General features: G+C 47.7%; 2 protein-coding genes across 6 annotated transcripts; one reads left to right on the plus strand and one right to left on the minus strand.

Annotated features, from left to right (window-relative positions):
- Window positions 1-2,118: 2,118 nt before the first annotated feature.
- Window positions 2,119-57,208, minus strand: VDR (vitamin D receptor). 4 transcript variants are annotated; one of them, XM_036866122.1, is made up of 11 exons: window positions 57,135-57,208; window positions 36,765-36,846; window positions 36,506-36,630; window positions 33,700-33,847; window positions 23,066-23,196; window positions 15,748-15,932; window positions 15,425-15,545; window positions 12,777-12,948; window positions 7,045-7,196; window positions 6,747-6,863; window positions 2,119-5,484 (listed from the first exon to the last, which is right to left on the minus strand). In XM_036866122.1, the coding sequence occupies exons 3-11, from the start codon at window positions 36,540-36,542 to the stop codon at window positions 5,225-5,227; spliced, it is 1,323 nt and encodes a 440-aa protein (XP_036722017.1). In that variant the 5' UTR covers window positions 36,543-36,630; window positions 36,765-36,846; window positions 57,135-57,208; the 3' UTR covers window positions 2,119-5,224. The 4 variants fall into 4 exon arrangements, with proteins under 4 accessions (XP_036722017.1, XP_036722016.1, XP_036722018.1 ...); XM_036866121.1 differs by lacking the exon at window positions 36,506-36,630 and adding an exon at window positions 35,904-36,004 and having other exon boundaries at window positions 57,135-57,202; XM_036866123.1 differs by lacking the exon at window positions 36,506-36,630 and having other exon boundaries at window positions 57,135-57,202.
- A 52,990-nt stretch (window positions 57,209-110,198) lies between these two features.
- On the plus strand, window positions 110,199-115,571 carry TMEM106C (transmembrane protein 106C). 2 transcript variants are annotated; one of them, XM_036867376.1, is made up of 8 exons: window positions 110,199-110,327; window positions 110,807-111,021; window positions 111,961-112,024; window positions 112,522-112,681; window positions 112,773-112,913; window positions 113,356-113,405; window positions 113,892-113,945; window positions 114,825-115,571. In XM_036867376.1, exons 2-8 carry the CDS (start codon window positions 110,835-110,837, stop codon window positions 114,919-114,921), a joined length of 753 nt encoding a protein of 250 aa, XP_036723271.1. In that variant the 5' UTR covers window positions 110,199-110,327; window positions 110,807-110,834; the 3' UTR covers window positions 114,922-115,571. The 2 variants fall into 2 exon arrangements, with proteins under 2 accessions (XP_036723271.1, XP_036723273.1); XM_036867378.1 differs by having other exon boundaries at window positions 112,773-112,814.
- Window positions 115,572-132,247: the final 16,676 nt, after the last annotated feature.

Consider the following 132,247-nt stretch of genomic DNA (forward strand, 5'->3'; position numbering starts at 1 on the left):
GCAATCCAAAGGGCCATCCCAGTTTCAGAGCTCCCCATAGGGTTGGTTGAGATCTCTGCTGAGATTGCTTGGCAGCCCTTCTCCCTCTACCCAATCCCACTTTCTTCCCTGCCACCCAAGCTTGAGACCTCTCCCCAGTAAACTTCCTGCACTCCCATCTACACTTCAGAGTTGGCTTCCCCAGAACCCGACCTGCAACACTATCTCATATATCATATACGGCATGTCTGAGTGCAGAGATTCCAAGCAGCTGTCTGGAGCAGTGACAACCCCCCGTCACCACTCCCAGCTTCTGCTCCACACCCTGCTGTGCTTCTTGGTCAGTTGGAGCACAGACCCCTTCAGCAGGCTTCTTGCCCACAGCGATGCTAGTTGGCATGAAGAGGCAGCCCTTTGGCTGCACTAGGAGTGCCAGATGTCACTCATCACCCTTGTCTCTACAAGCCCGGCTGGAGAGAAAAGTCTCATCACCTGCAGGGCCATGGGGCAGACCCAAGACAGACCCAAGGTGCATAGACAGCTTCCAGGGAGCCCCAGTAGGAGCTAGAGACCCTGACCTGAGGGATCTGGTCGCTCCAGGCCGGCCCTGTCTGCTTGTCCCCAGGACTGAAGGAATCAGTATTTCCTGGAACAGCGCTGACGTATTTATGCCACCTGAAGCTCTGAGCCTATCAACCTCATGATCTGTGAGATGTTTCTTCTTTACGTCTCTTTTGAGGAGCAGACGTGTTCACAGCAGTCCCGCTGCAGCATTGCTTGATGTAAAGGGAGGATGTTCCCTGAATACCCTCTATATGGTGTCGAACACTTGGTGGCCATCTGCCCAACAGATCAGCAGCAACATACCATCCAAACATAGGACCAGATAAGAATGCATTGTGTAGACCAATGCCGTCCAATAGAACTTTCTGCAATGAGGGAAATGTTCAGTATCTGCACCGTCCATTCCCATAGCCGTGGGGCTATTGAGTGCTGAAAATGTGGCGAGTGCAGTTGAAGAGCTTAATGTTTACTTTTATTTAATTGTAATGAATTTTAATGTAAATAGTCACATGCAGCTACCTTACTGAACAGCACAGATGTAGACCCAAGACTTGGAATGTGAAAACTTAAAATCACTTTCTCCTAAGTGTGTGCATTCCTCTCTGTTTACCTGGAAAAGTTGACTGTAACACACAGCCCTGGAGATTTTGTGTTCCTCTGGATCATCTATAAAAATGCTAAATAAGTCTCCTAACAGTTTCTAAGGACATGTCTTCACACTTCTCCTGCCAGAGCCTGTGTCCGTTTAGGCAGCTGCTGGTTTCCTTTCTCTAAGTCCATTCACTTTTCTTGGCAAAACGGCCCTCAAGCCCCACCCCCAATTCTTCTATTCCCATCCCATCCCCCACTGACACATTTGGTTTGAAATCTTTTCAGATGCTTCTGAAAAATTAAATCACATCCACAGGTTCCTAGGCCAACTTATCATAAATAAATACATTGGTTATGTTTTCCTTGCATGATTTTCCCTTAGGATGACCATGTGTGTCTTTGGTTAGTTATTTTTGCTTGTGTGTTTAACGAAAGCTGCCCTTTATCATAAACCCCCCTTTTTTTGGAAATGGAGGGGGTACATTGGCTCCTCAGGGCCCTTTGGGAGTCCTGTATATTCATAGGAGTCACTTGAAGTTTGCCAAGTCACTGGCACAGCATTTCAAATACAAGACACATTTTTGTCAACAGCCGCCTGGCTTCCTATTCTTGAGGTTCTCAGGTAAGGGCCACACAGAAATGGACCCAACACATGTGACTGAATGCTTCCTGAGAGTAGAGCCCTGTTGGATCCAGCACCTCCAATTTCTCTATCCCAAGGCCTACTTTAGGAATGGGAATCTCCCTTACATCCACTTTAATAGAGAGCTGGCATGACTAGCTGTCATTTGTCAGCCCACTCAGCTCAATAGGAAGCAGTATAGTGTAGCAGGTAATTAATGGCTTCTGGAGCCAGCTGCCAAGGGTTCAAACCCTATCTCTCACTTACCACCACTGTGGCTTTGGGCAAATTATCCCCTCTGCGAAATGAGGGTAATAGTCGTCCATCTCCCCTAGGGTCCTTATAAGGATAAAGCAAGCTGGTTTGCATAAAGCATTTATTTACAGCAGTACTTGCCACAAAGTGCTATATAAGTATGTGCCATCTTTATTACCATAAGCAGAGCTTTCTTCATTGGTTTATTTGACAAATTTCTGGCAAACTTTTTTTCTCTTTGGAAATCACTCAGGAGGCACTCTTCAAAGCTTTCTTTGCTGCTTTATTCCCAGATTTAACCAGATCTATCGTACGTTCCAAGCTTCCCTGTTGGCCTCATTCAGATTCTCCTACTTCTTCCAGTCGGCCAGAGAAGGGTTTTCCTATCTCCCAGAATCTTGTTTATTTGGCATTTTTGGTACAGACTTTCCTAGCTTTCCAATAATATAGTTTAAAAAGGTTGAGATTTATGAATGTCTACCTTCACATTCTCTCATTCTAAAACAGAAAAGATGATAACATTGTCTCCCAATTCATCCCCAGGGAACCTCACTTTTTCTCATCCTCCCAGCTGCTGGACTTCCCTTTGGGACTGGACTGAGCTGTCACGGGCCCCAGGGCTGAGGAACTGGCGTTCTCAGTGGGTCCTGTCATGTTCCCTGGGGAAGGCAGGTCCAGGGGAGCGCCAGGAGGGTGAAGATAGTACAAAGACAGATGCACTTTATTGTTAAGGCAACAGCATTACGCCGAGCTGCGGCAGAGACCCCATCCGGCCAAGGCCACACTGGGGCGGGGGTGTGATTCACATTGAGACACAGGCTGAGGTGTCCCTTCTCCTCCTCCTGATGGGTCAGTGGGGTGACAACCCAGGGGAGCAAGGCAGGGATCTGGGATCTGGACATGCTCTGTCTAAAACCCAGGGCCTCCCCCAGGGATGAGGTCAGCCACGAGGGGAATGGGACATGGCGTCTGAGCTCAAGCATGATGTAGTGAAAACAGCACTGGACCCTAAGTCCAAAGTCCCGGTCCAGTCCTGGGGCTGCTTTGAACTAGTTACATGAGCTTGGGTGAGTCACACCTTCTCCTCAGCGTCAGTTTTCTTTAACAAGGGGATTGAACTGGGTCAGAGATTTTCAAGCCCTTTCTACCACTGACTTGACATCTGGACCAATGTGTTCTGCAGCTACAATCAAATCCCAAGGGTCTCTCCCTAATTTGTAAAATAACAACAACAGTAATTAACGTGTAGAATTTTCACAACGTACGTACGTCCTCATCACCCATAAATATCGCTTCATCAGTGGTGCCTACTACCCGCTATATTAGAATGTGGTACCAAGTGGAGCCTGAAGGCAACTCCCATCTAACAGACATCAGACTGAGTCTAAGGACGGTTCTGCAATAGGGACGGTGGCTGTCAGATGAAGACACACTGGCCAGCAGACACTGGCGGCCGCCAAGGAGGTAAGCTGCTTTGCTCCCGGGGTCTTCAGGGAACAGCGGGCGCAGGCACAGGGGCATCCTGCTGACACCGCCTCCTCCAGGCTGAGACAGCAAGCGCGGCTGCGTCCCCCAAACTTGAGTATGATCTGAAGGGCCCTCTGTCGCTCCTGGAGGGGCCCTCTCTGCTCTGCTCCCGCATGCCTGCCACCCACGCCCCAGAGAAGCCCAGCCGCGAACACGGGCCGTGAGTGCCCACCTCCTGAGCTGCTCTGCACATGGGGAGTTTGAGGTTCGGTGACCCTACCCCGCCCTGCCTCACAGGTCCCTTTTGACGTCAGGGTGTGGGGCGGGAATAAGGAACTACCCCGCCCGACTCCCTCCCCGAAGTGCTCTCACTGACCAGCCACCAGGCCAACCCGCTGTCCCCCGATCCGGGGTGCTGGAGCACTGCCTTCTGCTTCTCTGGGGGACAGCCGTGTAAGAAGCAGAACTAGGTGGGCAGGGAGGGCTTGGGCTTTTGGAGGTCTGGAAATTCCTCTCCCCCATCCCACCCTGCCAGGTGGGAAAGATGAGGCCCCGCTGGTAAGCAGAGCAGCACCTGCTTCTCCAGACTGCTGGCGGGGCTCAGACAGTGGGCTGACCTGTGGGTCACCACCCTTGGCCATCCCAGGGTCAGGCCCCTTCAGCGCCCTCGGCCGCTGCGCAGGGGCTCTGGAGCCTGCGGCCGGTTCTCTCTCTGGGGTGGGAGGTAAGGCACTGGCAGGGTGAGGGTGAGGGTGGTGCCCGCGATCCTCTGAAGCCTGGGGGCCATTCAGTCCTGCCACGTGGATTGTCGGAGGGAGAGCCCCCGCCTCGGCCAACCCCTTAGCTCCAGGCTGAGGAGCCACGGACTTGGCGGCAGGACGGGTGTGGCCTCCACCTTCTACTCTTACGCTCAGGCCGGGTTTGCCTGTCCCCTCACTGCCTGGGCCCTGCTCTCTTCCCTCCTTGGCCTCTCAGCACATGGGTTCTGGGCCAGTGGCCCCCGCCATGGGGAGAAAGCCCATCTTACCACGGCTACTTCCGGGGAGAATGTTACCATGGCGATGGGATGAAGGTGGGCACCGTGGGGTTAGGCAAATGCCTTTTGGCCAGCAGAGGTGGATGAGGGGAAGCTGTGACCTTAGTCACCTTGGTTTTGGTCTTCCTTGGCAGTGAGTGTCCTAGGCAGGCCAGGGTGGGAAGGCAGAGGGAGAAGGCCCCATCTTGGCACACTGCCCTGGGGCAGAACAGGACAGACCGGCAGCAGGACGAGGTGGGGGTCATGGGTCAGTGTTTATCGTGGGTGGGGCGAAGGAAGGGTGATCCCACCAGGCTCTGGACGTGTGGGCCTGGAGCTGGGTAGAGGTGAGGGTATCTCTGTCCCTGAGGAATGGCTGCGTCTCTCCCGCCTGCCTGTTCCCTCGGCACCAGCCAGCAGCCACTTCTGGAGTGTGGGAGGGGGCATCCCCGGGCACGGGCCCACCTTCAGCCTCTGCCCTTGGCCCCCACTTGAGATTCTTTGTCAAATAAGGAGCAATTCCTCATGACTGAGGTCTCGAGGGACTGGGGGCAGCCCGTGGCCTGCAGGTAAGGGGGACCTGGTGTTAGATTGGGCAGGAGAGCGGATGGGCTGGGCGGGGAGGGGGAGTGGGAGAGGAGGGGTTGAACTCCAGAAGGGGTGGGAAGAGCTGCTGGGCACCCGGCCCCAGAGAGGCAACCCCGCCCAGGCGCCAGGGCAGGCTGCCCTGCTCAGGAGATCTCGTTGCCAAACACCTCGAGCACGAGGGGCGTGAGTTTCATGCTGCACTCGGGCTGGAAGGAGAGGGAGCGGTACTGCTTGGAATGCTCCTCGTTCAGGCTGCGCAGGTCCGCTAGCTTCTGGATCATCTTGGCATAGAGCAGGTGGCTGCCCGGGGGTGGGTGGCGGCAGCGGATGTAGGTCTGCAGCGTGTTGGACAGGCGGTCCTGGATGGCCTCGACCAGCGCAGCGTCCTGCACCCCGGGACGGTCTGTGGGCAGAGAGGCGGGCGAGGAGCTCTGAGCCAGCTCCCTTACCGTTCGGCCCACCTCCCGGCCCACACAGATAGACACCCAGCCTCATCATCCCCCCAGGTCACTCCTGGATGCCTGCTGACCTGGGACACCACAGTCCTCCCCAACCCCTCGACCACTTCCCAGTGCATTTAGGATCAAGTCTCAGGTCCGTTTGCGGGCCATCTGGGCCTGTCCCCACCTATTCTCTCTCCTTCTGTCTCTGTGCTCCATCTTTCATCAGGACCCCCATGAGCCATGCTCTCTGCACTCCAGGCTTCACATTTGTGCTCCTTCGGCCCAGAACTCAGCTCTTTTACCTTTGCCTGACTCTTGCTGACCCTTCAGGTAACAGCTTAAAGGACCTTCCTCAAGAAGGCGATTCCTGATGACCCCGTACCTCCATGCCCCAGACGACATCAGGTTCCCGCTTTCTGCTATACCCTCTGTAGCATCATGTACTTCTTTATTTTTAAAATAACGTATTTGTTTAATGGCTCTTTCGACACTTCCTGGGAAAGAAGTCTGTGTCCTGGTTGCTGCTGAGTCCCTATGCCCAGCATCGTGCCTGGTTCCTGACAGAAGCCCAGTAAATCATTGCTGAGTGAATGAATGAATGAATGACTGAATGCTCACTGGCCAGGAGGAGGGGTGCCCATATCCTTTCCTTGGGCCCCCAGCCCAGGAAAGCGTCCCTGGAGAAAGGCCACTGACTTGTTCCCTGAACACAGTCCCAGTGGAGGCCTTATCAGCAATCCAGCATCCCCAGAACCACAAGACCTCCCGCCTCGGCTTCTCTCCCTCTTCCCACCCCAAACAGGCAGAAGAGCTCAAGGATCACAGCACCCTGCCTCCAAAATCAGTCAGCTAAACTGTCTGTCAGGCCAGCAGAACCTCCTACCAGGCCCCAGGCTTTTGTGCCCTATCCCCAGGGGGCCTCAAGTGTCAGCAGAGGTCAGTCCAGTTCACCCAAGAGCAGAGCTTGAGTACTGTCTGTGGCCTGAGAAACCCCATCTATTTGGTTCCTCAGAATCCCACCCATGAATCACCAATGGTCTTGCTAGGGCAAGGCCAAGGGCAGTGAGGGAACCCTCAGCATACACACACCACACGGGCAGGGCAAACCCAGCAAAGTGGGTGTTTCCTTGTTGGTCTCTCCTTGTGCTCACTTCTCCCTCCAAACCTCCCTGCTGGCCCTCAGCGGGGCTCCCCCCTTCCCGCTCCCCACACGGCTAGGTACCTGGGGAGACAATGCAGATGGCCATGAGCAGCACGTGCTCCTCCTCATGCAAGTTCAGCTTCTTCAGCCCCACCTGGAACTTGATGAGGGGCTCAATCAGCTCCAGGCTGTGTCCGGCTATGAGAGAGAATGGCCAGCTGCTGTGGGCACCCCCAGGACCACCCACCCCACCCTACCTCCGGCCTGACCCTCACCCTTCTCTCCCTGGTGCTGCCTCACTCCCTCTGATGTGCCTGGTGGGGCCCATGACCCCAGGAGGGGTGGAGCCGGGGCAGGAGGAGGCAGAGCCCAGCCGCACCTTTGGTCACATCACTGACTTGGTACTTGAAGTCCGGGCTGCCGCAGGTCCAGGACATGTCGTCCATGGTGAAGGACTGGTTGGAGCGCAGCATGATGACCTCAATGGCACTTGACTTCAGCAGCACGATCTGGTCCTCAGGGGTGAGGTCTCTGCCAGGGAGGGTGCGGGGGCGGGGGTGGGGGGAGGTCAGGTTACTGGTCAAGACCATCAAGTCATGTAAATCAGTGCAGTGCTTTGACAGGTGTACACCTGCCAGGTGACCAGCATGTGCCCTGGGTCCTCCATCAAGGAGCTTGCAGCCTGGTTGGAAAGAACGAGACTGTTTCTTGAGGGAGAACGACTTGAGAACAACTCAAAGCTGTGACCAAATGTCAACCGATGTAGCTTAGCTACTAAGACAGGGAAAACCCAGTGACTATCCAGGGTCTCCAAGGCCGGAGCAGCCATGGCTCTTCTAGGGTCAGGAAGATAGAGCCTGAAGAAGCTCCCAGGGCTATGGCATGAATATGGTCGTCTGCAAAAGCATGGCCAGAGCCATCCCCAATGGCTCCCATGCTTCCTTTCCCTCTCCCTCTTCCTGCCCTTCGGTCCTTCCAGTAGTGAAGTCAGCCCTGTCTCCAGGACGTCTCTAGACTCCCGCTCCCACTGGACTGCTCTGATTCAGAGCTCCATCATCTTTTTCAGTTGCCTCTTACTGGACCCCTGGAGTCAAGTCTCTCGTTCACCTTTCTTACTACTGCTACAGGGACGTGTCACTCCTGCGCTCAGAAATCCCCACTGACTATCAAATGCCCCAGGATCAAGCCCATACGCCATAACTGGGCTCCAACCTGTCTTTCCAGCCCCCGTTCCCACCACAGACTCCACCAACCCTCCATTCTAACAACATCGGACTACTCCACATTCAGATGCTAGGCATTCTCATGCCACCATGCCTTTGAACGTGGGACAGCTCCAGCTTAGAGCGCCCATCTTCTGCTCCACCCCACCTTTCTGGTCCTGAATCCAGTGAGGTCTCCGTTGGATCCCTCCACCCTTCGATTCTCTTCATAGAATTAGAGCCATTCCTTTACGACCTGCTGCACATTGCCTGTAATCCTATTTTGCCCTTTCCCCTTCTTTGCCTCTGTCCTTTAGATACTTGTCTCTGGCTCTTCATTGTAAGCTACTTGAGGGCCAGCGCCACCTCTTAATTACTTTAGTGTTGCCCTCACACTGTTCACTGAGCCCTGAGCATGAGGAGAGGGTCAATAGCTATGTGTTGATGAGTCAAAAGGCTCACGACTAGTTCCACTATTCTGAGTCACGAGCTGGGCTTGTCTGAACAATGACAAGGAAAAGGCAGGACCCACAGATCAAATTGCTTCCTCTTTTTCCTCCCTTTCTCTTTCTGTGTATTTCCTCCTGGATATCCTGTCGATGGGCTGTCGTCCCCTGTGGCTGCACTTTGGAAAGTAAAAAGGTGGGAAATGGATATTAACTGATGAGAGTCCCGTATCAACAGGTGATGGATGAGGAGGCGTGAAAGGGCTTGCATGATTAGATGACCACCAAAGGGCCTGCACTGAAGGAAAATCACAAAGTGCTAGGGTTGGAAGGCCCCACTTAGAGGCTTAGAGGCCACTTAGAGGTGGTCCAATTCCTTCCTCAGCATTCCTGACAGACGGCTCTCACACAGCCTCTGCAGGACTCCCCCAGTGCCAGGGAGCTCCTGGCCTCTGGATACAGCCATGGGGTGCTTGGCTTTTGGGTCAATAGCCTCTTCTCTTGAGCTCTAAGCCACGTGATCACACACTCATCCATTGCTTGTAGTTCTGTCCTCTCAAGGAACACAGAACCAGATTTCTCCATTAGCTGCGGGACATCCCTTTAACCATTTAAGGAAAGCCACCATGTCCCTCCTTGTCTTTTCTCTGGAATAAATAGCCCTGATGCCATGGCATCTAGATGTCTCACCATCCCTGTCACCTTTTTCTGGGTGCTCAATCCACAATGAAAAAATAAAAACTAACACCACCCTCATTTGGGTTTTAATTCATTATATGAGTAAAACATGTTCATTATCAAATCTTTGGAAAAATACAGTCTCCCACCCACCTATTTTTGGGCATTTTGGTTGCTTCTAAGTTTTGCTGTTATAAGGAATTCCGTGAGGAACATCTCTGTACATAACCTTTTGTTCAATGGCCCACTCAAAATGGATGGCCAGAAGTGAACAAACATCCCATGGGTGCCTGGCTAGAGAGATTTCAGCGGGATCACTGCCTGCTGTGATCCAGACATATTACTTCTATGAAAGCAAACCTAGAATGACCTCAAATTACCACCCACAGCCTGGAAATACAGGGACTTTCTAAGTGCAGCTCACAGCCAGAAGTGGAAATGGTAGTGGGTGGCGGTAGCGGTGAAGATAAAGGGGAACTCAGTAAGAGACCTCGTTCCTGCTGTGATGGGCACCAGCTCCGGCTCTGGGCCTCCTCCCTGGACCTGAGTAATATTTACACCCTGATCAGTTTCCACACCTCTGGCCACTTCTGGGCACCTGTGAGGTGCTCTGGGGATGTCTCGTCTTCCCCACCCTCCTAGGCAGGGTCCAGTTTCTCCCCATCTGCCTTCCCTTGGTACCTCTTGGCGCCCTTATCTCTTCACCGCGGCTATTCATATGTCTATCTCTTCCATCAGACGCTGAACCTCTGCAGGCCAGGGACTGTGTCCTAGTCATCTTTTATCCCTCACAGTTTATGTCATAAGCAAGCTGATTGTTGGACAGATGAATAAGTGAATATAGAGGAAAGGGCATAGGAGGAGGGAAGCACTATGACCCCAGGCCTCTGACCCAGGAAGGAGCCCCTGGGGATGGAAATGGCAGTGCGGTTGAAGGCGTTTAGCCCTCTGGGGCTGTTTGGGCCTGGTCCCTCATGCACCCCTCTGGGCAGTGAAACCTGTGGTCCTTGGCTCTCGGATCCAAGATGGCTCCTGGCCATGGAGTCGCTGCTCCTGACACCACTTCCTCCATGCATTTCTTTTGCAGGGCTGAAGGGGGGGGGGATTTGTGGGGTGCAGACCGAGAGGCTGAGGGAGAAGAGGTGGGAGCCAGGGCCAGGGCCAAGGCCACCCCACAGGGCAGGCCACACCCAGCACAGCCCATGCAGTCCCGCCCACGCTGGAATCTTGTCCTGTACTCTCCCCTCCACTCACCCACACAGAAGTCTCATCCTGCCCTCCCCACACCCTCCACCCCCGCCTCCAGGCAGCAAGATCAAAGCCACCAGGGACGCAGACACTGTTCTTTCACTTCTTGGAAAAACGGAACCGCTAAGTGCAGGAACTGGCAGAACCAGAGAACTGTTGGGCTGCCCCCGCCTGGGTCCTGAGGAAGCCTGGGCTCTGGCCCCCGTCCTGGTGCAGCATCAGCTCCACGCATTCCCAGAGAACATCCGCGTAAATGTCCCCACAGAGCTCTTGCTGAAGCCTGCTCCATTTTTGTTGGAAAACATTCCACTTTGGGACTTCTCAAGACATGCTGAAGCCAGAAAAGTTAACCCAAGCATGTTTAGGATCGATTTAATTGATTTTGCCTCCATAGCTGGGTGGCTCCAATACCTGCTCATATATACCTCACTTCGGCCAGGACTGCAGGGCTAGACCAGGGAACTCTGGAGGATGAGGTTTGAAAGGGAAGGAAGGGGGTAGACTTCAGCTCATCCTTGGGGAGAGGAATTGAGGGGCAGGTGGTGCTATTTTGTGCGAGGGTATATGTGGCGAAGGGAAGGGATGGGGGCCAAGAGAAAAACTGGGGCTCAGGTTACTTAGTGGAGGGGGCTGCACTGGGGTAATCTGGTTAAATAGGTCACATTCTTTTTAGGACAGTTTTCCCATGTGGGCAATCCCAGCCACCAAACCTTAGCATCTGGACAGGGCTTCAGGTGCCCTCTGGTCCAGCTCCCCACTAGGCAAGGTTTGGGGACTGGGTAGATGAGAGTTGTTCCTCCCGGAATTAGGATGAGAGCCGCCTGCTACAGTGTATCCATCAACACCCTGAAGTGTTTTTTCTCTAGCTGTTTACACAAAACAAGACTTTGGGAACATGTGCAGTTTGCAAACAGTAACGAGAAGAGTTGGGGAGGGAGCTGGAACTTGTACTAAGCGGAATGTTGTCATCAGTTCCAAGGAAAGACTCTGGAGGGTAAATCCCAGGCCCGGTGCGATGCTGACCTCACAGGTGACACCCGTTCTGCCTGCAGAGCGGCCTTTACTCTTTTTGATGCAACCAAAATGTGCGATACAGTAAGAGTGTCTCAACACCATTTGATGGTTTCTCTCCTTTATAATTTTCACATTACTTCCAGGAAAGAACATTGGTGAATCCCTGGTATTTGAATTGGTGCAAGGCATAAAATAACACAGAGCAGGTTGTCTCAAGACAGAAACAAACTGGGATGCGCTGGGTTTAGCGCTGTGAATTACCATCATTTAGCTGGCAGTCAATGCAGCAATTTAGGCAGTAGCTGACGGCTTCCCTACGCACCAGAGATTCACCAAACAATAAATGGCACCTCGTGTTAGCTTCCATCCAGAGCTGGCCAACGTCCAGTCATTCTCCAGCTCCCAGTATTCTAGCGCTGAATCCGAGCATCAGTATTGAGGAAGCATTCTACCCCTTCTGCTACAGCTGCAACTATTGCTACTACTTGAAATGATGAGAGTATTGCTTGATATTAATTAATTTCTTTCTTTTTTTTTTGGCCACGCCAGCCACGTGGCATGCAGGATCTTAGTTCCCCCACCAGGGATTCCCCCTGCAGTGGAAGGTGGATCCTTAACCACTGGACCGCCAGGGAAGTTTATTCATTTATTTCTTGACCACAATGTATATTTGATGACAATGTTCCAAATGAACTTTTAGAAAGAATGAAGCTATTGATATACATAAATATAGATATAACTGCCTCCCAACATATCTACTAAAAGCGTCAACTTTTATGTACTTTTAAGAATATTTAACACTGCATGACCATTTAAATATAAGTATTATAGATAGCATTATTACCAAAACAATAGAACATCTGAATGAATGAATGAAATTTGTATGAATGAATCCATAAGGGAGGGTCTTTACTCCAGTAGAACTCCTCATACTTACCTACTTTGGCAAAAAAGATCTCAGTATGATTAGGAAACAGCCTTGGGTGAAGGGTAAATTGGGTGAAAGATGCCCAGGTTATATGTACAAGTGTGTCTCCCTCTAGGATTCCTAAATTACATCACAAGCCCAACCCTTTTTCCTCTCTATCACTTCATCCTGGTTTCAGAATTGGGTGTGCTGGATTAATGTAGGTTTAATTTAAAAGGATAATATGAGGAATAGATACAAGGCAGCTGGAGTGGACACAGCAGTGAACTAAGAGTTCTTAACCCAGCTCTGACATGCGGGGTCCAACACTAGAAATCCTGGTGTTGGCCATTGAACCTCACTGGGCTCCTGTTCCATCACATAGGAAGCGTAAGGGATGGATGGCTCCCCAGTGCTGGCCTGCCGAGTAATGCTGGATGGGCTGCACTTCTTAAATACAGATTCCTGGGCCTTGCCCAGAGATTCTGACTTAGGAGGTCTGGGGTAGGGCCTGAGGCTGTATTTTGGGAAGCAGTAGATTGGTAATTTCTGAGCCTTCTTCGGGCTCAGTCTAGGATTCTGACTCTGTTCCCTGGATGTCCCAGAAGCTCCTTACCTGAACCCTGGGATCATCTTGGCAAAGCCGATGACCTTTTGGATACTGTAACTGACCAGGTCAGCCAGGTGGGGCAGCATGGAGAGCTGGGACAGGTCCAGGGTCACAGAAGGGTCATCAGAGTCTTCTTCACTCAGATCCAGGTTGGAGAAGCCGGTTGGCTCCATCGTATCTGGGGAAGGATGAGGGAAGAGAAGGAACTACTTGAGCCAGGCTTCCTTCCACGAGGCCCCGCGAGGCCCTCCTACACCCTGGCAGCAGGGCCAGCTGGGAATCCCACAGTCACCACCTCTCTCCAAAGTCACTTCAGCCCAGGCTTCCCCCTAGGGTTCCCTGTGTCTTCTTTCAGCAGAGTGGGGCAGGAAAATCAAATATCAGAGACACTCTGAGATAAGAGACTTCTTTAAGATGTGATTTTACATGTTGTTCCTAATGATCTCAAAGCAAAGATGCATTTGGAACCAATAAACTTGTGGAAAACAATGTTCAACCTCACTAGTGATCAAAGAATGGCCAAGAAGAACATCTACTTTTCACCTCTAAACTAGAAGCAAGTACGTTTATATGTTGACACCAGTGTTCGTAAAGATATAGGGAATTAGGCAATCCTTGTGCAGCACTGGGGTGTAAAGGAGGCATACATTTGTGCAGCTAATCTAGAAAGCTGTTTGACCGTGAGGGTCAAAAGCCTACAATTATGTACACTCTATGACCAGTAATCCTACTTCCATGAATTCAACATAAGGAAAAATTCAGAATAAGTGCAAATATTTAGCCCCAAGCATACTGTTATCTTAATGAAGAGCTGGGAAAAAAATCTAGATATCCAGTGATAGGGGTTTAGATATGTTATTGTACATTATATCCCAGAATACTATGCAGCCTTTAAAAATTATATTCTAGGTGTGTACTGAATGGTATGAAGATATGACATAATATACTATCAAGAGAAAAAAGCAAGTTACCAGACTGCGTATAGCACAATTCCATTTCTGAACATATATATATGTTAAAAAAAATTGGGAAAAGATACATCACAGTGTTAACCGTGATTATCTTTGGGTGGTAGGTTTAAAGATTATATATAATATATATAATATACATAATTTAGTTTATATTTTCTGAATGTCTACAATGAACACATATTACTTTTATATAATAATTTTTTTAAAATAATTTTTTAAAAGTTAAAAATGTTAACTAGTTTGAATTTTTCAATAAATATATGCTATACTGAACATGCCATGGGGGGGTGGTAAACACCTCAAATTAATTAACCTATGAGAAGAAATCAAAACTTCTAAATAATATAAAATTATTATGAAAAGTTGAAGTACAGACCAATGTATAACATGCAAATTGGCCCTTTTTTAATTTTCCCCCCGGCTGTGCCGCAAGGCTTGTGGGATCTTTGTTTTCCGACCAGGGATTGAACCCGTGCCCTCGGCAGTGAAAGTGCGGAGTCCTAACCACTGGACCACCAGGGAAGTCCCCAGATTGACCCTCATTGATAAAAATGAATATACCATAAAGTAAAAAGAGCAGGAAATTGAGTAGAGAAAATTACCACAGGGGAGGGGTTACTACAAGGTTAACTACAAGGTGAGGGGCTCAGAGGATCAGTTATCTGTGCAGTGGTCAACGCAGGTGAGTAGACACACGGCCAACTCCACTGTTATCTCTGTCTAGTTGACACAGGGAGCCCTCCCACCTACTCTGGATCTGGGCACAGATCCATCAATGGGTCTGGAAGTACCATATCTGAGGATACTAGTTCCCCAGGGGGGAGGGGGCTTTTCCATCCCTGCCTTTCTACAGGCCCCAACCAGAGGGCAGCTGGGTTGGGTGAGAGGTAGAAGGATGAAGGCAAGGGCAGGGGGAAGACGAGACAGGAAGATGAAGAGGAAGGTAGGAAAGGACTATAAGAGGGAAAGCAAGGATGAGCTGGCAGGGACAGGTCCTCCAGGGCCTTAGGGGCCCCCCAGGGCTTGAGGGGAAGGCGGGCTGTAGTGGGACCCACATCTTCTCCTTCCATGCTGAACTCCACCTTCCAAAGACTCAGGCTCTGGTGACTGCAGTTAACAACACTGTTTGTTTGTTATATTTGAAAGCTGCTAAGAGAGTACGTCTTAAAAGCTATCACAGGGGGGGAAAACATCTTTGTAACTATGTGAGGTGAACTAAACTTACTGTGGCAATCATTTTGCAATATATACATATATCAAATCATTATGTTATACACCTTAAACGAATGCAATGCTCTATGTCAATTATATCTCAATAAAACCAGAGAAAACAAAACCCAAAATGAAACAAACAAAAAAAACCCCAAGGGCCCGGGCTCAAAGTACCCGTTAAAGGAATCCGGTCACTCCCAGGGAGGGAGCGGGGGGCGGGGAAGAAGCCTCGCTTAGAGGAAAGAACAGAGGCTCTGCAGGCAGACCCTGCCCACCGGACCCCTGTTTGGCCTCTTCCTCAGCGTCCTGCACGTGGGCCCTCAGGAAAGCCCCGCCTCTTCTCTAAGAAAGGTTTTTTTCTGAGGACGTTGTGTGGCACACAGTAGGTAAGTGCTGTCCTTCCAGCTGCAGCCTAGGACAGGTGGGCTGGGGAAGCCCTGGGCTCTCTGGGAGGCGTGCAGAGCCACTTACCTGGAGAGGAGGTGTAGCGATCTGAGCAGGAGGACGATGAGTTTCCAGAGAAGCTGGGCGTGTGTATCAACCAAGGCCCTGAGGGATGCTTCCTTTCATTCTCACCCTCTCGAACCGGAGGCTGGAGGGAAAGGTGGAGGGTCAGAGACCCACACTTGGGGGTCACCTTCCTACCCCAGCCCTGATCTCTGACAGGAGGGGGAGTCCTCCCCAGTGTCAGAAGGCCAGAGCAGCCTCCGTCCCTTCCCAGGTTCTGCGCCCAGATCCCCCTTTGCCCTCCGTCTGCCTCGGAGCCCGGGCTCTGCTGGTGGCTCAGGCTGTACCCGGAACTGGCTGAAGTCGGCGTAGGTGGGGTCATAGGTCTTGTGGTGGGCGTCCAGCAGGATGGCGATGATGTGTTGCTGCTCCTCGGACAGCTTCGGCCGCAGGCTGTCCTTCAAGGCCTCCTCTTCCTTCCTCTTGAGGATCATCTCCCGCTTCCGCTGCACCTCTTCATCAGTCAGGATGACTGTGGGGCGGGAAGGGGGAGTAAGGAGGGCCCCCCTGCAGCGCCTCCAAGGAACCTTCCTCCAGGTGTAAAGGCACGAGATGGAAGGGGCTGTGCCTCACGCTTGGAGCTCACCGGGCCATCCGGCCACGGGGACCCCAAGCCCACGATACGAACGGAAGATTGCGTGTTCTATGTTGAAAAGGCAGGCGCATGAGAGAGGAGACAGAGGATTTAGGAGGTGGGATGCTTGGGCATTGTTAGGGAGCCTGGGATCTCAACAACAAGGTGTCTGACTCTGCACAGACTGAGCTCTCCAGGCTTTTGTTTGCTTGTTTCTAAAATGAGAAGTTTGGACCATATGATCTCTTCTAAGTCCCTGTTTTGTTCCTTCCTCCATTAAGCATGCGTATGTGGGGATCCTACCTCAAAGGACCGACTGCCTTGAGACCTGAATGCAGGCCTAGCACAGAGCAGATGCTCACTAAACGTTTGTTCTTGTTGCTTCTACCCCCTCCCTGTATTCCCTGATCCTGAGGGAGACACTGGGGGGAGGGAGGGTGCACAGTCACGGCGACAGAGGCTAGGAGGTGCTGAGAAGACCTCACACGGCCTTCCCCACATCCAAGTTCCCAGGCTTGTGATCTACTATGACCGACGTAGAAAGATTTTGCCTCTTTGGTTGGGCCAAAACAACCCCTGCCTCAGCCAGTCCAGTCTTGAAATGACTGCCCAAGGAAGTTTTCGAGTCCTCTGGAAGTCCCCAAGCATAGCAGCTCACAGCTCTAATCTGGAAAGCTCTCTCCAGCGGCTGGCCAGTGTACCTGACCTCGGGGATCCCCCGGTCCCCTGCAGGCTGCGCAGGGGCTCCGGGCCTCCCCGTGCTGGGGCAGCTGCCGGGAGGGCGGGGCTGGGAGCAGGGGTGCTTAGCAGGGCAGCTGGGCACACAGACCTCCCGGCTGGGGCTTGCAGAGCGCTGACGGCAGGAGTGGGCGCTGGAGCCCTCGGCCTGCAGCCGCTTGCTCTGTGCTGGTCTTGCCAGGGCACCTGCCCACAGAACTGAGAGTTCACAAGAGCAGGGAAAGGAACCAGAACCCTAGAGTGGGTGGGTGTCCGGCTTCGAGAAAGGCCTATTGGCCTAGGCCCCTTGGGTGGGGGAAGGACGAGAGAAGTTGGCGGGGGCGGGGAGGGAGAGCCTGTCGGGGGTGGGAGTGGGCAGAGCAGGAAAGGGAGACCTGCTGCGAAAGATGGCCTGTTTCTTCCAGAGCTGGAACGAACTATACCTAGAGGAAGACTGGGGTGGACGCCATGCCCAGGTTACTGACTCACCTGCCCGAAGAGCTGCCAGCCCTCCTCCCACAGAGGGTGTCTGCTCAGACCCCAAGAGATCGAGCAGGGTGGGAGAAGGAGCATCCCATTCAAGGCAGGGTGCAAGGCCCTAGCCGTGGGGGGGAAGCCAAGATTAGGTGTCGGGTCTTTCCTGCTCACCTGAGGGGCAGGCGGAGGAGGTGATGAGTCTGGAGCTGGGGGGGCTGGCTCTGTGTGCACACAGACATGCTTCTCAGCCCCGACAGGGCTCTGATAACCCCCTGTGATTCTAGGATGTCACTCTCCTGCTCAGAAACTTTTTCTGGATCCTTCCTGCTTACCATGCCCCAACTAAAGTCAAGATTCTCCGTGTTCCCTTCTTCCTAACTTTCCAACCTCATTTCCCGGGGCCACCGGACACAGCTTCTGCTCTAGTCACGTTGGGATTGCTGACCTGTGAACATGACCTGCTCACTCTTGCCACTGCATTTCTCCTTGTGCTGGGTGCCTGTCCAGCTGGGTCTTCTCTCCCCAGCAGCCATGCAAGCTCTGTTGGTTCTCCAGCACCCAGTTCACATGCAAGCTCTGTTGGTTCTCCAGCACCCAGTTCACAGCCCTCTCGTACGACGAGAGGCTTTCTTATTGCCTTGATCTGCAGTGAGCCGTTTTTCCCACACACACTGGCACCCGATCGTTTTTTCACTCTGTTACATTTACGGTTAGTACAGGTCCCAGTAAATGCCTTTATAGAGAGAGCCTAAGAAGTTCAAGGTCTCCTTCACTGGAACTGCAGGCTACCTAAGGGTGGGGGCCACATCCTACAGTGCCTGTAAGGCTAGCCCACTGGGGCTTCCTCAATAGTCTGATGCACTGGACACCCAACACATCAACACTGGCTGTACCTACTATGTGCTGGTCGTCATCCCGGCTCAGGAAAGAATGGTGAGAAGTATAGCAATGCTGCATGTTCCCTACCACGTCGGAATGGCACGCGCCACACGCCAGCCCACCAGATCACTGAGCAAAGCTTACATTTTTAATTTAAATAATTGTGACTGAAGTATTTTCAAGACAGAATATCTTGTAACAGAACACGTGTAACATCATGTAACCTTTGCTTGATGATTCAGAGGCATCATTCTGAATAATTCTTGGACTTTGCAGGGACAAGGTTATGACCTCAGAATTGTATGGAGCTGTTTTCCTGCACCATATGACTCAGCCAGCTGTGATTTTGAGTTCTTGTACTACTTTTCATACCAGTCTAGCCCTCTCTCTTCAGCTATGTGTTGTCTCTTCTTATTTGTGTGTCTCTAGAAGTATGCCTTTATTCCCCTTAAGAGTTACTTCTAATCTGCTGGGAGCTGGAAATCCTGGTGATCAAGCTGTATGTAATAAAAAATACTGTTAATAAAAATAGAGGTTTATTTGAATGTACCGGGCCCTATTCTAAGTGCTTCTATATATTAACTCACATTAATTAGTCCTTGTAATAACCCCTAAGGCAGGTACTATTATCCTCACTTTGCAGATGAGGGAACTGAGGCCCAGAGAGGCTATAAGGCTTGTTCAGAGTCACACAGCAAACAAGTGGTGGAGCTGGTATTTGGGCCTGGCAGTCTGGCTCTACAGTCCAAGGTCCTAACCACTACCCCATACTGCCTGTGACTATAATTGTCTATGAATGCTCAGCAGGACCCTGGTCCTCAGCCATGGAGTCCTGACGCACAAGGTGTTCCAATGCATCTGAAGAGTGTGAAAAAGTAAATAAAGTCGCAAAGCTTGTAAGTGATTTACCTTAAAAGGAAAAAGTTAAGAGATTTGAGGTTAATCTTATGACACTGATCTTCTCTATCACTTCTAGCAAATAGTGACCACCATCCTATGTGCGGTACTAGAGGAAGAAATGCTAAGATCCGCTGGTTTCAAACGAAGGCTGCCAATCTATGGGCCTCCCTCCAGGCAACATTTTCTGGGGACTACTAAGTCATAAGTCTCTCACATATGCAGATGTTGTTGTGACTTATGAAATAAGTCATTTGTTTAAAGGGGCTGTTAATTTCATAGGATTTAAAGAATCATTTTCTCAGTGAATTGCTACTAAAAATACCATTATTATCATGTAGGAGGACATTTTGTTTGTTTGTTTTATTTTTTGTGTTTCTTTGGCTAAACAATAGAAATTTATTTCTCACTAGGAGGCACATTTTGAAGTTAAAAGCCACTCAAGTTAAAAGCCCATTGATGGGCTCTCCAGTGAATAAAGGACATGAGCTGTGTACAGGGGTTTTGTGAAATCCATATGGCTGCTTAGTAGCTTCCGAGGTCCTTGCTGAGTGTGCAAATGGCTTTGCTCAAGTTAATCCCATGCAAGATATTCCCTGTTCCATAAAGTCTAGAATAGAGTGAGGGGGTCAAGATCTGAAAGCACAAACAACTTAAAAACATTTCAGTTTGCCACAGGTGGCCTAAGGACAACATTAGGGAAACAGACATAAAATTTTCCCCAATGAATGACATTGACAATATCAGATGTGGGAGATCTTCCTGATATATAAATCAGTGGGAGAGGCAGAGATACAAAGAAGCATAATGGGGAGCTAATATTCAATCATTCAACACATATTTACTGAGTACCTACTATGTGCCAGGGGCTGTGCTCATGCTGGGCAGAAAAGATGTACATGTATGAAAACATTAAACAAGTTCACATGTTCAGGCCAGGTCTACAAGAGGCCAGAACTCAACTGTGAAATATCTTGGGCTCCAAGGACATCAAGTCAACCTGGACTTGAAGAGAGCGAGAGTCTTTAGTGGGAACAAACTCTCTTCTGCCCATCTCTTAGGGCCCCAGGAAGTGCCTGGAAATGCACAGTGGAGGAACTCTGGCCCACTGAGGGGAGTGGAGGGAAAAGGGGAGGGGGGCCGAAGGGCTGTGCTGGGGTGGATCCCGCAGGCTTGACCTTTGGAAACACACAGGCCTAGATTATCCGCTTTGGAGGCATGATATTTTAATTTCTCTGAATTTGCTCATCTATCACAAAAAATAAAAAATAAAAACAGAAGTATTTACATATTTAGGGATTGTTGTCGGACTTTAACAAGAAAGTACTAGTGCCTGACACTGGTACAGTAAGTGGTCAATAAACATTGGTTCCCACAGGCATCTCCTCCCCTTCTTATGCCTCCTCTAGGAAACAGCCACCTCCCTGTCTCCACCAGAAAGGAGCCTGGGTTTGCAGCTCCCTTCAAAGGAAGCCCTGGGGTGTCCTGTGGTTTTACTAATGTTGACACTCAGTTGTCTCTAGGAGGCTAGGCCTTGGGGATGACAGCCAGCCTGGGTGATAAATAAGCAGCTCTCCTAGGGACCTGAGCTGGGGAGTTCCAGGCCCCCCAAAGCTTGGCTAACCTGAGGCAGGAAATAGAGCTCTTCCTGGAGGACCTTCCCTTTGGGGCAGTGGAAAGAATAAGCCTAGCGTTGGCCCAACATTTCTATTACAAATGGAGCTCTGGGGCCCAGACCCCAAAAGCGCAGCTCTACCAGCCCATCCCTAACTCAGCACAGCTCCCTGCACTAGCATGGCGAGAGTGGTGGGCACAGGGCTGCCCTGGGCATAGAGCAGGAGGGGGGCACGGGGCTCCGTCCGAGGGACTGAGGCTGAGATTGGGGTGACTGAGGCACAAAGCTGACCAGGGGCTGGGGGTGGGCATCCGCTTCTGGATTGCTGGCCCCCCACCACGTGGTGTTCCTGGGGTGGGAGCACCCTGAAACACTCAAGGCCTGTTCATCACGGTGGATGCAGTGCTGTCCACGGGGACCAGGAGTGATCTAGGAGGGGACAAAGAGTTGGATTCTAGTCCCAACACGCTTTCTGACTCCAATCCTGGTATTAATATTTTTGCCTTTCTGGGTCTCAGATGATTTCTAAGTGTCTTCCTGTTCTAAGCGGATGGAACATCTCTTTTCTCCTGAGACATAGGAGAGGCACTTCTGGGACATCAGTGAAGCTGACCCTGACCAGAACTCCTGTGGCAGAGCCTTACTGAATTTCAGGTGTAACTCTGGGCCATTCTTGGTTGGCTGGAGCCTTAGAACCATGGCCCCCTGCCCTGTGGAGGCTGTGTGCTCGGAGGGGGCAGGGGCAGTGGCAGGGGCAGGGGCGGCGCACGCTGCTTCCTGTTTACGTCCAGCCTAGCACCTTGAACAGAGCAGGCTGCACTAAGCCAACGTGTGAGAAGCTCCACGAGGCACCCAGGCCTTGAGCCTCCATGACTCCAGGATAAACAGGAGTTGGGCGGGGCAGGGGACCCGGGCTAGGAGTGATCAGCGTGCCCAGGCCTGCATGCTCCCATGGGGGCGAGGAGGAACGATGGCCTGGAAGCTTCTTCCAGGGCTGCTGGCGTTGGCTGGGGAGCTGGTATCAGGAGTGAGGGGCTGTGGCCCACCAGAAGGGACCCTGTCAAGGCCCGAGGAGGCCTCACTGGGGCTGCCACTTGGCCTCTGTTTCCCAAAAACACAGCATTTTTTCCCATCAAGGAAGAAATTTCCCATCCCCTCAGCCCTGTCCTATGGCTTTTTCCTTGTTCCAGACACATCTGCCCTGTACCTAACCTCTCCAACGTCCACCCCCCCGCCCCCCAGAATTGGCCCCATGGCCGAGAGGGCCTCCAGGGGTGGCTGTATCTGAATGTCCCTCCTGAGCCTCCTCAGGCCCATAGCTTAGCAGGGCACGGCCCCCATCCCAGGGCCTGGAAGGGATCAGGGTACAGTTCACAGACGGGGATAAGCAAAAGGCACAGAGCAGGGAATAGTGTGCAGAGGGCACCCATGACCAGGCCAGCCCAGTGCCCTTGCTTCCAGCCCAGGGAGGGCCTGGCCAGCCCTTCCCAGGGTCTACTGAATTCAATGGTTACTCTGGTTACCAAGTAACTGGCACTAGAGCTCAGATGCAAAGTCCAGGGGTTATTTTTAGTTTAGCTTAGTTTTGTTTTGTTTTGGCCACGCCACACAGCATGTGGGATCTTAGTTCCCGACCAAGGATCCAACCCGCGCCCCCTGCATTGGAAGCACGGAGTCTTAACCACTGGACCACCAGAGAAGTCCCCAAGGGTTGTTTTTAACAGTGGGTCAGAACATGTTAACCTGCCACATTGGTCCTCTTCTGCAATGCCAGTGCTGGACAGCAAGTCCTAGAGGGTCGCGCCTCTTTTTCAATCTGGATCTAGAGGGTCCTCCTGGAGTCTAGGGCTTCCCCTTACAGGATCTTTCCACCTAGTCCTGGACACCAGCCCTCGGCTCTGCTCACTGGGCCAGAGTGGCTGGAAGGCTAGGGCGGGGCAGAACCCCATGACAGCCAGGCGCTGAGTATTTCTCCTCCCCATCACTCCTGCCCCTCCCCACTCACAGCAGCCCTCTCTCCCAAAGTCCAAAGAACCCTGGGGTCCTTGAGCCTCATCCTTTCCCCGAAGGTCCTGGAAAGAGGCTGCTGTAAGAATGGCGATGACGTCTTAGAGGAAGAAAGACCTGGGGGGGCTCATGAAGGCAGTGCCCTGCCTGTCCCTCCTCACAGGCCTCGCACAGGAGGGGCCCTTCCTGGGCCTCGGGACACACACACACGGATCCTAAAAAGGCTGGCAGGACTCCTTGGGCCTTTGCCCTTGGAGTTCCAGCCGCCCTGCCTGATGCTGCTGGTCCCACTCATGCCCGGACTCCCGACTCAGGCCCCAAATACCGGCAGCTACGGAGGAAGGGCAAGAGGACATTGCTGGCCAAACCTGCGTAAACAGCATCCACCTTCCCCCTGACCCCGCCCTCGCCCCGCCCAGGCCCCGCCCCTGAAACTCACACTCCTTCATCATGCCGATGTCCACACAGCGCTTGAGCCGGCAGGCCTGGCAGTGGCGGCGGTTGTCCTTGGTGATGCGGCAGTCTCCATTGAAGGGACAGGTGAACAGTGCCTTCCGCTTCATGCTCCGTCTGCGGAGACAGCACAGACCCTCGTCTGGGTCACCTACTTCCCAGCCCCTTGGCCCTGCCTGTGGGAGAGTGGCCTGAGAGGGCTGTGATCAGGAGACCTGCCAATCCACCGCCCCCCACCCCGCCCCGGGTCTCTATGTCTCCCAAGGAGGATGACGGCCCAGCCCAATCATTTCCTATTCTGCCCCCATCATTGGTTTTACTTACCTTTACAGTGCTCTCCTCCTCCCTTTTTATTACACAGGAAATATGAGTGAATTAGCTAGCCAAAAAAATTTTTCATACTGAAATCTGCAGAGTTGCCCTCACTGCCTTTCGTGCCATCACGAGAGGCGATGAAGCTGGTCTCAGCTTTAAGTCTTCTAGAGTCAGAGATCTGTGACTAGAGCATCCCCGGTTCAGGGACAGACGTGTGCACAGGTGCACAGAGAAGGCAGAAAGGGCCCAAACCACAGCTTCAGACATCCAGACAACCTGCCCAGAAAGAGAAGCAGCTAGATGAGCAGGTGGGTGCCTTGAGGTCTGGCCTTGGCTTTCCGAAAGGTAGAGGAAGTTAAGAGTTCTGTAAGAACAGAAAACTACCGAAGAGCTCTTAGCTCTTAGCTGGCACACCCCGCTCCACCCCGCAGCCTATGTAAATTTGTGTGTGTGTGTGTGCACGTGTGCATGTGTGTGTGTGTGTGTGTGTGTGCGCACACAGGCACGCGTGCAAGCCCAAAGGCTCATTTTCCTAATTCCGGCTTTCTCCCCTGCTCCCAGCCACAGCACATGGGACGTTCATGAGGCTGCATAAAGGACCGCTCCCCAGACGCTTCTCAGCATCTGTATCCGAGAGGTTCCTCTCACTCTCCCCAGCCCCAGCAAGGGGAGGCCCCACTCTTTCTGCCCCAGGACAGGTGCCAGGATTTAGCTGGGGAAAGATGGTGGCAGAATCACTTTCTCTGCGAGCAGCAGCCTCTTCCAAGTAGCTGTGGAGATGCCCAAGCCTTAGAAGCCAAGGTCCAGGCTCAACCCTTTCCCTCTCCTGGAGATGAGCTACCGATACCGTCTTCTCCAGATGTCATAAACTAGTTATGTTTTTGGTGAAAAATGACTTATTGTTCACATTCACTAGAACACATACGGATTTAGGACAAACACGTTCATCAGTCGACATGGACATATGGGGACCAAACCAACTTGACCCACGGGAGAGGGAGAAGAGACTAGAGGAACAGAAAGTCATAGGTAGTCAGACTCTAAGACCCTTAGGGCACCCCTCATTTTATGGATAGGACCCCTGAGGTGAAGAGACTTACTCGAGGCGATTTAGCAAAGAGTTGAGGCTCCCAAGTTGGGACCTTAGGAATGTGAGGCTCAGCTTTTAGCTTCCTGGGTTGGACATACTGTTTCATACCCAGAAACTCAAGGAGCTCGATGAAGCTGAGCCCACAGGCGAACGGCTTCAGGCAGCTGGCCCTTGAGCACAGCTCAAGGCAAAGGACACCCAGTGGTCTGGGAAGCAGGTGCTGCTGGCTTTGGACCTCGGCCCTGGTACCCTCCCATCACAACCCTCATACCCAAGGGGTCACCAGCAGACTGGGCGATATGGGGAGGTGGAGGAGTGCTGGCTATTTGGGTCGTTTAGCCCCCAGTCCAGCCCACTGAAGGCCATGTCCTGCCCCTGCAGTGACTCCCCAGGGAGAGACTGTATTGCAGGCTCTTGCCTATGGAAACAGAAAGCCTTTCTCCTTGCGTTTCCATACATTTACCGCAGCTTCCCAGAGGGACAGAAGAACATGGAAGCACCTTGGTTAACCTGAAATGAGATACTGTCATCACCACAGGGCACATCGCTATGTTCCAGGACATGAGATTGGCTCCCCTTTTACTCCTTTCTCTCCTTCCCACTTGGTGGTTCTTGAGGCGCCACCTGTTACCACAAATGCTCAGGCCCCAGAATGCCCATAATTCTCCAAACCTACTCAAGGACCAGAAGTTTCTAATTAGAGCAAACTCTCATTTCCTTTTTTTTTTTTTTAACAACCAGGCATTTTGCCTGGGGGCTGAGCTGAGGGGCTTCTCTGTCCTCCTACCCACTGTCTTGTCTGGCTCAGAGGTCACCCTGTTCATTCTCTAGGGCCGCGGGCACCAAGAAGAACACACATCACGGCACCTCTAGACACATGAGCCAAAGCCTCTCACATCCCTGCGCTGGGGGCTGAGAGCTTCCCGAGGCCCCAGGAGGGAGGGGGCCCCAGCGTCCTTTCGAGGCCCGTCTCTCCTTCCTCAGACTCTACAGGGCCTGCCCCTGCCCCTCACCAGTGGGCACCTCCCCCAACTACACATTTGCTTGGAAAAAGATTTTGAAACTTCACTCTCTTTCTTTTATCTTTCTCATGTTGTAAATCTGAAGCCTAACCTAGGCTTCCACACACAGGAGAGTGGAAGATAGCTGCTCAGCCCAACTTGGCCTGACAGCAGCAGTGGACTCCAGAGAGGCTGGGGTAGGAGTCCAGAGGACGCAGGGCTGGGTTAAAAGAAAGTACTGGGGGAGGGGGACCAGTGTCCTTGCTTTCAACCTTATATTAGGAGTATGAAGCCCAACAGGATTGAGATTGAAAGAGGAGGAAGAGGACCAAGACCATGACAAGGAGGGAGGGAGGGAGAGAAAGGAGGTGGTGGAAGGGGGAGGGAAGGAGGGAGGGAAGGAGGGAGGGAGGGAGAGAAAGGAGGTGGTGGAAGGGGGAGGGAAGGAGGGAGGGAAGGAGGGAGGGAGAGAGAGAAAGGAGGTGGTGGAAGGGGGAGGGAAGGAGGGAGGGAAGGAGGGAGGGAGGGAGAGGGAGGGGGAGAGAGACAGAGAGGGAAGGAAGGAAGGAAGGAAAGGAGAAAGGGAGGGAGGGAGGGAGGAAGAAAGATGTTAAAAATTCTATTGGCCAGGCTCACAGCAGGGCTCAGACGGGGGGTAAGAATGCAGCCTGTGTTTTTCACCCGTTGCCACACCTTGTCCTGAAGCCCACCAACCTTGTACTGTGTCTGCACATTATTTGAGCAAAGCAGAAAGCAGCCTATAAACATATGGAGCTCTGAAGTCATTATTATGAAAGCATACAGTAAGCAGCTCTTCCGTGGCTCCTCGACAGACAGAATCAGAGGCAAGGGGCTGGCTCGTGGCTGGGGAGACGGAGGCTGCACCTCACGCACAAGGTCATCACGCTCTGGGCTGTGGGGTCGGCCTTTGGGGCGGGGAAAGCTCTCTCACCAACTCCAGCAGGCAGGCCCAGGCCCTTCCCGGAGCCTGGGTTCTGGAGCCAGCCTTTCTGGCTTGCCTGGCCCAGCATGGCTGTTTGGCAGGACACAGTTTCCCTGGTCTCTGAGGCCCAGTGCTTCCCCAGTCTCCCGCCTTCTAAGGGCACTTGCACACATGTGGTTGTCAGCTAGCCTCTGCCCACGAGGACTTAGGGCAGCCCGACTGGCCTGGCTCTGTGCTTTGTCCTGAAGATCCACGCCCTGCCCTGCCTTCCTCCTAACACTAATTGCCTGGGAGCTGGTTTGGTTTTGAGAAACAAGAGCCTTGGGTTTCCAAGGGAGCCCATTTCCTCAGCAGCGCTCTCAGCCTGGACCCTGTCATTCTCTGGATGGTTGGCAATTATACCCCAGCTCAGGAAGGGGGGGTAGGGGTGGTGCAACCAGGCTAAATATAGACGCAGTTTCTAGAAAGCCAGGGTGAGAAAGGACATTGACGGATTCTTGCACCAGAGACCAATTCATCAAAACATGAGACAAGCAGCTCACAAAAGCATCAAGCGCCTGGGGCCAGGGTCTCGGGCCTGGGACAGGAGGGTCCTTTTGCAGTAGGTAACCCCGACAGCAGAGACACACCTTGTAAAACCCCAAACTGGGGCCAAATACTAGCTCTGAGCTTTGCCTCCACTGCAGCTCTAGTGTCACAGAAATCCCAGAGCCCAGTCTGGATGCAGATGTCTTACAGAGCTCCTGATATGAAAGGCCTGCCTGTGTGGTCTGATAATGAGACCCACTGGGCACATTTGTGTGTGGTGACATCAAGGGGTTCTCAGCAGGTGGGTTAAAAAAGAAAAACCAACTTTAAGGGAAGGTATGTTAGCACTGGTAAAGAGCACAGGCCTCTTTTTTGGAGGGCCATTTGGCAATACAGGCATACATTGCAACATCGCAGGTTTGGTTCCAGACCACCGCAATAAAGCCAATATCGCAATAAAGTGTGTCACGCAAATTTTTGGTTTCCCAGTGCATATAAAAGCTATGTTTACACTATATTGTGATCTATTAAGTGTGTAGTAGCATTACATCTACAAAAACAATGAATACACTTTAATTAAAATATACTTTATCATTAAAAACTGTTAATTATCATCTGACAATGCAGGGTCGCCGCAAACCTTCAATTTATAAAAAACAGTGTCTGCAAAGTGCAATAAAACAAAGCACAATAAAATGAGGTATGCCTGTATCTACCAATATATAAAGTGCACAGAGCCTTTCACACAGTAAAGCCACTTCCAGGAATTCATCCTGTGGGTAGGGACCTGAGAATTGGGTTGAGAAGGAGACTTATTTTTCACTTATGTTCCCTTTTGAACTGTCTACATCTTTTTAAAAAAACCATTCACAGGCATTACTTAACCAGACAAAAAACAAAAACAAAAAACCCCACCCTTTATAGCTATTTTAAAAATTTAAATGAAACACAGACTTTGGTTAGATGGATCTGTTTGGGTTTAAACTCTAATGCACAACCTTGGGTTAAGTTACTTAATCTCCCCATGCCTCAGTTTCCACATCTGTAAAATGGAAACAACCCTACAGAGGGGGTTGCTGTAAGGATTAAAATAAAGGAAGCAGGACCTGGTACAAAGTAAGCACTAAATAAAGGGAAGGGAGAGAAGCTGGCAGGGAGGGGCAGTGGGAGGGAGTGCTGAAGGGTGGCTGAAGAAAGCAGTGAGAATCCTGGAAGCAGAGAGCACATCTCACACCAACACCTGGAGTGCCTGGTGTGGGGCTCTGCAGGCAGAGAAACTTGAAACGTACCGTTGCTTCATGTTTTGTTGCTCCTGATGTCTAGACCCACAGCCCTTGTGTCAGTTACAGCGACCAATGTCCAGTTTCTCTGAGCACCAACCAGGTCTCAGAGTCCTTGACTGACGTGAAGGTCTCTAGAGCCCCCGGACCAGCCCTTTCTTTCTCACACCTGATATTTAACTCCTGTTCGGGGACCTTTAATCAGAGACCCTTGCTGGCACATAAAGTCACACATGTTCCAGGTTCCATGATAGAGGAGAGGAAAGGACTGTCTGTTCTCAAAAACTCAGACACTACAAAGGGACAATGATAATGGGTACCACTTACTGAGAGCCTTCTCTGCCGGTACTTTACATATTCTCTCCAACGCTCTCAACAACCTATTAGGATAGGAATTATCCCTATTTTACAGGTGGTACAAAAAGGCAATGGAAAGTTAAATAATTTGCTTAATGTCACACAGCTATAAAGTATAAAAGCTGAGATTAGAATCAAGATCTGTTTGATTCCAAAGCCTCTGGTATTCTTACATAATATGGTCCTTATCATGAATCCACCATATCTCAATCCAAGCCAGAGCAGCCGTCAAAAGTATGCCCCCCAAAGTCCATGAGCAGGAAGCAGGGGCTGTTTGAAGGACTTCTGTAGGACAGAGAAGCCACTGGGATAGAGGCAGGATCTGAGATGGGCGGGTTGGAAGTAGGGGATAACATATGGCCATCCTCTCCACTGGCACCTCTACTGCCATCGCACGGAGAGGATTCCCAGCGTGTGTCTAGAGGGAATTCACACCAGTGAGCCCTGAGGAGAGTGCTGGCTTCCTAAGGAAATGAAACACTGACCAGAAAGAAATGTACCCTCTTCCTCATGTCCACGTAGCTGCCTTTCTTGACACCTCCAGTGGCGTTCCCTCTCCAACTATTCTGGCCTCCTCCCCACAAGCTTCCAAACATCACTCTTGGCTGATCCGTAGCTGACCCCCTCGTTCTCTTCCGTTCACATCTTTGAGCAGCTATGGAGAGAGGCCAGATGCCAAGCTGGCCTGGACAAAGTTCTCTCCAGCAACACCAACCTCTTGGTGACTCATTCACTTGTGCCCACAGAATGCCCCAAGTGGCCACTCCTCCCCTCTCTATTTACTCTACTGCCTTTAAGCACTTTGGGTCGCTGGACACCTGCCCCGTTGCTCTGCTCCCTTCACAGCACAGCTGCTGCAAATATTGTCAGGATGAACTTCCTGAAAGCCAGAACCCTCCTCATGTACCTGGATCCTCACCAGCCTGTGCCCCCCAAGGCCCGTCATTAACAAGGTCCCTGAGAACCTTGGGGCTCACAAACAAGAAGGCATTTCTCCACACCGTCTTTGTTGGCTTGGCGCTTGCTGCACATGTCAGCTTCACGGTGTCCTGATGAGGAGGAGGGAGACGACATACAGAGGCAAGCAGTGATCTGTTTCTCAACCTTGCCTTCCAAGTCCACCTCTTAAACATCGCCAGTATTCTTCATTCTCTTCATCAAAAGGGTCTTTCTGACTTTTCTTCTCTGTCCTTTACACCTTTCCCTTATATCAAAATCTGGACAAAGCCATTCATGACCAGAGATTCATCCACATCCACAGATCATCACTATATATATATATGTGTGTGTGTGTGTATATATACATGCTTTGTAGTGGGCTTACATATTTTCCTCCTATGGCTCTTGCTTGTGCTCTGGTTGTTAACCTATTACCAAGACATATAACCATCTAGAAACCTGCCCATGCCAACCTTTTATTCACACTGGAAATCTTTCTCTGAGGAAGTACATGTATTCTAGAGGAGCAAGAAGCAGAAACAACATGAAATAGCTTGCAGGAGGAATTGGCCGGCGATAGTCTCTAATTCCTGACCATGGGTCAATAGAACTGACCAACCCCCATAATCACACTTTGGTTTGATTATAAATCTTGGACCTGCTGGGATGACCAGAGCTCTAGCTTCTAGAGCGGTTTAGCTTGACTTAGAAGTCAATCAAACACTAAATGGTCAAATGGGCTTATACCCCAGGGCTTAGAAAATAGCCAGTGACTCAACACCAAAGTAATGCTCTTGCCTTGAGAACTGCTACTGTAGGGTTGAGTGAGCTCCTTGAGAGCAAGGACTTGTGTTATCTTTATGTTCTCAAGGATGTGGTACCCGACACAGAGAAGTACCTCCCACTGACAGAGGCCTTCCTTCCCAGGATCAGGATTTCACAAACAGACATAAGTGACAATGGAATTCTCGAACAACTATTTGAAATAGACTAAAGTGGAAGAGTATCAAACAGAATTTGGATGAAGCAAAGGAGGAGAAGTAGGGGAAGGGGGGGAAAGAAGAGAAGAAATTATATATAGACAGTCTATTCTTGTTATTCAAGGTAGTTATGTTCTATCAAGCAAATATTGAACCATCAGCAAATATTGAACCATCGCTCCTAAGAGAATACGGGTTAGGTTCCTGAGATCCTCTGGTCACAACGTTTTCATCAATCCATCAGTACATAACTTTGTTTCATGTGTGTTGTCTGTTTAAAGGCACCTCACTTAATACATACTGTTGATTCATTAACATTGAACTCACAGCCAACAGCACTATAGCCCACGTCTGAACAAAGCTTGTGTAACACGTCTTTTCTCTGTAAGGCAACTTGTGGCTTTCCTGTGCTTAGGAACACTTGACAGAATTTCAGCACCAGGCTTGGGTGCCATCTTGAACAGTGAAATCACCATCAGGTACAAAAATGCAAAAAGGGTGGCACTAAATAGACCAAGAAAAAGACACTTGTTTACAGCGTGAGAGCTGAAGCAGAGGCAGGACGTCTTGCGTGGCCTCAGCTGGGAACGTGTGCATCGGGAGACTCGAATTTTTCTCCACTCTGCGCGTGTCCACAAATGAGCACAAAAGTGCCGCAAGTATTGATTTGGGGATTACAAGTAAATTTTAGCAGGTAGTCAAATTTGCAGATACGGACTCCACAAACAACGAAGATCAACAGTGCGTGCACGCGTGTGTGCGTTTGGGTGTGTATTTATAAAACAAAATTCAAGCCAAACAACAGAGATGTTGGCTCTTCAGAAAGTGCAGCCTGGCTCAGTCATCAAGGCAGAGATAGTAACGATATAAGGGAGACCGAGGACAGGGTAACAAGATAAAAGCAGCCTGCTGCTGGTAATGCCAGGCCTTGCAGGCAGGGCATTGTGGCCAGCAGCCAGCAGCAGAACTCTGAGGCGTCTCAGAGAGAGGGGCTGAGGCTGGGTTACGATAGCACAATGTGCCCATGTGCAGCAAGCCACACTGTTGGTCCGTGGTGCCCTGGATGTGCAAACCTGCCGTCCCCGTCCATTTGGCATCTCCTGTCCTCCCTCCACCCGGATGCCTAATGGGTCTGTCCCAAGGATTCACCGCCTAGTGGTGTGTCTGAGGGCAGCAAGCCCAGGTGCACAGGGGTCGGAGCTACTCTAGTGAGGAACTCCCACATGTCATAATCCAATAAGCAGCCACCTAAGAGTCCCATCTCTCAGAGCAGAACCCCAGTGGGTGGTGACCTGGAAAGAGAGGGGATTTGGGGTGGGGTCCATGAATCAACCAAACAGCCCTGAGAGCAGTTGGAGACGTTTGGGTCACAGATTGACGAGATATGACCTTTGTCTGGGTCTCCATGTTCCCAGCTCCTAGTCCAATGCTCGGATCACAGATGCTCATTAAAATCTGGGAGGCAGTGTGTGAAAGCGAAAACAAAAGGAGGGTGGATGGCTGGAGAGACTTTGGTTTATTAGGGCAAGGTTCCACGAAGGACATCAGTATTGACCCATCAGGCTCAAATATGTATATATTTCTATTGTGCTTTGTTTCTCAAAACACCTTTGTATACGTTATTTCATTAATCCTCAGTTTATTCTATATACTAGAGGGGTCGGGTATTTACACACCCATGTGGTTAGTTGGGGTAACTGAAACATAGAGAAGTCAAGAGATTTGAGCAAAGACAGACAATTAATTAACGGCACAGTAGCACTATAGCCCACACATTTCTGCCTGGTTTTAAGATGCGAAGCAGGCCCTGATGCGAGCACCCAGACTCCTTCTCCATTTCCACTCTGAAGGCAGCTCCCCCTTCCCCAGGCCCTGGCAGCAAAGGGTCCAGGTGGCACCTGGGACACAAGGCCTGGGCTCGGGAAGGCCCACCCTGCAGAAAGCACGGGCTTCAGGCCAGAGGAACAAGAGACGTGGCAACAGGACCTGGAACCAGCGACGCTGCCGGTCTGGTTCCCGAGATGCGGAGCAGCCTGCCGGGAAGCTGAGTAGGCAACAAGTGCCAGGCCGCACAGGCAGTTAGCACCCACAGAAACCCTGCCCGCGGCCCAGCGGTTGCTCGAGGCAGTGAAACTGCAGGCCTGCCAGCTCCCGAGACAGAGGGCAGGTGAGTCGGGAGCCTGTATATATAGAGCCCAGGGGTCCCCGAGCTGGAGGGGAGCACCCCAGACATCCTGAGGCCTCTGATTCACTCTGCCCTCAATGCCCGTTCAGGGAAATAGGAGTCCTTGTTCTGGACTTGACTGACTCTTTCCTCTCTTTGATGGCTAAAGCCTTGCCCTTAGTTTTACTCACCTCCAACAAGACTATTATACAGAAGCTCGTTTTTGGTCACCTTCTTGCAGGCTTCTCTCTCCCTCTCTCTCTCTCTCTCTCCAAAATATGCCAAATGCTAATTTCTCATGGTTCACAATCCCATCCTGCAATTCATCACTTCCCTATGCTCCCTCCCTGGTTCTGGATGGGAACAGCCTTTGTCTAGCCTGTCTAGTACTTTCCCATACTGTTGGCGCTGGTAGTGCTGGGCTCGCATGAGAAGAGAGGAAGCTGCTCATAGAGGAACTGGCCCTGACCAAACAGGAACGCCTGCGCTTCCTGGGCATTCTGAGGTTGGCTTTCCAACCCGGGACAAGCAAGCCGTGGATGTAGATCTGGGCACAGATCAACCATGGAGGTCCAGCCAGGGATGCAGTTTCCCTTGTTCCAGGGAATGGTTTGATTTGGATGGGGCGGTGGGGGGGAGAGGGCAAGCTCTGAGGCCAAGTTCTTGGGCCTCCCCGAGGCCATGCCGGTCTCTTGGATTAGGAAGCTGTGATCATCAACTGGTAGGAGGTTTGCTCTGGGAGGACAGACACGTGGGTCGGTGCAGGGGGCTGCAGGTCAAGGGGTAATGGAAGGATGGGGACCTACATGCCACCTCAGGAAAGCAGTTTCTGAGGGGGTCAGAGGATGAGCTGGAGCTGAGGGCAGAGGAGGAAGAAGATCGCCTCGAGACCCTATCGCCCCCCGGGGGCTGTGAGAGCTGGCGTGTGCCCGGGCCTGGTAGGGAAGGAGACACAGAAAACGCAGGGTCTCTTCCTGGGAAACCCCGTTCCTCTCCTCCCCCTCGCCCTTGGGGAGGATTTACCTGAAGAAGCCTTTGCAGCCTTCGCAGGTCATAGCGTTGAAATGGAAGCCGGTGGCTCGGTCTCCGCACACACCGCAGATCCGGGGCACGTGCCGGTCCAAGTCGCCGGGGTCAGGTAAGGAAGCGCCGGCTGCCATCGCCTCCATCCCTGCGAGGACAGCGGGCAGGGGTGAGACAGTGCCAGGGCTGGCTGGCGGCCCTTCCGCCAGGAGCTCAGCAAAGCTGGGCAGCTTCCCGGGGCCCAGGCCGGAGCAGGATTCTTCGGTGCCCTCCCTTCGTGGCTCTCGGTCCCCAGCTCACCCTCCTGACACTCTGCTGGCCACAAGCAGAAGGAGGGCTCCTAACCCAGTTCGGAGCAAATCTGTGGCGGGGGTGGGGGGTGGGCGCTGCAGTGATGCTCACGGCGTGGCCTGGAACTGAGGTGCCAGGGAAGAGAGGCTGCGCCTGCTGCCTATGGGCTGGGCTACTTTGCGTGAGATGTTCAGCCTCTCTGCACCCCACTGTCCTCATCTGAAGCATGTGTTTTTCTTCACCGGGTGTGAGGAAGGATTATGCGAATGAACATACGCCCACCCCTGGCCTCAGCTCCACCTCAGCAGTGGACCCGCCGCAGGTCAGAGGCCTCTCTTGCCCAGTGTCCCCTCCAGGAGGGACGAGGGTCCTCCAACAGCCTCCAACGCAGAGGGAAACCCTCGGCCCCTCTTTCCTTCAGGGCGAGGGGAAGAGGATGGATTACATGCCCAAATCAGACCCTGTCGTGCCAGCTCCTCGCCGCCCTCCTGCTCAGGATGGACAGGATTTGTGCCCCTGCGGTCCTGGTACCAAATTCATCAGTCTTTTTCTCTCTCTTTTTTTTCAATATAAATTCAACACATCGTTCTGAACGTCCTTCTGAGTAATGTGAGTCATATACAGTGAACTAATTTTGTTTTCAGAGATGGCTTTTATAAATAGGCATTATCTAGAGACGGAGTTCACACTTGAAGAAAGGGGGGAAAGAGATAGAGGGAACAAAATATATAGCTTTGGGAGATCCTTCTCAGGAAGCTGCTGACAGGTCTTCCCTTGGGCAAACTGGGGCCTTGGCTTCACCTGCTGCCTCTGGTCCCCACTGCTGGCAGCTCAGAGCTGCTTCTGGGGTCCCTCCTGCCTCCCTGAAATGGTTTCAGACCCTGCTGCCTCCCAGTTTTATCTGAGTCCTCACATGGGTTGCTACAGGTTTAAGTGCCTTGGCTCCAGGGCAGGAGGGTCCCTCAGGACAGAAGAAGAACAAGAGAGAAAGCCAGTGGTGAGGGGACAAGCACCCTACCCCCTCCTACCCTGGTGCCACGTCCTCCCACTGAGGTGAGAGAGGTAACTTCCGGGGGCCCTTGGGAAGCTCCAAGCTTCTTTCTTTCCAATGGCTAGGCTCTCAATCTGAGCTGAGGTTTGACACATCAATGCCTGGTAGGGTCTTATTTCAGTCCATCTTCATCTCACCGCAATGAGGCAAGTACTATTATTATCACTTGTTATACAAATGAGGCCCAGAGAAGCCCAAACATTGAGGTTTTCTAGCAACTATAATTACGAAGTGCACAAAACAAATACTTAATTTTGCAAAAAGCAAAATCTCACCAAGAGCTTCAAGCCAAACAAAGGAAGCTGGACAGATAAGGACAGGTATTGTCAGTCCTGCAGGGACAGAGGGGCCCTGATCACAGGCAGATGTATTGGATCCCCTAACTTTCTCTTTCAGCTCTTCTTTTCCTGGGAACTTTAAAGTAATAATAGTGACCCTGTTGCCCATCCCTATCACAGCTAGGTTGATACTTGTTAAACAATAATGTTTATATGTATACACATGCAGAGACAGAGAGAGAAACACTTAAAAAAAAAAGGAACACAGGAATGATTAACAGAAACTTTTGGGGGAGTAAGATTGGGGAGGGCATACAGAGGCATTATGCAGCAGCCACATTCCATTTCTCTGAGTGGTAGGTATACAGTGTCTTATTACTACTACTAAAACACTATTTTCCGTTTTATATGCTCATCTGCATACATAAAACACTTCATAACTGTAAAACAACTAAAAATAAAAGAGAGTGCCTTTGGCATTGTCAACACTGTCCTTATAGCCCATATTAAGTCCAGGCTGACTCCAGGCTCCTGGAGTGTCACCCACATCCCAGAAGTGGGCAGGGATCCCAGAGGCCCAGTACCATTGTGGGGCAAGAAGAGAAACTGTCTAGGATGCTTGCGGCTTGACCCCAGGTCAGCTGAGATGATGCAATTCCCAGTCATCGTGATGTTGCTACAGAGTCTGTGTCATCCAGCGACCAAACATCCGGTGGGTTTGGTGGAAAAAGGAGAAATTAAATGTGAGGGTGGAAGGAAATCATTCAGATCAGTCCAACAAGTATTCAGCATCATCTGGGCCCACTGGAGATGTGATGATGCAAGGGAATTGAAAAAACACGACACCACAGCTGGGCAACTGTGCCTTCCTGCAACAGAGTGATGGCAGGAAGGCTCCTGGCCCGGGGGTGGGACCCCAGGCACTGGGTTAGGCCTGACAGAAGGCTGGACCCGGCAGCCAGGGGCCCAGAGTGAACAGGACAATTTCAGGTGAGCTGAGAGACAACTCAGCCCTGCTTGGGGTTATGCGCTGCTACCAAGAAGCCAGGGCCCAGGACCAGAGTCCAGAGGTGGAGAAGAGTCCCAGGCACATATGGCCTGAGAGCTGGCAGTGCCAGGAGTGACAGGCAGAGACCGTGGAGGGCAGGAAAGAGAAAGGAGTTGGGAGCTGGATAGGAAACCTCACCATGCTGGATGGCCCCCTGGGGCCCTGGCCTGGGCATCTGCAAGCCCGTCCCTCTGAGGCCTCAGCCCGATCAGCCTGGCTCCAGGTCTCGGCCGCGGGCCGCTGAGGACTCTGCTGACACAGGACTGGACCGACCCACGTTTGCCAAGGGCAAGGGAGTATCTCCTCTTCCCCCTGCCCACCGCCTTCCCATGCCCGCCTCCCCTCGCCCCCGGATAACAGAGAGCCAGGAGGTTGTGGCTGAGGAGGAAACACCCACCTGAAGGAGCAGGAGGGAAGGGAAGTCGAGCGCAGAGGTGCCCTTCTGTGAGGGCTCGCAGACGCTTCCAACCAAAAGGACTCTGAAATGAAAAGGGGGAAGCGCTTTACAGCTCAGCGCTGACCTCACCGCCAGAGAGCTCGTCAAGCCGAATGAGAGGCTCTTTCCAGGGGCTTTAGTCCCCAGATCAGGGACTGAAAACTTGACGGAAGTGATCTGTTGGGGGCAGACATGTGGCGTCATCACTGGCAGGACTGAAGGGGCAGGAGCACAGCCGGCAGCCAGGAGCAGCCCTTGCTGGAGGCCGGGGGCAGCAAGAGCAGCGGGAAGGGGTGGGGGGGGGCCGCCAGCACATGGGCAAACGGAAAGAGCTGCAGAGAGTGTTGGGAGGGAGGAAGGGCTTCTTCCAAGGGAGCTCGACTGCTCCCACGGCCCCACCCCCAGGTTTTAGGGATGTTCGGAAAGGCAGAGCCAGAGGGGGGCCTGGCAGGCTGCTGAGGGCAGGAAGGAGACCGGTGCCCGGGCGATGGCAGAGGCCACCCGGGAGCTGGGAATGGTGCAGGTTAGCCCTGGCCTCTTGGGATAGCTTCAAAGACAGGTGTGTGGGATCCGCTGTCTGCGGAGACTGGGTGTAGGCGGAGCAGGTGCTGCAGGGGTTAAATACAGCAACGCACTGCTTTCAAACAGGATGTTTTCTGCCACTTTTAGCTCTTCCCCAGACATGCTCAACACCTCCGGCCTCGGCGAAGGCTGAAGGTGGGCTGACTCCAGTGTCCAGACTCTGGGTCTTGGTGGCGTGATGGGTCACCAAGGTGGGGCTGGTGGAATTTCACCCTTCCCACTTCCACCCACGCTCAGTGCTACTTGCCCACCCAGACAGACAAACACACACACACTTCCTCCCTTCGCTGACGCCAATAGGAAGTGGCTGGGGAGATAATAGACATGCAGGTGCCTGACCCCGAACCCTGGCAAAGGCCTTTCAGGCAAACCCCATATGGGGGAGGTTCAGACCCCCAGCTTTTGTTTCACCGCCTCCTAGTGGCCCGACTAGCCAGAGAAGGGGAGAGCCCAAGGGGCATCCAAGATCTGGGCCCAGTCCTAAGACTGCCAGCCCACTGACCGGTCTACCACCCCCTCAGGCACTGCCCATCCCCAAGGAACAAGTGAGGAAAGTGTCAGTGGACCCTACTGAGGTAACGTGAACATGGCTGGCCCACTCCCAAGGACCGTGGCTGGAGGAGGGGTACCTGCACGTACAGACATGTGGCCACTTCCTCCAAGCCAGGCTCTCCTCTGCTCCCTCTGCTTGTATCGCCCAAGGCCCCCCAGCCAACCGGGCTCTTCTAGATTCTACCCCATGGCCTTAGCAATTTCCCAGACTCCCTGCTTGCTCCTCAGGAAGGCTGAGGTTAAGGACCAAGTGGGTACAGAAAGGACCACTGCTTTCCTGCTCTCAGCCCCTAAGATATTTAGAGGTCAGACCTGAGATCCAGGTAGCCTACCATCCCTGAGCTTAAAGAGAAAGTGTTTGAGTATCTACTATGTGCCACCCGGGATCTCATGTAACCTCCGAACAGTCCTGTGAGATGAGAAGCAATCTCATTTTACAGATGGCAAAACCAAACTCCAGGTAGGGCACTTTGAGAGACTTGCCCAGGGTCCCACGGCCAGGCCAGTGGGGGTGCCAGGGACCAAACAAGGACAGGCTGGCTGCCTGCAATGGCCAAGGGCTGCCCTTGCCTCCTGCCAACTCAACACGTCCCAGCGATAATCACCAGCACAGGCGCTAATATTCACGCCGGGCCCTGCTTCAAGTTCCTCCTGTACCCTCACTCATTTAATCCTCACAACAACCTCGCAGGCGGGTACTGTTATTACCCCTATTTTAGGCATGGGGAAACTGAGGCACAGAGATGATTGCCTTTGGAGTCCAGATCTGAACCGAGGTAGCTGAGCCCCGAGTCCCTGCTCTACTTTTCCTAAGGAAGATAACTCAGTCATTTCTTCACCCTGTGCCCTGGACACCCTTCACTTCCACTAAGTCAGGGAGGAGCAGACAGGGCAATCCCCAGGTCATGACAGAAGAACGTCGTGGCACTTTTCCTTCCAAGGCTCCCAAATCAGCCAGGATCTCTCTTCTGCCAGCCAACCCCTCTTACCTGGGAAAACCCCATTCAAAAGATGGGCCTCTCCTCCCCATGCAACTTTGCACTACTGGGTGGTCCTTTTAGGAAAGATTGTCCTAGATTTAGCCTGTAGGTCCAAGTGCATGGAACGTGGGGTAAGGACACAGGGCGAAAAAAAAACAAGTGGAAAAAGCCCCAGCTTAATACCACCCCCTTTGCCACGTCATACACCCCCCACCCCCAATTCATGTTCTGAGTATAAGAGCATCCCACTGCCTTTGCTGGGGCTGTCCCCAGAGCCACCCCCTCCTGCCCTGCTTTAGAAATACCCAAACCCTTAGTATTGAGCCTTGGAGAAGCAGAGGGGTAGTAGCTCAGCTCTGCAGAAAGCCCCTGGCTTCCATTCCTCCAAGGTCAGCATCCCACATCAAAACCCCTCCCTGAGCCTGACCCCAGGCCTGACCTTGCTTTAGCAAGAAATGAGGAGATAATGTGTTTCCTTCCAGTCATCGAAGCCACAACCACTGCCTCTCCCACACGTCTGCCCGTCAGCTCACACAACAGACACCCCATCTTCCAGTGGTTTCTGCTGAATGGGCATCCCCGGGCAGAGTCTCACCTAGGACAGTCTTGTAGGGTGGGAACCGCAGGGTGTCCTGGGGAGACCCCCGGCAAGACAAGGATCGAAGTGTGCTACAGGGCTCGGTTTAACTCTGCTGCATTCACTAGACCCTCTTCGGAGTCCTGAGGGCAGTAAAGCTGTGACTCTAGGAGGACCAAGCGGCAGACAGAGGTCTGACTTCTAAGGTCTTTTCTAGCTCTGAAAGTATGCAACTCCAAGGCTGAATTCCCATCATGATGAGGCCTTAAGACCATTCAGGAAGTGAAATTCCTTCACTGAGTGCTCTCCCCAACCTTCCCAGTAACAGGTGAGGCCCACTCACCCTCAGATGCTAAGGGGCAGGAAAGGCGGGAGTGATGTGGCCCCTTTGGGTCCTATGGGGACTGGGAGCCCAGGAGAGGGGTTTCCCTCAGCAGGGTTGGGACTGGACTGATCAAAACGTGCTTTCTAATTGCTGACATTAGCTCAAAGCTCCCTCTCCTTCTAGAAAGAAATGCAAAGCTAAGTGATTTCCCAGCAGAGGGGGAGAAAATTCCTCTTTTTCCTAAAATTGGCGCACATGGAATCAACCACACGCTGGGCTCTCTCTGGAGCGGATGGGCCTGTGCACACGCCAGCCACAAGTGCACATGTGCTTATGCGTGCACGCCCTTTTCTTGTTGCATCATCCTTGCAACTCTGCCCATAGAGTGCTGAACGCTGTATGACCTACCCAACTTCTTACTTGCTGTCTCTTTATTCTAGTATAACTTAGGCACAGCAGTATCATGGCCAGTTGAGGTGATGCCTTTTCTTCCTTCTCCACCATCCCCAACATAAGCCCATATTCTTTCTCCAGAAAAGTCTCAGCATTGCTTCCCAGAAGAAGCTGAGGGGGGATAGAGTGGAAATGAGGGCAAGGAAAGAGGAAAGTGTACTGTAGAGTTAGAACTTGGCCCAATTCTTTCTTCCCCCACTGTCTCCCCAGTTCCTCGACACACACACACACATATTTTAAACGTGGCTGAGAACACTTGGAAATTATTTTCCAAAGACTACAATTTCCAAAGGAAAACCCAGTGGATACCAGCCATCTCAGAATATCTCAAGATTGGAAGGAAACTCAACACCACCTACTCCAACCATCTTAAATCGCTTCTATAATATTCTAGCCAGTTTTCTAGCCTGGACTTAAATATCTTTTCTGTTGGAGAACTATCTCCCATGGTAATCCATACTCTTTGGATGGCTCTATGCTTAGAAAGTTCTTCATTATGCACAGATGAAATAGCCCCCACAGTTTTCAACCACTGGTCCCAGACCAGGTCTCCGCAGCCATCTAAGATGAATCTACTAGGCCATTCCCACAGTGTCTCTGGAGGAGGGGTTGGTAGGGCCACCATGTGGTACTACCACACACATTAGAAAAAGAAGCACACTTCTCATCTGCTGGGAAATTGTCATGAAAAGATAGAAAAAAATCTACAAAGTTTGTGATGCGAGTGAGGTTTCAGGGGAGAAACACAGGAAGCTAGCCTGGCTACAGTTAATTTTGATTTAGACCTCATGAATGTCCCAGGTACGATCATGATTCCCACAAGGGCAGTGAATAAGGTGGTGAGTGCAGACAGCATCTGCCTCCTTGACTTCACCTGGAGAGAAGTTTCCAGCCCACGAAAAGGGCACTGTGGAAGAGTGTGAGTAGCTGCATAAGTTCTGCCAAGCCAGCCTGCCGCCTCTGTCTTAGGCTCAGTCGTTTCCAGGGGAGGCTGGCCCCCAGCACTGCAGCTCTAAGAACACGCCTGAGGTGGACCAAACTGTTTAACGACTGACTGAAGGATGGGAAATTAAGTGGCTGATGATCCAGCAGTTTCAGGAATAACTTTACCCCTGAAGGCGCTTCTGAATTAACTTTTTGGGGAATATACCTCGCCTTTGAGAACCTGGTAAAGGTCATGAACTGACACCCCATACGGTGTCACGGGTTAGCAGGTCACTCCAGAGAAGCCATGCTACAGACTCCCACTCGACTGGCCATTCATCAAGGCTCTTTCTTAGCAGATGGTCCTGTCACTCTTGGGAGCACTGGTAGCTTCTTGGAGCTGAGCAGAACCCAGAGGCAGGAACCCACGAAGCTCTAGGCAGTGGGACAGGAGATACGTAGCTTACTTAGATATATTTCCACTTCTTATCAACAACAATTATTCCTGCAAGCTGCCTTTTTCCAGTGGAAACTCAGCCCTCGGCTTTGTCAACAAGATTTCTGAGTTGATTACTGTTCTCCAGGTAACAGGCAGGCCATGCCCTGTCCCTGCCGGAAAGCGTGGGCAGCGACAGTGGCCGGTGAAGCATAGGGAACCAGCCCATTCATAGCTGCAGCCCGATCTCTCTCGTTTTACAGCAGAAGAAACTGAGGCCACCAGAGGGGAAGCGAGTTGTCAAAGGCCACACAAGGAGGGAGGATGCTTCTCCAACCCCACCCTGGCCAGGTCCCAAGACCTCTCATCACCAGCCCGAGCAGCTTCCCAGGGGAACAGAGTGAGGTGGGAGAGAAACAGGCCACGGAAGGGGGCATGAATTTCATTCTTCAGAGGAGGGGAGTTGTGGAGAGGCCACGAGGAGGCCCTGAGGCAGACTGCAGTGAGACCACCCACCACTGACTCCGTCCTTACAAGCAATACAGAAAAACAAAGTGGTGGGTGAGGGGTACCCACTCGCTCCTGCCTGACCATCTCAGCTCCCACATCCGGCTTCTCTGGCCTGAAGAAATGGATGAGGACTCAAAACAGTCAGAGACTATTTTAGAGGGAGGCAGGATACACCTGGCCTGGGTGTATCTCGCTCTTCTGGGTGGCTTTCCTGGGATACCAGGGTGGGAGTACTTCCCTGGGGCATCTGCCACAGGTGGAAGTTGATGGGACAACGAGGCTCTTTGTCCAGTGACTTGGAGACCAAGGAGTAGAAACTGAGGCAGCCCAAAGGGAGAGCACCAAGAATACAGGGAGAGCAGATCTAGCCCTCCTCTGGGAACACCTGAACCCCTGGGATTGCTGGTGCAACTAATGATTAAATGAGATTTTCCTTGATTTTCTAAAAAAAAAAAAAATGGCCCCAGGACAACAGGAGAGAGCTGCTTCTTTCTCCCAAGTGATTCCCAAGGCCAGTTTTTAGTGCCCCATGACCCTCTACCCAGCTTAAGCATCTTTCTGACTGCTGGTCCCCAGCCCAAGTTCATGTAGGCCCAAGTTCACCCCTGCTGGGGCAAACGGTTTTTAGGTCCACCCCTTCCAGCCCACCACCCTGGCCAGCCTTCTCTTCCTCATTTTCCTTCTGGGATCAATGCAATCTCTGAATCCCTCAGACTCTTCCTGGACTGTGGGAAAGGTAGTACCTAAGTCCCAGGTCCTGCCAGCTCCAAGCGGGATATTTGGGATCCTAGGCATCAGGTCCCTTGCTCACCTCCACAATCACCTTGGTCAGCCTGACACCCTTGGCTACCTGACTACTGTCCAGCTTCCCCCAGAACCCATCCCTGTGTCCTCATCTACAAATAGGGACATGAGAGTGCCCAGGTCACAGGCGGTCACGGGGACCAAGATCTCTGCGCAGCACTCAGCACAGGGCCCGGCACACTGGAGCTTTATATGTTTGCTCTCATTATTAGAGCGCTGACTGTTGTTAGTACATTTGTGGAGAGTTCAGGGCCCAGAGAGGTGCCGTGGAGGCCAGGAAGCCTGTTCTCCATCCCAGTGGCTCCAGCCCAAACAAACATTGCCCAGAGAGCCACATATCTGCTGAACTGGGAAAAAACGGACTACCCCACCCATTGGCTGTGACTCCTAAAACTCTGGCTGCTCGGGGTGGGGAGAATGGATTGTTCTAATCTCTCCCTGACGAGCGGAGAAGCTGAGCTACGCATCTGGACTTTTCCTCCACAAGGAAGATGAGGCCGTGGCCCCCAAGGTGCCACCGATTGCTCACCGCTTCTGCTCATAGCGCGTCCTTTCCCTCTCTCACCCCGTGAGCCTCTTTCCTACCTCCTCCGGCATCCAGGGCTTATCGGGCATCTGTTCTCCCCTTAGTGGGACCCTGCTCAGCAGCCCGGGGGCGCCCCCTGTCGGTTATCAGGGCAGCGGCACTTCCTCGCCCCACTCACGGCCACCACAGCAGGCAGCGGAAGGCAGAGTGATGGGAAAGGCTGGCCGAGGCCAGGGGGCCGGAGCCGGGGGGGGGGGGGGGGGGCAGTAAGGGCTGCAGCCACCCTGGCAGCGGGGTGGCCCTGTCGTGGCCCCTAACCTAAGCAGTGGGCTGGCTCTGGCTCAGTGGGCTGCCGCCGGCTCTTGGCAGCCCTGGAAAGCCATTCGCTTAACCTCGGATAGATTCTGAGGCCTGTGTCAGAATCCATGAGGGATCCCAGGGTCCTCTGAGATGGGTGGGGCTGGGGTAACTCTCTACCAGACAGCTCCAGTCCCATAAGGGGCTGATTTACCCAAAGGCATCCTGTCTCTCTTCTGCATTATTAGCGAAGAGGTGAACACTTCTCACGTATTCATGAGGCTTCTCAGGAAGAGGCCAAGTGGGGAGGTTCCCATTTACTTTAGAGGGCAGCAGCAGACACCCCCAAGCTGCTCCTCAGTTCCTGTGTAGAATGATTTCCCCAATAGGGCTTTTCCAGAGCTTCTGTTTGGTCAGAATTCCAGCCATCCTGCTGTGCTGCATAGATTTCTTCTTGGGGACCATACTGGAGGGCCAAGGAGGCCACAGTGTTTCTTCTTGGCCTCACACTCTGCTGGGTATTGGTTCTGGCCTCTGATGCCTTATCTATGATGGTGACCCCTGCCTGGTTTTAAGCACTGACTATGTGGCATGCTGTATACTAGGACTCAGAGACACCATGGTGAGCTGCCCAGAGACCCGGCCCTCATGAAGCTTACAGTCTACTGAGGGAGACAAACAGGAATCTCCAACTCAGATCCGCACTGCAATACAGATAGGCACAGGTGTGATGGGAGCACGTGGGAGAGCACCTGGCCTGGTCTTGGAGAGGGAGAGAGGCTCTTTAGAGGACGTCACTTCTCTGCCTCTCAACTGAGACAGAAAAGACCATTGTTTAACATGGCAGTGGTGAGAAGGGTAAAGAGGGGTCCGGGCAGGTGATACCATGTGAGCAAAGGCTATGGAAAGAGGAGCAAAGGCAAAAGGGAAAGAGCATTTTGGAGGCGGAGAAACTAGCTCCATATGGCTGGAGAGAGAGAGGGGACATAAGAAAGAAATAAACCAACTGACCACACTCATTTCAGTCGGAAGTAAATTCCATTCTTTCCTCTACCGAGCGTACTTCTTCTCGTAAACACACTGAGTCTTGAATACCAGGAATTTTAAATTACTGCAATGATATTTTGCAACCAAAGACTTTCAGACTCCATTCAGCTTCCCATTCCAACCGGAATTGACCTTGAGCTTTGTGAAGGAAGTAAAAATGGGCCTCCTTCCCGACTGCTCAAGGAGAAAGGGCCCCCCAGGTCAGAAAGGCAGTGGGCCTCTTCTACCACCCTGGTGCACACCCCTTGTTCTCCTTTGAGGGGGGGGGATGCTTTACCCTGGGATTATTCCATCAGTAACAGAGCTGGAATGGAGAGGTAGAGGAGAGAATTCTGGAAAATCCTGCGCAGCTAAATAGGAAAACATACTTTTTGTGAGAGAAAACCCAAAGAAAGAACAAAAGGTTCAACAAGGGCAGATGGAAGTTGTGAACAATTCAGTGGCACATCACCAGTCAATCCTTATTTGACGCATCAATCTGTCCAGGGTGGCCAGATGCGGTTGCCGGGGACAGAGAGAGCTGCCTTACCACAGAACCCACCGGTCCCCACATTTGCGTCCACCAGCACGCTTGGCTCACTCCTCTCTCTCAGTCAACAAGGTCACTTCCCTGTTGCCAGGAATCCCTCTAAGGGCACCAGCCACACACACACGATGGTCACAAACAACTTGCGCCATGGACATGTGTGGGAAGTCCCCTGCATGCGTGGGCACACGCCAGCCCCTACCCTGGGTCCAGATGTCCACGTTCACTGCTGACCGATGACATGACACAAGCACAGCCTTCCCCTTAGAGCTATCATTGAAGATAACCCTCTTGTTTCAATGTTTCAGGCCAAACCGCTGGAGGATTCTTCCCTGGGGCCACAAAGTGGTAGGAAATAGTGGCCTTTGTCCTAACCCATGAACCCTCTCCAAACTAAAACCCCCTCCCCCAACCCTACCCATTGGCTATCTTCCTCTTCCTTGTTTTTCTTTGGTACCCAGGGGCAAAGATGGAACAGATTCGCTACACAGAGTGGCGTTCATTGCTGCCTCAGGGTACAGGAGAAGCTGAGCCCAGGTCTCCAACAATCCTCTCACGGGATTGCTGTATCCGCTGAGATTAAAAAAAAAGCGTGTTATAAAATTGCTGTACTCCATACCAATGTTAGTTACTAGTTTACAATTATTTTCCCAGATGTTTAAGAGGGGGAAGAGGCCTGTACTCCAGAGCAACAACTTCTTTCCCTCCTTGGCCGTCTGCAGCCCCCCCGGCTGCCCACCTGGACCTCCACACCAGGTAACAGAATTTCCACCCCCTTCACTCCACACTCCTTCGGGCAGAGGCGAACATCCCCGGAGAAGGAACCTGATGGACCAGCTCAGGGCCTGCACTCAATCGAAGGAGCTGTGAGGGAACTGCTCTCCAGCTGGTGGGCAGGCTGCACACTGGCCGCTGGCGTGGCCGCTGGTCAGGCAGCCCGATGAACAGCATTCTGGGGAAGAAGGCCAGTGCTTGTGGCCATCGCAGCCCCTGGGGGAAGAGGTGGTACCCCTTCACCCACCGCTTCCCCTTTGCTCCCCAACTCATCACTTCTCCCAGTACTCCCCCTGTCCTGAAACACACTTCTGCAGCCAGGCTTTTCAGTAGTCCAGGATTGAAGTTTAACAGAGACAAAAATAATTCTCTTGAGTGAGCTGTTTTCTGCCCAGCTTGGGGAATAATAGCTCAGGGTGACAGGCAGTCGGGGTGGGCGTGGAGAGGAGGCCGGCCACGGGCCACCCTTTGGTTTAGGGCCTTCCCCGTGCCCCACACCACACTCACCCTGGAGCGGGAGTTTCAGGGAAGTGGAGACCTCAGTCAGGGGCTCCGGACTACCAGCTGTTCCTCCCAGCCCCCCACCTGGTGAGGAGTGAGGGTGGCAGGTATGGGAAGGCCTGGGGGAGCCAGGGGCTCCCCGCACACCAGGTTTCAATCCTCCCTGGCTACGGCTCTCTTATGGAATGGGAGGAAAAGAATTAAACACTGCTACTTGACCAAGCCTCCAAAAGGGGATTCTATACCCATTTGCCTATCTCACAGGAATGTTGTATCAGCTGAGATAAAAAAAAAAGCGTGTTATAAAATTGTTATACTGCATACCAATGTTAGTTATTAGTTTACAATTTTTTTTCCAGGTATTTAAGAGGGGGAGGAAGCCTATACTCAGGCATAAAGGGGAAAGCTGTGAGAAAACATTCTGAAGTATAACGTGGAGCGTGATCCCCTCTCTGACAGCATGAGGTCCTCGCAGCCCGGGAGAGCCCACAGTGGAGTGAGGGTTTCAGACCCAACCTGATAAGCGTCATTCATTGCCTACCGAGCCCAATCCAAAAATGCCACTTTTTTGGGGGGGGCGGAGGCTAGAGACCCTTTCTTTGACTGTTAGTCTCCTTTTGATTTTTCTACATCGAACCTTCCTTCTAATATCTATAGGGAAATATCTGACTGGGAAGACACAGTAGAGGAGGAAGGAGGGAGGAAGGAAGGAGGGAGGAAGGAAGGAGGGAGGGAGAGAGAAAGATAAGGAGGAAAGGGGAATATTTATTTTTTATCATTAAACTGAAAGATTTCATTATAACTCTCCAGAAAGAAACACTCTGCATTGTAAAGTATTATCACACGATGGGAGGGGTACCCATGGAGGGGAATCATTCATGCCTTTAGTAAGGAATTCTATATACACTAGGGCTTTCCTGGTCCCCCTCCAGGTAACAGTCATCTCTTAAAGGAAAGAAACTACCAGAGGACACACAGGAGGCCTGCAGGCTAAACCTGACCATGAATGAGTTCTGTTTGTCACCCCCCTACCCATCACCACCAGTGATTATACCTTTTTAAATTGGCTGTCAATGTTTCCAAAAAATAGAGAGATTTGACTTTTGGAAAAAACCTGGATGTCCCGCTTCCTATTAAAAATATTGTATAATCTGGCCACACTGCTGCAGTTCCAGTGGCCACCCTGTTGGCCTGAGGCAGGGCTGTCCCTCTAGACCAGGCTTGTGCCATCCCACCAGGGTTGGCACTCACTGTTCCCTACCTGGCCCTAGTTCCCGGAACCAGCCCCCAGTTTCAGCCGAGCTCTGTGACGAGGGAGACACTTGAGAGAAGAGGCTCTGGAGGCAGGCTGCCCGGGTGCCAACCCTGCCTTCCCCCCCTGCCAGAGGTGTGACCAGAACCAATGACCTGAGCTCTCTACGCTTCTGTTCCCTGGCCTGTCAAATGAGAAAATTAATAATACCTACCTCATTCATGTGTGAGGATTAAATGAGATAACGTATGTCAAGTGCTCAGCACAGGGCCTGGCGCATGGCACCTGCTCTGTGTTAGCGCTTGTTATTATGCACAGTTGGTTCAATTCATCTGAGCTGCAGGCCAGATTTTTAAGGATGTTTTAGTCACACGAAGCGATTGCCCTCCAACTCTCCTTTCTAGCTTAGGGGACTCGGTCTACCTAAAAAACAACCCAGTAAACATCTACTGAGCATATCTATGATGAGTTAGGTATTGTGTGGAGTGGTGACACCTCAGAGATGGGGTTCAGACCTGTTCTCAAGGGCTCACAGCACAGTGGGGGAAATGGACAACTGGACAGTCACAGCCTTGCTCCCTCCCAGTCCTGCCCAACCACCGGGGAGCCTGGCATTCAAGGAGAAACTGGGGTGCATCTGACCCTTCTCCTAGGCTCCAAACCCTCCCAGAGCCTTCCTAAGAGACACTCAAGGGCGAATCAACTCCATTTCATTTCTAGTTTCTCAGGCTGCATATTTGAGTTCTTCCACTGCACCCAGGTTAAAATAATTCCATTTTAACCAAGCCATTCAGATCTTAGATGGCGTTCATTATAATGGAATTTTACCTGAGGCAGCCCATCCCCCAATTCTCAACATCATGGCACCCAAGAAGTTGGCAAGCTTGCCAAATAGGCTGGGCAGAAGTAACTTCCCGCCTCTGGCAGAAGTCCGGAAATTCAGAGCCTTTTGGAACAAAGAACTCTGCCCTGAAGGTGTTTTCCAGCATCATCCTGGCCAGCCTGGAACTGTCCCATTCCCCCTCCACTGGCACCACCTGCTGCCTCTTTTTCCAGCCCTCTTCAGACAGGAAGGGGCGGGGAGTTGAAGGACGGGGACGCAGGGCAGGACAGGCAGTGGCAGGTGAAGAAGGACCCCACGTCGGGTCTTAGAAAGACCTGAATTTAAGTTCTGGTTCTGACTTGGGAGCTCGATGGCTTTGGGCAAGAAATTTAGCCTCTTAACTTGTTCGAACTCAGTTTTCTCTTCTGTAAAGTGGGGATAACAATATTACCTACCTCCTAGGATTATTGAGAGGTATATATGAGAAGATGCACGAAAAACATTTAACCCAGTGCCTGGAACATATTAAGTTATAGTAACCTTTTGGTTTATTATGATTATCAGCTATTATATGATATGCGAGCTTCGAAAGGGTCAAAGGTTGGTATAGAGAGAGACACTGGGGCAGAGTTGGGGGTAGAAGTGGCTGAAAGATAGGTGAGGCCCTGCCACTGAGCCCAGCATGGGCCTGGTGACCAAGATAAGGCCCAGGGCAGAGGTGCTCTCCTGCCCGTGGAGCTGACAGGAACAGACTAGATGGGTAATTACGGGATTGTGGGCTGGGGTGGCCCATGCAACTGCCCAACCAGCCACATTCTTTTGTCCCGTGGGTGGCTGGGTGGGTGGGCAGCTGGCTGTTTATTTGGCTGCCAGGACACTGAGTATATCTAACGCCTTTCAAACCGGTACCCTCCACCCCCGGGCAGAGTGTTCAACTCTTGGAAGGGGAAGGGATTCTCCGTGGGCATTCGCCTCCTCCTGTGGCAGCAGGTGGTGCCAGTGGAGGGGGAATGGGACAGTTCCAGGCTGGTCAGGATGATGCTGGAAAACACCTTCGGGGCAGAGGTCTTTGCTCCAAAAGGCTCTGAATTTCCGGACTTCTGCCAGAGGCGGGAAGTTACTTCTGCCCAGCCTATTTGGCACCTCCTCTGTTCTCTTCACCCCATCTTCCAGACCCCACCCCTGCTCTCCAACCAGACAAGTCAGAGGGTCAAAGTTCAAGGCCAGACTCTGAACAACTGGTCAGTGGAGACTACTAACTTCGGTTCACCTCACCTGGAGCCTTCAAATGATCAAGAAGCCCAAGACAGACATAAATCCCATCACTGTCCCCAGCCCCAGGGCTCTGGTGAGCTAGCACATACATGATTCTGATACTTCCACGTCTTGTTCTTAAAATCAATGCTCAGGGAAAATATATATCCCTCCCAATCCATATGGCAAAAATGCAATTCAGTGGGTATTAATTGAGCACCTGGTATGTTCTCAGCCCTGACATCAGCCTCTCGGTTGAACTGAACAGAGCACCAAGTGTTGGGAAGGATGTAGAGCCACGGGATCCCTCACCCACTGTCGGTGGAAGCCCAGTGAGGAAGGGCTTCAGCTGCACCTGCAGACCCTGCAAAGGGCTCTCAGAGTCAGGCTGTGGCGTTTACGGGGCCACCTGTGCACCACACATCAGACAGGCACACACATAAGCCAGAAACCAGGTCCTTAGGTTAAGAATGATACATTTATTATAGGCGAAAGAGACTTTAGAAGCTCCTCCAGTACAAATTTTTCATTTTAGAAATGAAGTCTATATCAAGTGTTAAAAAGGATGGGGAACTTTTATCTTAAAGGAGTGTTTACTTAAAGGAGTGTTTTTGGTACAGTCACTGTGGAAGACATGTAGAGTAATGCCAAACAGGGAATTCCGTGTGGCCCAACAACTCCATTCCTAGTATGTGCCCTAGAGAAAAGCCTACACATGCACCAGAAGACAAGCACAACATCTTCCTAGCAGTATTAGCTTATCATAATAGCCCCAAACCGGAAACAGCCCAGATGTTCATCAACAAGAGGAAGGATGCACAAATTGTGGCATATTCTTATGGAATACGACAGCACTGAAAACTAATCAGTACAGCTGTGTGCTCCGAAGTGGATGAATCTCAGAAACATGATATTGAGTGAAAAAAGTGCATCACAGACAACACACATGTAGGTAAACTCCAAAGACGTAAAACTAAACAATACACTGTTTTGTAAAGCGTACAGAGATGATAACTTGCAAAGAAAAGCAAGGACATATTAACTAAAATTCATAATATTAGTTACAGTGTGGTGGAGAGTGAGGAAGGGGATGCAAATGGGAAGAGGAAAGGGGGCTTTTAAGGTTCTGGGAATGTTCCACTCCAAACTTAGGTGGTGGGTCAGGATATATTACACTATTCTTTAACGTATACATAGGCCTATTGTGTACTCTTGTGTGTATGATGTATTTCACAGTTTAAAAAAGTAGAGTCTTGGAGAAGCTAAATGACTTTTCCAAGCTCATCAGCTAACAAATAACAGAAAGAGAAATCTATTTACTGAATCTGAGTTTAGCTATTCCTGACTTCTAAAAGGACCTTTCACAATGATGAGTTTCTGGTTTAGGAAATTTGAAAACAATTGCAAGAGTCTTTTCTTTTCACTGTTAAATTCCCAGTGTCTTGAATAGTACCTGGCACACAGTAGGTCCTCAGCGCATATCTACCGAATGACCGTCTGCACAAGGTCTTCCGGGGCTTACATCGCGCCAGGCCTGGCGCTCGACTTGTATCATCTCTAATCCTCACACAACACTGCAAGGGAGTTATTCTTACCCCAGTTTACAGATAAGGAAACTGAGATTCAGAGAGATTAAAAAACCTGCCCAAGGTCACGAGCTACAAAGTGACAAAGCCAGAATTTAAACCTAAGTGTGTCTAACTCAAACCCAGTGTTTCTCCCATTCCGCAAGGCTGCTAGCACAGCTTCTAATAGCACTATCTAAAATTTCAGTCATTTACCAAGAAACCCTGGGAACCCCAGCTGAGGGGTAGGCTCAGTGTTTTCTCCTCCTTCTACCTGTCTCCAGGCTCTGGCTCTGGCACTTAGAGTGGTTTGTACAGCCAGACCCATCACCAGCACACAACGTAGAGCTGTGGTCATGGGTTAACTTTACAGCATGGGGCAGATTACTGCATCTCCTTAAACCTTCGTTTCCCATATGCTGGAGAGAATACTAGTAACTTACTCCAAAGAAAAGCTGGGAAGATTAAGGGAGACAAGGAAAGTGATCAACACAGTGCCTGGAAGAGACTGTCAGGTGAGGCTGGGTCTGTTTCTCTTTCCAGGTGGGTAGGTTCGGGAGTGTTCCTTAAGGGGTAGCCAGGAGAGGAAGAGGTAAACAAGGTGAGAGTAGCTCCCAGTTGGCCAGTGGGACAATGGCCTTTTCTTCCTTGGTGCACTTAGCACATAGAAGGTCATCAATAAAGTGTTCTGTTTGAAACTGAGAGTTTCTTATTTACCTTCCAGACCATCCAAGTCTTCTCTGATCCCTGCAATCTCTCCACACAGAGCTATCTCTCTCGGGTTCTTGTCTGCTGTTTTTACCCAAGTAAGGTACCCAAGACTGCCAGAGAGGCACCGAGGCCTGAGGGTATGGCAAAGGGAGCCTCCTCTGAGAGACCACCGTCCCCAGAGTAACCTTTGGACAAACTGAACTTGCTCCCAGGTCAATTCATTCAAACTGCTATGTAAATCTAAGCTTGCTGCTCAGGGCCATTTCTGCAGGCCTATTATGTGTGAGGCAGGCCCTGAATGCTTGTGGCCGCCTGGTAAGGGCAGAGGTGGCAGGGTCCCCCTGAGGTTGAGACAGACCCAGTGTGAGTCCTGACTCTCCCTCTCACCAGCTGTGTCACCTCAGCACATGGCTCCACCTCCCCGATCCTCGGTTTCCCCATTTTTGTAAAACGAACATGGTGGTGGTTCTCGTCTACACAAGCTGTGACAGCTCTGGGGGGCAGTGCACGCGGTGTCCGGGGCCCAGTACCTGGTGCCACTGGGCTGAGTGCTCAGTAAGTAGCTGTTCCTGGAGCTACAACTCCAGTGCCAGCAGGTGGCACACACTGGATGTGTCACCAGCTAAGCTTTGGGCCTCATGGGTGCCTCACAGGGCTTAGAATATCACACTTTGCGTAACACCTCAAAGCTTCAACCTGTCATCAGAAGGCCAATGAGAGGCAGTGGCTTCCCAGGAACTGGCTGCTGGGTGCTGCCCAAACTCCACTTTCTCACTGGTGCAGCTGCCTACACCATGCTCAGGACCAGGACCCTGCCCTGTGCCCAATGGGGACTTTGTGTGGCAAAGACTGTGGAATAGACTGCATGGTCTATTCCTTGGCATGGGACCTGTCGGGCAGGTTTGCGAAGGTATGACACACACTCAGACTCCCTGAGCGTCTGTTCCTTCTGCCTTTGGCTCCTGCCATTTACCTACCAGCCTGCCACCTCTGCCACCCCTGTCACCCCTGCCACCCCAGAAGCTCTCTCCTCTCCCCTCTCCATAAGTCGCTTCAAAGGGTGGGACTTCCCAAGAGGTCTCCGCCTGCCGTTTTCATTTGTCTGTGAGGAGAATGACTTCCTTCCTGCCACAGTAGACAGAGTCACTATACAGTCATCAAGGAGGCTCCACCCCCATGCCCGGCACCCCGTCTCTCATGCTGAACCTCTGGGGACTCTCCAGGGCACCCACCCTGAGCATCTGGGCCACAAGGACCAAGGACTCAGAAGGGAAGGCAGTTTCTCTTCCACGTGTCTCCACAACAGGCTGCAGTCGTCCACTGCCACCAGCGCCTTTAGTCGGGGTTGAGAAAGTCTGTCCCCACCCTGCACCATTTCCCCAGAAGTCAGACAAGCCGAGAGTCAAGCTCCAGTGTCCAGGGGACCTGGGTCCCCCTCCTGCTACGCAGCTTCTCTCGGCCCTGACCTCCACTTTGCTTGCCATTTCCCCAGAATCTGATTACAAGTGACCTGTGCCCTTTAGCCACATGGGCAAGGTTTGACTACCCTTCCCTTCCTGGTTGTTTACCCGCTTTAATGCTGAGCTTTCCCGCGGGACGGTGTGGCCCCCGGAGGTCTGGGAAGATGGATGGATGGAATGAAGAGGCTACAGATTTGGGGGAAGAGAGAAGAGGAAGCGTGAGGCTGAGTCTTGGCTTCAGTATAAATCCCAGTTCCCCAGGGGCACCTGAAGGGGAGTTGGCAGGCCTTCCTGAACCTGTGTGAGGTAGGGGTGGGGCAGGAAAACCAAAGGTGAGGCCAGTCACAAGTCAAGGGTGAAGGGAAGTCACAGGGAAGGGGAAGGGAGTGAACAGTAGGCTAGTCCAGAGAGAGGGCGGCCGAGAGCAGTGCTGGCCTCAGGGAGAGACTGCAATTAGCGGTAGCACCGCAGAGCAGGCTACCACCATCTTCCCCTCATCATTAAGCACCACCCCCATCTTCTCCTCATTAAACCCACACCCACCCGTCTTCCCCTCATCACCGTGACCTCCGCTGGGTCTGGGGTGGGGTTCGCTAGAATGCCTCAATGTTCCAATTTGTCCTGAACAGCTTGGGTTTAATTATTCATCACACCCCATTCACTCTCAAAAGTCTCCCAGTTTGGGCAATAAATTATACAGTCACTCTCTCTAGCACATCCAAGAGGGCACTGAGACAGGAGACAGTCAATGGGGAACCGGAGAAAAGCATAACTAGAAGCAAGACCTTAGTGGTCCAGAGCTATAGCCAGGCTGGCTCCTGTCCAGCTGGACCCCCTGAGAACTGGACTGTAGTGGAAGAAGAGCCCACCAGCCACTGCCCAGCCTGAGCTCAGACCGTCTAGGGGGAGGAGGCCCGGTCTGGTGGGTTCCCTTCCCTGTCATCCCTCAGAGGGCCTAGTACCATGCTGGGCACACAAGAGGCTCTTAAGAAAATCTTGTCATTTCCTTACTTCTCTTTACCTGCATCCAAACCAGACGTAAGCAGTAACAAATGGAAAGCTGGAGCTCCTATAACTCATCCTGTCCAGCAACACACTGGAGTGCCATCCTAGCTCAGACCTCCAGGTGCTCATGACTCTGGCTCTCCGGCCACTAGAACCCACCTGCTGGATGTAAGCACCGGCCAGTTTCTTGCAGAGAAACTCTGGCTCTCAGGCAGGATGACCTCTGCCTCCTCAGGATGTGAGGTAAAGAAATGAACAACTGCAAGTCCTTCTCCTGTCTTGGATAACCACTTGGTCTGGCCCACTAGACCCCAGGCCTTCCTCCAAATGTGGAAGACATTGGCTTTAACACTGGCTATTTGTTCTGGGAGTGGACGGTGTGGGTCCAAGAGGTCCTCCTGGTGCTTCCTCTGGGACTCGGTGCCCAAAGGAGATCAGTTCTGAGGTCGAATAGGGAAAGAAGACCGAGAAACCATAAACACAAGTAACTAGGGCACCTCAAACAGCATCAGACCTTCCACAGTATTTATACAAATAAAGTGTGATGGTCTTGGCTGTGAGTGGTGAGGAGAGCTCCCTAACCCTAACCCTCTTCTTTCCCTCCTTCCTTATCCCACTCTCCTGTTTTCTTATCCTTTTTCTCTTCCCTCCTTTCTTATCCATTACCCTGGAAAGGGACAAGTCATGGCTGATGAGGGACAGCCAAACTGAAGCCATGGGACCCAGCCAGAGCACAGACTGTGAATTCCCCAGCTGTTTGCAGTTTGAGTCAGCCCCCTAGCCTGCTTGTGGATTGTCTTCAAATGGGTCCAGAGAGGCCACTGAGTAGGGGGCAAATGGGGCCCCTACTTCTGCTCAAGGATCTGAAACACCCAAAGCAAAAGCCAGAGAGAAATCTGCAGTCTTAATAACCTCCTGGTCTGGCTGCATACAATCCTGACACCATTCCAGAAGGACTGACAATCCCCTCCAGCACTTGGACAGGGATGGGATGAGGAAGGTCCCCCGAAACACAGCACTCTTGGTTCGTAAAGTTGAGGCTCCAGTGTCCAGATAATCCATTTCCACCTTAGCAAACCACCCCCACTTCCCAGCCTGACTTAAAACCTTTGCCAGCACCACGGCTTCCCTTATCCCAGAGTCTTTCCCAATCTCTTGTGCACGCCCACCTCCCTAACACACATAGGCAGCTAACAAGATCACTAGGCAGAAATGGAATGAGGGGCTGGAAAATTCTGCCGTGCTGGGATGCACCTCCTGATCCCAGGAGAATAAGAGACGTGGATTTACCACAAAGCCACAATCCCTTCCCAGTCAACCCATTCTGGAGTCATACCATAGCCATCCCATAATCATTGCTGTGTAGAGTGTCCCCTCCAGGAGTGGCCACCACCAGCCATGAAGAAGCCGGCCTTCCAGCAGGGAGCTGGCGCAGAGCTGAACTCTGCCCAGGAGAGCTTTTGCAATGCTCAGAAAATGCCTGCCCAACTGCTTGCCTGGGCTCTGGCCCCTCTGGCTGCTGAGCCCAGACAGGAGGTTGACTCACTCACCGCATGGAGAAGGAGGAAGAGGAGGAGGAGAAGGAGGAGGAGGAGGAGATGCGGGAAGGGCCTGGGTTCGGAGACCCAGGGCTCTCCCAGCCCAGGCAGCCTAGGTCTCAGCCTCAGTGGTCCATGGGGGGAGGGGGGCAATGTCAAACTGCTCCCCGGAGACCATATGATGGTCCCTCCTAGATACTTCCCCTGAAATCCTCCTCATCCACCACCCACAGATGTGAGACTCCTCACTCCCCCAATAGAAGCTACTCCTTGAGCCCCCTCCTCAATTAGATGCTTGCCCCTGAGCTCCTGTGGACATCTATGGATTGGCTTTCCTGAGAAAATAAGTCCAGTGCACTGGACTGGTTGATCCAGGATCAACCAGGTCTAAAATAATTGGTGGCTTAAAAAAAAAGCAAGAAAAGAAAAAAAACCCTCTACTTAAGAGATCCAGCTCCATCATCGCAGGTGACCATGGCGTGGGTCCTATAAGATAACAAGGCTATACACACTCCATCCCCAGAAGACCTCAGCACGTAGAGAGCCAACCCCTCCCTTTCTTATTCCTTCAGTCCATGCCAAGGCGGCCCGACAGAGGAAGGAAACAAATGTTTCTTGTTGCCCAAGTGCCGAGCACCCCGCCGGAGGAGCGTTTCTGTGTTCCGCTGCCTGAGCCCCGAGGAGGTCGCTGCCCCCTCGCCAGCCTGGCACGAACTTCAGCTTTCTCTCAGACCTCAGGGTCCCCTTAGTGCCCCAGCCTCAAGGCACGACAGCCCAGATCTCAGTCGCCAAGTTCGCCCAGACTCTAGTGCTTGCACACGGGCACTCAGGCCCGGTACTCCCGACGCCCCCACCCCGCGCCTAATCCCGATACTGGGGCCCCCCTCCCCGCCGGTCCCGGGTCCGCACCTGGTCCTGCGTGTGGGCACGCTGCTCCGCGCTCCCGGCGCCTGGGGATCGGCGGCTGCCTTTTGACAAGCAGAGACAGCCCAGCACCTGGCCCCGCCCCTCGCAAGGCCCCGCCCCGCCCCTGGGCCCCGCCCACAGATCCAGTCCTCTCTTGCCCGGCGCTCCGACTGCGCTGCAACCATCTTGACTTGGAATCAACCACTGCACTGCCTCCTGGGAGACTCTGCCCAGTCCTCCAAGACTGCCGTCCACGGGGCAAGGCAAGCTGTGCCCTCCGTGCGTGAGAGCTTTCGATGGTTATGTGTGTGCAGATCCACGATTCTGCCTGCGATAATCCGTGATGCCTCCCCTCTCCCCCCACTGCAGTGGTTCTACCCAGCCTGCTTGCGGACGCCTCTTCCAGGTGCGTCACCCCCACCTGGGCTGACCCGGCCAGGACTTCTCCGTCGTCTGCGGGGCTCCGTGGTGGGGGTGGAGAGGTGCTGCGGCGGGCACCAAAGGTTCTCTCAGCGCTCTTGGAGAATCCCAGTGCAGCCCGCCGTCGTGTTACTCCTGCAGAGCGTCAGGGAGCTCAGCCCGATCCCACAGGCTAGTATAAAAGAGCGAACGAAAACGGGGCCGAAGAGGAGGCTGGAGTTGCATTGTCACCCCTACTCGATGTCCCCTCGGGCGCGACCACGGCTGACCACGTTCTCGGCCCGTCGCGAACCTCATCCAAACAAGCTTAGTCTCAGCTTCCCTGGGCCCTGGGCCCCAGCCCCACACACCCATCCCATCCGACATTGGTGTGAAGGGATGGAAGGAGGTAAAAAGTACATCTGAGACCTGGGATTGTAGGTGGATGCGGAAAATTCGCCATAGAAAATCTTGGCTAAAAATTACTGCGTTTCCTTGGCTATGTGCTAGGCACCACTCTAGATGCTAGAGGAGAGCCGAAAAAGATGTGGTTCCCATCTTAGAGCTCACTGTCCAGTGGGAGAATATATAAATAAATAGTAATTACAATGTAATGTTCTATAATAGAGATGCCCAGGAAGTCATCCAGCAGTTGGTGACCCCCTTTAGGCAGGGAAGATGTTGTCATTCACCTTTTACAGAGGAGGAAACCATGGCTCAGAGGGGCAAGCTGAAGAGGTGGGAAAATGAGGTATAGAGAGGTTGATTTGCCCAACATTACACACCTATTCAATGAAGGGCAGTACTAGAGCTCAGCAAATAATAGCCTCTGATCCATTTCTGAAACAGTTATGCTAGACTGTATGATAACCAGCCCCTCTCAAACTCTCAATAACTGAATCAAGAGAAATGGACTGAGGCTAAACAGAAAAAAGGACCTTCAAACAGTGAAGTTTGTTAAGCACTGAAACAGTTCATTAAGGGAGTATCATGGACACTTTCTCTCTGGACAGGTTAAAAAAAAAATAGAAGAGACACAGATTGTTTGATTGACCTTGGGAATGGGCTATGCATTCTGAGAAACAGATGAAAGGAAGTGCCCCTTTGGAGGTCCTGCCAGTCTGATGGATGGATTAGCTGCTTGTAATGAAAGTAAAAGAAAGAATCCCCTTGCCCAGAGCATCATGGGAAAGCTAGCAGTGGTTCTCGTGGGCAGGAAAGTGTAAGAGGAAATCTCTAACAACCAACACTTTGGGGCATCCTCAGAAAGTTCCATGAGCCTCTGGAAGAGGTTGATCACTCAGAAGTCACTTTCGTAATGCTTAATTGGCCAGACAGGAGAACCTGGCATCTTGAAAATAAACCTTATCAAAAAGTGGTAGAAGATGAGTCCTAAGTGTTCCACAGTAATTGGCAGTGTCTTTTCACAGCTCTTCATTTGGTCTTCATCATGACCTTTTGAGTCAGGCCGGCTAGAAAATACTCTCCCCGTTGTATAACTGATGTGCGGAGTTGCCAAAGCTCTTATAGCCGGTGAGTGACAGAGCCACTTGAACTCAGATCTCTCTGCACTTTCCACTGTTCCATGCTGCCTCTCAAAAAAAAAAAAAAAAAAAAAAAAATGTCCATAGGTTTTCCACCTGTTTCACCAATCTAGATAACCCAGCCTTGGAGAACTCAGAGGTTCTGGGTTTGACAGATTTGCAGGATTATCGATGTGATCACAGTCACCAGCATATGCACTAATTAGCCCATCTCTCTAACCCTAACCAACTTCTTTTTATCTTCCCCCAATACCTAAACTGCTCCCTCTCACCTGTCCCTCCAGACCCTGTCCTCTTCCAGGCTGCTCTCCAGGTAAAAATGTGCCCTTTGAGCCCTCTCTGGAGCACTCCCATCTGTTTGCTTTTCCCTTTTTTAGGGCCGTTTTTTCTCCTTAAATATTTTATGGTTATAAGTATGGTGGGAATGAAGGAAAGGCTCTCACTCAGCAAACTTCAGAACATCTGAGAGACACAGAGTCATGAATTCATAAAGACAGAAGCTACCAGGCCATCCCAGTTAGTTCTCTTGTTTTAGAGATTAAAAAAAATTAAGTCCAGAAAGGTGAACTTATTTATCTTTTCTAAGCCATGTTAGGGCTGTTCTCTCTGTTTATGTTCCGGATGGTGAAAATGGAATGAATAAATGGAAGAAGCTGTAAGCAATGAAAGCAACCCAAACAAAAGGGTCTTCCCAGGACAGTGTTTACCAAAATTTTAACTGCAACCCATAGTAAGAAACAATTTTTTGTCATGACCTAGTATACCCATGCAGATATACATTTTTATAAAACAAGAGATACCCTGCAATGTTTTCCATTATTTTTCCCTTCCTTCCTTCCTTCTTTCCTCCCTTCCTCCCTTCTTTTTGTCTTTCTGTCTTTCTTTTTCGGATCCACCAAACTGATTTCACAGACCACAGTGGGTTGTGACCCAAAGTTTGAAAAAGTCCCAATTATCATGAGATCCCTTCATTTAGAACCTGCAACATGAGATTCACAGAAGGGCCTTTCAGAGCCCAGCCTGGCTTGCACAGAGCGCCCTCAGAAGCCCATGGGGGCTCCAAGGCTTTGGAGGATTCTACTTCCAAGGCCACATTGTCAGGATTAGGTCACTGAGGCAGCGTGTATCTACCCAATGTTTGCCTTTATGGCCTTAACTCAGCTGTTATCCTACCATGCTCCTGCATTTTCTAGCATGGGAGCTTCTTTCAGCCTCAGGAAGCTTTATGGCATCTCAGAAATCCTGACTTCCCCAGAACAGGACAGCTGTGGGGGAGTAGTGTGCAATGTCACGAGAAGTGAGTGTCCACAGACTCAGCTTGCCCTAGAAAGTGTAGCTCACCCCCGGTTGTTCAATCCAAATGCATGTGGCTCCAGGGCTCCATTCCCAGTAGCCCAGCTCATGTCTCCATCCTCAGGGCTTTTGGCACTTGTCTTTCCCATCTGCTCCCACATCCTTGAGCCCTAGGCTGCCTGCCTGCTGGCCCGCACACAGCGTCTGCTGGCATGGTAAAGCAGAGCCTAGGGGCCGGACGAAGGAAGGTGGAGACTCCCACCTGCATCTCCAGGCAGAGGGAGCTCCAGAGCTCCCCAGGTATTTGCTGGGCTCCCATCCAAACCCCAGCAGACAATGATGACTCTTCAAGCCCCAACACCAACTACAGAGACCAGTGGAATAAACAAGAGGCTCAAGATCCTTTCCCACCTATGAGGGTCTGTGGCTCTAAGTTTTGCAACAATTACGGTCACTCTAATAGGAAATGAAGTGACCCTATCCCTTAGCCCTCGGGGAATTCTTATTTTGCTCCTCTAGGGAGGCATATCTTGGAGAGCCTAGTGAGGCAGGTGGATGGAGAGGCTCTGAGGCGTGGGAGTAGGTATCCTGGGAGCAGGTGAGAGTGCCCTTAGTGTCACATCACTGCTGAAGAAGTCAGTAGGAAATGGCTGACTGTTTTCAAAGGAAGCCCCCTTTACCCAGAGGAGAGTCTCCACGGAAGGCGATTATGCACAGATCTCCTTTTCTTCATACCAAGAAGCAGAAGCCTCACAAGCCCCATCCTGGGCATGCCTGCTTCTTTCTCCAGAAGAACAGGAAGGACATTCCGTAAGCAGCCCAGGAATGCATTAAACAGCTCTTCCCTGAGGCCTCGACTCCAGAAAGATGTGGCTATTGACAGCTGTTTTCCTTTGCCTTTGGCCTCTGACCTGGGACGAACACTACTGAGCATGGACGCCCCTCTCTTTGTATTTGCCTCGTTGTTCCATGTTGTTAAAGATGCCACCGTTGTTAAGACTGGTGTTTCTGGTGTCCATCTCCACTTGCAACAGAGTTTACTCTGGACCAAATGATAATGGTATTGTGCTGCTTTGTATCGTCCACATGTCCTACAGCCAAGAAGTGGTCTCTAGACATTTCTGATTGTAAAACATTATTGGCAAAAAAAAGTTGCCATCCCCATATATGAATATGACTTTAAAAGTTCTATCATTAACTCATATTTCAAGTCAAACTACACAGTTCGGGTGAGATTCATCATCAACATTAATGAATGTAAATTCGTATTTCAATTGATGTTCTTGATACTTTTTACTGACTTCCCTAACACTTCTTTGCACTCAGATACCTCACCCGACATACCTGACATGGAGACCATCTGATACGAGGACCAAGTGAGGGTTCAGTGTCAATCTGTATTGACATAAACAATATTAAACATACTAAACATACTATATGTTTAAACTTTAAACATACTAAGGCTTAATTTATTTTTAATTAAATAATTAATTAATTTTTATTTTTGGCTGTGTTTGGTCTTCGTTGCTGTGCACGGGCTTTCTCTAGTTGCACCAAGCCGGGGCTACTCTTCATTGTGGTGCATGGGCTTCTCATTGCGGTGGCTTCTCTTGTTGCGGAGCATGGGGTCTAAGTGTGCAGGCTTCAGTAGTTGTGGCTCACGGGCTTAGTCACTCCGCGGCATGTGGGATCTTCCTAGACCAGGTCTCATACCCGTGTCCCCTGCATTGGCAGGCAGATTCTTAACCACTGCACCACCAGAGAAGTCCTAAAGCTTAATTAAAAAAAAAAAAAAAAAAAAAAAAAAAAAAAAAAAAAAAAAAAAAAAAAAAAGGGCTTCCCTGGTGGCGCAGTGGTTAAGAATCTGCCTGCCAATGCAGGGCACAAGGGTTCGAGCCCTGGTCTGGGAAGATCCCACATGCCGCGGAGCGACTGAGCCGCAACTACTGAGCGTGCGCGTCTGGAGCCTGTGCTCCGCAACAAGAGAGGCCGCGATAGTGAGAGGCCCGCGCACCGCGATGAACAGTGGCCCCCGCTCGCCGCAACAGGAGAAAGCCCTCGCACAGAAACGAAGACCCAACACAGCCAAAAGTATATATATATAAATAAATAAATTTATAAAAAAAAAAAAAAAGAAAAAGGAAGTCTTTGATATTGTCCTCCCATACCCAGTGGATCGTGTAACATATCCTCCCTCGGAGATCTCTGCTCTAGAGAACAGAGAAACAGGATTGGACCCCGAGAGTTCGTCAAGTTTAGGTGACCCATTCAAGTTTATAATTGGTGAGTTGCAAAGCAGGGACTAGAGGCCAAGTCTCCTTCCTTGAAATCCAGGTCTTGCTCTTTCCACCACCCTGTGCCTCCTCTTCCCTCTGCTTTGTGGAGAAATGGAAGCACTTTGTGTGTGGGGGGGTGGGGGGTGGGCAGGGAGAATCTCTTGAAGGCTGGGAAGCTAAATTCTTTGATCTGATTGGCTTATTTAAGCAGAGTCTGAGGCAAGATCCAGGTGGAATTGACTGTGATGTGTGTCTGGAGTCACAGCTGCCAATAGTCTGATGCCACAGGTCTCCAACCAGATTAAACCAGAGAGGCAAACAGGACAGGCTCTCCCAACAGTGGCTACCAGGGTTGGGAGAAAGGGTGTGGTGGCCACTTGTGGATAACTAGGAGTAGGAGAATAGACCTTAAATTCTTAGCTGGGGCACCACCAAGGACCTTCCTTTGACCCACAGTCTCGAGGAGAGATGTCGCTCAGTTGGGGTTTCTGGAACCTGGGAAGAAGGGGTTGCCTGACCTCTGAGTGCCAGCTGTCAAGCCCAGAAAGAATGTGGTGAAGAGGCCCGAACCATCAGGGGTTTCCATCTCTTTACCCTTTAACCCTCCTTTTCCCCACCCATCTTCTTAGTCCAGACAAATCAGTTACTCCTCCCTAGATCTTTCTTTCCTGCCCTCCCTCTGCTCCCCAGTTTACTTCACATACCTCACATGCCTCTGTACCTTATTCATCACCAGGCTCCTCATCTGTCAAGAGATGGGGAGTTTGAGGGCCATCAAGGGCTGATGATCAGTGAGTCTATGACTTGGACCTGCCCAGAAAGGAGAATAATATCTCAGTTGCCAACACTCCCCCACCTTCTCCCTGCCTTTCCTTCCAGTGACACCCATAATATGGGTGAGGATGAGTTGAGAGAGAACATTTAGGCAAGTAGTCCAGATGCCCAGGCATGAAAACGCCAGCTGTAGGCTCCTCACAGGGTTGGGATGGAGTTCCTGAGCAGGATGCTAGACCCAGAACAATGAATTATAGCAACTGAGTCTTTGTTCTGTGTCCTTGAAGTAATCTTGGTATCCCAGTTCCCTGTCCTCTTCTCTTCCCAAGAACCTTATGCTTGATCTTGACAGGAATTAGAAGTGAATTCCAAAGGCAAATACCAAAATCTCCACTGTAGCTTCCTAGAGGTGATCAAAGTAATTCAACCACTTCTGCTATGTTGGGAGCTGGAACTCTAGAGAAACACATGTCTCTACATCACTTTCACTCCCCCATCTTCTCTCCCATTCCATGAGGCCTAAACTGTGGACTGATACCATATACCCTGTCACTTGTGACAATGCAATCTAGCCTGATAGAGAGGCTGATCTGGTGCCTACAGCTGGTTTACTTCCTTGTCAAACCCCTGAATGTGAGGAGATACAATTCCTGCTTTGTGATTAATAATAGTCTCTCCTCTAATCACTTGTTATCTTACTGCCTTAGACTATACGTTGACATTTGATCTGCAGCAATTAAGGATTTATTGCCATGTTTCTTTCTCCCAAATAGCATACACCCTTTAAGTAGAGGGCATTTGAGGACGAGTGGTGTTGGAACCAGAACAATTGACAAAGAATTGTATGTGTCAATGTTGCATTACCTCTGTCTCAACCTCAGTCTAAAAAAGATGTTTCATTTCTGATAGTACAATGGATTAGATACCTTGAATGACCCTTTCAGTTGAAATAACAATTTTAAACACAACCGTTTAAATTAAACAACATTTAATCTTAAATGTATCACCAAGCTGGCACAAAAGAAGGAAATCTACAGAACTCAGAATGAAGTGAAAATAGGAGCACAGGTTGGAAAGCAAGGACCAAAGCTGGTCTTCACCCTGAGAGAGTCTTGGGAACCTTGAGCTTTCACTTTGATGGTTTCACAGGTCATGGGACATGAGGTATGGCCAAGGGATTATCCTGCATAAATCTGGGCTCTCAAAGTGTATACCCCAGAACTCTCTGTGTAAAGAGAATGAGAAATAAACCTCCATATAGAAAGGAGCAGCAAGGAATTTGGCCTGTGTCATTCTGGATGGTAGGAAAAATAATAAATATTCCCTCAGAATTCACAACCACAAGCCAGTGCTCAGCTGGGTTTGCAGTCCAAATTCATGTGCTATGTGATCAAAAAAAAAAAAAAAAAAAAAAAACCCCAAAACCAAAAATTCAAACAGAAAACTTAAAGTTATCCTAGGTTGGTACTATTCAGGTAACTTGCTGAATCAATTGTAATCCTCTTTGAAGGAACTCAAACACATCCTAGTACTCAAAGGCTTGCCACAGGTGAAATCTCAGGGAAAATTACAGCTTATGGTCCAAGTCACAAAACACACATGGAAATAAAGCACGTTGAGTGAAAATCAGCAGAAATAGACCCACAAAGGCATTAGATATTTAAAGTTTTAGACACTGAATATAAGGTTTTTGTTTGTTTGTTTTAAAGAAACAAAAGAGAAGCTCAAAAAAGTGAGCAGGAAATAAGAGACTATAAATAACTAATTAGACTTGGAAAATAAGCAAAAAGAATTTCTGGATAAAAAATAATAGGTGTTGAATCTTAAAACTCAGTGGATAGATTTAATAGCTGATTAGATATGGCTGAGGAAAAAATTAGTAACCTGGAAGCTAGAGCTGAAAAAATGACCAAGAATGTAATCCAGAAAGACAAGACATGGAAAATATGAAAGATTAAAAGACATAAAGGAGAGAGAAAATTGAACTGTGCCAAATTAGAGCTCTGGAATGAAATAGAAGGATAGGAAAGAGGTAATATTCAAAGACAATGGCTGGGATGTTTCCAGAACTGTAGAGAACTTCTGGAAGCTCAGTGAATGCCAAGAAGATAAATAAGAAAAAACTCACATGTAGGAACACCATAGGAAACTAAACATCAAAGAAGAAAGAGAAGATTGTGAACATTGGCAAGGAGAATGATCACCAACAAAGGAATGGTGATAATTAGACTTATGGCTGACTTCTCAACAGCAAAAATGGGGGCCAGAAGACAGGGATATAGCAGTATCTTCAAGGTGCTGAAAGACAATTACTATGGACCTAGAATCTTATATCAATGCAACTATCTTTCAATAATGAGAGAAAACAAAAATATTTTCCAGTAAAAATTGAGAGCATTTGTAACCAACAGACCCTCACTAAAGGAAATTCTCAAGGATTTATTTCAAGCAGAGGTAAATGATCTTAGATTGACCATCTGTGTTACAAGAAGGAATGATGAGTAAAGAGATTGGTGAATACCTAGGTAAATCCCAACAAACAGTAACTGTTTAAAATAGTAATTATAACGTCTTATTTACGTGTAGTGGGGGAAAGCTAGTACTAAAAGAATGGATGATAAAAACAGGTAGGTTGGGTAGGGATGATTAAGTTTAAAGTGTTTTCAAGATCTTTGTATTGTTCAAGGGGGGGAGACAGAAATTGATTCATTGCACACTTTATTAAAGTAAGAATGAATATAAAGAAATAGCTAGGCTAATCATTAAAAAAATGATATTAAGTGGATAACTTCAAGTAAAGGATAAAAGGGGAACAAGTAAAAGTAAAAGTAAAAGTAAAGGGGAACAAAAGAAGTCAAGAAAATTGTAAAGAAATGAATACAAAAATCAAGATAAAGCACTTAGGAGGATTACTGGACTGAATGTCAATATTATGACATAGAAAAAAAAATAGATATGTATGTGTCATCTTGGACATGTTACTTAACTTCTTGTCTCATATGTAAAATGGGATAATAGTAGTAGTATTGTTGGGAAATTATGTGAGATAGTATATGTAATGTAGAGCACTTAGAATGGTATATGGTTCAACCAAAGACTATATATGTGTTTGCTTTCTTCATGGTATTTTATTGTGTATATGCAATATAATTAATTTAGCTAGTTTCCCATTGATCAATGTATAGCATTTTCAATTCCTCTGCTATTCCAATGTTGTTGTCAATATCCTTACATATCCATTAAAAAAAAAAAAGATAAAGCACTTAATAAGATGGTAGCAATAAATCAAAATATGTCAATAATCCCAGAGTTGTAATTAAATAAATGTTCCAGTGAAGGATGAAGCTAGATCAGAATTTTAGAATACCAGATATAAACTGTTAGGAGTCAATTAATCAGGAAGCTAAAATAATTCTAAATTTGTATGTGTTAATAACATAGCCCCAAAAATATAGAATAAAAAGACAAGATGATAAGAAAATGATAAGTACACTATCAGAGTGGGAAATTTTTACTACCTCTGTCAGGAATTGATAGATTAAGGAAACAAAAAATCAGTGAGGATGGAGAAGATGGTTTGCAAGCTTGATCTAATATGCATTGAAGGAACAGTGCGCACACAATTAGAGAATAAATATTCTTTTCAAACGTTACAAGGAATGTTTATGGAAACTGGACACATAGTATGCCATAAATCCAGTCCCAACCATTTTAAAGGATGACTTTCAAACAGATTGTATTCTTGGACCATAATTCAATTAAAATAGAAATAATATCAGGTAGGATAGGCTAGATTATGGTGTGGTAACAACATCAAAACTTGTGTAGCTTGACACCATGATGTTTATTTTTTGCTCAAGGTGTTGAGAGCCCTCCAGAGCAGCTGCCCACTATGTGTGGCTTTGTGTTACAGACTGCTCTGACCTAGTGGCACCTGTATCTCAACATGTATTTCCCCAATCCCTGCAGAAAGGGAAAGAGCATGGAAAATTGCATGCTGCTTTCTTAAATGCTTCCACTCACATTTCATTGAGCAAAGCAAGTCCCTTGGCTATGATGAACTCCCAGGGGTCTATGAAGTGTAATCTTCTCATAGGTCCAGGAAGGGAGGAAAACTGGAAATACTGACAACTAACATTTTAAAAACGCACTTCTGAAGAATAAATTATAATGCAAAAGAGAAATTACTAAGAATTTACTAATAACCATACCATGTATGCAAACTTATGGAAGTAGCTAAAATAGTACTTAGAGGAAAATATATAATACTAACATTTACTTAGGATTTACTGTGTGGCAGGCATTGGTTTATGAGCTCTACATATTTTACTCATTTAATTCTCATAACAACCCTTGATGCAGGCGTAAACGGGGAAATTGAAGCACGGAAAAGTGAACTGAACTACACAGCTAGCAAGTCGCAGCAGAGCCAGGAATTGGACTCAGCCAGTGTGGCTTCCAAGTCCATATGTTATAGTTGCAAATGCTTACATTAGAAAAAATTTCAAAGCTTAGAATTAATGTGCTAAGAACTTTGTTTAGGAAGTTAGGGAGGAACAAAAGCAAAATGGCCCCAAAAAAGTGTAAGAAAAGAAAAAATGAACAGGGTCCAAATTAAGTTGGAAAAGATACATTATAGGGGAAAAAATCAACAAGTTAAAAGTTGGTTCTTTGAAACAACTTTGAAACAGTATAGACAAACCTGTCACAAGATTAATCAAGACAAAAAGAAACAAGTTGAAAAGAAACAATATTAGCAATTGAAAAGGGAATATAACTAGAGATGCTGTGGAAATTAAATAGTTGAGAAAATATTAAAAACAACTTTATGCCAATAAATTTGAAGTTTTCAAGGAAGTGGATAAATTCCTAGAACAATACTATTTGCTAAAACTGACTAAAGAAGAAATAGAAACCTGAATAGTTGTATAAGCATTAGAGAAAAAGAATTGAACTGGCAGTTAAAACTGTTCCCTCAAAGAAAACACCAGGCCACACAACTTAATTACAGGTAGTTGTTGTGGCCTGGGTTCCTCCAGAAAGCAAAGCCAGAGTCAAGGATTTGGGTGTAGATGGTTTATTTTGGAAATTTAAATGTTTTATTTTGGAAATGGAGAACCAGGAAAAATGAAACAGGGAAGGAGGAACAGCCAACACAAGAGAGTCACTACTATGGGCAACTAAGGCTCAATCTCGCTGCATGGAATGTACCTTAGAATTGTTTGCCCAAGGGATGGAAGGGGAAAGCCACCAGTTTCCATCCTCCATTGGTCAAGGGTTGCCCCGTGGGTTATTAACTTTCTTGAACTTCCAGATTTGCAAACCCTCAAGCGCTAGGGGTTTTTCCAGGCTCCCCTCAACATCCATAGTGGAGAAGCCATAGGACAGAAAGTGAGAGATTGGTGGGGTAGCTGAGGCAAGATTCTGTCACATTACACCTGTATCAACCTGGTTATTGCTGTCATAGCTGGAGTGCCAAAAGGATGTGAAGTGGGCACAAGAGGTGGTACATACAGGAAGTTCTAGAAAACATTCAAGAAAATACATTCCTTAACTCATCTGATGAGACTAGTAGAACTTTGATTCTAAAACCAGATAAGAACAGTATAAGGAAAATTACAAGCTAATCTCACCCATAAACACAGACAGAAAAATCTTAGACAAAATATTAGCAAACCAAATCCAGCAATGTGTGAAACACTAACAGATTAAAGAGGGGAAAGAGCCACATGACTATCTAAATAGATGCCCCCCCCAAAAGTGTTCAATAAGATGTAACATTCATTCTTGATTTTTTAAAAAAAGTTTGCAAACTTGGTAGAGATGGGAACTTCCTTAACCTGATAAAACATATGTAAAACAGTATACTTAATAATGACACTTTGAAATACTTCTGTTAAGACCTAGAACAAGATGAGAATGCCCCTTATTACTGGCTCTATTCAACATCATACTGGAAGTCTTAGACAGTTGATATAAGTCAAGAAATAGAAATGAAGTCAAGAAATAGAAATGAAAGCTATGAGGATTCGAAAGGAAAAAACTAAACTGTCATTATTTGTAGGTGATGTGATTATCTGTTTGGAAAACCTGAGATCATTTACAAACGAATTCTAGAATTAATAACAATTTAGGACAATTACTGGATACAAAATATGTAAAAGTAATTGCATTTCTATATACCATCAACTATCTGATGGAAAATTTAAAAGAGTGAAAAGAAGCATCTTACAATAATAGCAAAAATATAAAGTTCCTAGGAATAAAATCTAACAAAAGGTGTTCAAGTTCTTCAAGGAGAAAAATATAAATCTCTATAGAAATATATTAGAGAAGATCAAATAAATGAAGAAATACACCATGTTCTTGGCTAAGGCGACTCAATATAATAAAGCTGTCAATTATTTACAAATGGAATTATGAATTCAATGCAATTCCAATAAAAACCCCAACAGAGCTTTTCTTGGAACTGAGTAAGCTAGTTCTAAAGTTTATTTGGAAAATCAAGTGCCAAATGCAGGCAAAATAGTCCTGATAAAAAAAAGAACAAGGTGGGATACTCACTCTACCCAACATCATCATAATATAAAACTCTAATCATTAATATTGTGGGATATCAGTGCAGAGAAAGACAACTAGATCAGTGACTCAGAATTGAGACACACATGTATGGAGACCTATTTGTAACAGAAAGTATTTCATATTAGTGGGGAAAGGATGGACTATTGAATAGGCTGGAACAAATGGTTATCCATTTAGAAAATGATTAAATTGGATCTCTACCTCAAACAGTACACTCAAACCCATTACAAGTTGATTCAAGCCTTAAATGGGAAAATGCAAACCTAGAAAACTCTTAGTAGGTAATATAGAAGACTACTAATAGGACTTTCACATTACAAATAGATTTCTTTTATACTTTGGGTAATAATCTAATACTCCCTCATTTACTGTGTTGTTAAAATTATTCCAGCTTTGGCCATGGGGAGCTCTGAAGGCTGCTGTGTCCCTTTAACATACTCCCATCATTCTGGGGGGTTTTGAGTACTTCCTTACTTTCTGGCACTATAAGATGGTCCAGGCTCATCTTGTATATTTCCTGCCCAGTCCTAGAATAAGCCATTTCTCTAAAAATCCCTGGTTCTTTTTATTGGAGAATGGTATTAGAAATCAAAATCTTGGCGCTGGGTCTGCTCATAGCTACTGGGGTACTGTAGACCCTCTCAGCAGACAGAGTTAGGAAATATATGTATGTATACTCTACATGTGTATACATACATCTATAATTATTTCTATATCTCTATTAAGCTAAACATGGGTTCATATTAATGTCACCAACTCTCATCAAGAACTATATGGTTCATTCCAGCCTTGTCCCCTTGCTTATCTGTAACCTCTCCAATAGTGAGAAACTAAACTTCTACTATTCATGTTCCATAAATAAATATCCATGATAAATAAATAAACATTAATTAGTGATTGAATAAGTAAATGGAGGAGGATAGACCACTTTCCATACAGAAGAATTCTAAATACTTTATAGATACTCCCCCTTTAAGAAAATGAAGCATAACTCCCTACTTATTAAGTGTGGTATGTACATTATGACTTCCTTCTAAAGAATACAGTATGGAAAGGGGTAGGGGATGTAACTTTACATTACATCACAGGTGGGGAAACCTGAGAAACACTACCTCAGCCAGGGTATCAAGGTTAATGTAATCAATGATAAGTAATATTAATAGCATATACCTTTCATATGATATGATGAAAATGGCACTTTACCTCTGTGGTCTTCTTTCTGAAAATCCATAATCCTGTCTAACAATTCTTTTAGACAAAGAAATCCCAATTGAAGGACATTCTACAAAATACTTGACCAGTCCTCAAAATGGTCAAGATTCTCAAAAACAAGGAAAGTTTGAGAAATTGTCATAGTTTAGAGGAGCCTAAGGAGACATGAGGACTAAATGTGATGTAGTATCCTGGATGGGATCCTTGAACAGAAAAACTAAGAAAATCTGAATGAAATATGGACTTTACACTATTTATAATAGCCAAGACATGGAAACAACCTAGATGGGTAGATAAAGAAGAAGTAGTACATATATACAATAGAATATTACTCAGCCATTAAAACGAATGAAATAATGCCATTTACAGCAACATGGATGGACCCAGAAATTATCATACTAAGCAAAGTAAGTCAGAAAGAGAATGATAAATACCATATGTTATCACCTATATGTGGAATCTAAAATACGACACAAATGAACATATCTACAAAACAGAAACAGACTTACAGACATAAAGAACAGACTTATGGTTGCCAAAGGGGAAGGGGGGATGGGGAGGGAAGGAATAGGAGTTTGGGATTAGCAGAGGCAAACTATTATACATAGGATGGATAAACAACAATGTCCTACTGTATAGCACAGGGAACTATATTCGATATCCTGTGACAAACCATGATGGAAAAGAATATATATGTATAACTGAGTCACTTTGCTGTGCAGAAGAAATTAACACAACGTTGTAAGTCAACTATACTTCAATAAAATTTTTTTAAAATGGACTTTAGATAACAATGATGTATCAATATTTGTTCATTAGCTGTGATAAATGCACTGTAGTAATAAAGTAAAACGTTAACAATAGAGGAAACTGGGTGTGGGGTATATGAGAACTATCTGTAAGACTCTTGCAACTTTTCTACAAATCTAAAACTATTCTAATATTAAAATTTCATTGAATGTTTAAAAGGAGGATTCCTTAAACAAAAAAGAAAAGGGGCAAACTAAAAGAAAATGACTCTCTACTCAATACTCTGTAACGACCTAGGTGGGAAAAGAATCTAAAAAAGAGTGGATCTATGTATATGTGTAACTGATTTACTTTGCTGTACAGCAGAAACTAACACAACATTGTAAGTCAACTATAAAATATTTTTAAAATTTATTTTTAAAATTTTCCAATAAAATTTTTTTTAATTTTTTAATTTAATTTTATTTATTTTTTTATACAGCAGGTTCTTACTAGTCATCAATTTTATACACATCAGTGTATACATGTGAATCCCAATGCCCAATTCATCCCATGACTCCCCCACCTCTCCTCCGCTTTCCCCCCTTGGTGTCCACACGTTTGTTCTCTTCATCTGTGTCTCAATTTCTGCCCTGCAAACTGGTTCATCTGTACCATTTTTCTAGGTTCCACATATATGCGTTAATATATGATATTTGTTTTTCTCTTTCTGACTTACTTCACTCTGTATGACAGTCTCTAGATCGATCCATGTCTCAACAAATGACCCAATTTCGTTCCTTTTTATGGCTGAGTAATTTTTTAAAATTTTTTTAAAAAATAAATAAAAGAAAAAGACTAACAAATCTGACTGTATTTGAATGGAGAACTTCAATTTACAAAAAGATACCACCAAAAGAATAAAAAGACAAGCCAAAGAGTGGAACAAGATATTTGCCACATAGATAACCAATGAAGGATCTGTATCAAGGATATATAAAGAACAACTTTGAGTCCATAAGAAAAATACAAATTATCACATCAAAAGATGAGCAGAAGACATGAACAGGCATTTCATGGTAGAGGAAACACAGATGGTCCATAAACATATTGGGTGAGGGGCCGGGAAGGAGTCCAACTTCATTATTAATCAGGAAAATACAAATTAAAACCACAATAAAATACCACTTCACACCTCCCAGATTAAAAAGTCAGTCAATTCCAGTTTTAGCAAAGACGTGGGGCAATCAGAACTCCAATCCACTGCTGAAGGCAGGGTAAATTGGAACCACAATAGAGAACACAGAAAGCTTATGACTACCTAGTGAGGTTTAATGTGCTCAGACTTTACAACCAACAAATCCACTCCTAGATAGGAGCTCTAGAGAAACTCGTGTCCATGTTCACCAGGAGACAGGAACAAAATGTTCACTTCAAAATTATTTACAATAGTCCCAAAATAATAATAACCTGGAGGAAAAACAGATATCCATCAATGGCATAATGAATACATAAATAGTGGTATGTTAAAAAAAATGAAATACCACATGGCAGTGAAAAATGAAGGAACTAAAACAACACATGTCCACATGGGTGAATCTCCAAAATATATTGAGTAAAAGAAAAGTGACAAAAGAATACATACAGAATAGTTTCATTTATTTAATGAATAGCAAGTGACAGAAGAATACATACAGAAGAGTTTCATTTATTTAATGTCCCAAATATGCAAAATTAGATAATCTAATACCTAGGGATACATACACAGGTGGCAAAACTGTAAAGACAAGGAAATGATTAACACAGTTTAGGATAATGGTGAACTATGGGGGGAGGAGCATACAGGGGCTTCTGATACACTGATATTATTCTCTTTCTTAATCTAGGTATATGAGTATTCATTGTAATATTAGTATTAGTGTTTAACTGTGTGTGTAATAGTACTTTCTTTTGTGTATTGTATGTGTGCCCATTAGTCAATAATAACTAACTAGCTCAATGAAAGATGTGCTGATGAGCAAGCTATGTGGACATTTTTTTTTCCTTCCTTCCTTCCTTCCTGCCCTCCCTCCCTCCCTTCTTTCTTTCTTTCTGTGGACATATTTCTTTTAAATTTATTTTATTTTATTTTATTTTTTAAATTAATTTATTTATTTTTGGCTGCATTGGGTCTTTGTTGTGGCGAGCAGGGGCTACTCTTTGTTGCGGTGCGCGGGCTTCTCATTGCAGTGGCTTCTCTTGTTGCGGAGCACCGGCTCTAGGCATGTGGGCTTCAGTAGCTGTGGCACACGGGCTCAGTAGTTGTAGTGCACGGGCTTAGTTGCTCCGTGGCATGTGGGATCTTCCCGGCCAGGGCTCGAACCTGTGTCCCCTGAACTGGCAGGTGGCTTCTTTTCCACTGCACCCCCAAGGAAGCCCGGTGGACATATCTCTGACGGTAAGAGTGAGCTGGGAACATTTAGTAGGTAGAATCCCTTTTCCACTTCTCACTAAGGCTGACTCTACTATGCAGTCCACCCAATTTCTCATTTTAAATTTGTGTTTAAAAGTCTTTTCATTTTCTGCCGGGTCATTCCAGATAATTGTCATTGTGGTCTTCTTCCTGAGTGCCCTCTGGACCCTCCCTGTCGTTCCTGAGCACAAGCTTCCTCCTGACGTGGCACAGTCAGATCCGCTCGATTCCATTCCCATTGGGACTGGATTTGCTAACACCTGGACCTCTCTCCAAGTTCCCCGGCCTCCGGCTCTACTTCCCAAATCCATCCTGTTATCCGAGCTGAAGTGCTCCATGCGAACATCTCATCGCCTTCTTTGGGGGAAACTTGCCCACTCGCAGCATCCCAGTCTTCCTCTTATTGTTCTGCTGTTTGTGTTCTTTCCATCTCAAGACAAGAAAAATATTCTGCTTAAGGGTCTGTATCCAGACCTAGGATAAAAAGATTCCTTTTTCCCACCTTACCTTCAAATCCAACAAGTTAACGAGCAATGTTTTGTCTCCGTGTTTTGTCAGTATAGGGTAGTGATTAAGTATTGTGGTTCTGGACTCAAGCTGATCTAAGTTTAAATCTCAGTCCTGCCATTTAACAACTGCATGACCTTGAGCTAGTTATTTAACCACTTGAATCCCCACCTTCTTCCTTTATATAATCGGGATCTTTTTTTTTTTTTTATTCCAGGTACTTTTGTCGTAAACGTCTTTGCCATAGACATCTTTACCACAAGCATTTTGGCCGTAAACATTTTCATAGCATAACTAATTGGCCGTAAGGCAATTTAAAAGATAAAATAACTGGTTGGCAGTTTGGCTTGACAGTTTGGTTTCGACTCCTTGGCATTGACACAGTACTCTCATTTTTATATTACATAAATCTTAGCTTTCATAATGGTCTATACAGTGACGAGTAGATGTGGCAGTCTTAAAGTAGTAGATGACAACAACTGTGGACATATATCGACTTGATGGAAAATACAGTGATAAAACTTACTGAAAGTGTGAAATAAGAGAGTATAAAGCCAGGTTGCACACTATACTAGAGAAAGATAACATATCACTTTGCAAATTCTTCAATGATTTGAAGGCACAGAGTTGAACCCACATTTCCCATAGAACTTTGGAACGTCTATCAACGGACATGTAACCATATGCCAAGAACAACCAGCAGTATAGAGGCTCTCACAAGGCAACATAAAGCTCAGTTACAAATATGTATCCTAGGATTTGGAAACTGATATGTCTCTTAATGAATAAAGAAATTTTATGGAAAAAGAAAAAGCACAATGCTGAATGAGGAGACCAATCAACAAGCAAAAAAAAAAAAAATGCATAAAATACTATAAACAAATGACTTGGAAGCCACGTGCTTTGGTACAACCCACGAAATAAAATCAGTTATTTGTGCAGTAGTGCCATGATTATGCACACATTTTAAATCTATTCAAATATTTTGTATTCCATGACAGTCTTTTTAATTTTGTTATTCATTTTTCATGTTTTATTATGTCCTTTTTAATGTCTCTCTTTTTTTTTGTTGTTATTTTACTTTTTATGGCAAAATTGCCTGATGGTCATTTAGTTATGCAGCGAAAATGTTTGTGGTGAAAATGCTTGTGGCAAAGATGCTTACTGTGAAAATACCGGACACGCTATTTTTTCCTACTTCACTGAGGTATCATGAGCATTAAGTTAAATAAAGCACTAAGCAAGTTGTCTGAGGTGTAGTGAGCACTCAATAAATGTCGGATATTGTTCCTTTGTTTTTTGTCTTAATATTATCGATTTGCTTTGGAAGCTGAGTTCTTCCTTGTGGTGAAATTATTTCTTGTTAACTTTCCTAGACTCTAAAATAGTCCTTTCTCCAACTTACTTACCCTCCTACTGTCACTTCCCCTCCTTTGGCATCAAAATGAGACTCCAGGAAGTTAAACTAAAATCTCCCCAGGCAGATGGGAAGCCTGTCCATGTCCTTATAAGCTCTTGAGCAGCCAGAACAATCTATACGATTTCTCAGTAATTCCTTACAGTACCACATTCTTCTGCTTGTCTTGAGTTTCTTCCTGATATCTGATTTCAATTCCTTTTACTGGACTCACGCTCATTCATTCTTCAATGAGGATAGGGAATAACTGGCTTTTATCCTTAACTCTATGATAATAGCTGAAAACTCTCCATTCCCCTTCTTATCCACACAGAAGAATCTTAATTGGCTTGTCCCTTCCTTCTCTCTGTCATTCATACTCATTTCAAAACTTTTTAGGCTATAATATCAATAAAAAAGCCAACATTCAAGAAACATCGGCATTCAATAAAATGGACAACCTGGAAGAAATGGACAGATTCTTAGAAATGCACAAACTGCCGAGACTGAACCAGGAAGAAATAGAAAATATGAACAGACCAATCACAAGCACTGAAATTGAAACTGTGATTAAAAACCTTCCAACAAACAAAAGCCCAGGACAAGATGGCTTCACAGGTGAATTCTATCAAACATTTAGAGAAGAGCTAACACCTATCCTTCTCAAACTCTTCCAAAATATTACAGAGGGAGGAACACTCCCAAACTCATTCTACGAGGCCACCATCACCCTGATACCAAAACCAGACAAAGATGTCACAAAGAAAGAAAACTACAGGCCAATATCACTGATGAACATAGATGCAAAAATCCTCAACAAAATACTAGCAAACAGAATCCAACAGCACATTAAAAGGATCATACACCATGATCAAGTGGGGTTTATCCCAGGAATGCAAGGATTCTTCAATATACGCAAATCAATCAATGTGATACACCATATTAACAAACTGAAGGAGAAAAACCATATGATCATCTCAATAGATGCAGAGAAAGCTTTCGACAAAATTCAACATCCATTTATGATAAAAGCCCTGCAGAAAGTAGGCATAGAGGGAACTTTCCTCAACATAATAAAGGCCATATATGACAAACCCACAGCCAACATTGTCCTCAATGGTGAAAAACTGAAACCATTTCCACTAAGATCAGGAACAAGACAAGGTTGCCCACTCTCACCACTATTATTCAACATAGTTTTGGAAGTGTTAGCCACAGCAATCAGAGAAGAGAAAGAAATAAAAGGAATCCAAATCGGAAAAGAAGAAGTAAAGCTGTCACTATTTGCAGATGACATGATACTATCCATAGAGAATCCTAAAGATGCTACCAGAAAACTCCTAGAGCTAATCAATGAATTTGGTAAAGTAGCAGGATACAAAATTAATGCACAGAAATCTCTTGCATTTCTATACACTAATGATGAAAAATCTGAAAGTGAAATTAAGAAAACACTCCCATTTACCATTGCAACAAAAAGAATAAAATATCTAGGAATAAACCTACCTAAGGAGACAAAAGACCTGTATGCAGAAAATTATAAGACACTGATGAAAGAAATTAAAGATGATACAAATAGATGGAGAGATATACCATGTTCCTGGATTGGAAGAATCAACATTGTGAAAATGACTCTACTACCCAAAGCAATCTACAGATTCAATGCAATCCCTATCAAACTACCACTGGCATTTTTCACAGAACTAGAACAAAAAATTTCACAATTTGTATGGAAACACAAAAGACCCCGAATAGCCAAAGCAATCTTGAGAACGAAAAATGGAGCTGGGGGAATCAGGCTCCCTGACTTCAGACTATATTACAAAGCTACAGTAATCAAGACAGTTTGGTACTGGCACAAAAACAGAAATATAGATCAATGGAACAGGATAGAAAGCCCAGAGATAAACCCACACACATATGGTCACCTTATCTTTGATAAAGGAGGCAAGCATATACAGTGGAGAAAAGACAGCCTCTTCAATAAGTGGTGCTGGGAAAATTGGACAGATACATGTAAAAGTATGAAATTAGAACACTCCCTGACACCATGCACAAAAATAAACTCAAAATGGATTAAAGATCTAAGTGTAAGGCCAGACACTATAAAACTCTTAGAGGAAAACATAGGCAGAACACTCTATGACATACATCACAGCAAGATTCTTTTTGACCCAGCTCCCAGAGAAATGGAAATAAGAACACAAATAAACAAATGGGACCTAATGAAACTTAAAAGCTTTTGCACAGCAAAGGAAACCATAAACGAGACCAAAAGACAACCATCAGAATGGGAGAAAATATTTGCAAATGAAGCAACTGACAAAGGAATAATCTCCAAGATTTACAAGCAGCTCATGCAGCTCAATAACAAAAAAACGAACAACCCAATCCAAAAATGGGCAGAAGACCTAAATAGACATTTCTCCAAAGAAGATATACAGATTGTCCACAGACACATGAAAGAATGCTCAACATCATTAATCATTAGAGAAATGCAAATCAAAACTACAATGAGATATCATCTCACACCAATCACAATAGCCATCATCAAAAAATCTACAAACAATAAATGCTGGAGAGGGTGTGGAGGAAAGGGAACCCTCTTGCACTGTTGGTGGGAATGTAAATTGATACAGCCACTATGGAGAACAGTATGGAGGTTCCTTAAAAAATTACAAATAGAACTACCATATGATCCAGCAATCCCACTACTGGGCATATACCCTGAGAAAACCATAGTTCAAAAAGAGTCATGTACCAAAATGTTCATTGCAGCTCTATTTACAATAGCCAGGACATGGAAGCAACCTAAATGTCCATCGACAGATGAATGGATAAAGAAGATGTGGCACATATATACAATGGAATATTACTCAGCCATAAAAAGAAATGAAATGGAGGTATTTGTAATGAGGTGGATGGAGTTAGAGTCTGTCATACAGAGTGAGGTAAGTCAGAAAGAGAAAAACAAATACAGTATGCTAACACATATATACGGAATCTAAGGAAAAAAAAAAAAAAAGGCCATGAAGAACCTAGTGGCAAGACGGGAATAAAGACACAGACCTACTAGAGAATGGACTTGAGGATATGGGGAGGGGGTGGGGTGAGATGTGACAGGGTAAGAGAGTGTCATGGATATATATACACTACCAAATGTAAAATAGATAGCTAGTGGGAAGCAGCCGCATAGCACAGGGAGATCAGCTCGGTGATTTGTGACCACCTAGAGGGGTGGGATGGGGAGGGTGGGAGGGAGGGAGATGCAAGAGGGAAGAGATATGGGAACATATTGTATGTGTATAACTGATTCACTTTGTTATAAAGCAGAAGCTAACACACCATTGTAAGACAATTATACTTCAATAAAGATGTTTAAAAAAAAAAAAAAAGAAACATCGGCAGTAAAACATTTAAAACTTACAAAAGCAATAATTTACATAAATAACCTTTCATAAGCTTTTAAAATAATCTTTGACAACTGAGGCATGTTTTATCATTCAAACAAAAATCAAATGAAGAGAGAAAAGAAAATACTCTCCAATCTGCTCGCTGAAGTCTGCAACTCTACGTTAGAGCTTTATTCTGTCAGAATAAATCCCTGTTAGAATGCAGAGTCCTCCAAAAAGATGCAAACATTCTGAGAGAGATAATGCCTTAGACCTGGGTTTTGCAACCTATAATCCACAGCATACTAGTTCTATGGGATGTTAACAGATATGTTTATACCAGGAAAAAAAAGTTCCGTGATCCAATACGGTTGGAAAATGCTGGGTGAATAGCTCACTGTAGATGACGAGGTTGTGAATCATCTGGCCCCTTCCTACCTCTCAGATCTCACCTGGTACCACTCTTCTTCTCTCTGGTCTAGGGCACCTGTCTTCCAGCTTTCAGACCCAAACGTGCAAAAGCTCACTCCAGCCTCAGCACCTTTGCGTTTGCTAGTCCCTCTGCCAGGGATGCTCTTCCCAGCTCTTCACATAGCTGGCTTCTTCTGATTATTCATTCAGATCTTGGTTCAAATGTCACATTTGACCATGCCATTAACATTCTTCATAACAATCTTTAACACTATCTGAAATTACAAATTTTACTTGTGTATTATCTGCTCCACCAATTAAAATGAGAAACCATATCTATCCTATTCATAACTATAGCTCTAGTGCCTAGAAAAATATGTGACACACTGTGGAAACTCAATAAATATTTGAATGAATGAAGGAACCAACATTAAATAGGTTTTTTGAACACAAGACTTCTCAGGGCCTTTCATGCATGAATCTGTATTGGAACTCTTCAAGCAGGAGACGTAGTATTCAGGCTTTTCCAAACCGAAGTGTTCCCTGGAGCATTGAGTGGAAAAATTTTTTATTGCTTATACTTTTGGAGATACTGCTTTAGGTTTTTTTTTTTTTTTAAGAGATTGCAAGTTCTAGAAGGAGGAAATTTTTGGGGGGGTGCTGCGTTGGGTCTTCGTTGCCACGTGGGCTTTCTTTAGTTGCGGCGAGAGGGGGCTACACTTCGTTGCAGTGCATGGGCTTCTCTTGTTGCAGAGCACGGGCTCTAGGCACGCGGGCTTCAGTAGTTGTGGCTCACGGGCTTTAGAGCGCAGGCTCAGTAGTTGTGGCGCACAGGCTTAGTTGCTCCGCGGCAGGTGGGATTTTCCCGGACCAGGGCTCGAACCAGTGTCCCCTGCATTGGCAGGTGGATTCTTAACCACTGCGCCACCAGGGAAGCCCTGCTTTAGGTTTTATGAATGACTTTATACCTAAATGATTTTTAGATTGTCTGAAAGCTAGTTTAGAGGGTTACAGAGTCAAGATGATCCATGAAGCTATAAATAGAGAAAAGATGTATAGATAATGGGAGTGGGGATGAAAAAGATCTCTGAAGTAGTAGATGGAGACCTTTGCCCAAGGTTGGCCCCCAACATCTAGATCATTAGATCTCTCTTGGGATATGTCTTTGAATTAAGAACTTGCTCAGCCCAGTTGTACCTAGCGCTGGCCTCACTTGCTTCTACTGAAGCTTTATTTATAAACAGAAAGGTTGCCACCCTGAATAAAAACAAAGTTACACACACACACACACACACACACACACAAACACACAACTTCAATAAATGCTCCAAATTATATCCTATCAGGTAAATTAGAATGTAACTAGCAAGGATGTTATTTTGTAACTAACAAGGATCCTTGTGCCTACAACATTATGGCTATTAATTATTTGAATGTCTCAGTCATTGCTTTCTTGCTGCATCCATGAAGGGCTGAAGTCAAGGCAGTTGGGAAAGTACCAGGGAGATGGTTTTGTCCACATTCTATCTTCTGGAGAGAAAATATTGAAACGTCCTTGAAAATGTCTTTCTGAACTTCTTGACTGCTTTCATCTGGGTAGCAGACAGATGAACTCGGAGATGAGAAGGGCATGGTGGTGGGGAGGAGGAGAGGAAGCTGTTATCTGGGGAATTAAAATAACACGGTTCATCGTCATCATGGATGAACTATAAACGGGTTCAATACTTTAATTTGCTTGGAAAATGGTTTTGTTAACCGCTTCTAAATTGGCTTAATAGTTCAGAGAAGAGAAAATGATCTTTATGGAAATCAGGCCCCAGTTAAACTGTGTACTAGCTGCAGAAGTATTATTATTGAGCTTAAAATGCAGGTACTATAAAATTTTTTCTCTGGAAGGAGTTATAAGTAACCGTTAACGGCGACAACATTTGGAGAGAGGTTCCTCTCCGAACTTAGGGTCTGAAACTTAGGTTGGGTGAGGGATGTGTAGAGGGAGATTTTTACTTTTTCTCTAATCTTTCTGCTCAGTTTGTGTGTTTACTATATATGTGCATCACACCTATTAGTTTTTTAAAGTGTCAATGCATCAAAAGAATGCGTTTCCCTAATCGGGTTACCTCTCTCCATTTTGGTACCTGGGGCTGGGGTAGGGAGAACAGGAAACTGGAAACATGTGAGAAGAATCAGAAAAGGCCAACTTAGAAGCCCTGCAGGAGGAGCTGGGGCCCTGACTTTGTCCTTTGTGGCCTGACCTCTTGATCCCGGCCCTTTGAGAGAGGGAATGACCACTGGGCTTACACAATTTAGGACGAATTTCTTGAATTGGTTCTTTTAATGAATAGACTATGCACTTTGCTGGGAAACAAAGGTATGAAACATTAATTCTTGACCCCTTGGTGTAGTAAATGAGTGCTGAGTCTGAAACTTCCAAATCAAGTTTGAGGAAGAAGGAGAAGGAAGAGAAAGAGGAAAAGTAGGAACAGGAACAGGAGGAGGAGGAGGGGGAAACTTTTTTTTAAAAAATGAAGTGGTCCTAGTATCCTCAATATCTTTATAGAGATATAATCCTTCAGATTAGGTGACTTTTCAGGTGCTAGCCATTATGTCCCTCATAGCCTCTACCTCTGCCTTCCTGCCTTCCTTCCTTCCTTCCTTCCTTCCTCTCTCCTTCCCTCCCTCCCTCCCTCTCTCCCTCTCTCCCTCTCTTCCTTCCTTCCTTCTCACCTGTATTTTAATAAATGTTTATTGAGCTCCTACTAAGTGGGAGGCATTGGTGCAACAGAAGATACGAAGATGAGTAAGACGTGGTTCCTATTCTCAAACTGCTCATTAATATTGAATACAATGAGATAAGAGGTTGAATGGAGGGCCAGTGATGTGCTAGGAGAGCAGTTAATTCTGAGTGAATTAACCAGGAAGGCTTTACACTGGTGGTAGCATTTGAACTAAGGACCGAAAGTGTGGTGAGCAGAATTTTAAGACGGATGGTGTTACGCCTATGATTATATGGCAAAAGGGAAACTGTCCATATGGGCCTAATCTAATCACACGAGCCCTTTAAAGCAAAGGATTTTTATCTAGCTGGTGTCAGAAGAGTAATGCAGAGAGATCTGAAGCATGAGGAGGGCTCAACATGCCATTGCTGCTTTGCAGATGGAGAAACCACAGGGGAAAGGATGAGGATGGATTAAAGGAGCCAAAAGAGACTCCGGGCTGACAGCCAGCCAGGACACCAGGACCTCAGTCCTTCAGCCACGAGGTAATGAATTCTCCCAAAAGCCTGAATGAACCTGAAAGCAGATTCTTCCCCAGAGCCTCCCGATCTGAGCCCACCCTGGCCAACACTTTGATTTTGGCCTTGTGAGACTTTCAGTAGAGACCTCAGTGGAGCCTGCCTGGACTCCTGACCTATAGAACAGTGAGATCATAAATGGGTGTTGTTTTAAGCCATTACCTATGTGATACTCATTACACAGCAATAAAAATCTCACAGAGAAGCATTTTCTATTCGGAGGGAAAAGCATGAGGGCTCAGAGACTTAGGGGGAGAACAAGTAGCTTGGAAACGTGGGGTGCCTGAGTGCACAGGCAGTAGCCTGGAAGTCTACAAAGCTGAGTTTGAGTCAGACCAGGAAAGTCATTGAATGTCATGCATGTCGAGGAGTTTGGGCTTTATCTTGAGCACCACGTTCTACCTTCCCTTCCCTCCTAGCAGCTCCATCATCTGCCCAACATGGAAATACTTCTCTTATTTGACTAGTGTCTGGGATGTCCATACCGTTTTTTAATGCATCTGTCTTTCTTTTCTCTTCTTTCCTTTCCTGTTTAATATCCACCTGCATCATTCCTGCTCTTCACTCTGGCACTGTTTCCCTTCAGGTAGGAAGATGCCCAGGAGTCCTACCTGATGATGGCCAGAAGGGGACATAGCTGCATGGCCATAGCCTTGACAATGTCCACCAGTGTCCACCACCAGGCCCCTTTGAAGGGACTGGCTGATGGTGAGAGGGAGTAGAATCTTCTCCAAATGGAAGGAACAGAGTGGATCAGAGCCTGGGCGTCTCATATAGGAAGTAATGGAAGAATTATGGGCAGGGAGGCTCTGCGACTGACCCAAGGATCCTATTAGCCAGAGAAGTGCTGTCTGTTTAGGAAATGGAAGAGGTGAGATGTGTCCATCAGGGTCCCAGCTGGAAATATAATTTTCCCCAGAGGGCTCAAATGAAGAGACTTTAAAGAAAGGTCATTGACAGATGTGTGGGCAAGGTTAAGGGAACAAAAATGGAGTATAGGAGTGACAGGAAATCATTACCACCTCAACCTCAATGGTCCAAGGGATAAGAAAAAAGTAACCAGTGCCCAGTGAGAGCTGGAGCCATGGAGAATGGGCCGCCTGGATGAAACAGTAGTCATGGAGGCATGGAACTATTGCCAAAGAATTAGTTTTGAAGCAAGGAGGAGCAGGGAGAAGTACCTAATCTCTCTCTCCTCCCTCTGACCCCCTGATAGGGTCCCCCTAGCTGGACCCTATCAGAAGCCAGTCAGCAAGGGAGCCCAGGAAGATGTGGTCCAAAGGTGTCATCCTCCTGGGGCACAGAACAGGGCAGAGAAAGGTGGTCAATGGATCTGGGAGAGAGGTGGAAATGAAGAACAGAAAATCATCAACACGTCAGGGAAGCAAGAGGCTCATTGGCCTTGCCATGATACTAACTTTGCCATGACCTGGGTCACGTATGGGCTCAACATCACTGCTTTTAACCCTTGGACCCTCGCTATGGCTATACTCTTGCTGGTGGGATCCAGAGGAGGGATGACCTGAAAGGGGAAAGACCCCGTGACAGCCAAGCCCACATGTTGGCCCTCCAGTTCAAGGACCCTCTATGAATGCAGTCACCTCCCATATGAGGAGAGGGTTTGGGAGAGTGAACACAGGGGTATCATATGTCATTGTGGGAGCTTCTAGCCCAAGGACATTAGGGGCTTCCCAGAGATTGCAGCCTGAACTATTTAGGGTCTACATACTCAGAGTGGTGGGAAACCATGCTCAGAGTTGTGGGCTGGACTGACCATTTGTGCCAGGGCTGTAAAGCTGTGTTTTGGAGGGAGAGGGGCAGCAAAGAGATGGCACAGGGGAAGGATGTGGTTAAGTCCTTCTTTAAGAGCACAGCTTGTTATCTTTTGGGTCAAGAAAATTATAGGGGATTGATAAATTTACTAGAACAGCAAGAATCACACTGTTTTATTTTTTTCAGCTTTAAATAAGGACATTCTTCTCCTAAAATATCCTCCTTGGGCTTAGAATGATCCTAGGAAGGTTTCTGACCATCCAGAGACTTTAAAATTAATTCTGATGAAGAGCCACAGTCAGTACTATCAGGACAGATGGAGCCCTTAAGTGACCCAAATCTCACTACACGCACTCCAGGCTGCCTTGTCCAGTTTGGACAACCCCCTGCTCCCTCTCAGCATTTGGCTCAGAAAGGCTAAGTATTATCTCGCACTTCTAGCCTAATCCCACAGCTGAGCCAGCCCCCAACAAGCTTCAGGGCAAGCTTCTCCAGCCCTGTGGGACTTTAAGGACCAGGTCCGCGATTGAAAACAAAGATAAGGCAGACTGAAGCGCCACACGAAGGGCCAGGGAAGGCGTGAGGCCCAAGAGAGGACTCACCTTTTGGCTGAGTCCAGTCTCCCCTCCCTCCAGATGACTCTGTGTGACCTGGCCCCCTGGCTGTGGGTCTGGACACCGGGCCCTCTCCCTCAACCTCAAGCAGCTGGTCAGGGCAATTGTTCCCAGGAACATGGCCTGTTTACTCTACCCCGTGGCCCAAATTCCCTCTTGAGCCCAGAGAAAGTCCCCACAGCAGAGGTCTGGACCCAAACTTGCACAATCCGGCCCTCTTCCCTGGGTCCCCAGACACAGAGGACAGGCCAAGATGGGGTTGGGAGGCCTGGGTCAGCGTGGCCGGTGGGGAGAGTGGAAGCTGAGCCCAAGACCAAGCTGCCCCACGGTATTTGCCGCCTGCCTGAGACCACAAGCGAGACGCATTCGGAGGCGTCACAGCCCCTGCCGTCCAGGCCCCCCATGGCTCCCCAGGGACTCCCGGAGCCCATGAGCTTGGCATGAAGCCTTCAGCCAGACTTTGGACCCATTAAGTGCAGGCTGGAAAGATGGGTGGGGGGACTGGGGCTGGGCGGAGTTGGCAACCACCATCAGATCCTCCCTGGTTTGATGTCCAAAGGCAAACTAAGGGCCAGATGTGATTTAGAGTTTATTAGCTTATAGTGAAGCAAGAGAAAACCACTGTAAGCAAGCGATCCAAAGTTGGGGATCTCTGGGTACCATCAGTACCTCCAGCCTCACTCTGACCCCTGACTCCAGGCCCCAAGGCGCCCAGGGCTGAGCTCCAGGTGCAGGGGGGCTCTCCCTGTTAACAAGCCAGCTCTCGATTTCCTAGACTTGCTTTGTTAGGTTCCGGTCCCCAGCAAACACACACACACACACACACACACACACGCACGCACACACCACACACACACACACACACGCACACACACCACACACACACACACACACACACACACCCTAGCCCAATTACACACCTCACCTGCCATGGCGGTAATCAGTAATCTGGCCAATTACTTTAACTGCATGTTGCAGGGAGGAAGGGACCCACCCATACACCTGCCACTGAGATACTTTCTTCCAGAGCTGTTTTCCTCCTCCGAGTGGGGCTGACACCTGGGTGCCCTCCAGGAACTCCGTGTCCCCTCCGCTCCCGCTCCCGACGACTCCTCTCCCCATCCCCACCACAGGAATCAGTGCCCAAGGCAAGTCAAGGCGGGCGGAGAGCACTTCCAAGATCCTTCAGACAAACCTTGAGTCTGTCTCAGCCGAGCAAGTAGGCGACACAGGGGCCTGCACAGAGTCCGTGGAAAGATTTGGGTTTGTGCTGAGCTGCCTGAGACACATACCCTATGCCGTGGGCTGCTGCCCCCAGCCCTGTGTTCTTGCTACCCTGCTCCTGGGCCCAGAGTGCCATCCTTATCTAGATCTGTCCATCCAAGTCAGTCTTGACCAGCTGATGCCAGATGGCTTGGTGATATCTGGGTATGCTTGGGGACGACCCAAGAGAGAAAATGTCCCCATTCCTGGGGTAGATGAGAGGGCCCAGGAGCTTGCTGGGGACCAGCACAGGTGGAAGCTTTGATCTCTCAGCTTAATCAGAAGAATATGTTGTAAAGATGTGTCCACCCACAAGGTTGCTCCCTTTTATCCCATCCTTGAGTACTGAAAACTCAGATGATTGGCCATAGGACATTGTTTAGGACTTGTATCATTTTGGGTCATTGATTGGTGTGAAAATACATTTTTAATGGGGTTGCTTGGTCCCTAACATAGGTTATAGTTTCTGAGAACCCTCTTGTTACCAAGAAAACCTGACCCCTTCCATTGTTTCCTCCCAGCAGGAAGGCTTTCAAGCAATGGAACTCACCTCCTGCCCCCGCCCCCAGTAGGGTCTCTGATGAGCTGGTCTTCAGATCCTGCCAGTTCAGTGAAGGTTAGATGGTAGCCGTGACCCTGATGATACTTATAAAGTCCCCTTCAATACACCCACCCCCCAGGATCTGCCACCCGTGTCTCCCTGGGTCCCTGCGAGTCACCTGGCAACTGATCAGTCCCTAAGAGAGCCCCCATTCTGGGCAGAAGGTAGTGTGGGTTGTGAACGTTTAGGTGTTCTTTTGCTCACAGGTCTCTTGGGGCCTCCTTTGACTTGCCCACATCGCGTCCCACAGATTCCTGATGTGCTGCACGCACTTCAGGGCCCTTGCCTCCTACATTGCAGGGTTTCCCCAGACCACAGACACTCATGCAGCCTTCACAGTTTCCAGCCCCTAAGCCTCTAGGGTGAGACTTTCAGAAACAACATCACCTCCCCCCACTCAAGCTCAGCTTGAGGTCTGACCTCAGGTTGGGTGGGGAGAGAGCCTGGACACCCCAAGCCCAACCCTATTGAGGGACCCACAACTGAGTAAACATGAGTGCTTCTTATGTCTCCCGCACCAACACCATTTGGTCAGTAGATCAGTGTCCCTACCTGTACTTCCCCTCCCCAAACAAAATTATCTGTTTTGCTGACTTCAAAGAAATGCAGAGACATTCCTGACAATGGCACTCATCAGAGCAAAATTCTCCTTAGCCAGTCTACACTGTAGTCAGCAGAGGAATCTGAAGGTGTGTGTGTGTGTGTACACGCACGTGCGCCCCGTGCATGCAAGGAGGGAGGTCTGTGAAGGGACCTATGAGATAGGAGAAACTACAGTGACACTGTGGGGAGGGGAGGACAGAGGAAATCCAGGTGGACAGAGCCTGGGAGAGCAGAGGGTTTGGCTCAGACTTGTAGATGCCAGTGGGGCTCACTGTGCAGAACTGCGTCAGCCCATTCGTGCATCCCTCGTATGTGCTGAAGGAAATGGACCACCAAGGTAGAATGCCCTCCTGTGGGTTGTGGGAGCCAAGCAGTGGGGACAGAGGTACACAGACAGATCCAGGGCTTATAGATGCAGGCGGCAGTGAAAATGACTGCACCTTAAATGGATGATAAAGATAAAGTGAGTACAGGATAAGGTAACTCCCAGGGCTAGGGCTCAGGAGAATTGTGAGAGAATAATTCACATTCATTTTCCTGGGAATAGCCACGCCATCCTCAATTCCTCTGGATACCTCCTGTTTAAAACCCAGGGATACAAAAAAGTAAATGTGTATAATGCTAATAGATATAATGTATCTGCTAAAGGACAGACACTCTCAGATTGGATTTTTATGAGTCAATCTATATTTTGTTCATAATTCATAATAACACAAAAATGTTGAAAGTGAAATGATAGAAAAAGTTGATATAGCAATATTAATATCAGCAATAATAATATTAATAATTATTATCAAAGAGACTTTAAAGCGAGAAAAAAATACAAGCATTGTAGGGATAAAGAGAATCATTACTCAAAGATATTATACCAGGAAGATATAGTAATAACTGAACCTGCATGCATTTAGCAATATAGTCTTGAAATACATGAAACAAAAATTGACAGAATTACAAGGAGAAATGAACAAATCCACAATTAGAGTGGGTGATTTCCATTTAGCTTTTGCAGAAACTCAAAGCTTAAGAAGTAAAAAAATTGAATAAGAACATAAATAGTAAATTGTTACAATACAACTTATTATTGTCTTGATCCGAAGGCCATGTGTAAAATCTTGTACCCCGAAACTGGAGAATACACATTCTTTTCAAGAACACATGACAAAATATTCACAAAAGTAGACCATAAACCAAGTCTCAAAAAAAGACCAAAAACATTTTTTTACATGTTCTGTGACCACGATGAAGTAAAACAAAACTTCGATTTCAAAAATACAAACAAAATTTTTATTTGGCAAACTTCAAATGCTCTCAGAAATAATTTATAGGCCAAGAAAAATAATTACAGCTATGAAAATTATAACTAAGTAATGAAAACAATACACCTCAAAATTTGTGGATGCAGTGAAAACACTCTATTGGAAAATGTATAGTTTAAAATATACTGATAATAAAAAAAGACTGAATGTTAATCAGTTACATATTCAATTTTAAAAATCGAGAGAATATTCAAAGAAAGTAGAAACATAAAAATAAAAGCAAAATTAAGAAATCCAGAGACAAACAATAATGGACATACTCAAAAGCTGGTTTCTGAGAAGATTACCGAACTTGACAGACTTAAAGAAAATAAAATAGCAAGATTCATTTAGGAAGAAAAAAGAAAAAAAAAAAAAAAGAGGTGGCAGAAACAGCCTTAATGGCAACTAGAGGCAGTGTAGATACGACAAAAGCCTGAAAGAATAGCACGTCCTTAGGGGAGACAGCTCTCCCTCCCCTTTCCAGCTGGCTATGCAGTGCCCATGTCTTATTTATCTTTGTATCTTCAAAGGCTGCAGCCTGGTACGAAATAGATATTCAGTGAGCTTGTTATATAAAATCAAATCCTATTCTTGAGCTGGCAGTCCGTGGTCCCAGTATTGGAGCAAGCAGAGTCCATGGACAGAGTTCTCAACAACTATCCGATGTCACTATTTGTTCTTGCTGTTAAATAAAGCACCAAAGTTTAGAAACCCCATACTTGAAAAATAATAATAATCAGAGTAAATTAAAGTTATCCTTATAATAATATTCTTCTTCCTTACTTGGATGAGACTGGTCTGAATAAGAGTGAAAAGGGTAGAGTTATAGCTGGGGTGGGGATGCGGGGGGTTGGTATTCATCACCCAGGGCACTTGGAGGAGATTTTGTCCCACACGTGACCACCGACTAACAAGGCTGTCGAGGGGGGAAGCAGGTTGGAAACCCCTGGTTCATCATGACGTCGGTGTCAAAGCTTCTACGTGGTGAAGAAACCTGGACCTGCCAGGTTTTCACATCTGTCTATGAAATCAAAGGAGTTGGTCTCGGCTTTCACAAACACCCATGCAGGTCAGGATCAAGATCAAGAACACCGCAAGGCTGGAATGTTTCTGGCTGAAAATGGAACACTGCAAGGCAGACAGATGCAGAACACCGAAGTCTAGGATTTCAGAGGTAGTAGAGAGGGCTCCTGACCCCTTCCAAAGATGCCCTTTGCAGGCACTGAGGCCTGAACCGTTCCCTTGTGGTTCTAACCGCATCTTGGCTTTGTCCTCTAAGGAGAGGTCACCCTAAGTGTTATCAGCCATTGCTAACCCTGAATTCGAGAATCAGATGCTTTCCCAACGTGAGGATTTGATGGGGTGTGTTGGGTGGAGTGAGCTGAAGGCATGAGGACATGAGGGCACTGGCTGCCTGAGGGAAAAACAGGGAGTTAAAACCACATAGTGCAGAGTTCTGCCTGGGCCAGCCCTGAGCACGTAGCGAGCTAAAGGGAGAGTTCACAAGAGGGGGCGCGGGGAGGAGGGGTGGAAGAATGTGTTCCGGATGCCCCAGCACAGCTGGAAGCCATGTGGCCTCTCTGGGTCATGGGCCAGGAGAACAAGCAGAACGGCAATCGGGGGGCAGAGGGAGAAACACAGAGCGTCTGGCTCTGCGAATAACAGCTTCCAGGGAAAAGGCTTCACGTGAGCGCGCTGTGGAACCGACGCGAGGATGCAGGGACGCTCGCTGCTATCACCCCATCGGTCCACCCGCCATGTCAGCAGCACTCGGAATTCTTTGAAGGTAAAGCTGTGCAACCCCAAAACAATAATAACAAACATTTGTAAGACACTTTACGACGTAGAGAGGGCGTTCAAAAATATGTTATCTCCTATGAGCCTCACAACAAGCCCTGGGAGTACGTATTTAAGACTGTTTTTATTTTGCAAAAGAGCAAACTGAGGCTCAGCAAAGATAAGAAGCTAGGGACAGACCTGGGACTTCTCACGCCAGACCCAGGAGGTTTAATGCCTTTGCTTCTCAAAGTGTGGTCCTTGGACCAGCAGCATAGGGCTACCCCGGGAGCTTATTAGAAATAAGAAATTTCAAACCCAGACTTAGTGAATCAGAATTAGCATTTTAACAAGATCCTTAGGTGATTCACATTTTAATACTCACATTAAAATTTGAGGCCTACTATGTCTACCATATCAGACCATTCTCATAAACACCTGATGACCCCCATGAGTTCTATGTTCTTGGGGAGCCTCAGTATTTTAGAGCTGGAAGGAACTTCTCAAAAGCACCTACACCTACTCCATCATGGTACAGTTGGTGACACTGACAAATTTCCAAAACAAGTCCCTAGCAAAACTAAGGTGAAAATGCAAATCTCTCTTTTGACTCAAAAGGCTTCCATTATACCTTCCCTCTTCCTATTTCTTTAAGAATTTTCCTATTTGGTGCTTCTTATTTGGGGTTCTGTTATAAAAGCAGGCTTCCCTTGCCAATTATGTGCAATTTAGGCTAACAGTAAATGTCATTTCATTTTCTGACACACATTAATAGAGAATGAAAACAATAACAAGAACAGAAGCAGTCATGGCCTTTTCTTTGTTTAGCGTGTCCTACTTTTTCAGTGTTTTATACCCATGGTTTAGTCACATGCTAGGCAGCTGTAGAAAACCAGCCCGCTATGAAAGATTGGTTCTGGACCAATCTGGGACAATCATCGAGTTGGTTACAAATATAAATTAGATGTAATAACATGTGGAGAGATCTACTTAATAATAATGTGTGAGAGATATCTATGTATCTATAAGGATACAGGCCACACTAAAACTGTGTCTGTCCAGCACAAGTGCAGGGCTTTGGCAATTTTCTGGTTAATTTGCTAAGTCAAGAAGGCCAAACCAGATCATTCAGGCCAGTAGTAGCTTTTTGAACCTAAATATTCTGGTTTGGCTGTCTTCATTTATAAAGTTAACCTGATACTTACCAAATCACTGCCTCATTCACGCTCTATCAAGGGGAAAGAAATTCTTATGTGAGTGTGAACACACACGTTTTAATATGTGTGTTTACATGGAACTCGGCTTGGGTCATTTGTTCTTTGAGATGAGATATCAACTCAAACATTCATCCCACAGATGGTGGGAAATCCAGGGTCCCTCCCAATATCTCTAGGAATGTTTGGGATGGGAAGGGGGCTGGCCTAATGTCCCCCCACCTCACCCTGGCCACCCCAGTCACTTCTGGCTCTAAGTTCATGCTTCTGTGGGATTTTCTCTTTTATATCTTGTCTCCTGTGGACATTTCCACTCTCCACCTGCATGGATTCAAACATCTAATTCAGTCCATTTTCCTTGATTTCTCCCAAACATCACTCGCCAAAGTCAGTGGATGCAGCCAACTTTCCCTGTGGATGTGGAAGGAGCAGAGAGGCTGTTCTTTGCCACACAATAGAATAGCTCCTAATGTTGATTACTAGAACTTTGTCCTTAAAAGTCTTCCAGCTGTTCCCTTCCCCCACATTCCTGCCATGGGGAATTGTCTTCTACTTGGGCTCAAGCCTCCTACCATGTTGTGGCTCCTTCCTCATCCAAGTGCCTTCTAAGCTAAACAGCCCTCACCCACAAATTCCTATGTTGATTATCTCTTTGTCTCAGTCCAAGCCTATCCCATTTGAGGACTGCCTTCCAGGACTCAAATGGCCCATCATGATGTTTGTTCAACAAAGGGCCCAAGGATGAATTCTCCCACAGGTGTCAGTGACAGTGGGCCCTTTCCCGACACACCAACGCCTCCTGTTATAGGATAGATAGATGGATGGCATCCAGGTGCTAGTGTATGTGTGTGAATGTATGTGCAAGCTTGGCTGAGAGAATGTGTATGCGCAAGTGTGCGTATGTGTGACTATGTGTGTGTTTGCACATGTGGGAAGCAGCCCTAGGAATCAGACCAAATGTGACTAGGAAAATGTGTAAAGTGTGTCTCTAGACTCATTCATTAGGTGTTGGACCCGATGCTGGGAAATCCTACGTGTCAGCCCCCTGAGGACTCAAGGAGGGGATTCCCCACACCCAAGCTACATTTCCTTGAAAATTATTAATTAATTGGGAAGCAACATAGAGACGCAAAGGAAAATAGATAGAGCCATGGGGAATTGGAAAGACAGAAAAAGAATTAGCTGAAACAAGTTCATCTTGGTTCTCAGAGACCTGGACTACATATAGTAACTTGCCACAAATGCCAGTGGGAGGGACAAAACTGGGAAGAAGTTTCTACTCCTTAGGCGTGGAAGACCCTGGGAAGGGTGAACAAGATAGGCTGTGCAACCTTTCCTTCCCAGGTATCTCTGATGCCACAGGAGCCTGGCCTTCCTGGAGGGAAGAGGAGGGCAAGGATGCCCTCTTGGAGCCCAACCTGATCTGAAAAGCTATGAGATCTGGGGTTTCCAAGCAAAGGAATGTGAGCTTGCCTGTAGCCCCAGAGTTGGAAGGATCAGAGACCCTTGGGATGGGAGGGGGTCAGGGTGGCACAAGCATTTCACCAGCCCCTTCTCCATTCTGCTTGTATTCCCCAGGCCTTGGAAGCCTCTGGGGGACTGAGGTCACTACACAATATGTTTAATGTCACTGGGAGAGGCTGGTGAGACCAGGACACCCCTGAACATGTGCTGATGCCCCGTTCCATCCTGCGTCCAGGCGGATCCCCCGGGCCTGGGTGTAAAGAGGCCGCTGGAAGTTTGTGCTCTGCCCTTTTTTGCAAGCAGCATTGTCCCGGGGAGTCCTCCCCTCCCTTCCTCCAGCCCCACAGACTGACCTGGCTCTGACAGCTGAGACCTGGGAGGGCTAGTGTGGACAGGACAGTGCGGAAAGCCTTTCTGAGGAGATGACACTCAGGCCAACCTAAAGGATGAGAATGGGGCTAGCTCCTGGGGGGGAGGGGAGCAGGTGGCCGGCGAGTGGAAGTTCTAGGCCCTGAGGCAGGAAAAGAACTTTGGCCATTAGGAACTGAAAGAGCTGAGTGCCTGGCCGGTAAGGAGGGCAGAAGATGAAGCTACGAATATGGGAAAAGTCCAGAATCACTCAGGGCCTGCCTGATAGGCCACAGTAACGTTCTGAACACACACACACACACACACACACACAAACACGGGCATGCTGAAGGGAAAGGCTTGTGGGGAAAGTCTGCTATGGTCTGAATGATGATTCTTAATGCTTCAAGGAGATTGAAATGGAGGAGCCTCAACTTGGAAGCAGGGAGACCAGTCATGAGGCCACCATAGATTCCAGGTAAGGAGAGGAGGGCAATTTAGAAAAAACTGGGGAGGTTGTGACAATTGAGAGAAGTGGTGGGATTAGAAGTACACTTTGGAGTCAGAGTTTGCTGGACCTGATGATATAATGGATGTGGAAGGTGAGGAGGAATCCAGGACCACAGTCTTTAGCAACTAGGAAGGTGGAGGTGATATAGGCAAGCCTGGTGGGGAGGCAGCAGTGAGAATCAAAGAGTTCTTGTCGCGACAGGTTAATTTCAAAACGTCCGGAGACCTCAAGTAGAAACGCCACGTGGGACCTGCCTCTGGAAGTCGGACCTCAAAGAGGAGGAAGGGGCCAGTCAGAAATGTGGGCTTGCCACCATGTGTGTGGTGTCTACAGCCATGGAGGCATGGAGAGAAGAGCCCAAGACCAAGTCCAAGGGCACTGGCACTAGCATCTCTTTGAAGCCACCAGCGAGGCAGGAAGAAAACCAGGAGAGCACCATGTGGGGAAGCCTGGAGAAGGGAGGGCTTCAGGGTGGGGTCAGCTGAGTTAAAGCTGCGGAGAGAGGGCACACCTGAGGCGAGAGTTTGGTGAATTTAATATGAATGGTGGTGGGGCAGAAGCTAGGCTGGGGTGGAGTGAAGCAGGGATGGCCGGGGAGGAAGTAGAAGCAGCGAGTGTCGTGCACACCCTCCCCCTGCCCCTGGGGCTGTGTGGGAGGGGTGTGGGTGTGGTAGAGGGATTTTTAGAAGACCCGTCCCTGTACGGATGGGAACGTTCCAGGAGGAAGCCGGAGAGAGAAGGTGTGAAGGGGAAGGGGGTTGGTCCTCCCTCAGATGTCCCTGCCTCTTCCAATGCAGATGAGGAATCCCCTGCCCTTGGACCCGGACCCGGACCCCGGGCCTCGGCCCCTCCCGGGGACTGGATGCAGAGGAAATGCCAGGGCCTGGGTGAAGGAAGCCAGGAGGGGAGGGCCTGCCTTGCTCTGGAAATAGAAAACCCGACGCTGGTAACTGAGTAACTCCTGGAGATGGGGCAAAGGCCCTGGCAGAGTCTGAAGGAGCAAAAATAATCTGTGCCGCTTGGGCGGTGAGGCAGATCGGATGTGGGGGGCGGAGAGGCCTGGTCTGCGGTCCCTCATCCCCCGGCACCCCTCCCTGGCCTGCAGGGGCGAGCGCCGCTCTTCTGTCTTGCTCTGGCCCGGCCGGGAGCGACGGATGGTTCCCGGCGGACAGAGCGTCCTCGAGTGAAGCCCGCGGACCAGTGCCGAGGCCGGCGAGCTCAGTCCCCTCTTGCCGCACGCACAGCACCGCCTGCTCTGGACCCCAGATGAGGACACCACCCAGACAGACAGACAGAGCAGGGCAGAGCCCCAACTGCCTGTGGTCAGGGAGGGGTGGAGTCCCACCCCGCTTCAGGAAGCGGGCCTTGACTGCCTCAGCCTCCCTCAGCTCTCCCTCGCCCGAGGTCCCAAAGCTTATGCACACGTTCCTCCCCCCACCCCTACCCACGCAGCGCATTCTAGGTTCCTCAGAGGGGATGCCGAGCTAACAGCATCTATGAATTGATTGGGTGGGAGGTTGGTTTGGGGTCCTTCTCCCTTTTTGTTTCAGCACCACTGTCCTCCCTCGCCTTGGGGCAAAGGCGCCCCAGTGTCTCTGCTTCACCTCCCGCTCCCCAGGCTTATACCTCTAAGATCGCAGGAAGCAAGAGACACATCTTCTCAACCAGCAGATGGTGCCGGAAGATGGGGCTGAGGCCATGGGGTTGAGGCTCTGCCCTGGGTCCAGCCCCACGCCTGCCCCTCCTCCCCACGGCATGCCATCCCCGAGGAAAGCAGGGCTTTGAGGGACGGAAGGTGCCAGGCTCCAGAGGGTTGGGGGGGGGGGGGTTGGGCCCCTCTCTCCCGAGGAGGAAAGGAAGGTGAGAATCACTGACCTGAGAAGTTTCCATGAACTCTGGCCATGTGGGAGAAGCGGGGGGAGAGGCCCAGAGGAGCTGGGCAAGGCGCAGGGGAGGGAAGTAACTCCCCTAGTGGTTTCCTTACCGTAAACTTCTAACTGGATCCCGCAGTATAAACAGACACACCGGACCTGCCCGAGGAATGAGCACGGCTGGGAGCCACATACCACCAGGACATTAGAGAAGTAGAGGTGTTGGCAGCAAGGGACCCGGTACCTGGACCCCCGGGGGACCGGCCCTGGGCGAGGGGAGACAGTTGACCCAGGAAGGACCCAGAGGCCGTGCCCATTCTCACTCCTCCTGCCTCCTGGCACAGGAGCGCCCTCTGTGTGTAGGCAAACTATGAGCGTGGGTAAGAGAGAGAAGGGGCCGTGCTTGGTCCTTGGACGCACCAGGCTCTGAACCCCCAGCTGCTGACTCAGCCACCTCCCACTCCCCTCCCAGCACCTCCCTCCCAAGCTGATGGGAACAAAGAGGCTGCAAGTTTCCAGTTGTAAAAGTCGGGAGGAGAGATCAAGAACGGAGATCAAGGCTTCGGATTTTCCATGACACTTGTGCAGGGGCGGGGGCCCCCGTGCCTGCCTGGCACAGTGCCCATCACCCGTGCCCTCTGGGAAGCAGGAAGCTGCCATCTGGGCCTGGGGCAGTGCCAGCCTCACCATCAGCACGGCGCCCTCTTCTGGGGCTGCCTTGGCAGGAGGTGAGCTCACTGCCGTCGCGGTGTCCGTGCAGTCTCCTGAACTCTGGGTCCCCCGAACCCAGTTCCTCCCAGCTCTCTCAGATCAGACAGTCTCGGAGGCCAGAAGCTCACCCAGCAGCTCCCCCAGACCTGCAGCACTGGGCAGAGGTCAAGCGTCCGGAGAGAGAAGGGGGAGGGGACAAATGACAGAGGGTAGGAGGTGTGGGCTTCGGGCGGGGGAGGGCGTTGAGGGGAATCCATCTGCAGGAGGTCAAAGGGCAGCTGGGCCTGGCCTCCCCCCACAGTGAGGCCAGTCTCCGTGTCCTCCACCCCCCGTTGTACCCGACTATCTCAGCTTCTGGGGCATCTGGGACACGGAGGGGTCCACCCAGTTAAAACACAGGACGGTACATCTATTTAATGCAGTACCCTTCAACTTTTTAAAAAAGTCGAGTAAATCCATGCATCCTGACAGAAAGGATGACCAAAGCATAGTAAGTGGAAAAACAATAAGAAGATTCTGATACAATTTTCTTAAAAATACTTAAACCTCAAACCACTGCATTTGGATATGCGTATCTAAATAACTACATATTTTAATGTGCTTAGAAAGAAGGATAAATGTGCTAATGTATGCCTGGGGTCATTTGGATTAGAATTAGAGTAAAGGAGAGACTTTTGTATTAGAATTTTTTATACTAAGCATGTATAATTTTGAAATGCAAAGGAAAAAGATGAGGGTGGGGGAGATGATTCAGAGCAGTCCAAGTGTGTAGATAGAGCTGGGCACACACACAGACATGCCAGGTGCAGGCACGCACACACGCACACACACACACACATAAGCACGTGCTCACACCAAGCACATCTGGCCCACCAAGGAAGGCACACCTGGTAAATCTGGCAAAAACGTGGGTGCACACCTGGCTCAGGCACATTCCCACAGTGCTGGGTTCCCTTGACATGTGTCTGGCAGGGCCCGAAGCTCTCTCTAGGCATCGATCCCATCCCAGATCAGCCCCTAGCTCCTCTCGCTTCCCCAATCTCCAAATGCTCTCCCCTGGGCCTCCATCATTTCCTGCCAGGTACTCACACAGCAGGACCCTGGGCAGTCAGGAGAGTCAACAGATGCAGGAGGGGAGCCTGTGGCCTGGCCATGAATATGGCCTCCCCCTTCTCTGGGGCACTGGGGCACCCATCTCCAAAACCGGGGTTGTTCCAGGGTTTCTTTTGGATTCTGGTTTGACTAAGAAACCGCCTGGGCATCAGCCAGTCCGAATATGACCCTGGTTCTGCCGCTTACTTGTTGGGTGACCTTGGGCTAGTTGTTAAAACCTTCTGAGCCTCAGTTTCCTCATCTGTAAAATGGGAATAATAAGGTTATTGTGAAACTCAAAGATGATAATATCTAAGAGACCAAATGCTTTGGAAGACAAACAAGGAAATGACGATCACAGATGTCAGGATCCTGGTTCCCTCCAGGGCAAAGGGATAGGGCTGTGATCAGGGAAGGACACAGAGACCACTGAGGTGCTGGCAGTATTCCAATTTTTGACCTGGGCTATGGAAACATGGATGTTTAATTTAAAATTATTTATTAAACTGTAAATATATTTAACATATGTATGTTATGTTTTATAATAAGAAAAAATGCTTTGGAAAGTTTCATGTTCAGCATAAATGTAAAATAATATTAACAAGCACAAATTCCCATTCTCATACCCTCTGAGAAGCCTCCGGGACTCTGAATTTCGCCATGGTCAGGGTTAGCTGGGTGGCAAGGATCAGCTAATAAGCAGGAATTTCAGTTATAAATCTAGACCAGTGTTGTCTTCCTTGCTAGAGGAGGCCTCGAGGGCAGAGGTGCCTGAGGGGCGTGGATCCTATGGGGGAGGCCTTGAAGAAAGCGGTCAATTCTGCCCTCCCTCGTGGCTCCTCCCTGCCGCAAAGTGCTGAGAACCACAGGCACATCTGCCCACCCAGGCTTCCTGGCTGGCATAATCCTTGCCCTTGCAAAGCTCCCTGAACCCCAGACAACCTCCTTTCTGTACTGGCCACCACCCCATATTCCTCAACAGGACGGCCCCTTCCTTGGTCCTCAGGCCCAGCACTTTCCTGCTCCACTGGCGTCCTACCTTGTGCCCGGAAGGTCTGCCCCCTACTTCCCAGCTTTCCCCGGCCCCATTGCTGGCTCCCCTAGATGGGGAGAACTCTCTACCACCCACAGCATCCTGGGGCTCCAGAGCCCAGTCTGCACAATGGCATGCCCCCCATACTGGCTCTGACTCCAGTGGACGGAGCCGTCAGGAGACCTGGCATGGAGGGCAGGGCCCGCCCCCCCAGGCCAGAGACCCCATGCTGGGCCCCAGCACCCAACAGCCTTCAGGGCTGATCCCACCCTGCCATCAGAGGCCACAGGAATTTCCATGGCAGGGAAGTTCAGCTCTCTACCCCCGCATGTGACTTGCTCCCTGTCTCTTTCTGACTCGGCTTCTGTTCGACTCTGTGATTTAGTCTGTCTCCCATCCCTGCTTTTCTATGGGCCTCTGTCTCCACAATCCTCCCCAGCCAGCACAGGGGCAGCAGGAACCTTCCATCTGCATGTGGGGCAGCCCGTGGGCTTCTGGTCCTGGCCATCAGCCTGAGCTGCTCCCTGCTCGTCTCCCACCTGGGAAGTAACGGAGGTGAAGACTTCAGAAAAGAGCCTGAGGGCCTCAGTGGCAGAGCTGAGCTGAAAGGGAAGAGGAAGCTGATGAAACTGGGGTGCAGGAAGATGGAACTTCTGTTGTTAGGGGAATGAAGGGCAACGCGGGGGTGGGGCGGGGGAAGGGCTGTCTGAGGTCTTGCACAATAAGAGCTAAGAAGGGAGCTGAGTTCTGGAGTAACAAAGAGTCTTGAGTGATGTAATCTGGGATAGGTTCTGACATTAAGGTTTTTTTCAGGGTCTAACCTCAAGCCTGACTGCTGCAGAACTAGCTCTTTCCCATCTGTTTTTTCTTGCATCCTCAGAATCCGTGCCAGGCGTACAGTGAAGGCAAGTACAAGAGGTGCTTGTGAGGGGTAGGGAGCCCTTCTCCTCGGCCTGTGAAGCCACCAGGGTGTCCCCTCCCCATCCCAGACCACCTGATAGCTCCCCAGTCCTGGGCACAACCCAGAGACCAAGCTGGAGGAAGCGGCCTCTCCAAGCCATTTAGACAATCTTCCTTTCACGAGCTTATTTATTATTCTTTTCCCACCTCTCCACCCCTTCCCCACCAGCTGCTTAAAATATTTTTCAAACAGAAAAATCCAACCACAGCTGGAAACCAACCCTAAAGTTAGTCCAGAACGTGGGAGCTGCCAGGGCAAATTGCCGCAGCTCAGGCGGGGCAGTGAGAGGGAAGGCCTCAGCCACGGAGGCAGTCCCGCTCTGCAGGGGCCTGGGTGGGACAGCAGACGGGGAGAGGGCCCTCGGGTCCCATCACCATTCCACACATGGTCAGTGAGGACCCACAGTGGCCAGGCCCTGTGCTGGGACCCTGGGGGGACACAAATTAGCCTAAGTAATGAGACCTCTCCTCAAGGAGTTGCAGGCTTCATGAGGAGGTAAGGAGCAGATGCAAACGCTTCACTGACAGCAAGAGCATACACTTAGAGAATGTTTCCTACGTTCGAGGTGCTGGCCTCAACACTTCACATGTAGGACTCAATTAAAGCCCTATCAGCCCTGTACGGAAGGTACTTTTGTTCTCTCCATCTAGAACAAAGGAGGAAACTGAGGCACACAAAAATTAAGAAACTTTCATATTTTTAAAAAAAAAAAAGGGGGGGACTTCCCTGGTGGTCCAGTGGTTAAGACTCTGTGCTCCCAATGCAGGGGGTCTGGGTTCGATCCCTGGTCAGGGAACTAGATCCCGCAGGTCACAACTAAAGATCCTGCATGCCACAACTAAAGTTCCCACATGCCACAACTAAAGATTCTGTATACTGCAGTGAAGATCCCGCATGCCACAACTAAGACCCGGCCCAGCCAAATAAATAAATAAATATTTAAAAAAAGAAAAAGAAAAAGAAACTCTCACCCCACCATACAACCGGTAAAGGCTAGAATCAGAATCTAGGCCCAGGGAGTCCAGAATCCATGCACTCAGCTCTGTAATCTGCTGCCTCTGTACCATAGTGCAAGAGGCAAAGCAAAAACCCCATGAGAGCGTATAAACAAGTTAACATGAAAATTCAAAGAGATGGCCCCTGGCAGAGGGTCAGAATCAAGGAGGGCTTCATGGAGGAGGTAACACAAGCACTACTTCTGGAAGGATAGTGAGGATTTTGAGCCTATGCTCCGTGGCAGGGACAGAAGGTATAGAGCCGAGAAAGCTGAGGCAGGAGCAGAGACAAAAACAAGACCCAAGAGGCCCAGCTCCCAACATATGGCCCCCACCACTCAAGAGGCTTGCTTTATCCCTGCCCAGTGCCCAGAGGGAAGAACGCACAGCTGAGCCCAGGCCTGGCCATTGTGGACCATGGTCCAGATTCACCCTCCATCTCTGCAGCATCCTGGGTTGCTCTCTCACCTCCCTCTGACAACTCCCATGCAACCCTCTCACTCTTCCTGTTTGTACTGGTCCCCTTGCACACCCGTTCACAGGAGCGGGTGAGAGGCAAAAGCCACAACACTCTAAAAACTCTTTATAATACAAATGTTTGGCGGCATCTAATTTAGACCAAAATCACCAAGCTGTCTTGGTTGGGACGAACGGCCCAGGAGGTGGCCACACAGCCATGTGGCCCCAAGAACACAAGAGGTAGGGTGGCGGGTCAGTGGACTGGACCCTTATTCTCTCTGCCCTGCTTCCACTTGTCTCTGTGACCTCTTCCAGTCACTGGGCCTCTCTGAGCCTCAGGTCTCCCTCTGGATCTGTTTGGTGTGCTCCCTTTCAGGTCTGAAGTCCCCGTGAGCACGGAGTACTCAGCCCTCTTCTCCGTACCTAAGGACTTGCCAGCTGGGAAGCTGGGAAGACCAGCTGGGTGGGTGTTCAAGGCTCATCCAAAGATGGTGGCATTGGGTGGTCTCCTGTGGGCCTTCCATGCAAGCTTCTAAGGGCTTGTTGATAGAGACTCATCATCACGATAATAGCTGATAATAGCTGCCCTTTATTGAATGCTGATAGCCTGACAGACATTATTCTAAGAGGCTCTCATGGATTACCTCGTTTCATCATTTTAACAATGCTACATATGATGAAGCTGAGGCCCGGAAAGGGTTAAGGGCAGTACCCAAGGTCACACTCGGGTGCAGGGCTTCCACGGGGAGGGAGGGAGCACCTGGAGGCCAGGGACCATGTCCTGCTCAGCACTGTCTCCCAACCCCGGTTCCCTAGAAGATTGGCCTTGAATGGCATGGGGTTGGGTGGGAAGACAAAGCTGTGAGTTCGAAAGAGTTGCTTACTGTCCAGGAATTTGTGCAAACCACCTCCCCCAGGTCCATGATGTGAAGGGCTCTGAGCCCTTTCCTGGCTCTGGACCAACTCAACTCCAGCCATAGCCTCCAGCTGCAAGCACCCACCTGTCCCAAGGTGGTCCTTGCCTGGGTGCATCCAGATCCCAGGATGGGGAGCTGGCTCCTTCCGGTCCCACCAGGCAGGGCAGGCCAGGCCAGTGCCAGGTCCGCTGCTGCAGTAAACCAGCTTTGGGTGGGCTCCTTCCCTTGGATCTGGGCTGCCTCCAGAACTCTTCTGTGGAGGTAAACCACCCCAGACCTCTGCGGGTGTGAGGGCTGAGCCTCAAGGAGAAGAGAACTACCAGTCTGAGGGCCCCGGCTCCTGGGCCTCTTCCGCCCCCTGGCGGAAGGAACTGAGCAGTGCCAGGCCTGCACTGCATTCTGACTCCAACCTTCCCTCCTCTCTCCCCCGCTCCATCCTCTCTCCTCTTCTCGCCTCCGTTCATTCACCCTTGATGGCATGTCCACTGGGTGCCAGGCACCTGCCACGAGATGGGGGGCACAGACTGTGTCCTGTGACTGTGACACTGTCCCTGCCCCGAGGTGCTTGCCATTCATTCACTCACCTCACTCACTCATTCGACAAATATTCATGGAGCTCCTACTCTCCACCAGGCTCTCCTCTAGGCTCCAGAGACACCAACCCTGCCCACACGGAGTTTACAGTCTAACAGGATGTTCAGCCTGGGTAACAGAGAATTATAATATAGTGGAGAAAGCACAGGTGCTAGAGAGGAGTCCAGCAGAGGAGACAGACAGATGTGAGGACAGTGGCGCTGACACCGAGCGGCGTGTGTGTAGGCGCAGCAGGGGACGGGTGTGCAGAGAAGATTTCAGGGTGACCGCTGGGCTGGGTTTGGAGGGTTGCGTAGGATCTCTCTGGGAATAGGAAACGGGGTGTGGAGTGAGGTGGGGCAGGGAGGAAAGAATATCCTACACAGAGAGGACAGAACGAGCAGGCACATAAAGTCCCAGCGTGTTTAGGGAGCTACAAATAGTCTCCTGTGGTCGGAGTGTGTGGTTAGCGGGAAGAGGGCAGCAGGAGAGTGGAAAGGGCCTTGCAAGTTGTGGAAGGGGTTTGGGTCTTTTCCTGCAGCCCGTGAGGAGCCACAGAAGGTTTTAAGAGACAGGATGATACCACCACGTCGGCATTTCAGAAAAGGACCCCTAGACCAATGGAATGTGGAGGAAGGGCTAGAGGAGCGAGCAGTCGAGGCTGGTGTGGTGCTTGTACCCCAGCTGGGTGACATGCAGCAAGCCACTTCACTTCTCTGAGCCGCAGACCCCTCATCTGTCAAAGGGGGTGATGGCGCCCAGCCTGCAGAGCTGTTGAGAGGACCAGATGAGATACTGTGTGGGAAGCGCCTATTCCAGTGCTTGGCACATAATAGACACTCAGTAAAATTATCATTTTTGGAAGTCAGAGAGCCTACTATGCAGCCTATTACAATTGCCTAGGCAAAGGATGTAGAGGGCCTGAATCCGATCACAGACTATGCATGGGTAGGGAGGGAAGACACCAGGAGCTATTTCAGACAGTTGGCTTTCAGGATGGGGTTGGGTATGGATTTTGTTTCTCTAAACACCTCTTGGAGTTTACCTCTGCCTCCTGCCCTCAGGCTCTCCCTGGGGCTCCCCTATTCCTATCACCCCCTGCGTCCTCACTGCCTGCTTTGCACAGGATGCTTTCTTGTTCAGGGCTGGTCCCTCCTCTGGGCAGAGGCTCTGCTGGCTGAGGCCCTATAGGCGAGTGCCCAGCACGGCAGCAGACACGGACAGGAGGTGAATGGCAGTTTCTGATGATAATCAGATGTGCAACTGCTCAGCCATCAGGTTTGTCCCTGAAGCTGGCACAGGGGTGAGAAAGGCAATGCTGGGGGAGGTCAACCAGGAAGACCGGCTCACTGCTGCCAGTGACGATGATATAATGGTGATGACTGGTCTCATCACTATAGCGTTAAAATCCAGCAAGCCCACCTCTGGCCTCCCCGCTCAGGCAGGCTTCCCAAATTCTCCAGCCCAGGCAGCCTTCCTCCCACACCTGCCCCGAGGGTGCCAGCTCCTAACATAATTCCCATTCAGGAGGTGGTCCAGAACTTCTTGGGTGGAGGGAGATGCTTAGGGGTGGCAATTCCTGGAGGGGAGGGAGGGCCACGCAGTTTACATTACATGTGTATAGCACATATGCCGATGTGACTTAGAGTGTGTTCATCTCAGGTCACTGTCAGGGGAGGGACTTTTGGCAGTTATAAGGGTCAAGGCCCCCGCAGCCATCACATAGGCCCTGGGGAGAGTTGTTAATAGTGTTCAGGGGTCAGGAATTAGTCTCCTCCATCTGCAAGTCCCCCTACAAGAGAATCTGGTTCAGGTGTTCCTTTTAAGGTGTCATTTTGTTTTGTTTTGTTTTCCCTGTATTCCTGTCCCCCTGTTCCAAGGAGATAACAGCCCTTTGGGTCTCTTTGATTTATGTGGGGTAGAAATTTTCTTAAAAGATTGCTTCAAGACTTAAAAGACTACCTCTTAAACTGTCTTCTGTCAATGGCTCAGCTCATTAGAGAGATGATACTGAGGTGCCGTTGAGGAGAGAAAGGAAAATATGGGGAGGGCAGGGAGAGGTGGAGCCTGCACAAGGCAGGGAAGGGACTTCCCTCGGGTGAGCCCGCTGGGGGGGGCCAGGAGGCTCTGAGACCCCTGCCCTGGCTGGGTCTGGCCTGTGCACTGGGCATGCAGGACCCTGGGCACCAGCTCTGCCAGCCTGAGCAGAGATTCCCAGGCTCCAAGAAAGCAGTACCATCCCCCAAATCAGAGGCCCATGGGGTGTTGAATGAGGAGGAGAGAGCGTGACACGGTGGGCTGAGTGCGAGAGGCCCTTCCTGCCCCTGCTTCCTGGGTTCTTGAGACATCTTGGGGAAGGGAAGGCAGCCTCAGTGACCAAGACCAAATCCCCTGCCAGCCAGTCAGGATGGGGCTCTGAGTTGGATTTAGGTTGGTTTCCTTTTTTTTTTTATAACAGGACATCTTTTGTCCACTTGGGTTTGTGGAAGAAGGTTCATACCTTCCATGCAGCCAGCACTCAGAACACTTCATTGGCTCTTCCAGGGTGCACCCCCGAGCCAGGTGAGCATAAGCCCCACAATCAGCCTCCTCTACGCCCCTCGGGAAAGGAGCTGAGGAGACCGTGGCCTGGAGGACCACCATGGTTGATTGCAGCTTCGGTAAAGGGCTAAGACCTTCAGTGGCTTGAGATGGATTGTCAGTTCCTTGCACACACAAGCCCCTACAACCCAAGGGGTCTCTCCATCAAGGTGACCTCTCTGGGCAGAGCTCCTGCCTTCAGCTGCTATGGGCCCAGGACACAGTGCAAACCCCCAACCTAGACCGCTTCTGTGTATAAGCACCCTCTGTGCCACTTCTCTTCCTAGAACAGGCCTGTAAACTTTCTTTCTGTAGCCAGTCTTCCTAGGAAATAGCACAGTAAAGTAGAAAGAGACAGCACTTGGGAGCAGAAAACCCATGAACCAGTTCTGACCTTACCACTATAGCTGGGGCAATCAGCTTCCCTGATTGTGTCTCAGTGTAAAATGGAAATAACAGCCGCTTCACATAGATGGAAGCACAAGTGGCAAAATGCTCCATTGCTAGAAGAGGTTCTTAAATGCAAGGGACCATCTTCTTCCCCTTCTCCCTCTAGACCTTCCTTTAGAGAACTGGACCTGGAACTTTGGAGGGTGGGATCGATTTCTCTCTTTATCTGAACAACACATGCACCAGAGCTTTGAACACTGAGATCTCTGATGTGAGTTAGGATAAACACAGAGTCCCTTAAATAAAAAGGGTTGTACGCCCCTGAAATCTGCCTGTGGCCACAGTGGCTGCAGCAATGGGCTACGATCTGGCTCTGCCCCTCACTGCCCACACTCTAACTAGTCCCCTGATCTCTTTGGAAAGTATACTGAACAAGGAAAGAGCGGATTTGGTTCTGGTCTAGATTTTTTCACTAACTGGGTGTCATTTAACCTCAAGCAAGTTTTCTCCACTGTGGACTTAATAAAGGGGGCAGAATGAAGACCATGAAGAACACTTCCAACTCTAAGCCCTCGGTTTCCCCATGTGCAGGGCCTTTCAGGACCACGGCCCCTCAATACCTTGACTCCCCTCAGCCTGTGGGGCCGGGGGTACATAACGCACATGGAGAAATCGAGGAGGCTGGGAGGGCAGGGATTCCCAGTTGGTCCTCCTCCACCCTGGCCCCCCCCAGCAGAGAGCCCCCCGTGAGCTCACGTCTGCAGTAACCTCACTGCTCATAACTGGGATGCTGAGACAACCTTGGAAGCCAGGCACAAGTGAGAAGTGATGGGTGTCTCCTCGGAATGTGCTGCCCAATTAAAAAGGCCTCCTGGATGGCCATGGCGGATGCTGGGACTACTCCCCCAGGCAGTGCGGGCCAGCTTCCAGGTGGAGTCGGTCTGCAAGTGTTTATTGAGGGCCTACTATGCCTCAGGCTTCAAGCTGGGTGCTGGGGAAACAAGGAGGAATAGGAGCCACACTGGAGGGTACAGTCTATTTGTCCCAGACAGTGGACAGAAAGCCTCAAGGGTTCTGCTGGCTACACCCCCAGACCCCCTTTACAGTCCCCAGCAACATGAGCCCCACTTTTCCTCACCACAGGCCCAAGCCCTTAGCCTGTTTCCCTTCCTTTAGGAAGCACCACAGCCCTCCATCTTCCCCTGGCCTTCTCTTCCTCTTAAGCTGGTATGAATCAGGCTGCTGCCTCCTCACCTTCCCTGCTCCTGGGACAGCCTGGACCACCCTCTGCAGTGTCCATCCATAGTGTGGACATTAGGCTCACTGCCTCTTGCCCTTGGCAGCGTTCCAGCAGAGGCCACAAAATGAGGCAATCCCCATGTGACTAAAGGATGGGCTCATTCCCCAGATTCCCAAGGTGAATTCCCTGTGAGAAGTGGGTCTTCAGACAAGAAAGCCGAACTTGGAAGACAGGTCTCAGACAGGCAAGAGGCCTCCCTCTCTCTAAAGGCATGTGCCCTAAGAGCAGATGTTAGAAGAGGATAGAAACCTAAGCGTGGCTTACATGGTGTTTGGGTAAAGCAGTCAGACTGCCTGTGTTAAAATCCAGGCTTCCCCCTTAACTAGCTCTGTGTCTGTATCTTCTAGCATTGCATCCTACTATGAGAAAGGCACACACACACACACACACACACACACACACACACACAACACAATTTGTTGGGGTGGGGTTGGTTATTTTTCTCATGCAATGAGAAGTCAGAAGAAAGGTAGTCCAGAGCCTGAGTGTGGCTCCAAATGTCATCAGCCACCCAGGCTCTTTTAATCCCTCTACCCAGCCTTCCTTCACATGCACTTCTCACCTCATGGGCACAATATGGCTGCCCCATCTCCAACATCAAGTCTAAATTCCAAACAGGAAGAGGAAGGTCAAAGCACAGGTTGAGTCTCCATCACTTTTAAGGAGCTTTCCTGGAAGTCCACACACCTCATTAGCTCAAACTGTGTCATATGGTAAGTAGGGAGGGAAATGTATTTTTCATTGAGCATATCGCTGCCTCCAACAAAATCAGATTTGTATAAACAAGGAATATAAACTGGTATAGAGCTTGCAAGGAGAGAGGTGAAGATCGATTTCAGGAAGGGGAAGGTATGGGCCGTAGGTGGAAAAAGAGGAGCAATGGTTTCTTGTTGCTTCTGCCAAATATTCTTTTCTTGACCAAACTTTAGTCAAGTTCCTGAACCTTCTCTTAGGCCCATCTGTGCACTTATTGTATAATCCAGTTTTTTTTTTTATAAGTACATTTTAAATTTATTTATTTATTATTTATTTTTGGCTGTGTTGGGTCTTCGTTTCTGTGCGAGGGCCTTCTCTAGTTGTGGCAAGCGGGGGCCACTCTTCATCGCGGTGTGCGGGCCTCTCACTATCGCGGCCTCTCTTGTTCGGAGCACAGGCTCCAGACGCGCAGGCTCAGTAGTTGTGGCTCACGGGCCCAGTTGCTCCGCGGCATGTGGGATCCTCCCAGACCAGGGCTCGAACCCGTGTCCCCTGCATTGGCAGGCAGATTCTCAACCACTGCGCCACCAGGGAAGCCCCTATAATCCAGTTTTTGCATGAACCCCGCTAAGTCAGCTTAGCAAGAACCCCTCTCAAAATCTGATCACCTTCCATATCTGATTGGATTCCTCATCCTCCATCATCCCCCAGGTGATGTCTGATCACCATGGTGTGTCTTCAGCAAGAATCCTGTTAGGTCAGTTTAGCCAGAATTCCCCTTACCGCTATATTTTCTCTTGGTAATTTTCCATCCACTGACCGGCACCCTGTTCCTTGACTCTAAATTCCCAGTTACCTTGCTGTATTCAGACTTGAACCCAATCTCTCTCCCCCACTGGAAGACCCCATTGGTGCAGCTGTCCCTCCACACCTATCACCATTGCCCACCTTGAACAAAGTCTGCCTTACTGTCTCCAACCAGTGTCATTCAATAATTTTTTCTTTACCATTTCTTATTCTAAAGACTCAGTGGGCTGACTGGGACCAGCAGTTGTGCAGGTGGCTAGACAGCAGCAGGGGCATCAGCCTTCCTCACAGGAGAAGGAGGAGAGAGAAGTGGAGATGGCAGAGAGCTCGAAGGTCGCCAGCCTCCCTCCACGTTGCAGGGCATGCCCCCCATTCACCCAGTTCAGAATCTCTCCTCTCCCCAGCATCGTCTTTATAACTTCACCTGCTTAAAGTCTGCCCTCGCTTGCTTCCTTCTGCTGCAGGCGAAGCTCAACCAGGCAGTCCCTACAAAGAAACCCGCCCTAAAAAAAGTGTCAGAATCGAGGAGGGCTTCATGGAGGAGGTAACACAAGCACTAAACCCGCCACTTTAAAAAGTGTCCTCTGACCCCTTATGTGCATGCCTTGTGTGTGTGTGTGTCTAGGGCTGCGGAAGGGGACGCCCTAAAGCAGGATGAGGGCAGGTTCTGTGTCTGATGCACTTTTTACCCTCAGCGTCTACACAACCCCTGTGCTCAAAGAATAGTTGAAAATGGCTTTGGCTGCCGGCTTTTTCCGCCTTCCTCTTCCTCTGGAAACTTGAGCCTTTCCCAGCGTTTCTGGAGGACTCAATCACTCCACTGGACCTGCCTCAAGCCCCGAGAAGCGCTGCTCCACCCCGAACCCCAGCCCCCAGCTCTCTGCCGCCCTCTCCCGGCGCCGTCAGCAGGGCCGCGAAGAGCGCACGCGCGCGCTCACGCCGGCATCCCCGGGCCACCTTGCGTTCTGCGCATGCGCATCGAGTGCGGGCAGTTTTGAAGACCCAAGAGGAAGGTAAACCCGCTGAAGCGGGCAGGTGGCTGGCGGTCCGGCCCGTGAAGGAGCTGCCGGGAGCTCGTTCCCTGCAGGTCTGGAGCCTTCGGCATTTGCTCTCTCCTGGGTGACTCTGGTGGGCTCGGAGCGCGCTTTTTGCCAAGGGGCGTGACCTGAGCCCGCCTCCTGGGTCTGGGAGTGGAGGGGGATGGGGAATCTTTGAGGCCTGTTATTAATTTGGTGCCTGTTGATTGTTGGGGAGGTTTTCTCGAGGAGGGCACAGAGTTTGCAAATAGCGGACAGGAAGGGGTGAGGCTGGACCACGTGGGAGCTGGGGTGACCCGAGCCCTGGGACTGCGAGGAGCTGGCGGCCCCGTTTCTCCGGCTGTGTGTGTCCCGAGTCGGAGGGGGTTAGGGAGCAGCAGTGCTACAAAATGAGGAGCCTGGTAGAAATTGTGCAGGTGTTTGGGATCACATTCAGGACGGCAATTTGGTCATTTTTGTGTTATCACTTTTCTCATAGAAAGATGCACGGCCACCTATACACGCACTCACTTGCCTCTTTGCACCCTAGGACATGACACAAGTGGCATATCCTGGCCATGGGGTCCCAGCAGTCCGCCTATGCTCACCCCCGTTCTTGCAAGCGGAAGAAAGCAGATGACAGGAAGGATTTGCTGGCTGAACGGGAGCAGGAAGAAGCCATTGCGCAGTTCCCATATGTGGAGTTCACAGGGCGAGATAGCATCACCTGTCTCACATGCCAGGGGACAGGCTACATTCCAACAGGTGAGAGTCTTTGGTTATCACGGGAAGGATGATTCCCCGAGGAGAATTCCAAGATACCCGGAGGGCTTCTCCGGTCTCCCAGACAGAACTTTTCTCCTAGGCGGCAATACCACAGTCATAGGCCATGCCCTGAGCAGGAGCCAGCTGAGCTGACTTGATAAACTTGGGCAGGTTCCACAACTTCTCTAGGTTTCCCAATATTTGAAAGCCTTGCTTTTCTTCACTTCCACTCTTGTTCGTTGTTTCCTTGGTTTGGAACATTTGGTTTGCTCTAGATTGTGGGATTTGTTGACAGGCACATTTCTTTATTGCTCTCACTCATAAGGCCTGGCATGGCTTTGTGTGGGAGGAGCAGACACCATCTTGGAAGCTTCCGTTCAAGGAAGCAGGTAGTGAATCATAAACAACCTAAGATCTGAAAAACAAATCAAGTGGGGGGAGAAAAACATGCACAGGAGTGGAGCCTGGATTGGGTACAGAATCATCTGTCACTAAGTTGGCTCTCAAAAAGTCTTAACAGTGTAGATGGAGGGTCACAGAGGTTTAGAGCTGGTAAGAACCTTAGAAACCATTTAATCCAAAGCCTTCATATTACAGATGAGGACACAGTGGCCTAGAGAGGTAATGACTTCCCCAAGGCTATGCAGCAGCTGAAAGCCATGCAGCAGCTCAAGGCCATTCAGTAAAGCCAGAACAAGATCCTAGATTTCTCAACTTCCACGTCACTGCCCTGGGAGCACTGATAGATGTTTTGTAATTTGTAGCACTCTCTACATATTTACTTGTTTCTTGTTCATTAGACCCCAAATATAAAACTGGTATCTTAGAAACGTCTAATTCCAGACAAGTATATTTGTGACAGGCTACTGTGTATGTGATGGAAAGTACTGCAACACATGGGGTTTATTTTACCAAAATTGTTGTTTGTTTCTTTTCTAGAGCAAGTAAATGAGTTGGTGGCTTTGATCCCACACAGTGATCAGAGATTGCGTCCTCAGAGAACGTGAGTCACCTGCGTCTCTCCTGTTAATGCCTACAGTTGTCCCTAGTCCCTTTTTCTGTGTATGAATGCCAGTTAACTTCTTGAAAACGTTATCTGTTCCTGTAAATTCCCCACTTCCTTTAATACTGTCTGCTCAAGCAAGATGCCTCTGCCCCCATCACAATCTGGGGAAGGGAACTTGAAGCTAGAAATGTTTTGAGGACAGAGAGCCAAATGAAGGAACTTGAATCGGAAGGAATTGGAGGAGAGGGTGTCCTGGGAGGTGAAGAGATGTTTCTGTCCATACAATTCCTCTCTTCAGCTTCTCTTCCCAGACTGCAGACAGCATTCAGATGGGTTTGTGAACATGCTCCACTTATTCGTGCCTGGTTTGTGATTCCTTGCTCTTTTCACTTTCTTGTCCCTCCCCGCCTCATTCCTGGTTTTGCATTTAATCTTGACTGATTGGACCTTGATATCTGACTGCCTGGGTTGGTCATGTGCTTTGTCGTTTGCAGTAAGCAGTATGTCCTCCTGTCTGTTCTGCTCTGTCTCCTGGCATCTGGTTTGGTGGTTTTCTTCCTGTTTCCACATTCGGTCCTCGTGGATGATGACGGCATCAAAGTGGTGAAAGTCACATTTAATGAGCAGGACTCCCTTGTAATCCTCGCCATCACGGTAAGATTAGGACCTCCCTTCCTGGGTTGTGCACCTGTGAGTCTTGTACCCAGGACCCTTACACGTGTTTCCTCTCTTGCCCTGATTGCAGGCCACCCTGAAAATCAGGAACTCCAACTTCTACTCTGTGGCGGTGAGCAGCCTGTCCAGCCAGGTTCAGTACATGAACACCGTGGTTGGGTCATATGTGACAACTAACATCTCCCTCATTCCACCTCGGAGCGAGCATCTGGTATGCCATCCTTTTAGGATCCTGGTCCCGTGGGCCTGAGAGAAGAGTAGGCGCTGTGGAATGCTGTCACCTCATTACTTTCCTCTTCCTCTCCTCATTTCCACTTGTAGCAACTGGTTGATGAGGAAGACCTGATGAGCTCTGTAATTATGAAAAATTAGGGAAAAAAATCAGCTAGCATTTAAGTGTTACAGGAACAAAAGAATTTGTCGGAGAAAGCAATTTGCCAGCAATCGAGAAGAGGCCATGTGGTCCATTGGCCTCTCAACAGGGAAGAGGTTGGAAGATTTGTTAGAGGCTCATCATCTGGATCAGGGACAGTCTTGGGGAAATATTTTGTATGTGATAGAAGAATGCTCTCAGGTCCTTGGGTTGCTGATAATAGTACTGTTCTTTGTCAAGACTGCTTAGCCACAGACTGACTCTGGTGTCTTATTTTCAGGTGAATTTTACCGTGAAGGCTGAGATGGGAGGACCATTTTCCTATGTGTAGTAAGGACAGTGTTCTCTACATGTGTGCTTTTTACTGGATGAAAGGGATTCAGAGTTGAGCTCAATTGTTGGGGGCCGATCCTGCCTTAAGTTCCAGCCTTGGGCCTGTGGGTTCCCTAGCTTTGGCCATCTTGAGGTTTACTTGGAGGATGTGGTATTTGATATGTGACTGAAGTGCTCAAATTTCTAAAAGAGAACATTAGGCCACTAGAAACATTTCCAAGCTGCAGCATTTTGTGATGGGTATGAACAAACAAAAAGATGGTGATGTGGGAGGATGGAAGGACACTTGTGGGGACTCGGAACTGGTGAGCCAGGGCAGCAGTTAGGCCAGAAGGGCGGGTGTGGGGCAGGGGAGGTACCCAAACGGGGCTGACTGCTCCTCAGTTTGACAGTGTAACTCAGCACTCCTGCTGATTCGCCTTTTTTTAAAAACAAAAAACAAAAAACAAAAAAATGACCATTTCTCTATTTGCTGTTTGGCAGCTTCTTCTGCACGTTACCCGATATCCTGGTGCACAACATAGTGGTCTTCATGCGGTACGTTGCTCATTTCCCTGTGTCCAGGGCCTTTGTGTTTGAGCCTGGACTGTCAGGCCACGTGAGCTGGCCACCTTTGCTCGGGAGAGCCTGTGGGGCCCACAAACCAAAGAGGGGATGCCCAGTACCTTACAGGCACAGACACGGCAGAGCCTTGCTGTCCTTTAGATACAGTGTCCAAATCCCTGTCACAAGTCACCAGGGTCACAGTGAACGGTTAGATGTAGAATTTTCTCCATGAAATGGGGTCGAGTTGTGTGATCCCTTTAGAATCCTGATGGAACTAGTAAAGAAAAGAAAAGCTTTCTCAAGGCATAAGCCCTGGGCATCTGGCCAGACTTACTCTGTAGCCACACAAATTACCACATGTCATGGACCAGTAGGGTAATTTCTAGAACCATGACTGTTAAATTTGCAAGTGACAAGGTTCTGCTGCAGACATTTGAAATAGTAGGGTTAGAGCAGGGTTTCTTAGCCTTGGCACTATTGACATTTTGGGCCAGACAGTTCTTTGTTGCCAGGGGCTGTTCTGTGCATTGTAGGACATTTTACAGCCTGGCCCCTACCCACTAGATGCCAGTAACACCACCTCCTCCCCCACTCAGCTGTAACAACCCCAAATGTTTAGACGTTGCCAGAAGTCCCCTGTGGGTTAAAATTGTCTCCGGTTTAGAACCACATATTTAGAGGGTCAGCTCAGGGCACAGTGTCTCTGGGGATGTGGAAAGATCCTCTGACTTCCTGGTTGTGTAACCATGAAGATACGTATCTAGGACCTGTGGATATTATTGCCTGAGCTTGCAGGAAATTACTTGGGCAATCTTTCTTACTTATTTCATCTCAGAAACAATTAATTCTCATTGGTTTTCCTTTCCCTAGAACTTCAGTGAAGATTTCCTACATTGGCCACATGACCCAGAGCTCCTTGGAGACACATCACTATGTGGATTGTGGAGCAAATTCCACAGCTGTTTAGAAACTGCTCATGGTTCTTCCATGGCAGCACCTGTCAGAAGAGACGCAGCATCTGTTCCCAGGGCCTGAGCCCTGTACCTACCCCAGGGGGTAGAACCAGAGGAGAAATTGGTTCTCTCAGTCCCCAGCAGACATCCTCCTGCCACTAGGGAGGAAAACTCCTCTCTGTAGCGCCATTTACTTTTCTCAGAACCAGCAGGATCACTGCCTAGTGCCTAGCCTATGCCCAGCAAATAGTAGGCACTCAAAGAAGGTTTGAAGAGTTTAACTGAGATCTTTTCAGCTGTTCTTGGGGCATTATCAATTAAAATCATACCATGGTTCTAGGGTATCAGACGATAGAGTGATCCGGAAATAGGACGGTCAGTGCAGTTGCAGAACTATTTTCGGGGCCTCATCACAGAAGAGGCAGCAGGGAGGGAGCATTTGAATACATTAAAGAAGAAAGCACAGACCATTCAATATGTGAAGTTTTTTCATCTGCTTCCAAATGCCTAGGAACTTTATTAAAGAAAAAAAATAACTTTTTTTTCCTGTAGAAAGTTAAAACTGTTTTTACCAAGAGTCTGTGGGGTCTGATTTACCCTTCATCCATTGGCTGGAACATGGATTGGAGAATTTGGTAGAAAAATAAACCCTGCTTTTGATTCATCTGTGTCTCCTCTGATTGCCTGGATGTCTCAGTAGGCACCTCTGGGGGACCGTAGAACAGTTGCCTGTGAAGTGTATCAGCACAGGATGGGAAGGGAAGAGAAGAAGCCCTGCTTGTACTGTCCCCATGAGCTGCTATCACAGTCCGTCTGCCTCTGATGGTGACATGCTGGCCTGTCGCTGTTCTAGAACAGAGCACTTAATGCCCCCTGGAGGTTGGACGAGGGAGAGCAGTGATGCCTGAGGAGTGAGAAGCTGCTTCCCTGAGGAGGAATAACTTGCTAATTAAGAGGACCTGGTTTGAAGTTGAAAGTTTCTTGAACTGTCTCCACCCTCTCCACCACCCGAAGAGCAGGCTCCAGCCCCACGATGGCAGGGTATCTAGGGGGAAGCTTGAGTAGTGAGTTTCAGAGGTCCGCTGAGGTGGGCTCCAGCTCCTTCTCCAGCCCTGGTGCCTCGGGAAACCCTAACAGCAACAGGTGGTGGCACGTCTATTTTCTTTTTTGTCTTCATTCACATAGCTTGATTTTCAATATTAATGATCTTTGCACTCTGAATCTTCAGGCTAAGGCTAAATTTCATGGCTGTTTGGCTGATGCTGACCATGCTTGAGTAACCCAAGAGCTGAGGGTTGAAAGCCGAGTTTCCCTGTTAACCTGGATCCTTTAATGGTCTGTATGTACACGATGTTGATGACTGTTCTGTGTGTAAATGATGGAACGCAACTTGTATGGAAGCAGATGTGCACCACTTTTGAGGACATGCCCTAAACACATGAAGATGTACACATTGCTACATTTTTTTATTTTCCCATTTTCCAAACAGCCTCTAGCATATTTTTCATGTGATTTTGAAGAAGTTACTCCTATTGGTACTTAAGTTTTGAATAGTTTTTTGTGACCATGTGCTTCAGTAGCATTTCTTGCTTCTCAATGTTATCTTTATTTTTTTTATTTTAGAACTTTCAAATTGTTTACTCATTTTTTTTTTTAATTGGGGTATAGTTGTTTTACAATGTTGTGTTAGTTTCTACTGTACAGCGGAGTGGAGTTCCCTGTGCTATACAGCAGGTTCTTATTATCTATTTTATACATATTAGTGTATATATGTCAATCCCAATCTCCCAGTTCATCCCCCCACCCCACCCCCCCGCTTTCCCCCCTTGGTATCCATACATTTGTTCTCTACATCTGTGTCTCTGTTTCTGCCTTGCAAACTGGTTCATCTGTACCATTTTTCTAGATTCCACATATATGCGTTAGTATACGGTATTTGTTTTTCTCTTTCTGACTTACTTCACTCTATGACAGTCTCTAGGTCCATCCACATCTCTTCAAATGACCCAATTTCGTTCCTTTTTATGGCTGAGTAATATTCCATTGTATATATGTACCACGTCTTCTTTATCCATTCGTCTGTCGATGGTCATTTAGGTTGCTTCCATGACCTGGCTATTGTAAATAGAGCTGCAACGCACATTGTGGTACATGACTCTTTTTTGAATTATGGTTTTCTCAGGGTATATGCCCAGTAGTGGGATTGCTGGGCCGTAAGGTAGCTCTATTTTTAGTTTTTTAAGGAACCTCCATACTGTTCTCCATAGTGGCTGTATCAATTTACCTTCCCACCAACAGTGCAAGAGGGTTCCCTTTTCTCCACATCCTCTCCAGCATTTATTGTTTGTAGATTTTCTGATGATGCCCATTCTAACCGGTGTGAGGTGACACCTCGTTGTAGTTTTGATATGCGTTTCTCTAATAATTAGTGATGTTGAGCAGCTTTTCATGTGCCTTTTCTTTGGAGAAACGTCTATTTAGGTCTTCTGCCTATTTTTTCATTGGGTTGTTTGTTTTTTTGATATTGAGCTGCATGAGCTGTTCATATATTTTGGAGATTAATCCTTTGTCTATTGATTTGTTTGCCAATATTTTCTCTCATTCTGAGGGTTGTCTTTTTGTTTATAGCTTCCTTTGCTGTGCAAAAGCTTTGAAGTTTCATTAGGTCCCATTTTTTTTTTTTTATTTCCATTACTCTAGGAGGTGGGTCAAAAAAGATCTTGCTGTGATTTATGTCAAAGAGCGTTCTTTCTGTGTTTTCCTCTAAGAGTTTTATAGTGTCTGGTTACATTTAGGTCTTTAATCCATTTTGAGTTTATTTTTGTGTATGCTGTTAGGGGGTGTTCTAATTTCATTCTTTTACATGTAGCTGTCCAGTTTTTCCAGTACCACTTATTGAAAATGGTGTCTTTTCTCCATTGTATATCCTTGCCTCCTTTGTCATACATAGATGCATGGGTTTATCTCTGGGCTTTCTATTCTGTTCCATTCATCTATATTTCAGTTTTTGTGCCTGTACCATACTGTCTTGATTACTGTAGCTTTGTAGTATAGTCTGAAGTCAGGGAGTCTGATTCCTCCACCTCCGTTTTTTTTCCTCAAGATTGCTTTGGCTATTTGGGGTCTTTTGTGTCTCCAGACATATTTTAAGATTTTTTTGTTACAGTTCTGTAAAAAAAATGCCATTGGTAATTTGATAGGGATTGCATTGAATCTGTAGATTGCTTTGGGGAGTATAGTCATTTTCACAATATTGATTCTTCCAATCCAAGAACATGGTATATGTCTCCATCTGTTTGTATCATCTTTAATTTCTTTCATCAGTCTTATAGTTTTCTGTATACAGGTCTTTTGTCTCCGTAGGTAGGTTTATTCCTAGGTATTTTATTCTTTTTGTTGCAGTGGTAAATGGGAGTGTTTCCTTAATTTCTCTTTCAGATTTTTCATCATTAGTGTATAGGAATGCAAGAGATTTCTGTGCATTTTGTATCCTGCAACTTTAACAAATTCATTAATTAGCTCTAGTAGTTTTCTGGTGGCATCTTTAGGATTCTCTATGTATAGTATCATGTCATCTGCAAACAGTGACAGTTTTACTTCTTCTTTTTCAATTTGTATTGCTTTTATTTCTTTTTCTTCTCTGATTGCCATGGCTAGGACTTCCAAAACTATGTCGAATAATAGTGGCGAGAGTGGACATCCTTGTCTTGTTCCTGATCTTAGAGGAAATGCTTTCAGTTTTTCACCATTGAGAATGATGTTTGCTGTGGTTTGTCATATATGGCCTTTATTATGTTGAAGTAGATTCCCTCTATGCCCACTTTCTGGAGAGTTTTTATCATAAATGGTGTTGAATTTTGTCAACAGCTTTTTCTGCATCTATTGAGATGATCATATGGTTTTTCTTCTTCAATTTGTTAATATGGTTTATCACATTGATTGATTTGTGTATATTGAAGAATCGTTGCAGATCCCTGGGATAAATCCCACTTGATCGTGGTGTATGATCCTTTTAAAGTGTTGTTGGATTCTGTTTGCTAGTATTTTGTTGAGGATTTTTGCATCCGTATTCATCAGTGATAGTGGTCTGTAATTTTCTTTTTTTTGTAGTATCTTTGTCTGGTTTTGGTATCAGGGTGATGGTGCCCCCGTAGAAGGAGTTTGGGAGTGTTCCTTCTTCTGCAATTTTTTGGAAGAGTTTGAGAAGGATGGGTGTTAGCTCTTCTCTAAATGTTTGATAGAATTCACCGATGAAGCCATCTGGTCCTGGACTTTTGTTTGTTGGGAGATTTTTTATCACACTTTCAATTTCATTACTTGTGATTGGTATGTTCATATTTTCTACTTTTCCTGGTTCAGTCTTGGAAGGTTATACCTTTCTAAGGATTTGTCCATTTCTTCTAGGTTGTCCATTTCATTGGCATAGAGTTGCTTATAGTAGTTCCCTTACGATGCTTAGTGTTTCTGCAGTGTCCGTTGTAACTTCTCTTTTTTCATTTCTGATTTTATTGATTTGAGTCCTCTCCCTCTTTTCCTTGATGAGTCTAGCTAAAGGTTTCTCAATATTTTAATTTAATTTTATTTTATTTACTTATTTTTTTTGAATTTTATTTTATTTTTTATACAGCAGGTTCTTATTAGTTATCTATTTTATACATATTAGCATAGATATGTCAATCCCAATCTGCTCAAAGAACCAGCTTTTAGTTTTATTGATCTTTTCTAATGTTTTCTGTGTTTCTATTTCATTTACTTCTGCTCTGATCTTTATATTTCTTTCCTTCTACTTACTTTGGGTTTTGTTTGTTCTTCTTTCTCTAGTTGCTTTAGGTGTAAGGTTAGATTGTTTACTTGAGATTTTTCTTGTCTCTTTAGGTAGGCTTGTATAGCTATAAACGTCCCTCTTAGAACTGCTTTTGCTGCATCCCATAGGTTTTGGGTCGTCGTGTTTTCATTGTCATTTGTCTCTAGGTATTTTTTGATTTCCTCTTTGATTTCTTCAGTGATCTCTTGGTTATTTAGTAACGTATTGTTTAGCCTCCATGTGTTTGTGTTTTTTACGTTTTTTTCCCTGTAATTCATTTCTAATCTCATAGCATTGTGGTCAGAAAAGATGCTGGATATGATTTCAATTTTCCTAAATTTACTGAGGCTTGATTTGTGACCCAAGATGTGATCTATCCTGGAGAATGTTCCATGCGCACTTGAGAAGAAAGTGTAATCTGCTGTTTTTGGATGGAATGTCCTATAAATATCAATTAAATCTATCTGGTCTGTTGTGTCATTTAAAGCTTCTGTTTCCTTATTTATTTTCATTTTGGATGATCTGTCCATTGGTGTAAGTGAGATGTTAAAGTCCCCCACTATTATTGTGTTACTGTCAATTTCCTCTTTTATAGCTGTTAGCAGTTGCCTTATGTATTGAGGTGCTCCTATGTTGGGTGCATATATATTTATAATTGTTTTATCTTCTTCTTGGATTGATCCCTTGGTCATTATGTAGTGTCCTTCCTTGTCTCTTGTAACATTCTTTATTTTAAAGTCTATTTTATCTGATATGAGTATAGCTACTCCAGCTTTCTTTTGATTTCCATTTGCATGGAATATCTTTTTCCATCCCCTCACTTTCAGTCTGTATGTGTCCCTAGGTCTAAAGTGGGTCTCTTGTAGACAGCATATATATGGGTCTTGTTTTTGTATCCATTCAGCAAGCCTGTGTCTTTTGGTTGGAGCATTTAATCCATTCATGTTTAAGGTAATTATCAATATGTATGTTCCTATGACCATTTTCTTAATTGTTTTGGGTTTGTTTTTGTAGGTCCTTTTCTTCTCTTGTGTTTCCCACTTAGAGAAGTTCCTTTAGCATTTGTTGTAGAGCTGGTTTGGTGGTGCTGAATTCTCTTAGCTTTTGCTTGTCTGTAAAGCTTTTGATTTCTCCATCAAATCTAAATGAGATCCTTGCCGGGTAGAGTAATCTTGGTTGTAGGTTCTTCCCTTTCATCACTTTAAGTATATCATGCCACTCCCTTCTGGCTTGTAGAGTTTCTGCTGAGAAATCAGCTGTTAACCTTATGGGAGTTCCCTTGTATGTTATTTGTTGTTTTTCCCTTGCTGTTTTCAATAATTTTTCTTTGTCTTTAATTTTTGCCAATTTGATTACTATGTGTCTCGGTGTGTTTCTCCTTGGGTTTATCCTGTATGGGACTCTCTGTGCTTCCTGGACTTGGGTGGCTATTTCCTTTCCCATGTTAGGGAAGTTTTCGACTATAATTTCTTCAAATATTTTCTCGGGTCCTTTCTGTCTTCTCCTTCTGGGACCCCTATAATGTTAATGTTAGTGTGTTTAATGTTGTCCCCAAGGTCTCTTAGACTGTCTTCATTTCTTTTGATTCTTTTTTCTTTATTCTGCTCTGTGACAGTGATTTCCACCATTCTGTCTTCCAGGTCACTTATCCGTTCTTCTGCCTCAGTTATTCTGCTATTGATTCCTTCTAGTGTATTTTTCATTTCAGTTATTGTATTGTTCATCTCTGTTTGTTCTTTAATTCTCCTAGGTCTTTGTTAAACATTTCTTGCATCTTCTCAATCTTTGCCTCCATTCTTTTTCCGAGGTCCTGGATCATCTTCACTATCATTATTCTGAATTCTTTTTCTGGAAGATTGCCTATCTCCACTTCATTTAGCCGTTTTTCTGGGGTTTTATCTTGTTCCTTCATCTGGGACATAGTTCTCTGCCTTTTCATTTTGCTATATATCTGTGATTGTGGTTTTTGTTCTGCAGGCTGCAGGATTGTATTTCTTCTTGCTTCTGCTGTCTGCCCTCTGGTGGGTGACGCTATCTAAGAGGTATGAGCAAGGTTCCTGATGGGAGCGACTGGTGGTGGGTAGAGCTGGCTGTTGCTCTGGTGGGCAGAGCTCAGTAAAACTTTAATCCGCTTGTCTGCTGATGTGTGGGGCTGGGTTCCCTCCCTATTGGTTGTTTGGCCTGAGGCAACCCAGCACTGGAGGCTATAGGCTTTTTGGTGGGGCTATCCAGGAGGGCTCATGCCAAGGAGTACTTCCCAGAAATTCTGCTGCCAGTGTCCCTGTCCCTGCAGTGAGCCACAGCCACCCCCCGCCTCTGCAGGAGACCCTCCAACACTAGCAGGTAGGTCTGGTTCAGTCTCCTCTGGGGTCACTGCTCCTTCCCCCCTGGGTCTTGGTGTGCACACTACTTTGTGTGCGCCCTCCAAGAGTGGAGTCTCTTTCCCCCGGTCCTGTTGAAGCCCTGCAATCAAATCCTGCTGGCCTTCAAGGTCTGAGTCTCTGGGGATTCCTCCTCCTGTTGCCGGACCCCCAGGTTGGGAAGCCTGACATGGGGCTCAGAACCTTCACTCCAGTGGGTGGACTTCTGTGGTATAATTGGTCTCCAGTTTGTGAGTCGCCCACCCAGCAGTTATGGGATTTGGTTTTATCATGATTGCGTCCCTCCTACCATCTCACTGAGACTTCTCGTTTGTCTTTGGGTGTGGGGTATCTTTTTTGGTGAGTTCCAGTGTCTTCTTGTTGATGATTGTTCAGCAGTTAGTTGCGATTCCGGTGCTCTCACAAGAGGGAGTCAATGTTAACTTTAAATGCAGCTATGATATTCAAATGAGAGCAGTTAAATTTTTTAAACATACAGCAGTAAGTCTGATCTAATAATGCTACGAACTCTCATACCTGTATATATTCTCAGCATCCCATACTGCACTTCGGGATGCTCTGCGTAGTTGTATCATGCTCTCTGTTAATTCTTGAACAAATACATAGAATTTGCTCTCGACAACACCAAAACAGAAAGGGGAAGTGGTTGGCTCCGGTGTCATTGCTATCACCATTGTATTTGTACCGGATTGAGATTTGGAAGAAGTGTGTTTCTTTTTTAAATTTTATTAAAGTATAGTTGATTTACAATTTGTATTAATTCCTGCTGTGCAGCAGGGTGATTCAGTTATACATATATTGCGTGGGCCAAAAGGTTCATTTGGTTTTTTCCGTAAGATGGCTCTAGTAGCACTTAGCTGTCTTTAACTTCATCTGAAACAATTTTGTTAGATTGTATGTGACAGCTGTCATGTCAGCATGCATTTAAAAAAACACATCAATCTTGATGAATTTTTGTGTAGCCATTTTAACACTGAAGATGGGGGGGAAAACCCCAACATTTTAGGCATATTATGCTTTATTATTTCAAGAAAGGTTAAAACGCAAAAAAAGATTTGTGCAGTGTATGGAGAAGGTGCTGTGACTGATTGAACACGTCAGAAGTGGTTTGCGAAGTTTCTTCTCGCTGGATGATGCTCCACGGTCGGGTAGACCGGTTGAAGTTGATACTGATCAAATTGAAACAATAATTGAGAACAATCAACTTTATACCATACGGGAGATAGCTGACATACTCAAAATATCCAAATCAAGCGTTGAAAATCATTTGCACCAGCTTGGTTATGCTAATCGCTTTGATGTTTGGGTTCCACATAAGTGAAGCAAAAAAAGAACCTTGTTGACCATACTTCTGCATGTGGTTCTCTACTGGAACCTAATGAAAATGTTCCATTTTTAAAACAAATTGTGGCGGGCAATGAAGAGTGGATACTGTACAACAATGTGGAACAGAAGAGATCGTGGGGCAAGCAAAATGAACCACCACCAACCACACCAAAGGCCGGTCTTCATCCAAAGAAGGTGATGTGTATATGGTGGGATTGGAAGGGAGTCCTCTATTATGAGCTCCTTCCAGAAAACCAAACGATTAATTCCAACAAGTACTGCTCCCAACCAGACCAACTGAAAATGGCATTCGACTAAAAGCATCCAGAATTAGTCAACAGAAAATGCATAATCTTCCATCAGGATAATTCAAGACTGCATGTTTTTTTGATGACCAGGCAAAAACTGTTACAGCTTGGCTGGGAAGTTCTGATTCATCCGCCGTATTCACCAGACATTGCACCTTCGGATTTCCATTTATTTCAGTCTTTATAAAATTCTCTTAATGGAAAAAATTTCAATTCCCTGAAAGACTGTAAAAGGCACCTGGAACAGTTCTTTGCTTAAAAAGATAAAAAGTTTTGGGAAGATGGAATTACGAAGTTGCCTGAAAAATGGCAGAAGATAGTGGAACAAAAGGGTGAATACGTTGTTCAATAAAGTTCTTGGTGGAAATGAAAAATGTGTCTTTTATTTTTACTTAAAAAACCAAAGGCACTTTTTAGCCCACCCAATATATATTCTTTTTCATATTATTTTCCATTATGGTTTATTACAGGATATTGAATATAGTTCCCTGTGCTATACAGTAGGACCTTGTTGTTTATCCATCCTGTATATAATAGTTTGCATCTACTAACCCCAAACTCCTGATCCTTCCCTCCCCACCCCCCCCCCCCTTGGCAACCACAAGTCCATTCTCTTTTTCTGTGAGTCTTTTTTTCTGTTTTGTAGATATGTTCATTTGCGTCATATTTTAGACTCCACATATAAATGATATCATATGGTATTTTTCTTTGTCTGACTTCACTTAAACTCTAGGTCCATCCATGTTGCTGCAAATAGCATTATTTCTTCTTTTTTATGGCTGGGTAATATTCCCATATATTCCATGTGAGATACACACACACACACACACACACACACACACACACAGATATCACATCTTCTTTATCCATTCATCTGTTGATGGACATTTAGGTTGTTTCCACACCTTGGCTATTGTAAATAGTGCTGCTATGAACATAGGGGTGCATGTATCTTTTGGAATTATAGTTTTGTCTGGGTATATGCCCAGGAGTGGGATTGCTGGATCATATGGCAACTCTATTTCTAGTTTTTTGAGAAACCTCCATACTGTTTTCCATAGTGGCTGCACCAATTTACATTCCCACCAACAGTGTAAGAGGGTTCCCTTTTCTCCACACCCTCTCCAGCATTTATTATTTGTAGACTTTTTAAAGATGACCATTCTGACCAGTGTGAGGTGGTAGGTACTTCATTGTAGTTCTGATTTGCATTTCTCTAATAATTAGTGGTGATGAGCATATTTTCATGTGTCTATTGGCCATCTGTAAGTCTTTTTTGGAGAAATGTATATTTAGGTCTTCTGCCTAGTTTTTGATTGGGTTGTTTTTTTTGTTGTTATTTAATTGTATGAGCTGTTTATATATTTTGGAAATTAAGCCCTTGTCAGGTGCATAATTTGCAAATATTTTCTCACAGTCCATAGGCTGTCTTTTCATTTTGTTTCTGGTTTCCTTTGCTGTGCAAAAGCTTATAGGTTTAATTAGGTCCCATTTGTTTATTTTTGCTTTTATTTCTAGTGCCTTGGGAGACTGACCTAAAAATATTGGTACAATTTATGTCAGAGAATGTTTTGCCTGTGTTCTCTTCTGGGAGTTTTATGGTGTCATGTTTAAGTCTTTAAGTCATTTTGAGTTTATTTTTCTGTGTGGTGTGAGGGTGTGTTCTAACTTCATTGATTTGCATATGGCTGTCCAACTTTCCCAACACCAGTTGCTAAAGAGACTATCTTTTCACCATTGTATATTCTTGCCTTGTATATTCTTTGTTGAAGATTTACTGACCATTGGTATGTGGTTTATCTCTGGGCTCTCTATTCTGTTCCACTGATCCGTATGTCTGTTTTTGTGCCAATACCACACTGTTTTGATTACTGCAGCTTTGCAGTATTGTCTTAAATCTGGGAGGGTTATGCCTCCTGCTTTGTTCTTTTTCCTCAGGATTGCTTTGGTAATTCTGGATCTTTTATGGTTCCCTGTAAAATTTAGGATTATTTGTTCTTGTTTTGTGAAAAATGTCATGGGTCATTTGATAAGGGATCACATTAAATCTGTAGATTGCTTTGGGTAGTGTGGCCATTTTAACAATGTTAGTTTTTCCAGTCCAAGAGCATGGGATATCTTTCCATTTCTTTGAATCATCTTCAGTTTCCTTTATTAATGTTTTATAGTTTTCAGCATATAAGTCTTTCACCTCCTTGGTGAGGTTTATTCCTAAGTATTTTAATTTTTTTGATGTGATTTTAAAAGAGATTGTTTGTTTACATTCCCTTTCTGATATTTCACTGTTAGTGTAAAGAAATGCAATCAATTTCTGTATCTTAATCTTGTATGCTGCTACCTTGCTGAATTCATTTATCAGTTCTAGTAGTTTTGGTGTGGAGTCTTTAGGGTTTTCTATATATAGTATCATGCCATCTGCATATAATGGCAGTTTTACCTCTTCCCTACCAATCTGAGTACCTTTTATTTCTTGTCTGATTGCTGTGGCTAGGACTTCCAGTACTATGTTGAATAAAAGTGGTGAGAGTAGGCATTCTTGTCTTGTGCCACATTTTAGCAGGAAGGCTTTCAGCTTTTCACCATTGAGTATTATATTGGCTGTGGGTTTGTCATAAAAACTTTTCTTATGTTGAGATATGTTCCATCTATACCCACTTTCATAAGGATTTTTATCATGAATGGATGTTGAATTTTATTGGATGCTTTTTCTGCATCTATTGAGATCATCATATGGTTTTTGTCTTTTCTTTTGTTGATGTGGTGTATCACATTCATTTGCGTATTTTGACCCTGTGATGATCCTTGTGACCCTGGGATGAATCTAACTTGATCATGGTGTATGACCTTTTTCATGTGTTGTTGGATTTGGTTTGCTGAGAATTTTTGCATCTATATTCATCAAAGATATTGGCCTGTAGTTTTCTTTTTTGGTAGTGTCTTTGTCTGGCTTTGGTATCAGGGTGATGGTGGCTTCATAGAATGTCTTTGGGAGTGTTCCTTTTCTTCAATCTTTTGGAAGAGTTTGAGAAGGATCAGTATAAACTCTTCTTTGTATATTTGGTAGAATTCGCCTGTGAAGCCGTGTGGTCCTGGACTTTCGTTTGTAGGGAGTTTTTAAAATTACACATTCTCTTTCACTTCTAGTGATCATTCTGTTCAAGTTATCTATTTCTTCTTTTTTTTAATTTATTAATGTGTTTATTTTTTGCTGCGTTGGGTCTTCATTGCTGCGCGCAAGCTTTCTCTAGTTGCAGTGAGCAGGGGCTACTCTTCATTGTGGTGCACGGGCTTCTCATTGTGGTGGATTCTCTTGTTGCAGAGCACAGGCTCTAGGCATGTGGGCTTCAGTAGTTGTGGCACGTGGGCTCAGTAGTTGTGGCTCACGGGCTTAGTTGCTCCGCGGCATGTGGGATCTTCCCAGACCAGGGATCGAACCCGTGTCCCCTGCTTTGGCAGGCGGATTCTTAACCACTGCGCCACCAGGGAAGTCCCTCTATTTCTTCTTGCTCCAGTTTTGGTGGGCTGTATATTTCTAGAAACTTGTCCATTTCTTCCAGGTTAGCAAATTTATTGGCATATAATTGTGCATAGTATTCTCGTGGTTTGTGGTATTTCTCTGGTATCAGCTGGGATTTCTCCTCTTTCATTTCTTATGTTTTTATTTGGGTCTTCTCTCTTTTCTTCTTGGTGAGCCTGGCCAGAGGTTTGTCAATTTTGTTTACCCTTTCAAAGAACTGGCTCTTGGTTTTATTGATTTTTTTTAATTGTTTTTTTTAATCTCTGTTTTATTTATTTCCTCTCTGATCTTTATTATCTCCTTTCTCCTGCTAATTTTAGTTTTTTTTGTTCTTCTTTTTCTAATTCTTTTAGGTGGTGGGTTCAGTTGTTTGAGATTTTTCTTGTTTTAAAGAAGGCCTGTATCACTATGAACTTCTCTCTAAGAACTGGTTTTGCTGCATTCCATAGATTTCATATGATTGTGCTTTCATTGTCATTTACCTCAAGGTATTTTTAAATTTCTTCTTTGATTTCATCGTTGACCTATTAGTTTTTTAGTAGCATGTTGTTTAGTCCATGTAATTGGTTTTTTTCTCGTTTCTTTTTCTGTGGTTGATTTCTAGTTTCATCCCATCATCGTCAGAAAAGATGCTTGAAATAATTTCTATCCTCTTAAATTTGTTGAGGCTTGTTGAGACTTGTGCCCTAGTACGTGGCCAGTCCTAGAGAGTGTTCCATGTGCACTTGAAAAGAAGGTGTATTCTGCTTTTTTGGCTGTAATATCTTGAAAATATCAATTAAGTATAACAGTTCTATTGTATCCTTTAGGATCTCTGTTGCCTTATTCATCTTCTGTCTCGAAGATCTGTTCATTGATGTGAGTGGGGTGTTAAAATCTCCTACTATTATTGTATTCCGTCAATTTCTCCCTTTATGTCTGTTAGTATTTCTTTTATGTATTTGGATGCTCCTATACTGGGTGCATATATGTGGACAAGTGTAATATTCTCTTCTTGTGTTGATCCTTTTATCATTATATAGTATCCTTCTTTATCTTTCTTTATAGCCTTTGTTTTAAAGTCTATTTTGTCTGATATGAGTATTGCTACCCCTGCTTTCTTGTCATTTCCGTTTGCATGAAATGTCCTTTTCCATCCTCTCACTTTCTTTTTTTTTATTTTTGTTTATTTTATTTTTGGCTGTGTTGGGTCTTCGTTGCTGCACGCAGGCTTTTCTCTGGTTGTGGCAAGCAGGGTCTACTCTTCTTTGCAGTGCATGGGCTTCTCATTGCAGTGGCTTCTCTTGTTGTGGAGCACGGGCTCTAGGCACACAGGCTTCAGTAGTTGTGGCACACAGGCTCAGTAGTTGTGGCTCGTGGGCTCTAGAGCACAGGCTCAGTAGTTGTGGTGCATGGGCTTAGTTGCTCCACAGCATATGGGATCTTCCCGGACCAGGGCTCGAACCCGTGTCCTCTGCATTGGCAGGCGGATTCTTAACGACTGTGCCACCAGGGAAGCCCCATCCCCTCACTTTCAATCTATGTGTGTCCTTTGCCCTAAAGTGGGTCTCTTGTAGGCAGCGTATTGTAGGCTCTTGTCCTTTTTATCCAGTCTGCCACTCTCTGTCTTTTGATTGGAGCATTTAGTCCATTGACATTTAAGGTAATTACTGATAGATATGTATTTATTGCCATTTTGAACCTTGTTTTCCCATTGATTTTATATTTCTTCCTTGTCCCTTTCTTTTTTTGTTTTTCCTTTTGTGGTTTGATGATTTTTTTTGTAGTATGCTTGTGTTCTCTTCTTTTTGGTTTTTGTGAACCTATTGTATGTTTTTGATTTTTGGATACCCTGTTTTTGAAGTATGTTAACCCCTTCCTATATCTACTAGCTTTAGACTGGTAGTCATACAGGCTTAAACACACTCTAGGAAAAAAAAATATACATTTTCTTACTGTCCTCCCCCACATTTTATGATTTGATGTCCTCTTTTACATCTTCACGTTCATCCTTTTGCTGTTCATTGTCATTATCATCACTTTCACAGAAATTTTTTGTTTTGTCTTTCTTTAAATCTGTGTACTGGCTTATTTAAGTGATTTACTTTCCAAATGTGATTTTCTCTTCCCTGTAGATTCTTACTTCTTTTCTATTTAGAGAAGACCTTTCAATATTTCCTTTAGGATAGGTTTAGTATTGCTGTATTCTTTTAGTTTTTGCCTGTGTGAGAAATTCTTTATCTCTTCTTCTATTCTAAATGATAATCTTGCTGGGTAGAGTATCCTAGGTTGCAGATTTTTCCCTTTCAGGACTTTGAATATATCTTGCCGCTCCTTTCTGGCCTGCAACGTTTCAGTAGAGAAATCAGCTGATAGCCTTATGGGGGTTACCTTGTAGTTAACTCTTTGTTTTTCTCTTGCTGCCTTTAGAATCCTCTCTTGAACTTTTGCCATTTTAATTATAATATGTCTTGGTGTAGGTCCGTTTGGGTTCATCTTGTTTGGGACCCTCTGTGCTTCCTGTAACTGGATATCTGTTTCCTTCTCTAGGTTTGGGAAGTTTTCAGCCATAGTTTCTTCAAATACGTTTTCAATTCCCTTTTCTCTTTCTTCTCCTTCTGGGATCCCTATTATGCATAGATTGGCATGCTTTATATTATCCCATAAGTCTCTTGTATTGCTTTCATTTTTTAAAATTTGGCTTTCTGTCTGCTGTTCTGATTGGGTGCTTTCCATTATTCTGTCTTCCAGATCGCTTATTTGTTCCTCTGTGTTATTCATTCTGCTGTTCATTGCCTTTAGCTCAGCTTTCCTCTTGGCGAATGAGTTCTCTAGCTTTTCTTGGTTCCTTTTTTATAGTTTCTAGTTCCTTTTTACAGTAATCTGCATTTCTGTCAACAGCCCTTCTTAATTCCTTCAGTATTTTCATTATCTCCTTTTCGAACTCTGTGTCTGTTAGACTGAAGAGATCTGTTTCATTTGTTGTCCTTTCAGGGGAATTCTCCTGATTTTTTAACTGGGAGCGGTTCCTCTGCTTCTTCATTTTACTTATATTTCTGTTGCTTTATGAGTTTAGGAGAAACAATTACCTACTGTGGTCTTGGAGGGCTATTCATATGTGGGAACATCCCTGTGTAGCCTGCTTGGGTTTAATATTTTTGGTGCGAGGGCTGTTTTTAGTATGGATGCCTGTCGCATCTTTCCTTAGTGTATGCTGGCCGTTATCCCCTTGATAGGAGGTGTGACTGGCATTGTGATCAGAGCCTGCACTAGATGTTGAGCGAGGCAGCCATGCAGGGTGAGATTTCAGCCCTGTTTCCTAAGTTGCGTGGCCCCTGGGCTCAGCTGTGATTTCAGCCCCTCCTCTGCATGTGGGCAACCCACTGGTGGCTGGGGCGTGGGAACCCAGCCCAGGCAGGAGCCCACCCAGGCAGCGGCCCACTGAAGTGGTGGCTTGGGTGCGTGCTCCCAGAGCCTGTAGAGGCTGCTATGGCGGCTCCACCCCTCCCTTTGTACACCGCTTAATGGCACTTCACTTCTATGGCGGGCTCGAGCTTCTTCTGCAAACACCCCCAGTTGCGGCTGTACCAAGCTTCTTCTGCAAACACCCCCAGTTGCGGCTGTACCACACTCCAGCCCCTTCAGGCTGTCTCCGTGCAGCCAACAGCACACCTCTCCCCAGGTCTGTTCTCTAAACCCCGCGTTCCAGCCCCCAGCCCCCACACCAGCAGCGGCGCATCTCAGGCTGGGGTGCACAAAGCAGTGGCACAGACCACCTGTGTACGTCTCTCTCTGTTCTGCCTGCCACAAACCAGCTGTGCTCTCCTCTGAGCCTCTGGAGCTCCCTTTCTGTCCTGGCTGATCTCGCCACCAGTGAGGGGGCTTCCCAGGGTGCAGGAACCTCGCCACTCCTTCAGCTCCTTCCCGGGGGAGCAGGTCCCATCCCGCTTCCTCTTTTTTTTTTTTTTTCTTTCATCCTGCCCGGTTACGTGGAGATCCTTCTTGTCCTTTCAGGTGTTTGAGGTCTCCTGCCAGTGATGGGTAGGTATTCTGTGAGAATTTTTCCATTTGTATTTTTTGATGTATTTGTGGGAGGAGGTGAGTTCCACATCCTTCTACTCCACCATCTTGACTGGAGCGCAGGAATGTGTTTCTTGGAGATGAAGCTTCACCAGAGATCTTTCTCTGTAGCTTCTGGGTTGGCCTCTGCTGTGACCTCTTTCTTACTCTCAGTGTACTTACACCGTGTCATCTGGTTGAAATCTCCATTTATTCATTTACTCGTTCCAAAAAAGTATTTATTGAGCACCTGCTATCTGCTAATTATTGCATTTTCTATGTGTTTTTGTCCAGAGTCATAGGTAGATGTTTCATATGCCATCATAAGCCTTTGATACTCACTGGGTCCCATATAGGCCACAATATACTTCCACCATCTGTTCTGCAACACTAGTTACCCCAAAGCAGGATCCCTGAGACCGCTGGGTCAACTGTCCTTCTAGGGATTCTAGCCCCAAATGTGAAACAACTATTAAAAGAATCAGCCTGGGGACTTCCCTGGTGGTCCAGTGGTTGAGACTTCGCCTTCCAATGCAAGGGGTATGGGTTCGATTCCTGGTCAGGGAGCTAAGATCCCACATGCCTCAGGGCCAAAAAACCAAAACATAAAACAGAAGCAATATTGTAACAAATTCAATAAAGACTTTAAAAATGGTCCACATTAAAAAAAAAAAAATCAGCCTGTTTGTAAAAGTTCTACATGAATCTAAGGGGTCCTAAGTATTTCTCTGGGCAAAATAATCCTTATTCTTTGCCTTTATAAGTAAGATTCTTCATTACCTCGAGATTCATTCTGTGCATTCTGTGTTTCTTCTCTTGTTTAGAAGGGGAAACTATTTCAGAAGTTGGCCTGTGATTTACCCAGGATCCAGGGTCTTGAGCAAGTCTTCACTGGAGTCAGACTCCTGGGTTCCACGCAGTGCAAAAAGCAAAAGCCCTTTGAGGCAGGACACTTTCGTAGAGACA

This window comes from Balaenoptera musculus, chromosome 10 (assembly GCF_009873245.2).
Source record: "Balaenoptera musculus isolate JJ_BM4_2016_0621 chromosome 10, mBalMus1.pri.v3, whole genome shotgun sequence".
Classification (NCBI taxonomy): domain Eukaryota; kingdom Metazoa; phylum Chordata; class Mammalia; order Artiodactyla; family Balaenopteridae; genus Balaenoptera; species Balaenoptera musculus.

What these genes read in the sequence shown, in the direction of transcription:
- VDR (XM_036866121.1), bottom strand. Translation starts at nt 35,985, where the DNA reads ATGACTGGGAATTGCATCATCTCAGCTGACCTGGGGTCAAGCCGCAAG. An exon ending in TCTCTTCTTGCCCCACAATG is followed by an intron (nt 33,848 to 35,903) that starts GTACTGGGCCTC and finishes CTGTCCTCGCAG; the next exon opens with GGATGGAGGCGATGGCAGCC. An exon ending in TCGCTACACCTCCTCTCCAG is followed by an intron (nt 12,949 to 15,424) that starts GTAAGTGGCTCT and finishes ATCCTTCCCCAG; the next exon opens with ATACGATGGAGCCAACCGGC.
- TMEM106C (XM_036867376.1), top strand. Translation starts at nt 110,835, where the DNA reads ATGGGGTCCCAGCAGTCCGCCTATGCTCACCCCCGTTCTTGCAAGCGG. An exon ending in TTGTAATCCTCGCCATCACG is followed by an intron (nt 112,682 to 112,772) that starts GTAAGATTAGGA and finishes CCCTGATTGCAG; the next exon opens with GCCACCCTGAAAATCAGGAA. An exon ending in GGACCATTTTCCTATGTGTA is followed by an intron (nt 113,406 to 113,891) that starts GTAAGGACAGTG and finishes GCTGTTTGGCAG; the next exon opens with CTTCTTCTGCACGTTACCCG.